Here is a 117,526-nt window from a genome sequence, read left to right as displayed (position 1 = left end):
GATAATTCTTGGGTTGTCGCCTCTGATGTTCATGCGGCCGATTTGGTTCGTGCCTTCCATGTGGCTCATCCTGATCGCCCTGGGGGTTTTCATGAGGGTTCGGTGACCCCTCCTTAAGGGGGGGGGGTACTGTTGTGAACTCTGTTTTCGGGCTCCCTCTTGTGGTCACTGGTGGTATGGTGTGACTTTTACTTTGGGCTCCCCCTGGTGGCTTTGTTTGTTATCCTGCTGGTCTCTGGCTATCAGCTGGTTCATTATCCTCTGGGAGGTTCCTATATAGCTCTGTTTTACTTCCTCTTGTTGCCGGCTGTCGATGTAATCAGTGCTACTCAGATTCCTTCTGACTACCTTGCTCCCAGTCCATCCAGGACAAAGCTAAGTTTTGTTTGCTCATTTTTTGATCAGCAGTGTTTATCATGTTTTCTTGTCCAGCTTGCTAAAATGTGATTTCCTCGCTTGCTGGATGCTCTAGTGGACTGAGTTTCTCCCCACACACCATTAGTTGGTGTGTGGGTTCTTGTAATCTCAGGATGGATATTTTGTAAGGGTTTTTTATTGATCGCATAGACCCCTGCTCTATTTTCTGCTTTCTAGTACTAGTGGGCCTCTTTTGCTGAATCTGATTTCATCCCTACGTATGTGCCTTCTTCTTACTTCACCGTTAATATTTGTTGGGGGCTTCTATATCTTTGGGGATTATTTCTCTGGAGGCAAGCGAGGTCTTTCTTTCTCTTTAGGGGTAGCTAGTTCCTCAGGCTGGCTCGAGACGTCTAGGAATTTTGTAGGCACGTTCACCGGCTACCTCTAGTTGTTTTGGATAGGTTCAGATTTGCGATCAGTCCAGTTACCATCTCCCTAGAGCTTGTCCTTAGTTTATTCACTTGCTGGTCTATTCGTGATCCTCAGCCACTAAGGATCATAACAGTCTGGACTTTGACTTGGCCATTCTAACACCTGGATACGTTTATTTGTGAACCATTCCATTGTACATTTTGCTTTATGTTTGGGATCATTGTCTTGTTGGAAGACAAATCTCCGTCCCAGTCTCAGGTCTTTTGCAGACTCCAACAGGTTTTCTTCAAGAATGGTCCTGTATTTGGCTCCATCCATCTTCCCATCAATTTTAACCATCTTCCCTGTCCCTGCTGAAGAAAAGCAGGCCCAAACCATGATGCTGATACCACCATGTTTGACAGTGGGGATGGTGTGTTCAGGGTGATGAGCTGTGTTGCCTTTACACCAGACATATCGTTTGGCATTGTTGCCAAAAAGTTCGATTTTGTTTTTTTCTGACGAGAGCACCTTCTTCCACATGTTTGGTGTGTCTCCCAGGTGGCTTGTTGCAAACTTTAAACAACACTTTTTATGGATATCTTTGAGAAATGGCTTTCTTCTTGCCACTCTTCCATAAAGGCCAGATTTGTGCAGTGTACGACTGATTGTTGTCCTATGGACAGAGTGTCCCACCTCAGCTATAGATCTCTGCAGTTCATCCAGAGTGATCATGGGCCTCTTGGCTGCATCTCTGATCAGTCTTCTCCTTATTTGAGATGAAAGTTTAGAGGGACGGCCGGGTCTTGGTAGATTTGCAGTGGTATGATACTCCTTCCATTTCAATATGATCGCTTGCACAGTGCTCCTTGGGATTTGGGATATTTAAAGTTTTGGAAATCATTTTGTATCCAAATCCGGCTTTAAACTTCTCCACAACAGTATCACGGACCTGTCTGTTGTGTTCCTTGGTCTTCATGACGCTCTCTGTGCTTCAAACAGAACTATCCCTGAGACTATCACAGAGCAGGTGCATTTAGGCCGGCCTCACACTAGCGAGTTTTACGGACGTATGAGCGCATAAACTACGTCCGTAAAATTCGCATTACACGCGGCCCAATGAATCTCTATGGCCCAGCTCCTATCTGCCGTATATTACGCATCCGTAATATACGGTCTTGTACGGCCGTAGAAAATCGCAGCATGCTGCGTTTGTCACCGTATTGCGCAAAAAAAATCACCAATGAAAGTCTATGGGGGCGAGAAAAATACGGATTCCACACGGACCAGCAGTGTGACTTGGGAGAAATACGCAGCGGTGTTAGTGAAAAGCCAGTAATTCAATTGCCGGCTTTTCATTTCTCCTTCACAAACCCGACATGATATGAGACATGGTTTACATACAGTAAACCATCTCATATCCCCCTTTTTTTTGCATATTCCACACTACTAATGTTAGTAGTGTGTATGTGCAAAATTTGGGCGCTGTAGCTGCTAAAATAAAGGGTTAAATGGCGGAAAAAATTGGCGTGGGCTCCCGCGCAATTTTCTCCGCCAGAGTGGTAAAGCCAGTGACTGAGGGCAGATATTAATAGCCTAGAGAGGGTCCATGGTTATTGGTCCCCCCTGGCTACAAACATCTGCCCCCAGCCACCCCAGAAAAGGCACATCTGGAAGATGCCCCTATTCTGGCACTTGGCCACTCTCTTCCCACTCCCGTGTAGCGGTGGGATATGGGGTAATGAAGGCTTAATGTCACCTTGCTATTGTAAGGTGACATTAAGCCAGATTAATAATGGAGAGGCGTCAATTATGTCACCTATCCATTATTAATCCAATTGTATGAAAGGGTTAAAACACACACACATTATTAAAAATTATTTTAATGAAATAAACACACAGGTTGTTTTAATATTTTATTGCTCTCTCAATCCACCTGAAGACCCTCGCTTGGCAAAATAATAAACCAACAATATACATACCTTCTGATGAACTGTCACGTCCCACAAAGTAAATCCATCTGAAGGGGTTAAATCAATTTACAGGCAGGAGCTGTGCTAAAGCACTCGCTCGTACCTGTAAACCCCGGGTGCTGAAAGGAAAGCTGGGTGATCTGTACTTACATTGAGTCGCAGTGAGGCGCCCTCTGCAGGATGAACTCACATGAACTCGAGCGTGGGAACTTTTCCAAGGCTGCAGTTCATGAGAACATCCAGCAGAGGGCACCTCACCGCGACTCAATGTAAGTACAGATCACCCAGCTTTCCTTTCAGCACCCGGGGTTTACAGGTATGAGCGAGGTATATCGCGCTGAATTAAATATAAATACAGAATATATATATATGTGTCTCAATGACATATATATATATATATATACTGTATATATTTTTTAACGAACATTTGAGCACATAAATCCATTAGTTGTCGGTTTTGCAAGCCTGCGAGAAAATATTGCAGTACGGATGCCATACGGATTACATACGGAGGATGCCATGCTCAAAATACACTGACACACCCTGACCACTATTTTGGGGACTTTTCTGCGTATTACGGCCGTAAAAAACGGATCGTATTTACATACACTGAGTGTGAGGCCGGCCTTATAGGGAGACTTGATTACACACAGATGGATTATATTTATCATTAGGCATTTAGGACAACATTGGATCATTCAGAGATCCACAATGAACTTCTGGAGTGAGTTTGCTGCACTGAAAGTAAAGGGGCCGAATAATATTGCACGTCCCACTTTTCAGTTTTTGAATTTCCCCAAAAATTTAAAATAACCAATAAATTTTGATCAACTTCACAATTGTGTTCCACATGTTGTTGATTCTTCACCAAATATTTACATTTGGTATCTTTATGTTTGAACCATGATATGTGGGAAAAGGTTGAAAAGTTCCAGGGAGCCGAATACTTTTGCAAGGCACTATATATATATATATATATATATATATATATATATATATATATATATATATATATATATATATATATATACACAGCATATATACTGTATACATACGGTGTTGGACTGGGGTGCTAAGGGCCCACCAGTAATAAAGACTTTGAGGGCCCCACTTTTCACCTCCATACAAATTTTACACTATTCTCGTTCACAAATTTACCTATGTCGCTATATAATAAATTGGGTAGTTTGGTTACTGAATGACGAGATGATGATTTTTTCTGTACAGAGTGAATCAAGTGGATTATGCCAAGTACTATCCATACAGTGGGGTTGGGGGCCCAGATCTGCACAGGGGCCCACCGGAGGATTCCCGTTACCCCATGGGCCAGTCCAAGTATATATATATATATATATATATATATATATATATATATATATATATATATACTGTATATATATATATGATGTGGATATATATATATATATATATATATATATATATATATATATATATATATATATGTTAGCCCAGCAGTCATGACAAGGTCTACCTTACTTTGATGGGACACTAAACCTAATATTCATCAAACATGCTTCTCCTGGGACTAAAGTCTATAAATTTAAAGGGCAGGTAGGATCCAGCACTAATTGCATATACGGTATATATTTCCCACTATAAACTATGCCTACCACCTTTGCTGTCTCTTTTACAGCAGTCTGCAAACCTGCATATAAGCCCTACTCCTTCTGCATAGCCCCAAAAATACCTTTTATGATCCCTCCACATGGTGCGGTCCGGTCCGATGAATGTCACTGGACTTTCTCAGCGCCTCCTCTATCCCTGCAATTGTTGTCCTCCTGCCCTACTACATGTGGATGACATATTCTACATCAACACAGCGGCCCCAATCGCACTCCTGTGCCGGCGTACATTGAGGGCAGAGCAAAGTCCTATAATGTAAAGGCACCGGCTTTACTTATGGGTCATTGGTGCTCTTTTGCCTCTCTCCGTGCATGCACATATAAGTATGTCATAGGGGGGAGCCAAAAAGATTTTTTGGGGGGTCTATGCTGCGGGGGTTGGGAGCTTACATACAAGATGCTATTGTGAAAGAGTCATTAAAGGTGGTGGCTGTAGTTTATATTGGAAAAAATGGTGAAAAATTCCTTTTAAAGGCAGAAACCGCTTAAGGCTGTGTTCACACACAGCGTTTTTGCTGCATTTTTTTCTACAGCCAAAACCTGCTCACTTGGCAGTAAAAATGCCTGTTTTATAGTATTTTTTTGCAGCATTTTTTGTGCGTGAATTACGTGTCTGCTTTGTCGACAGTTCATGTTTAATAAAGTTAAGTTTAATTACCAAAAAACGCAGCAGAAATACCGCATAAAACATTTGTTGCGTTTTACAGCATTTTTCACTTTCCATGGGTACAATTCAGTCAGGAAAAGAAAATGTACATGAGATTTCTGAAATCTCACAGCTATTGCTGGTACTGCAACAGCAGCTTTTCATTTTCATTAAAAAAAAGAAAAAAAAACTGCAAAAAAACGCAGTATGTGAACATAGACTAAGATGGCCAATGTAATTTGCTCTGCTCAAACCTCTGGCTGTTATTTAAAGAAAAACTCATTTGGAGAAATAACCAGTTTCAAGGAAAAAGGTCAGAGGACAATGTATCTGTAACAGGTGTCCGACATATCTTTAGCCGAAGGCCATGCAAGCTTGGAAAAATAGATTTAGAAACTTGTGGTTGGAATGTGAGAGATAGGAATGTATATTGTGTTCCTTCCTACCCCTGTTTGAGCATGCTTTAAGATAAAGATGATATATATATATATATATATATATATATATATATATATATACATATATATATATATATATATATATATATATATATATATACAGTATATACATACTATGCCCAAATTTCCAAGTGTCATGGTATTTGGTCAGGTTTTTCTATTTATTCTCCCACAAACCTTGGTGCAGGCCATGGTATACCCTTGTGTAGGCCATGGTGTACCCTTGTGTAGGCCATTGTGTAACCTTGTGTAGGCCATGGTGTACCCTTGTGTATCTCATGGTGTACCCTTTTTTAGGCCATGGTGTACCCTTGTGTAGGCCATGGTGTACCCTTGTGTAGGCCATGTGTACACTTGTGTCGTGCTTCTCTGCTGTCATCAGCTTATGTCTGACCAATCATCAACAAAAAATACTGATGTGGAAACAGAAATTGTTGCCACGTAGGCTCACATGGCAGTATGTTATTGCTGGTACCAACAATGGCAACATCCACATGCAAACACGATACCATTTTTGTCTCCCCTCTGCACCAATCCAGTGCAAAATTCCTAAAAATTCAGAGTAGTTGCATGCAGTTTTTGACCAGCAGGTGGCGCTCTTGTGCCTTTCTTAGCATGAGGCCAATGACTTAGGCTACGTTCACATTTGCGGCCAGCGCCGCAGCGTCGGGCGCCGCAGCGGCGCCGCATGCGTCATGCGCCCCTATATTTAACATGGGGGCGCATGGACATGCGGCGCACTTGCGTTTTGCGCCGCATGCGTCGCTGCGGCGCCCGCGTCGGGTCGCAGAGGACGCAGCAAGTTGCATTTTTGCTGCGTCCAAATTCAATGAAAAAAACGACGCATGCGGCGCAAAACGCAGCGTTGTGCATGCGTTTTGCTGCGTTTTTGTTTGCGTTGTGCGCTGCGGCGCCGACGCTGCGGCGCACAACGCAAATGTGAACGTAGCCTTAGCTGGATCTTGGATGCGCAGCTTGTGGGCTCATTCACATGGGCGATTTTTCGGACTGATTATTTGTATCAGAGTTTTGTCCGAGTGTCATCAGTTTTGGAGAGAAAAAATAAGTAAATCCACCTTCTCCGTTCTGATGGAACATACAGTATAAGCCTGCATCTGCTAAACAATAAAGAACTTGAAAACGAGTGAAATGATAAAAAAGTACTGTGATGTGTAAACACAGGGCTTTCGAAATTTAAAGGGTTATTTCTATTGATGAACGAACATGCTCGGATAAGGTGTTATCTCAGCATGCTCGGGTGCTGAAACAAGGTATTGATGAAAGCCGTATAGGTGAGTGGACGAGTTCAGGAGCTGCCGGTCACTTACATGTACGTCTAGTCCGTAAATCACTGACATTCTTTTTGTATGTTGCGCATACAGAAAACTAACGGACTGAAAATATTTTTGTATAAAAGTAACTTAGCTGCTTAGTAACTTAGTATCTGTTTCTTTTTACTGTAAAAGGCTGTATCATGTTTTTATAGCATATTTTTCTGAATAAAAGACCTGCTCTTTTGGCAGTAAAAATGTGTTCAAAGTGCAGGTTTTGCTGCATTTTTTTTTACAGCTTTTTTTGTGTGTTTTTGCTGCATTTTTACTGCTGTTTTGTGTTTTTTTTCCTGCAGATTTACTGCTTTGTGTGTGTTTTTGCTGCATTTTTACTGCTTTCTGTGTGTTTTTGCTGCATTTCACTGCTTTTTGTGTTTTGCTGCAGTTTTACTGTTTTTGTGCTTTTGCTACATTTTTACAGCTTTTTTGTCTTTTTGCTGCATTTTTACTGCTTTTTTGTGTTTTCCTGCATATTTACTGCTTTGTGTGTGTGTTTTTGCTACATCTTTACTGCTGTTTTGCATTTTTCCTGTATATTTACTGTTTTGTGTGTGCTTTGCTGCAATTTTACTGCGTTTGTGTTTTTGCTACATTTTTACTGCTTTTTCTGTTTTTGCTGCATTTTTACTGCTTTTTTTCTGTGTTTTTCCTGCTTTTTTTGTTTTCCTGCATATCTACTGCTTTGTGTATGTTTTTGTTGCGTTTTGACAGCTAGTTCTGTGTGTTTTTGCTGCATTTTTACTACTTTTTATCTGTTGTTCCTGCTTTTTTGTGTTTCTCCTGCATATTTACTGCTTTGTGTGTGCATTTGCTGCATTTTTACTGCTATTTTGTGTTTTTCCTGCATAGTTACTGCTTTTTTTGTGTGTTTTTGCTGCATTTTTACTGCTTTTTTTCTGTCTTTTTGCTGCTTTTTTTCTGTCTTTTTGCTGCATTTTTACTGCTTTTTGTGTGTGGATTACATGTTTGATTTGTGTAGGGTACATGTTTAATAAAGTTAGTTTTATTCATCAAAAACGCAGCAAAAAAAAAAAATGCTGTAAAAACTCAGCAAAATCTGTGATTCCTGAAATCTCACAACTCCTAGGCTGCCATCACACTAGCAGTATTTGGTCAGTATTTTACCTCAGTATTTGTAAGCCAAAACCAGGAGTGGAACAAATAGAGGAAAAGTATAAAGGTGCCTTCACACTGAGCGACTTTAGAACGATAACGATAGTGATCCGTGACGTTGCAGCGTCCTGGATAGCGATATCGTTGAGTGTGACACCCAGCAGCGATCTGGATCCTGCTGTGATATCGCTGGTCGGAGCTAGAAGTCCAGAACTTTATTTGGTCGTCAGATCGGCGTGTATCGTTGTGTTTGACAGCAAAAGCAACGATGCCAGCAATGTTTTACAATGGTAACCAGGGTAAATATTGGGTTACTAAGCGCAGGGTCGCGCTTAGTAACCCGATGTTTACCCTGGTTACCATTGTAAATGTAAAAAAAAAAAAAAAAACACTATATACTCACATTCCGGTGCCTGTCACGTCCCCCGGCGTCCGCTTCCCTGCGCTCCTCCTGCATCCTATGTCAGCGCCGGCCGGCCGTAAAGCAGGGCACAGCGGTGACGTCACCGCTCTGCTTTCCGGCGGTTACACAGGATGCAGGAGGAGTGCAGGGAAGCAGACGCCGGGGGACGTGACAAGCACCGGAATGTGAGTATGTGTTTTTTTTTTTTTACGTTTACGCTGGTAACCAGGGTAAACATCGGGTTACTTAGCGCGGCCCTGCGCTTAGTAACCCGATGTTTACCCTGGTTACCCGGGGACTTCGGCATCGTTGGTCGCTGGAGAGCGGTCTGTGTGACAGCTCTCCAGCGATCACACAGCGACGCTGCAGCGATCGGCATCGTTGTCTATATCGCTGCAGCGTCGCTTAATGTGACGGTACCTTAATAGAAACATGTCACCACTTCTGCATTTATCACCCACTCCTGGTTTTGGCTTACAAATACTGATGTAAAATACTGACCAAATACTGATCGTGTGACGGCAGCCTTACTGGCAAAATGCAAAAACACTGTATGTGAACATGGCCTAAAGCTATATGCACATGTGGAGTGTGTGCAGCAGAAACCATAGTGTTGAGTAAAATACGTATGTTTTTGATGCATTTTTTCTAGTATTTTTCCATCATTTTGTCTCACCTTTTTTACTGTCATCTGCCAGGCTTTATTTTTTCTCTCTCCCAGGGTGTCTTTTGATCTTTCAAATTGACTTGTATCGTAAAGCGCAGGCTGTGTTCCCATGATGAGTTTTTGATGTTGCAGATTTTCGGCCCCTATTAAGTAAATTAGGTTACTTATTTTTTACATGTATTTTATTGAGTTTTTGATACTGCGGTTTTTATCTCTTTTTTTTTGTGTCATGTTTTGAATAAAGCTTTTTTGTTTTTGATACTTCCAGAAATTTGATAAAACTTTGATTCAGTCATATGCCGATTATATGTTTTTTTTTATACGTTTCCACCTTGGAAACCCACTGAAAACACATGTGCGTTTTTACCTCAGGATTTGCGGGGAAAATCCTCACAGAAAACTCAGCTGCAGATCTGAAACACGCACCGTGGGCTCACGCTGAGTAAAAAAGCAGATTTCTATAAATCCCGTCCACTTTACTGGAATCGTAAAGCCACGTTCACACGGTCAGTTTTTGGTCAGTATTTTACCTCAGTATTTGTAAACCAAAACCAGGAGTGGAACAATCATAGGAAAAGTATAATAGAAACACGTCACCACTTCTGTATTCATCACCCACTCCTGGTTTTGGCTTACAAATACTGAGGTAAAATACTGACTAAATACTGAACATGTGAACGTGGCCTAAGACGCTGCGTTTTCACAATACGCAGCGTCACCAAAAACTAACTGTGAGAACATAGCTTTAAGAAGCGGAAAAAAACAAACAAAAAAGAGGGGTTTCCACTAGAAAACTAATTTTCAGTGCCTCAAAAAAAATCTGTGTGCACATGGGCTTACTGTGCTGTTATTATAAGACCCCTGTACAGCGCTGATAGTGAGGACATGACCTGAATACATGGTTTTAGGCCATGTATCTGACAGCCAGGGGACTGCTGCTGACAGCCAGGGGACTGCTGCTGACAAATACACGTCAGGTGCGGTGTCTGAGCGCTATAGCAGGGGCTGCCGCTGCTGGAGAGTGGGAAGAAGCTTGTCCCTCCGCGGCCTCCGTCTCTCCAGCTTCTTACATTGTTGCAGATACAGCTGTGTGGGAGAAGGAGGAGGAGAGCAGCGCTGTCCGCCCAGCACACAGGCACCGAGGAGGAGGAGGAGAGCTGGGAGCCGCCGGCCGGGGGAGCCCCGCATCTGTGCAGGTACCGGGGGGCTCTGCACCATTCTGTCTATGGGGGAGGGGGGCTCTCCGCTGCATTGTCCTGCCAGGCAATCCCTGCACATCACACATGCACATCACACATGCAGCAGCAGCAGGGGAGCAGCGCACCTCCATCCCTCCAGGATCCCATACACGTCCTCCTATGTCAGCCCCATTATAGCACTGCGGCAGATGCAGGTTACCCCCCTTCTTTACCCCTGGGTCTGGCACTGATGGGGTTAATAATGGCTGTCTGTAGTGATGACCCTATGGCAGTGCTGTAGGTTTTCATTCACCTGCCTGTCAGCCTTGTATGATTTAGCAGTGAGGAGATCTGGCTGATTTCTATTGTACCCCCCCCCCCCGGCACTGAGAGGGTTAATGCCCCTCTTCCTCATCACTTGCAATCAGTGGGGCCTTTCTCGCTTTTCTTCTGTGTAATCATTGACTGTCCAGGCAGCCTGTGCGCTGAATGTGTTAATCATTATCTATCCCATATTTTTTTAATCTAATCACAGGGTCTCCCAAACCCCTGCTGGATGGGGGGAGGGGGTGTGATTCTCCTTGTATCAGCAGCATCCTCTCCTCCTTTGTCTCTTCTTCCTCCAGAGATGTTACATTCTGGCTTATTGTTGTCAGGAATAAGATGATGTTGTTATTTGGTGTCACCTGTGACTTCTGCTCCTGGAAGGGTTAATCCGGAGCCCACCAGTCTGTGCAGGATAAAGAGATGGTTAACCCCTTCAGAACAAGTGTTTTGCAAGCCTTTTAGCTTCAAGATGTGTGTTCCCTGATTGGTTCTTCTTCAATAGGAGTTTCAGCCCCAACCCCTGCTGCATCGCAAATTGTGATGACCAGGCAAACTTTCCATCACTTGAAAAGCAGCTAAGGGTCTGGTACCTACCGTGGGGGGTTGGGTCTGGTACCTACCCGGGGGGGGGGGGGGGGGGTCTGGTACCTACCCCTCCAGACAATGCAATGCTAGGAGGGATAGCTAACACTAAAGAAAACAGAGAGGATTCAAAAGTATCTAGATAAGCTTGAACCATGGGCAGAGACTAATAGAATGGTATTTAATAAAGAAAAATCCAAGATTCTACTTCTGGTCAAGAAAAACGAAAATTGCATCTACAGAATCGGAGGAATAGAACTAAGCAACAGCACGTGTGAAACAGACCTAGGTATACTAATAGATCACAGGCTGCACATGAGTCAACAGTGTGATGCAGCAGCACAAATGGCAAACACAATTCTAGGATGTATTAAGAGAAGCATAGAGTCTAGATCACATGAACTAATTATCCCCCTCTACCCCTCCTCCTTGGTCAGGCCTCATCTGGAATACTGTGTCCAGTTCTGGGCACATTTAAAAAAAAAAAAGACATTGAAAGACTGGAGCAAATTCAGAGAAGAGCTTCCAGGATGGAGAGCAGACAGCAAAGTATGTCCTACGAGAAACGATTAAAGGATATGGGAATGCTTAGCTTGGAAAAAAGAAGGATGAGAGGAGACTTAATAGCTGTCTACAAATATCTGAAGGGCTTTCATAGTGTAGAGGGGTCATCAATATTCTCATTTGCACATGGAAAGTTGAGAAGCAATGGAATAAAACTGAAATGGACAAGATACAGATTAAATATTAGAAAAAAACTCTTTGACATTGGGGGTGATCAATGAGTGGAACAGGCGGCCACGAGAGGTGGTGAGTTCTCCTTCAATAGAAGTCTTCAGAGGCTGGACAGAGTTCTGTCTGAGATGGGTTAGTGAATCCTGCATTGAGCAGGGGATAGGACACAATGACCCTGGAGGTCCCTTCCAACTCTAACATTCCATGATTCTACCGTGGGTCTCGTTTATTGTCATTGATGCTCCTATGTATTGCAGTAGCACCATACAGATACCGTTTATTTCTATTGTATGGCAGATGTCTCCATGGTTACAGACTACAAACAAACTGCATAGTCTGATCATGCACTCATGTCTAGGGGCCCAGATTTATGAAGACTGGCATTGTTCTCACTGGTCTTGATGCAGGGGTTGCACTGGAGTCAGATGCAACTAATTCATTAAGAGGAGCACAGTTCTTAATTAATCGGGCTCCTCGCCACAAATCCTACTCCAGTCAGTGACTGGAGTAAGATTTGTGGCATTAGGTACGCCACAGCTGGTCATGAATTGGATGAGCAGTGTTGCGTCTCGACCCCTTTTCAACAATTTTGGCAGAGCTGGGCATTAAAAAAAAAAAAACAGTTGCAAGATTTTTGCACAGCCTGCAGGTGCCCCAAATGTTTGTAACTTGGCAAAATGCTTAAGTGAAAACACTTTGATGAATTGAGACTATTTTCTATTTAATATTAGAAGATGGGGGGGAGTGACGGCCCCCATACACATCGTTCAGCTGCTGACGATCTCCACTGACTTCTCCATGCACAGTAATTCTTGGCCCGTGCCTGTGTGTGTTCAGCCATTTTTGTTTTCTTTTTCAGATGGAAGATGCTTCAGGAAAATCTCTCCCTTTTACTGGCGTTTTGTAAATCTGAAGCGTCTTCTTCTGAATGCTTTTTTTTTATATTTATTTATTTATTTTTTACTGATCTTTTTGGAGTTTTTCCAGAATTTTTATGGTGTCTTGAAGAAACTTAAGTTCTCTTTTTAAGGGCTTTTATGCCTTCCCATTACCTTGTATTACAGTATAGAACATCTTCAGATTTGAAGCCCCCTGAAGAACGGTGGAGGGTCACTTCTTTTAACCGCTTTGTATCTTTGGAAACCTGAAGTGGTTAAGACACTCAAGCCTAAACGTATGAAAGGCGGGTCGCTTTTACGTAGAGATGAATGCGTTCATTCGTTTCAGCTTTTAGTTAGGGCTTTTTCAGGTGGCATTCGGAGCGGCTCCACTCCAAACCCTTCCTAAAAGAAACCTTGTAGTATGAACATGCCCTAAAACCTGCTGCCAGAATAATCAGGCAGCGGCTTAACTCTGCACCAAACAAAGGGATTGGCCGATTATTCCACCAGCTGGAACCTTCTCCCCCCCCCCCCCCCAACATTATCAATTGGGGAGGGTCTTGAGATGAGCCCCCATACACATCAGACCCATACCGGCAGGTTCGGCTGACTTTAGTCTCCTCTTTATGGCCTTAAGGTACCTTCACACTAAGCGACTTTGCAGCGAGAACGGCGACGATCCGTGACGTTGCAGCGTCCTGGATAGCGATCTCGTTGTGTTTGACACGCAGCAGCGATCTGGATCCCGCTGTGATATCGCTGGTCGGAGCTAGAAGGCCAGAACTTTATTTCGTCGCTGATCACCCACTGTCCATCGCTGGATCGGCGTGTGTGACGCCGATCCAGCGATGTGTTCACTTGTAACCAGGGTAAATATCGGGTTACTAAGCGCAGGGCCGCGCTTAGTAACCCGATATTTACCCTGGTTACCATTGTAAAAGTAAAAAAAAAAAACAGTACATACTCACATTCTGATGTCTGTCACGTCCCCCGGCGTCCACAGGGTTACGCGCTGCTGCTCAGAGCTTCCTGCACTGACTGTGTCAGCGCCGGCCGTAAAGCAGAGCACAGCGGTGACGTCACCGCTGTGCTCTGCTTTACTGCCGGCGCTGACACAGTCAGTGCAGGAAGCTCTGAGCAGCAGCGCGTAACCCTGTGGACGCCGGGGGACGTGACAGACATCAGAATGTGAGTATGTACTGTTTTTTTTGTTTGTTTGTTTTTTTTTTACTTTTACAATGGTAACCAGGGTAAATATCGGGTTACTAAGCGCGGCCCTGCACTTAGTAACCCGATGTTTACCCTGGTTACCCGGGTGCTGCAGGGGGACTTTGGCATCGTTGAAGACAGTTTCAACGATGCCGCAGTCGTTCCCCTGATCGTTGGTCGCTGGAGAGAGCTGTCTGTGTGATCGTTGGTAAATCGTTTAGTGTAACGGTACCTTTACACTCCTGGATTAGAATACTTAGATGAACTTAGTGAAAAGTCTCCTAGTTTTTCTTCTCCTATGCAATATGTGTTTTTTTTGGCCAGTTCTCCTTTAAAAGAGCCCTCTTCCAGTGCTGTGTTTTGTTAGGGCTCCAACACTTTGTACAATTTCCCCTGTACAGATCAGGTTGCGTTCTTTTCTTTAATAATCAAAGAGCTGTTTTCCACCCATCACTCAGTACAGGACATCACCTCCTGCAGCCATCACCCTGCCCCCATCCTGGAAATTAGGATGAATCTGTCCGCTATTCCTTCAGGAACAATAGTTGTCGTATTTGTGCAAAGTGTCAGACTGTCTGAATTTCCCAATTTTGGGCCGTTCTCACAGGTGACCGGCGTCTGTGTTCTGTCCCGCTCTCTGACTGTGTAATCCGTATTCATTTGCCTATAATAATTTTTAAGTTGTCACTTGTTCCATTTTTTTTCTCTAAGAATTAGGAATTGCGATAATTAAGTTGGCTTTGTATCTGTTACTTCTAATTCTGAACCTGAAAGGGGTTAAAACTTTCTTTAAAAAAAAATAAATATATATATATATATATATATATATATATATATATATATATATATATATATATATATATATATATATATATATATATATATATGTCTTCTCAATATTCCCTTTTATATTAGCCACTGGACAAGGGTTACGTAGCAAGTAATGTCCATCTCCACAAGTGCACTATATGGCTACGGAAATAATAATAATCTTTATTTATATAGCGCCAACATATTCCGCAGCGCTTTACAGTTTAACAGTTTCAAACACAGCAGTCATGGGTAACAATGTTAACAATACAGTAATAAAGCAAAATAAGACAAAATAAGACGACCCTGCTCGTGAGAGCTTACAATCTACAATGAGGTGGGGAGATACAAAGTTCAGGTGTGTATTTACAATGATGTATTTACAATGATGGTCCAGCCATCTTCAGGGAGTGGGGGGTAGATGGAGATAGTGAATGGGCTACACACACACACAAACATAAAATGAATTTGATTAGGGAACGTGATAGGCCGCTCTGAACAAATGAGTTTTGAGGTAGCGCCTAAAACTATGCAACTTGTGTATGGTCCTAATATCTTGGGGTAGCGCATTCCAGAGGATTGGCGCAGCACGGGAGAAGTCTTGGAGTTGGGAGTGGGAGGTACGGATTAGTGCAGAGGTTAGTCGAAAGTCGTTTGCAGAGCGCAGTGGTCGGCTAGGCCGATAGACAGAAATGAGGGAGGAGATGTAAGGGGGTGCCGCACTGTGGAGAGCTTTGCGGGTGAGAACAAGTACTTTGAATTGTATCCTGTAATGAATGGGCAGCCAGTGTAACGACTGGCGAAGAGCGGACACGTCCGAGTAATGATTAGCCAGATGGACAACCCTTGCTGCCGCATTAAGGATAGACTGGAGAGGGGAAAGTCGCGTGAGGGGGAGGCCAATTAATAGAGCGTTACAGTAATCCAGGCGGGAGTGGATCAGGGCGACAGTGAGAGTTTTTGTTGTCTCCATGGTGAGAAAAGGGCGGATTCTAGAGATGTTCTTTAGGTGTAAGCGGCACGAGCGGGCAAGAGATTGTATGTGGGAGGTGAAGGAGAGATCAGAGTCAAACATAACACCCAGACAGCGTGCCTGCTGCCGGGGTGTTATTATGGTGCCACCCACGGAGAGGGAAATGTCAGATTTAGGGAGGTTAGTAGAAGGCGGGAGCAGAAGAAGTTCAGTTTTGGAGAGGTTGAGTTTCAGATAGAGAGCGGACATGTCAGAGACTGCGGACAGACAGTCAGTGGCGTTCTGTAGTACAGCGGGGGTAAGGTCAGGGGATGACGTGTATAGTTGTGTGTCATCAGCATAAAGATGGTACTGAAAGCCAAATCTGCTGATGGTCTGTTTAATTGGGGCCGTGTAGAGGGAGAAGAGAAGGGGGCCAAGGACTGAGCCCTGAGGTACCCCGACAGTGAGAGGAAGAGGAGATGAAGTGGAGCCAGAGAACAGAACACTGAAGGAGCGGTCAGAAAGGTAGGAGGAGAACCAGGAGAGAGCAGTGTCCTTAATGCCTAGAGACTGGAGCCTAGAGAGTAGGAGAGGGTGGTCAACAGTGTCGAAAGCTGCAGAAAGATCGAGAAGAATGAGCAGAGAGTGGTCACCGTTACATTTTGCTGTCAGAAGGTCATTGGTCACCTTGATGAGTGCAGTTTCTGTCGAATGTAGGGGGCGGAACCCGGACTGTGAAGGGTCTAGGAGGGAATGAGTGGAGAGGTAACGGGTAAGGCGGGAGTAGACTAGGCGCTCCAGGAGTTTTGAGATGAAGGGGAGATTGGAGACCGGTCTGTAGTTGTTTGTGCATGATGGGTCAAGGGTGGGGTTTTTTTAGTAATGGAGTAATGATAGAGTGTTTGAAGGAAGAGGGGAAAATGCTAGAGGAGAGGGAGAGATTAAAGATTGTAGTTAGGTGAGTAGTGACGACTGTAGAGAGAGACTGGAGGAGATGTGAGGGAATGGGGTCGGTGGTGCATGTAGTCGGACGAGAACAGGAGCTTGGAGACATCTTCTTCTGTGATGGGATCGAATGTGGAGAGTGAGCCAGGGGAGATGCAGGGAGGAATGGGAGTCATTGCACTTGGTGTCTGGGAGCGGATTTCCTGACGGATATTGTCTATTTTCTCTATAAAGTGGGAGGCCAGGTCATCAGCACAAATGTCTGTGATAGGGTCTTGTGCTTTTGGCCTGAGGAGGGAGTGAAAGGTGTTAAAAAGTTTCTTGGGGTTGCTGGATAGTGAGGAGATCAGGGTGGTGTAGTAGGACTGTTTGGCGAGGTGAAGGGCAGAGTTATAGGTCCTTAACATAAATTTGAAGTGTACAAAGTCTTCTGGGGTGCAAGTTTTCCTCCATAAGTGTTCAGCACTCCTAGAGCATCGCTGGAGAAATCGGGTTTGCGATGTGAGCCAGGGCTGTTTCACTCTGTGTTTGGAGGGTGAGGGGCGCTACTTGGTCCAGGCTGCTTCTAAGAGTGTCATTGTAGTGATGTACAGCCAGATCAGGACAGGAAAAAAAAAGATTGGGGACAACGATGAGTGTAGGGAGTCTGAAAGTATATGAGGGTTAATGGCTTGTAGATTTCTGAATGTGTGGTAGGTAGGAGAGTGCTGGGGTGGGCGAGGAATTGTGAGGGTGAAGGAGAGAATGTTGTGGTCAGAGAGGGGAAGTGGTGAGTTATCTAGGTAAGAGATTGAACAGAGCTGGACAAAGACCAGGTCCAGGGTGTTACCGTCTTTGTGTGTTTCAGAGGTTGAGAGCTGTGAGAGGCCTAGGGAAGTGGTTAGTGATAGAAGCTGGGATGCAGATGTGGAAGTGGGGCTGTTAATAGGGATGTTGAAGTCTCCCAGGATAAGGGTTGGTAGTTCTGAGGACATGAAGTGCGGCAGCCAGGCTGAGAAGTGGTCAAGGAAGTGGGTGGGTGAGCCTGGGGGCCGGTATATGACCGCTACTCTGAGGGAGAGGGGACGGAAGAGCCTGATGGTGTGGACCTTGGGGTATGGGAGAATTGTAAGCCACCATGGGAAATGGCAGCAGGGGAGACAGTGTCAGAGTCCTGGATCCAGGTTTCAGTGAGGGCCAACAGATTCAGAGAGTTGTTCACAAAGTAGTTGTGCAGGAAAGGAAGCTTGTTACATACAGACCGTGGATTCCAAAGGGCACAATTGAAAGGGAGAGATGAGGGAGTGCAAGTAATATTAATAAGGTTAGTATCGTTTTGATATGAGGTAGGGTAGCGGTTGTGGTTGCTAATATACAAATGGTGACATAAATTTATACCTTCGTAGCCATTGACAAGTGGCTGAATATTCCATTATTTTGTACCTTGGCTTCAATTAACAAAACCCCCCCAAAAAAATCTTTTTTGGCAAGTAGGTGATTGTTTAAAAAAATCCTACCCCCCCCCCCAAAAAAAAAAAAAAAAGAAGTAAAATTCCTCAAAATCTTAGGGTTGAACTCGTTACTACTTGTAACCGCTCCAGAAAGCACAACATATGCGCAGCAATATGCTTTGACTTTGCTGTGCGTTCTGTTCATGTTATGGGTTTTTTTCATGTGGATTCCAAGCGTCTGAAAAAGACACCATGTACATATCCTCATGTGGATTTTTGCGCCTCATCGGCTAAAAAATCCACAAAACTCAATGTGAACGTTCTCTAAAGCCTCACTCATACGTCCATGTTTAAACATGTGAAAAAATGGTACCGGGTCATCGCGGCTTTGGATCAGTGTGTCATTGCGTGTCCATTTTTACCATCAGTGTTTTTCCAGTATGGAGAAATAAATGACAACTCTTCTCCTATACTTTGCAATGTTAAAACCAGGCAGCACACTGATACCATGTGCTGGAAGTGTTTGTCACGGCTCCATAGACTTGTATTGGCCCTTGTCAGAAAAATGCGGACATTAATGGAATAATTGGTATGTGTGGTATCCTCGGGGAAGAGAGAGGAATCAGATACCACGCGTGCTGAAGAAATTGACATGTAAAGGAGGCCGAAGAATATGTGCAGAACAGGTTTTATGCAAAATTTAAAAAGAAAATAAATAACTTTTCCCATACATTCCTTATTGCCAGCAGCAGGAAATCTGCCACTATAACCACTTTAAATTACATAAGTGTTTTTGGTTGCAGATTTAGTTGAAATATAGCAGATTTGCCGCTGATTTTGAACTTGTGATTCAATACTGCTCATGTCGTGTCTCCCCCTTTGATGTGGGCTCCGGCGGTGAGCCCACATCAAAGTCGCGACATGTCAGCTGTTTTGTACAGCTGACATGTGCGCACAATAGCGGCGGGTGAAATCGCGACTCACCCGCCGCTATTAACCTGTTAAATGCCGCTGTCAAACTCTGACAGCGGCATTTAACAACCGCTTCCGGCTGCGCAGCCGGAAATGAGCGCATCGCCGACCCTCGTCACATGATCGGGGGTCGGCAATGCATCAGGATGGTAACCATAGAGGTCTTTGAGACCACCCTGTGGTCGGCGCTCATAGCAAGCCTGCATTTCAGCTACATAGCAGCGATCTGATGATCGCTGCTATGTAGCGGAGCTGATCGAGGTGTGCCAGCTTCTAGCCTCCCATGGAGGCTATTGAAGCATGGCAAAAGTTTAAAAAAATGGTTTTAAAAATATGAAAAAAATAAAAAAAAATAAAAGTTTAAATCACCCCCCTTTCTCCCCATCCAAAATAGAATGATGAAAAAAAAAAATCAAACATACACATATTTCGTATCGCCGCGTTGAGAATCGCCCGATCTATCAATAAAAAAAAAAACATTAACCTTATCGCTAAACAGCGTAGCAAGAAAAAAATTTCAAACGCCAGAATTACGTTTTTTTGGTCGCCGCGACATTGCATTAAAATGCAATAACGGGCGATCAAAAGTACGTATCTGCACAAACATGGTATCATTAAAAACATCAGCTTGGCACGCAAAAAATAAGCCCTCATCCGACCCCAGATCACGAAAAATAGAGACGCTACGAGTATCGGAAAATGGCGGGTTTTTTTTGTTTGTTTTTAAAGCAAAGTTTAGATTTTTTTTTTCACTACTTAGATAAAAAAATAACCTAGACATGTTTGGTGTCTATGAACTCGTAATGACCTGGAGAATCATAATATCAGGTCAGTTTTAGCATTTAGTGAACCTAGCAAAAAAGCCAAACAAAAAAACAAGTGTGGGACTGCACTTTTTTTGCAATTTCACCACACTTGGAATTTTTTTCCCGTTTTCTAGTACAAGACCTGGTAAAACCAATGGTGTCGTTCAAAAGTACAACTCGTCCCGCAAAAAATAAGCCCTCACATGGCCATATTGACGGAAAAATTAAAAAGTTATGGCTCTGGGAAGGAGGGGAGCGAAACATGAAAACCCAAAAACGAAAAAGGGCCGCGGCGTGAAGGGGTTAACTTCCCACAACATGTAAATAAGATTTCTTAAAATCACATCCACTTTCCTGTTACTGTGACACACAGCAGATTTTCCACGCTCAAATGTGAAGCAGAAAACCTCATCCTATTCGTATTGTGGGAACAGACACTCAGAAGCTGAAGTTTCTTTAAGGGCTGACCCACACGTCCAGATAATTCCGGTACCGGAATAAATCGGTACCGGAGTTATCCGTGTCCGTGTGCCTGGGAACTCACGGAGGCCATACGTGCGGTACACGTGTGCCGCCCGTATGGCGAGTGGGTACCACACGGAGCGTGTGGTACCCACTCTGCATGGTGCTGAAGCTGCGATTCATATGTTCCCTGTAGCAACGTTTGCTGCAGGGAAAATATGAAGAATAGTGTTTAAAATAAAGATCCATGTGTCCGCCGCCCCCCCACCCCCTGTGCGCCCCCCCCGCTGGTCAGAAAATACTCACCCGGATCCCCCGTCGGCAGTCGCTCCTTCCTGGTCTGGCCGCGGCTTACTGTATGCGGTCACGTGGGGCCGCTCATTTACACTCATGAATAGGCGGCTCCGCCCCTATTGGAGGTGGAGCCACATATTCATGAGTGTAATCGGCCGCATACAGTAGAGAAGCCGCGGCCAGACCAGGAAGGAGCGACTGCCGACGGGGGATCCGGGTGAGTATTTGCTGACCAGCGGGGGGGCGCACAGGGGGTGGGGGGGCGGCGGACACATGGATCTTTATTTTAAACACTATTCTTCATATTTTCTCTGCAGCAAACGGTGCTACAGGGAAGATATGAATGGCGGCTTCAGCACCATGTGGGGGGGACAGCGCTTACTGTAGCGCTGTCTCCGGCACGCCACACGGACCCCAGACGGAGAATGTCCGTGTGAGGTCCGTGTTTTACACGGACCCATTGACTCTATTGGGTCCGTGTAATCCGTGCGCTCCCACGAACACTGACATGTCTCCGTGTTTGGCACACGGAGACACGGTCCGCACAAAATCAATGACATCTGAACAGATGCATTGATTTTTATGGGTCTACGTGTGTCAGTGTCTCCGGTACGGGAGGAAACTGTCACCTCACGTACCGGAGCCACTGACGTGTGAAACCGGCCTAAGGCTGGAAGGGATTTCCCAGGGTCTTTGAAAACACCAGTTTAATCTACAAAAACCTTGGTTTTTAATTCCCTTTCCCATGCCTACTGTTCCAGTGGTTTTGTTTTGCTTTGTGTTTTATAATATTTGGCCTTTTTGTTAGAAAGAAAAATATTTTATTTTCATTTTTCATCTTTAAACAAATAAAAACCTGAATCTACGGTTAGTTTTACTCTTGTCTGATGGTTATAACCTGATGCCCTAATTCCGGTCACTACTTTAGGACTAAATATATTTTTTTGACAAAGCAGAAAGTAGTTACATTTATTTATTTTTTTTTAATGTTATTTATTTTATACTTTTATGCGGTGATTTACAACCCTATTGCTTTTAAAGCTAGTGATGGGAACGTCCCACCCTGATAAGTGACCCCAATTATTACAATACAAGGCAATTATGCCGGGTCCAAGTAAAATATACATTTACCCCTCCCCATTTATTTTACATATGTGAAAATACTGGAAGAATTGACATGCTTCAAATTTGGGGGGGTTATGAGTATTCAGAAATGTAATTTTATTTTACTGGTATGGTAAAACAATGCCTATTTTTGTTTTTAAATTCCCTGAAGCTAAAACGCCTTGTGTGAACATAGCCTTAAGGTGTCTCTTCTCCTTTGGTGCACTTTCTCGAACTTCTGACTAAGGACACATTTACATCACTCTTTTGGGAATTTTCCAGTATTCTTTTTATTAAAAGTTGTCTATATTAAAACTTCAGTTTTCCTGTAAGGCAGGTATTTGGCCACACACAAGCTGGGTGTTCCTGTTGTGTCTTGTGGCAGGGAGTTCACCTTGAGTTATTCCTAGCACTAGAAATGTGTTTTGTTCCTGTGCATTTTTGTGTGTGTGGTTTGCCCTGTGTAGATCTATTCTTGACATTTGAAACCTCACCCATAATAGGAGCGATGATCCTTTTGACAATTCTCGTTTCTTAAAAAGGCATTTACAGGATCAAGTCTAATAAGGGTACGTCAGCGTCCACAACCCGTGGCCCTCCAGGTGTTCTAATACTGCAGCTCTCAGCATGCCCGCACAATCTGCATCCTCTCTTCTACTCCACGGCTATGCTACAGAAAATTCAGACTTCAGAGCTGAAATCTCCTGTCGTTCCTTGCTGGCTCAGGGCTGCACGGATGCTCTAGTGATTAGTTTCTTCTTTATACCAGGCGTTTAACACTATACTCCCTCCTACAATTTGACAAAAGTCCCGTACAATTCGTTGTAGATTCTTTTTCAGTAACAATGAATGCAGCTCTGGAGTGTAAAGCGGGATGCATTTTATTTATGGAGTGACTAGTGTTTTTAGCAAAGTGCTTGTAAAAACAAGCAATTACCTTTTTATATAAAAAACAAAACAATAATTTGGTGATATTTAATTTTGTTTACTCTTCATTGCCAACCACTGCTGCGGCTTCAGTGGTAGCAGGTCTCCAAGGCAAGCAACTCAGTGCTTACAAGCTCTCTTCCTATTGAGCTTGCGAGCACTGCTCAGAAGCTGTCTGGATTGATGGAACCAGTCATCTTCAGTGCCTCTGCACTCCTCCAATGCCGCCTCTGCTTGTAGCATGGGAGAAATCCTTAGTTTAGGCTAGCGGAGCCACCATGACTCTGTTCCTACCTGTCCATTGACCAATCCAGAGTGTACTACCCCCTAACAAGCAGGAAACTGGGAGGAAGAGGAGAGGTGTGCTCCTGACACCCACAGAAACTCAAATTTGTGTTGTATTCTCATAATATAAAAAATTCCACAATTGGAGCTGCATTAGGCTTAAATTGTAAAAGGGTGCAATATGAAGACTCCTCCAGGACCCCAGTTGAGTCACTCCAGCATCCTCCATCTCAGTATCCCAGACCGGACCATGCTTTTATGATTTACAACAGAGCACTAATTACTGTATGCTCCTCTTAGTAAATACTACACATCCATGTCTAAGGCAGTGGTACATAAGTAACATACCATAATTCCCGGCAGCTGTCGGATCCCGTCCACATAGTTTCCCTGACTGATAAAAGGCTTTGATCTTGCGTTTACATACAATAATGAGGACAATTTGTGGTATTTATGGTTTTTCGCAAATTGCTTTGTCAGATGTCTAAAGACAATTGCTGACGATGTAAATGATGTCACCCCATTATAACTGATGGCATTTAGTTGCTGTTGGTAAAACCGTGTGTGTATAATATGTGTGTGTGTGTGTATATATATATATATATATATATATATATATAATATTATACCCACTCCTATGTGTATATGATGGTACATTATACCTATAATGAAAAGTACTACCGTTTTTAGGCAGAATTCTCTCATAAATTACGGTGCAGCCTGTGGCTCACTATTAGGCTGGCATCACACTAGCAGTATTTGGTCAGTATTTTACATCAGTATTTGTAAGCCAAAACCAGGAGTGGGTGATAAATGCAGAAGTGGTGACGTCTTTCTATTATACTTTTCCTCTATTTGTTCCACTCCTGGTTTTGGCTTATAAATACTGATGAAAAAATACTGACCAAATACTGCTAGTGTGACGCCAGCCTTAGTGTTTCTGCCTTCCAAACTACACAGGCTGAGTTTTAATCCCAGCAGGGATGAACTACAAGCGATTGAACATTTAAGTCTATATAGAGGCATCTACAGAGCACATTTAGATAAGTGCACCTGCACTTAGGGCTGTGGCGTCAGTAAGCCAAACCTCCAACTCCTCAATTTCCCTGACTTACGATTTTATCTCCCTCATATATGGCTCGTGTTAAGTGATAAATTTACTGTAGTAAAATGGTAACATCAGGCATATGATACAATAATCGATTAATAATTCTTAGACGAGTGGAGGGCTGCAGGCATTCTTTCCCAGCGTCTTTTTTTTTTTTTTTTCTCTGCTCTGCGGAGGAGGAGCTTCACTACTGAGCATGTACATAATGCGCAACACAGATTCATCTTGGCTAAAAGCCGAGCTGCTTGGATCAGGAACAGACATTTATAGGACTTTTCATAACTTTCCCAAATTCTTATGAAAGGACACTCACACGTCCTGCATTGAACTACTGAACCCAATTTATCAAATATTGTCTGAATCAGTACATTTTATTTCGACTCCACCAAAATGGACACCAACTTAGACTCCGCAGCACTGCATGCGTTGGAGGGGAAATTACATGAAGAGATGAGTTCCCCTGTGCGCTGTATAAGAAACTAAACTAAGGAATGGCTCTTTTATTGACGGATAAGCCTAAGGGCCTAGGAAGGCATTGCGTTTTTGAGTCTGTATCTAACAATAAACATGTTATACGCAACTTGTTGTACTAATGGCTCTTAATGTTTGTGTATTCAAAGTCAAAGATTTGAGTTTGGTATATTACCTGGCATTTAGCTGGAAAGGACTCTTTGTAGGAGGAATGTGAGTAGAAACTGATCTGTAAACCCTTCTCATCCAATCATATTAGCAGAAATAACTCCGAATGATGGTGACTGGCTGAGTCACATTACACATTAATTCCATGTGTTAATTTCAGCTATATTATTATTATTTATTATTATTATGACCTGGATATATATATATATATATATTTGTTTGTTTTTCCTCTTAGCCATCATTTTGCTTCTAAATGCTTTTTTTTTAGGGTTCTGCATCTTTTCAAATATATGTTGCCCTCTTTTCCAGCTTATTTCCATGCTTCTTTAAAGTCAACTGAAACGCTGAGATCAAGCAAGGATTGAATCAAGAAACAAACCATGACCGATATTCCGATCGATAAATCAAATCTGCCTCGGGTTAATGAAGGTTAGTGACGTGTTTTTTCTTTTTTTTTCACCATATCAAATATTAGAATTAAACTAAAAGATTCACAGAACCTTGTTCCAGTGGCCACCAGACCAGAGCCCTGCAAATCTTCTACTACTTGCAAGCTTGGCACGACATGCCGATGTTTTTGTGCCGGACCTACAAAAAAGAGGAGGTTGTCGTGGATGCTGGCCGCTAGTAGGAGGTTTTTAAGTGGACACGTACTATGAACATTGCCGCCGAACCAAGGTCTGGCCAATGTTTTTGCTCAAACACCCATAGAATAAGTCAATGCATCGTTGAGATCCTCACAATTCCTATAATGGTGCTCCGGAAATCCCGATATGAATATTGCAATGCCAATTGAATGATTGCTGGAAACAGCGGAGTGCTGTTCTCTACTGGAGACAATGAATTGATCTGTGCGGGCCGTCACTTCATTAAAACTGGGTTCCCCAAATGAATCATTCTCCATATCCGCAACCTATCCCCCCTTCTAAATGTGGGTTGACATCTTACTCCCAGCTTTGGATGTGAATGGAGAAGAATTGCCGAAGCCAAGCATACGTAAAGTGAGGAGGGCTCCACTAAGCCTACGTATTGACTTGTGTGTGACCAGCCCATGTTGGGGTCTTCTCTCCTAGTAGAGGCAGGCTGGCACATTCCCCTATCTGTGTGCTCATCGTCTTATCAGAATGATGGATATTTTTTGAGAATCACACGAGATAGAAAACTCACGATCTCCCTCCTCCCACCATGACACAAGGATTTACAGCAGACACCGGCGGACAGCCTGCCCCTCCGAGCATTGTGTGACCTACCTGCCAGATTTATCACCGTGCCAAATCTACTTTCTGGGAAATAATTTTTCCTTTACTTCTTGGCGATGAAGTGTTTCAGGCTCAGGTTCCATTCTAATTTATTTGTTTGTATTTTTTAAATAATATAGTACCATTTATTTTTATTGCAAAAATTCCTTGAAGTTAGAAAGCCACAAAATGGCATTATTGGTAGTCTAAAATACTAGACAGCTCGTCAACATATTAACCACTGGTGACAGTAATGATCATCCACCTTTCTGAACTAGATGTCTCAGGTTTTTTTTTTTTTTAGCTTTAAATGTGTTGTTTGGAATTCGAAAAAAAATCAAAAGATTTATTTTTCTATTTTCTTAAAACAGCGCCACTCTAGTCTTTCAGATTGTGTCTGGTATTGCAGCTCCTTTTGAATGAGACACAACTTCACATTTCTTTTTTTTTTTTTTTTTGTAATATAGGATAACCCCTATAATGTTCTAGAAAATTTCCAAAGATCAGTTCCCTAATCCAATGTTACTTAAAGGATAGTTCTAAACAGTCAAAAAGCCAGTGCCTCTCACTTCTGTATTGGGAGAATGAGGGACTGAGGCGCAAAGTATATGGCAGGTGTGGGTAGGAGTTTTCCAGGATTTTCTGCTGATGGCCTAGCCTCAGGAGGGGTCTTTATAGTGTAATTGTTGGTGGTCCACCCCCCATTCACATAAATGGGCTCTATTGGAGTGCTAGGTGGAGGCAATATTTTTAAGGAAAAAACCTCTGTACCTGCCATAAATAAAAAATTGCATGGGAGGTCCATGCAGTTGTAAATGTTCACCTGTCAGGTCAAAGGTCAGGAGAACTAGGACAGCTGTTAAGTGTTGTCTGTTTCCTCTTTTTTTTTAAAGTTTACTTAAGAAGCGATTGCAGCCACTACCTTCCTGATTTCATACAAATGTTTGGAATTTTATCTTTTATTTTTTTTCACTTCTATCTTTTTGGAACAGATATTTTGGATCTTTAACCCTTTCTGTGTTACACACCTGCCCTGGGTCTGAAGTTTGCTCTCTTCACTCCAGGCCGCTAACCTTTTCTTGTGCTTTTCGTCTGACTTTGCAAGTAGCCCAGCGTGCTTCCATGTGATGAGCTTCCTAGGCCTTTATAAGGCCCACCAAGAGACACACACACACCTGGGTCTTGGCATTAAGTCTTTTTAGTTTGTCTGTGCACAACTACCTGCGGCTTCCAAGACGTCTCCTGCCCCCCTGCGGCTTCCACTACCTCTGCTGCCCGTTTTGAGACTTTCGTCTGTTTGCTGTCTCCCGTACCTCCGCTACCTGTTTCCCACGTGCCTCAACCGCCTTCTGCATCGATGTCTGTGGCCCATGTGCCCACCCGGGCCTTGAGCTTTGAGGATCGACCTCACCTAGTGAGCCTAACGTTCTGCTGCGCTCATGTCTGCCCCTTTAGGCGTATCACAATCAATGTGTAACAGGCTGCAATATAAGTAGTGTTAAATGGCAAACTCTTCTTCACTACATATTTAGGTTTTGCTGATATTCTGTGTTTATAAATATTACAGAAAAATGATGAAGGGAAATAGTCTTTTTCTGCTGCAGGAAAAAAGAAAAAATCCTGGACGCTTAGTCACTTAATCGCTAAGTCTCGTTCCCAGTCCCCGACTTACATGCTGGCAGATTTGCTCTTTTTCCTTTCACACCTCTACTTCATTTAAGAGCCAATCTGACACTCTCTGGCAGCATCTTCTAAAATATGCCGCTAGATCTAAATAATAAAATCCGGGGCTAAATGTTCCACTGTTTCCTACCACAAGTGACCTGGAGCCCATAATGTGTGAAAAATAATTGGAAAATATTTAAATCCCTTTTCGTTTCCACACATAGGGAACATACTAGGCCCCAATGAAATCCTGGCAAAAAGCAGATTAATGTTCCCTTACATATGCTTAGACGACCTGTCCCTTGCTTAAAAAAAATGGAGTTAAATATCCTATACAAATTGGTAAGCGGAAGGAACCGCAGCAACTCAGCCACGAAGTGGAGACCAAACAATGTTACAGAGCCGGGGGCCGAGTACTGAGGAACAGAGGACAGAAAAGTCACCACCGCTCTGCTGACTCCATAACTGCAGAGTCCCGACCTCCTCTGGTATAAAAATCAGCACTAACACTGCGCCACCGCCAGGAGCTTCATGGTCTAGCAGCTGCATACAAGCCTTACATCACCAAGCACAATGCCGAGCGTCGGACGGAGTGGTGTAAAGCCGCCCCCACTGGACTCTGGAGGAGATGTGTTCTGTGCAGTGACAGATCACACTTCTCTACCTGGCATCTGATGCACCAAATTGGGAGGATAACGTTACCTTCTTGACTGCATTGTGCCAGCTGTAAAGTTTAGTAGAGGGGGATAATGAGATTGGTTTTTCAGGGGTCGGCATTGGCCCCTTAATTCCAGTGAAGGGAGATCTTAAGGCTTCATCACACATTTTGGACAATTGCAGCTTCCATCTTTGTGGGATCAGTTTGGGGAACACTTTCTGTTCTCCATGACTGTGTGCCCAACGCACAAGGTCCTTAAAGACCTGACTGGGGGAGTTGGTCCCACAGGTGTAATGTGTAGGTCCACATTTTCGAACAGTGTATATGGCTATGGCATAAGTTTGCACAGTGTGGCCATATAGTAATCCTTGTATGCACAGTATATAACATCTGTGGGCCCGTATTCTGTATATTAGCGATGCCACACTTCCTGTCTGGATCTGCCATATGGAGCAGACAGTTTGTATAGGGACAGTACCGCATAATTGTCATGGACTGAATGATACCAGATGCTCAGGAAATTGGAGTCTCTTATTTGTATCACTCAGGGGCAGGAAGGATTTAACTTATGGCTCATCTGTAATGTTTTTCTTTTGCCAGACAGAATTTGGGGCGCTCACTTAAATGGGAGACACGGACAATGTTGGTTCAAAACTAAAGAATTGCATTCATTGCACTATGATCTGATATTGCAACACTTCTTTATTAGCGGGTACAGTGTGATGAGAATGCACCTCTTAAAATGAGTCTGTCACCCCAAAATCTGGATCTAAGCTACTTGTACAGTCCTGTCGAGGGTTTAGATCATATTGAACGAATGTCTGCAGCATGCAGCCTTTAATTGTACAGAAAAGCGCTTTGATTACAGATGCAAATGAGGGCTCCTCTGTGCACCCCCTGGTGTGGCAAAGGACTCAGTCCGCCCATTCACTCAACGTGCCGCGCACCGCCCCTAAGTTTGACAATGCTCGCTTATTGAGAGTGAGCGCGGTCTATACATCCACATTGATACTGCAGGGAGCCGAATGGGCGCGTTCTCCTTCGACTCTCCTGTCTGCGGCACCTGATTTACTGCGCTGTCTATACATCCGCATTGATACTGCAGGGAGCCGAGTGGGCGCGCTCTCCTGTCTGCGGCACCCGATTGCTGCGGTCTGTACATCCGCATTGATACTGCAGGGAGCCGAGTGGGTGCGCTCTCCTGTCTGCGGCACCTGATTTACTGCGCTGTCTGTACATCCGCATTGATACTGCAGGGAGCCGAGTGGGCGCGCTCTCCTGTCTGCAGCACCTGATTGCTGCGGTCTGTACATCCGCATTGATACTGCAAGGAGATGAAAGGGCGCACTCTACTATCTGCAGCACCTGATTGCTGCCCTGTCTGTACATTCGCATTGATACTGCAAGGAGATGAAAGGGCACGCTCTCCTGTCTGCAGCACCCAATTGCTGCTCTGTCTGTACATCTGCATTGATACTGCAGGGAGCCGAGTGGGCGCGCTCTCCTGTCTGCGGCACCTGACTTATTGCGCTGTCTATACATCCACATTGATACTGCAGGGAGCCGAGTGGGCGCGCTCTCCTCTCTGCGGCACCTGATTTACTGTGCTGTCTATGCATCCGCATTGATACTGCAGTGAGCCGAGTGGGTGCGCTCTCCTGTCTGCAGCACCCAATTACTGCTCTGTCTGTACATCTGCATTGATACTGCAGGGAGCCGAGTGGGCGCGCTCTCCTGTCTGCGGCACCTGACTTATTGCGCTGTCTATACATCCACATTGATACTGCAGGGAGCCGAGTGGGCGCGCTCTCCTCTCTGCGGCACCTGATTTACTGTGCTGTCTATGCATCCGCATTGATACTGCAGGGAGCCAAGTGGGTGCGCTCTCCTGTCTGCAGCACCCAATTGCTGCTCTGTCTGTACATCTGCATTGATACTGCAGGGAGCCGAGTGGGCGCGCTCTCCTGTCTGCGGCACCTGACTTATTGCGCTGTCTATACATCCACATTGATACTGCAGGGAGCCGAGTGGGCGCGCTCTCCTCTCTGCGGCACCTGATTTACTGTGCTGTCTATGCATCCGCATTGATACTGCAGGGAGCCGAGTGGGTGCGCTCTCCTGTCTGCAGCACCCAATTACTGCTCTGTCTGTACATCTGCATTGATACTGCAGGGAGCCGAGTGGGCGCGCTCTCCTGTCTGCGGCACCTGACTTATTGTGCTGTCTATACATCCACATTGATACTGCAGGGAGCCGAGTGGGCGCGCTCTCCTCTCTGCGGCACCTGATTTACTGTGCTGTCTATGCATCCGCATTGATACTGCAGGGAGCCGAGTGGGTGCGCTCTCCTGTCTGCAGCACCCAATTGCTGCTCTGTCTGTACATCTGCATCGATACTGCAGGGAGCCGAGTGGGCGCGCTCTCCTGTCTGCGGCACCTGACTTATTGCGCTGTCTATACATCCACATTGATACTGCAGGGAGCCGAGTGGGCGCGCTCTCCTCTCTGCGGCACCTGATTTACTGTGCTGTCTATGCATCCGCATTGATACTGCAGGGAGCCGAGTGGGTGCGCTCTCCTGTCTGCAGCACCCAATTACTGCTCTGTCTGTACATCTGCATTGATACTGCAGGGAGCCGAGTGGGTGCGCTCTCCTGTCTGCAGCACCCAATTACTGCTCTGTCTGTACATCTGCATTGATACTGCAGGGAGCCGAGTGGGTGTGCTCTCCTGTCTGCAGCACCCAATTGCTGCTCTGTCTGTACATCTGCATTGATACTGCAGGGAGCCGAATGGGCGCGCTCTTTTGTCTGCGGCACCCGATTGCTGCGGTCTGTACATCTGCATTGATACTGCAAGGAGATGAAAGGGCGCACTCTACTATCTGCAGCACCTGATTGCTGCCCTGTCTGTACATTCGCATTGATACTGCAGGGAGTCGAATGGGCGCTCTCTCTCCTGTCTGCAGCACCCGATTGCTGCACACATGCATACAGTAGTAAGCAGCCGTTTGATCCTGTGTGCAGCAAGCGGGTACCACAGACAAGGGATAGGGATGATGGCATATCAGCATTGACACTGTGTCGGTGACCTTTGTGTTGCACCAATGTTATGTCCGCCCCTGCACTGAACTCTGCCATACTGCGGATGCACTGAGGCGCCCTCATTTACATATGCATTACAAGCATTTTCTCGTGTACAATTAAATAAGGAACCTCTGTACTACAGGTATGCATGTTATAGGGGCTCTGTTCCCTATAGGACTCTACAAGAAGTTTCAAACTGAGTTTTGGGTGGGATCGAGTCCCTTTTTTTAAAGGAACATGGACAGCTGTGAATGAGTTAAACGTCCAAGAGGGAATGCATTGTATTATCTTAATGTTGCCTGCTTAAAGCTCCCCCTGGATTTGTCCATTTCTTTTGCGTTTTTTTAATAGTGTCAAAGAGCAGGAGAGGAAGCTTGCCCTGTAAAATTCCAGGATTTGACCCTATAGAGTAGTCAGTGTTTTCACTCTTTTATTTTAGCCTGGTTGGTTGTGTTTTAGTGGAACATCTATAGAAAAAAAAAACCAAAACCTTAATTATATCAAGGGATAATAACAATTTCCTTGAAATTGCACTATAATCTATTAAAAGCCATTCTGTGGTCAGTTGTTTTTGGCGTTTCCTGAACATGAAATTATGTCCAAGCAATCCAGGTCCGTTCTTTCTATTTCCATTAAAATCTCAAATCACTCCTCTTTTTAAAATAAAATGTAAAAGTCCCAAGTAGTGTTTTTCAATTAACTCCCTTCATAAAAAATAAATGGGGGAGAAAAAAGGAAAAAAAAAAAAAAATCTGTTTACTTTTAGAGAGCTCGATGGGAATCGATATGGCTACAATTGCGGCTCAATCAGGTACTTAACCTTTCCTGGCTCATAAATTAGAATCTGAGTAGATCTGCAAGTAGTATGTTGTATTGGGGCAGGACTTGCCACTTTTCTTCCTGCGACCCTGGATAATGGTGACCATATTGATTATTAGGCTGGGTCACACTTGCGAGTCTCTCCCTTCAATACCCAGCGCTGCCGCCGTCACTCGGACCAGAGTGTGCGGCTCCATAGAAATATATGCAGCCGCGCCTTCAGTCCCGAGTGCTGGCTGCAGTGCCGGGTATTGAGGCGCGAGTTTCTCACATCACACTAGCAAGTGTGACCCCCGGCCTTACACAGATTTCCCACAACCTCATATCAGACCAATCAGGTAATCTGAATTTACTGACAGTCACCAGATTTTAGGTCTAGCTCACCTGGACTGTAACTGCTACACACCCTGCGTCAGTGCTGTGATCAGTAAAGTTTGATTTCTCAATAAAAAAGGCAGCACACTGTAGCGCCATAGCATGTAAATATGAATTTTTAATTGCATTAGAAATATGAAAATATAAAAAATATGAAAAAATGAGTTTAGCGCATAAATTGGCCAATTTATGTGTACCTGGAAGCCACAATAAGGCATTTCTCATTTCCAGGACCTAGCAATGCCTTTCTTCACTTAGAATAAAGTCTTCATTTGTATGGGAATATAAATCCTCTGTTAGACTAAAATCTATATCTCTGTGGAAGGGTAGTGGTCCTGCTGGGATTAAAAGCAATGGCTAAAGTCAGTAAAGTTTGATTGTCACGCTGTGACGGCCTTCGGTAAGGAAGGGGGGCCTTAAACTGTCCCTGGCTCTGGGATTCTAACTTTCCTTGTCCAGGGAGTCTCTGACCTTGCTATGCGCCTGTTAAACCCTGTTTTTTTTTTTTTTTTTTTCCATCCCCTACACCATGAGGCATGGGACACAAGTGTAACTTTATACAAGACACAAAGACAAAAAACGGGGATAACAAAAGCAACAAACGTACGTGCAAACACTCACCAAAGGTAGAGAGGTATATAGGGAAGGTTGGGAATGTACAAACCAAATGGAAATATGACCGTGAGGAAAGCATACACCCTAAAAAAGCACATAACAATCTTTGTAGTAGCAACGATCTCCTATTCAGCATAGCGTCTCCAAGAATCCAGGAAGCAAAGCTTTCACTGGCAAGACAGAAGGGCTGGCCAGGTTTTATAGGGAGAGGTCAGAAGCAGATCAGATCAGAAGCAGCTGAAAATGGAGCTGCAAGTTATTTACCAGCATAGAAAGGGTTGTAAACCTCTTCAGCACCAAAGGAAGCAAAATCCATTTAATATGGCACACAAACGCAGTCTAAAGGGAAGATCTGCGATTCACAATTGGTAGTGATCTTCAAACCCCAGATCTCGCAGGAGTCACACACTCGTGACACTGGTGCTTATGAACAGCGGTGAATTAGTTACCATGTCTCCTGCTTGACGGACAGTTTATTTTGCCTCAAGTCACACTGCATAGAGGCTGTCGGTCAAGTAGAGGAGGTGGGAAATAGAGCTGGAGTGACAGATGCTTCCATCTACCATAGTCTTTCAGAACTTTAGAATATAGATTCAAACGCTGATTTCTCAGTAACGGAGGAACGGACTGGCCATGTAAAAGTATTGCTGGACTTGTCTTCGAAAGAGCTACATTCAGATAAATAGATTTTTTTTTTTTTTTTGGGGGGGGGGGGGGGGGGCAGATTCCCTTTTAAGCCCCATGTCAAATTGATCTGAAGTGCAATCTAGCATAAACCCTATTCTTTTTGTGCCTGATCTGAGTATATGACAAACCTATGGGAAAAAAATGACGAATGTCCTATGTTGGCATGTTTTGAGTTAATTCTTCCCCCAGAAGTTTACAGTAAGGTCCTGTCTTTGGGGAGCGGGCAGAGTAATGAAATGGTTTGGCAGTTTGCAATGATTCCATGATCTCACTGCAGTCTCCTGTGGGCAGCGGGCAGCCCGTCTTTTCATTTCTGGATTTTTAACATGATCTCACCGAACATCTGCTGGAGTGCACAAAAGGATTGTGTACTGCTCCCTGGCAAGGCCATCCCGAGACCACTCGCAGACTGCTCTCTCACTGTCCTTAACTGGACGCCTCACAATGCCCCTCTCCACCTCTGATAGACCCACATGCTTCCATTGTTTTGTTTCATAGGTAAAACCTATTTCCAATGCTGTGCAATCACAGATCCCTATCATTTCATATGCAAATTGCCTCTGCTGAAAAAAAAGAGGACTTAACTCTATAGCGCCACCTATTGGAAGTAGCGATCCTACAAGTCACAATCAACCCTTTAACGAGTCGTGCAATATGACTTAGGATAAAAGCCAAATCAGTATCTCAATTCGCAGACACGGTGTTTCAGGCGATTGCCCCTCGTCAGTGCGAAGCATGAGAACTGATTTGGCTAGGTGAGAGGCTCTGGACTGGGGTCTAAGGGGTAACGTTTCTCCTTATGGAGAGTGACATACCAGCTGGCTTGTCAAGGTAAGGAGGCTTATTCGCCATGAACCGAATGCCAGACGTACAGCAAAGACCAACCTGGTCAAAAGCACGTCGAAAAACAAAAAAAACAGCAGCTTTCAACTTGTATTTTATCAACTTCCTAACCCCCCATTATAATTACAGTTGGCCAAATATGTGAAGTGCTTACAAGCTCATTTTTGTTGAGCTTGTAAGCGCTGCTCTGAAGCTGGTCAGGATCCCAGAAGTACGCTGATGGCTCCTGACCTGGCCAGCTTTAGTCCCAGTGTGAAACGCTGCCTCTTCAGGAGCACAGATTTCGGGCCAATAGTAAACTGTGAATCAAACAGGAGCACACTTCCCCGCCACACCCCCCCCCCCTCAACAAGCAGGAGCACACTACCCTGCCACCCCCCTCCTCAACAAGCAGGAGCACACTGCCCCGCCACTCCCCCTCCTCAACAAGTAGGAGCACACTACCCCGCCACTCAACCTCCTCAACAAGCAGGAGCAGACTGCCCCGCCACTCCCCCTCCTCAACAAGCAGGAGCAGACTGCCCCGCCACTCCCCCTCCTCAACAAGCAGGAGCACACTGCCCAGCCACCCCCCTCCTCAACAAGCAGGAGCACACTGCATGCTGCTGCCAGCAATCAGGAACAATGGGAGCGGAGTACTACTGCAAAGATGAGACGGTACCTTTTATTGTTGAAGAGATCTTCAGTGATATTTGTCAGCTATCTGCAGAACAGGTGATCAATATCTGATTCCTGGGGGGGTCTCACCTCTGGAACCCATTGATCACTAGAACATCTTCTCTGCACAGTCACAGTAAGGACATGTTCACACGGTCAGTATTTTACATCAGTATTTGTAAGCCAAAATTGGGACTGGAGCAATCGGAGGAAAAGTATCATAGAAACACGTCACCACTTCTGTATTTATCACCCACTTCTGGTTTTTGACTTGCAAATACTGATTTAAAATACTGAAGGTGGACTAAGAAATAGTCTGACAAGTGCAAGGTGGAGCATGTGCCCTGCCTGCTGCTACAATAAATGTGAATGGGACTGCCGCCATTTGGGATTGAACAGTAGTTATCTATCCTGTGGAAAGTCATAAATGCCTCCTTGTCTACCAAAACAGCGCCCCATCTGTGTGCAGGTTGTGCCTGGAATTGCAGCTCATATCCATTCACTTTACTGGAAACATCTGTGTAATGAATTAAATATCACCATGAAATCTTCTGTTGATCATACGGGATCCTGATGCTTGATCCCCCACCACTGAAATATAGCGAGTCAGTTGTAACAGTAGGATGCAAAATCGGTCACAACAAATGAACAAGAGTGGTGCTGTTTCTGGAAAAATACGAGGAAACTTAAATTTTTCTATCCCCCCCCCCCCCCTACAACTGTAATGTGTGAGTGGCGTATTCGGACCTGACACCAGAGGGGTGATTGACTGAAGGCTCATTAATCAGATTCTCTGTACACAGATAACTTTCGGGGTGTGCCAGATGCAGATCTAAACATGTCGACAAAAGGCATTCTGTAAGATCCACCTTGATCTATTTCCAGGATGGGACCGGACGGTGATCGCTGTGGATTCGTCATATGATCTGATATTACTGGTTTTATTTCATCTTAGCCTGTCATTCTGATTTCTGCTTCTATGTAAATCACGGTTATCTCCTTTATATATTAGGGAATAATGTCCTGTTGTGTGGGACGTTCTGAAGGATAGCCCCCGTGTCCAAATAGGTGTGATCACTCTTAAAGGGATGATCTATTGCCTCGTAGATCACCTTAGTGTATACGACCCTCCATCGGGGCGGTAAACGTAGCACATTGGGCTTTTCTATTCTGGGGGGTCACAGTACAAAGACTGAGTGTCATGTTTTCCTGTACTTCGACGCAATGGGTGCCATAGTGTGCATGTAGAATGGTGCACTTCAGTAAATATTCCTGACATATCAACCACTGACCAAATACTGGAAAATGATCCCAAATCATAAACTAGATCTTTGCTTGCTGTCACTGAATGAAAACCGTGGCCTGCATCTGATAACTTACTGCTGACAGACACTGGGCTTGTTACAGCCTATAAGATAATGTTCATGTGGAATCTACTGTGTATAATGTTGCAAAATGCTTTGCAATGATAGTTTGGTGCTATGCACTTTTTTTGCATTGCTTGCAAACAAAATGCACTATTTATAAAAAAACAAAAAACAAAAAAAACCAAAACCTCTTTTTTTTTTTTTTTAAATCTTTTTCGTGTGTGCTTGTTGTGGTGTTCTGGTTTTTTTTTTTTCCCCCTCTCAGGTGGGCAAGTAGCATGCCTCCTGAAAAATCAGTCGTGTGCACATATCTTAAGGGCTTGTTTACCCCTTGTGTTTTTGTCTTTTTTTTTTTTTTTTCCAGTGCGTACTTGCTGGAGAAAATAACGCAGTGTTTTTTACAATACCTGCAAAGGGAATAAGAATCCCGCAATCTCCTGCACACGCTGCTTAATTTTTCCTTGCACATTTGAACCATCAAAATTATTATTGTTTTTTTTGTTTTTTGTTTTTTTTGCAACGGTCACTAACTGCAAGGATAATAATTATTATTTATTTATTTTTTTTTTATAAAACAGGCAATTTATACATATCTTGCAGCCATGAGGCATGCAGCCGCGGGGAATCGAACATATTATACGAGCATGCCAATATATTAATAATAAATGAACGTGCTGGGATAAGGTGTTATCTGAGCATACTCTGGTGCTAACAGTGTCTTCGGCGTGCTCAAATAATATGTTTGAGGAAGCATGTAATGCCTCGCTTCTCCTGTGGTGGTGCTGCAGACAAGTGCAACATTTACTACCAGGTTTCCCCACAATTTATGGCGCCCTAGGATCTGCTAACCAGGAGACCATTGTAACAAAGCAGAGATTGTATAAGGCGAAGATCCCCTATAAGGCTAATAGTATAGCCATAATATGACCTTTTTTTGCTTATCCATCCGGCAGAATGTGATTCCATAATATTATTCCTCCTACGCATTTGGTGCGGAGTAGCGCTAATAAGTGCAGACTTCACGCCATCATATAAATAGCCCCTTGCCACACAGGAGAGCACATGCCCGGTCTTGTACTTTTTATCTTCTCTATTGTTGGAACATTCCTCCACCTCCTGTTCTGCTATTTGCTTCTTGGTGTTAGGTTTTTGTTCTCCAGTTGACATTTTGTGCTGGGGCCCAGACCTACAGTAGTTCTTGGAGCCCTTACTCTGCACAAAGGCGCCTTTTTTTTTTTTCTCCATTTCTCACCCCCCCATCCCCTTCCCATACAGGTAATGATCACACAGACCAGGAGATCAGCTGTGATTCTGTCCAGCCTTCTGGGGGCTGCGGGGGAAAAACAGCAATGTGGTCCGCAGACACCTGCTCTATAAGCGGACTAAGGACTGGCAATATCGAAGATGCGGACTGAAGTCTAATGTCTACAACCAGCCTTGGTGTCTGCTTATATAACTGAGCGTCTTTTGTTTCAGAATCCTCCTAGTGAATAATCTGTGATATTACTTATGGATTTATTATTTTTTGTATTATTTTAGTTTGCCGGGACTTTGCCGTTCTTGAAGATGGCGCTCTGGCTCACTGTTTGCAAGAACAGGAAAGTAAGTTACCAGAATAAAATGATAGTTATGGATCTAAAATGAGGTTTTATACACATGATCGGTTATTTCATTTTTTTTTTTTTTTTTTTTCTTTTGTTTGATCATAAAGCCGAGGAAGGTTTTAGAAAAAAATGTTCTAGGCAATGAGTTGAGTAGGCTACTGTCACTTACTTTCCCCCAAATGTTATCCTATCTTAATACCACCATATATGTTTATTAATATGGCGAAATCTAAATTGAATGGAATATACTTATAGGTACTTTGCAGGAGGTTGTTCCAAACTTGGAGAAGTAACCACGGATCTTCCATGGATGTGGGTTTGGGAGAATCCTTCTTTCTCTTCATGTAATCCCAGACATCCTGGATCAGGGTTCTGTGTAGTTATATCCTCACTTCCAGGACTCCTTAGTCATCTTTATGCTGAAGATAGTTAGTTATTCATGAGATTGGCTGTGTATTTGACGTAATTGATTTGCTCAAAATGTTTTCTGCAGCAAGACAGATGCCTCTTAATGGTACTGCGTGGTGGATTAATATCTCCCTCTACTTATCAGCATTGAGGACACCAAGAAATGGGCAACGTTGAAGAACATGGTCTAAGAAAGGGAAACTTGGTGCAGCAGATGAAAAACACATCATGCTTGCGTTAATTCAAAATTGGTAGATGTGCAGCAGTGCCATCAGCTCAGAACTGTAACCAGTGGGACCCAGCTACACCCATATAATGTTCGGAGAAGTCTGTCTAGAAGTGGTCTTCATGGAAGAATTGTGGTCAAAATCCATACCTTGTACGTGGAAACAAAACCAAGTGACTCAACTATACATGAAAATAAAGGATCTGGAATGTAGAAAATGGCAGCAGGTGCACTGGACTGAGGAATAATCAACATAATATATGGCTCTAACAGAAAGCAGTTTGTTCCTCGAAGGGCTGGAGAGCCGCACAATACATTTCTGCAGGCAGCAGTGGAGAATGGTGGAGGGTCCTGGCAAGTGTGGCTTTGAAATTCTGAAAATGGAGTTGGGGATTTGGTCAGGATTAATGGTGTCCTCAATACTGAGAAATACAGGCTGATGCTTATCCATCATACAATCCCATCAGGGAGGCGTCTGGCTCCATTCTGCAGCAGGAAAATGACCTCAAACATACGGCCAATATAATGAAGAGCTATCTTCAGCATAAACAAGAACAAGGAGTCCGGGGAAGTGATCACACGGCCCCACAGAGCCCTGATCTCAGCATCATCCAGTCTGTCTGAGATCACATGGTGAGGCAGAAGGATATGCCCAAGTGACATCCACAGAAGATCTGTGGTCAGTTCTCCAAGATGTTTTTTTTTACAACCTTCCTATGGAGTTCCTTCAAAAACCAGTTCCTTTCTGTGCAGCATTGATTCTTCTGGATACACAAAGGGCAGCCAAACCAAATTTAGATTTTCTTTTTTTTTTTGTTAACAAATAAAAACAAAATGTTATTACTACCCCAATTTTGGAAAGCGTTCCTACTTTGCTGCATTTTTTTTTCACACTTGCCCAAAACTTTTGCACGCTCCACATGGGCCTAAATATTATGTAGCATCCAGAGTCTATATAGACCAAGATAACTCACATACAGCTCAAATAATACGACCATATCAGGGGCAAACGATACGCAACATAAAATATTACTAGAGTCCGCCTAATACTGCAGTTCAGCTGCCAAATATTACCATGCATCGCTAAATACTGGAGAATTTGTAAGTTTGACCTTGGTGTTCTTGTTCTCCTGGATCCTCCCATAGACTACTTCTTCTGCTCATTAAATTTTGTATTTTTGCCCCATTTTTTGTATTTTTCTCTTAGTTGAGCAACACTATGCCTCCAACGTGCGGAAGAATAAGCTGGTGCAGAAGGACATCCGTATAGCCAAGAAGCTGCAGGATGAAGAAGATCAACAGAGCAAAGTGTTCAGCCTGGAGCAACAAAAGCAAATGTGAGCGGATCACCCAAGGGTCCAAAAAGGGCTATGAGATTAGGGGAAAAATGTCTGCTTTTGTATCTGGAGAAAACTTCGTCATTTGTGTTTATTCGTTGCTTTAAGCTTGCAATGTTTCCCCCTTTCACTTGAATGCTGGTGCAACCAAAAGACAAGTTGTGTCTGGAGAGGAAAGTAGGAAAATATTCCCCCTGCCCACAAAAAAGAGGACAATTAGCTTTTTTTTCGTTATCTGGATAAATAATTCATTATAATGAACAGAGGTTGAGTACCCCCAAACATAAAGGGAAACTGTCACGTGAAAATAAAATGTGTGCCAAGTACTTTAATTTTGTGTGCCCACCAGCCACAACAAGGCAAATTTTCTTTGATTGGACTCTATCCTTTTTATTTTATTTTTAATGTAACATATAGGACCTCTATCAGATTAAAAACCTACGCATTTAGAGCCAAGATCCAGCACTAATATATTTCTAAAAGAAAAAAAAAAAAGCCTTCTACTAATTGCTCAGCCAAGGTTATGGTCCCATCAAAGAAAGTTAAGTTCTTGTGACCAGTGGGCACACTAGAATTGAGCAATTTGTGTGCTAAGAATCTTCACTTTATAAGTATATTCTGCATAGCAGTAATGCAGTTCATCCTTCATGGCTTCAATGTTTGCATTTATCTTCCTGCACGTCCCACATGCTGCTGAACGCTTTGGTCTGTATAGGATGCAGCCTGCTGCTGTTCGCATTCACTCCATTGTTAGGCGGTGCTGATCAGATTAGTTTCTTTGATAAACCCATCCACATTATAATATCCCAAAGTTTCTGTGTTTGTGCCTTTTTAGAGAAGAGTTGGATTCTGAATACGCCCGTGCTGTTCAGGAAGAGCTGCAGAGGAAAGCGCAGGAATGCCTGCAGAGAGAAGAGGAAGACAAGGTAACCAGAGCTATACAGAGACCATTTGTTTGCACTTTATTTCTATACCTGCTTTACATGGACAAAGAAAAGAATCCCAATATAACTGATAGAACTAATTAAAGGGCCAGTGAATATAAAGGTAAAATGCACAAGCTATAAAAAAAAAAAATAGAATACAAAAAAAAGCTGCTTGTATTCTACAAGCACAGATGAAAATGTTGCAGGAGAAGACATGGGTGAAGAGCTCATTGTGTTGGTAGATGCATTTGCCTTCATAGCTAAGAGAAAAACTGTATGTCGGGAAGTCATCGCCAACCTATACATTTTTTAAAATGGGTTTAGGAATTTAAAAAAAAAAAAAAAATAGGAGTTGCTTTCTTCCAAAAAACATTGCCTGTCCTGTTCATATAAGTCCACTAGCGCAGCTATGCTCCATTGAAATCAATTGGCTAAGCTGCAGCACCTGACCCAACCTGTAGATATCTCTGTATGTATGTACTCCATGCATGCATGTGTGTGTATGTATGTATGTATGTATATATGTATGTGCTCTGTGTATACATATGGATGTGTATGTGCTCTGTGTATATACACAGAATATGCATTGTGTGTGTGGGGGGGGGGACATCTGCATTTTATAAATTCCAGCACTGCAGATGAGAGTTCATTGGTGTGAACATTGCCCAACGAACAATCAAAGCGCAAAATGCTGCTTATTCATCTGGTGATTGGATTGTTTATGCCCGAACAAAATCCTTGTTCTCAGCAGCACATCGCCGGTGTAAACTGCAGATATGCTGCTGATAATATGATATTGTATGAGGACAGATTCATCTACCAGTGATCATTCTGTTCCCCATCATTCTTCGTGAGCTGGTGTAAAGAGGGCGGAACGATTTCAATATCCTTGATCACTCTCATTTAACGTCCTGAACTCTGCGTATGTAAATACAACCAAAATGTTTCTTTGTTTTGCAGTATGTTAGAATTTGGGGTCCCACTTTAAAATTTTGCCTAGGGCCCTACTTTGTCTAAAACCGGCCGTGGGTCCCTTATATCCTAACGTGGCACCTTTTTAAAAGGAAAAAAAATCTGCGGTATATTAACTTCACCTTTTTAGGTTTTGCACAGTAGTCTACCAGTAGCAGGCACCATTGATTGGTAGATGTCAATGGGCAAAGCATGCCACATCATAGAAAATAAGTTGTTTTGATAACTTTTTTTTTCAACAGAAAAATAAGAAGTCCATGCAAAATTTGTCATGTTCTCCAAAAATAAAAACTGAAATGTGTGTATATCTATATCTACATCTATCTGTCTAGTTGATCTACAGGAAGGAAAAAAACACATGATGGTCCCATATTAGCGGAAAAATTTACTTTCCCTCTTCACAACATAGGGCTATTGGACAGTTTCTTAACCATACCCTGTAATTTATTTACAGTGTATATATAAAATCATCTATGCCCTCCTTAAATCCTTAAACTTGTTCAGTGAATTGACCACTACAACATCATGTGGCAGAAAGTCTAATCTGCTCTTGCGGTATGGAATCTGTAGTCTCCCTGCTCTTACGGTAACGAATCCGTAGCCTCCCTGCTCTTACGGTAAAGAATCCGTAGCCTCCCTGCTCTTACGGTAAAGAATCCGTAGCCTCCCTGCTCTTACGGTAAAGAATCCGTAGCCTCCCTGCTCTTACGGTAAAGAATCCGTAGCCTCCCTGCTCTTACGGTAAAGAATCCGTAGCCTCCCTGCTCTTACGGTAAAGAATCCGTAGCCTCCCTGCTCTTACGGTAAAGAATCCGTAGTCTCCCTGCTCTTACGGTAAAGAATCCGTAGCCTCTCTGCTCTTACGGTAAAGAATCTGTAGCCTCCCTGCTCTTACGGTAAAGAATCCGTAGCCTCTCTGCTCTTACGGTAAAGAATCTGTAGTCTCCCTGCTCTTACGGTAAAGAATCCGTAGCCTCTCTGCTCTTACGGTAAAGAATCTGTAGCCTCCCTGCTCTTACGGTAAAGAATCCGTAGCCTCTCTGCTCTTACGGTAAAGAATCTGTAGCCTCCCTGCTCTTACGGTAAAGAATCTGTAGCCTCCCTGCTCTTACGGTAAAGAATCTGTAGTCTCCCTGCTCTTACGGTAAAGAATCCGTAGCCTCCCTGCTCTTACGGTAAAGAATTGCCTTCTGTAAAAATGTATTGGGCCTCAGTAATGTTGGTTCCGTAGTGAATGAGTAATTGGAGACGTGGACATAGGATAGCGGAATGGCTTCTCGGGATTTGTGGCAAGGTTAATACAAGCTTGGTATTCCTCAGATTTAAGAGTTGCAGTCTTTTAAGATGAAGCCATAAATCCTGTTAGACATTTTCTTGGTAAGACGTCTTCTCCAGCTGAGACAGATCTTTGTGTTTCGGTGCCTGCATAAACAGATCTGTGTAAATGAATTTGGCGAGGGAAGATGAGGAAAACACTTATTCACTGAGGGAAGCAGTTATGTCCCTAATCTCTGCATTTTACGCCCCTTTGGTGAGATGGACTTTACAGTAATGTTTGAGTTCTCTCCTTATCGTTCGATGTGACTTTGATTCATCAACAGCATATCATCGAGGTTGGCCCTATACCATATAGAACTGCATCCATTACCTGAATACCCTTTCCTGTTCATGTTCATTATATATTATACCTGTGCAAAGTAGGGGCGAGTGAGTTTGTAATGTTACACAGCTGACGTCGGCTGCACTGCCTCTCTTCTCGCACTGACACGTGCAGTAGGTTAGAGCTGTATTACTGCATCTCGCACACAGAGAAATCTGCTCTAGTCTATGGTGGGGGCGTGGTGTTCTTTCCTTTTTGAGTGTTGCTGCTTGCTTATGATTGGTCAGCATCATAGAGGGGGAAGAAGGACACACCCCCAGAGAAAACAGTCAGATAACACCCACTTAAACTTAATTTTCATTAACTCATTGGGGCTAAATACTTTTATTTCTAATATCTTCCTCAGTGGAGAGGAGAAATTAAAAATAAAATATAAAATAAAATAGAAATGAATCCACTCTGCAGCGACTATTTAACTCCTGTGTGTCTAGTTCAACATGGAAAATTTGGTGAAAGGTCCTCTTTAGATCTGAACACTGTGACAAATCCAGTTCTGTTCATTCTAATGCTAATTAACATCTAAGCGCTGTATGAAGAGATTACAGAGCGAGGAATGTGTTCATGAAATCCAACCCATGATTCACATTGGCAGTTCCCTCTTTACATGTGGCTTTGCATAGTTGTTTGGATTAGTCCTGATGGTATTTCCCTGCAATTTGTTAAGGAGAACCGCTATATTTGTTTAAAGGAAACTGTCATGTAAAAAAAATATATATATATATATATATATATATATATATATATATATATATATATATATATATATATATATAGATCAAAAAAAGAGGCAGCACTCCATTTTCGAAAAAAGTGCAGGATTTATTCAAATCCACATGTCTGTGCGACGTTTCAGCTCTACTGAGCTTTTCTCAAGCCTTGAGGCTTGAGAAAAGCTCAGTAGAGCTGAAACGTCGCACAGACATGTGGATTTGAATAAATCCTGCACTTTTTTCGAAAATGGAGTGCTGCCTCTTTTTTTGATCTATATTGAATGTGGACGACCAGTGGACGGGTTGCCTGGAGGCTCTGCACCCTAAGATAAGTTATACCAGTGTGCTGTTCCTTTTTTTACTATTTTATATATATATATATATATATATATATATATATATATATATAATCATGTGATCAACAGGCAAAATGTTATAGGGCAGGAGGCGCTGATCAGCGATACATGTTTGTGAGAACATTTCCAGTATAACTTGCATTTTCTTCCTGGGAATCCCAGGTATTTGTATGTATGCGTCCAGTGGGTGGTCCTATTCAGTGATTGACAGTCTGTGCTGGCAGAGATAGCTATCAATCATTAGTAGGACCGCCCACTGGACTAATTCATACACACACCAGGGATTTCAATGATTAAATAGCAAGGTACACTGGATCCTTTCCAACAAACCTATTATCATTCCGATCAGCTTCTCCTTCTCTATGCTGTGCTGCCAGCAGATCGGACTGCATGTACAACATGACGGATTCCCTTTAAACAAGCTAATCTGTCATTTTTATAGGTTGGAGCATGAGGAGCTGAGCAGAGTCATATATAGTTTTGTGGGATAAGATTTAGTATAACTTGCATTCATTTTAAATGTCTGTTCGTTCTTTGCCTAAGGAGTCCAGTGGGTGGTCCAAATAAGTGATTGGCAGCCTTTCCTGAATGAGCACGGATAGCTGTCAATCATTGAATCACTCCACCCACAGAACTCCTAAACCCAGACTAAGCATAAAGTTGATGAGAAATGTTTTGCATTCCTGCAAAGCGAATTAAAAGCAAAAATTCTTTATTGTGATTTCATTAAAACTGTAGCATGGGCATAGAAAAATCTTGACGCGTTTCGAATCTGGCTGACTCTTTATCATCTCGCTAACCTGATGCGATTAACGTTATAAAAGGCCTATAGTGACCACGTAATTTCGCCATGTTGCACGTTTTCTGCCAGGGAGGCTAAGGGGTAGTCCAACAAGTTAAATGTAGGAATGGTCTGTTGGTGGATTTAGAGGGGAATCTGCCCATTTGTAGCTTGTTCTCCACACGACCTATTCACCTTGTGGATTTGAGCATTAGGTCAATTTTGTCTGAAATTTCCCTTTAAGCTTTCGAGGGGATCACTTATTTTTAACGTATACTGGTGTTTCTCGGATAGGCCCCTCAAATATTTAGCAGGTGCTACAATAGGGTTATATATATATATATATTGAGCCTTGGCAGAGCGTGGGTGTCACTTTATGGAGCAGGTCAAGCAGCTGGCAGCGTCTGAGTCAGGCCGCAGTTCTTAAATGCCACCTTGTCCTGGAATTGTCTTGTTTACCTGCAAAATATAATGAGGGACCTCTGGTATGATATTAATAACTGATACTAGGGCTGCCCAGAAGTCACAGCAGTACTGAGGCGTTTTTTGCAATCGCCGCAAAAGCACAGCGTTTCCCATTGGGATGCAAACTTGCTCTTGTTAGACCATTACATCAATTCTGGCCGTGTTTGGTTTGTTGAGGTTACTTGGGGATACTTCTGCTGCAAATACTGGAGTGATAGAAGGAAAGACGTTCTAAAGTAAAACAAGCTTATTATTACATTTTTTTATTTATTTACCTTTTTTTATTGATATATTTTATTTTTTACACTTTATTTATTTTATATTTTACCCTTTTTTCTTTTTTTTTAAACCCCTTCATTTGGGTGAAAAGCGCTGCAAAAAAAAAAATTAAAAAACGGACCTGTCTCCGATTTTAATCCTTTTCAAAACTGCAAGGAAAGAATAAGCACCATGAGATATCAGAAACCTCAATCATTTTGCTGGTGCAGTAAGGTGCTGCAGATTTTACTTAGCAAAAACGCAAGGAATGATCATAATAACCGAAGTCCTTCTTTTTTTCTTTTTTTCTTTTTTTTCTTTTTTTTTCTCTTGTAGCCAAACACATGGCTAACATCAGTCACGTTGCAATTTATTTATTTATTTTTTACGCTTCCCAATAAGTCGCTGTAAACCGTAGCCAATGACTTGCAGCCCCGTGTCATGGATTTCTATATATTCGGGGTCCCCTCCTCTCACCATGTTTGGTGGGCATCCTTTTGGAATCTCCGCTTTATTTGTGTTTGGAATTTTTCCAGTTCAGATTTCCAAACTCAAATTCATCTGTTACAAACAAATTTGGCTGCTGATACTTCTGGGGATTTAAAACTGATTTAACCCTATGTGACAAATGGTCGGAATACACGGTGAACCTCTGAAACCTAATTATAATGCCTGATTCTCCCCATTCCATGCAGAGGTTGGTATCTGATTCTTCTCCTGGTTACGTATTGTGCTGTAACTTGCTGCAGAGTTGTAGTGCTGAATCTGCACCGCAATGTGTGAGCGCCCCCTGTAGGATGTGTATATGCTTTTCCAAGAATATCCACAACCACAACGCAAATCCGAGGACTTGGATTCCTGCTGCAGATGCATGGACAGGTCTGAACAAGGATTAACCCTATTGTTACTCAATAGTCTTAATCCTCAGCTTTTTCACAGCACTAGTCTAATCTCCATGTGCAATCCGGTAAGAACCGTCTGCTTTTCCAGTGTGATCGCATTACTGTGTACGGTACCATCCTGAATAGATTCCATTATTCCACTATTTCTAGACCTATTCTCTGCTATATTGTCTCTTTATCCTATTGTGCTACTTATGTTTTTATTATTAGCTACGTGACAAATAGGACCCAGATTTGTTATACTGGGTCTGGTCCTTTTCAGTTCCTCTTTGAGTCTAGCCCTCATCCATTATTTCATACCTCCGCCACATGGAGTCCATATCCAGTCCGCGTCCCATGTTATTATATCTGGTCTATCTAGTTCAGGCTAATTTTTCTTACTGATCTGTCACAGATTCTTTCATTATTTATTTTAAATGTTTCTTTTTATCCTCTATTTCTATGTGTATTTTGTACATTTGGTATGTTTTTGTAGGAAGGTCTGAAGTTCTTGCTGACACATCATGCGTGTATTTGGATTGAGAGAACGTGCTGGGATAAGGTGTTATCTCAGCATGCTTGGGTGCTAAACGAGTGTCTTCGGCGTGCTCGAATAATATGTTCTAGTCCCTGCTACTGCATGTCTCACGGCTGTTCAACAGCTGCAACACATGCAGAGATTACCTGTTTGCTAGGCAATTCCTGCATGTATAGCTGCTGTCGAAGATCAGCGAGACCTGCAGCCACTGGGACTAGAACATATTCTTCGTGCACGCCGAAGACACTCGGTTAGCACTCGAGCATGCTCAGATAACACCTTTACAGCATTATGCCCCCATAGAGCCTAACTTACACATTATGTAAGACCCACCATGGCCTCCTACACAAATTATGATCTCCAACCTGCAGCTGTTGGGAGACTACAACTCCTAGCATAGCTTGGAGATCACTGATGTAGGAGGAAGGCTGTCATTTTAACTCGGCATGTATTACACTGCAGCTTGCTGACGGTCGCTTTTGTATATAAAAATACCTTTTATTAAATATAAAACATCAAAAGACAGAGAAATTACCATATCAAAAATAAATAAAACAGTTTATCATTCGTATGGAAAATAGTGTGATCCTAATTGGTGAAGACGCAAAGTGATCGCTAAACAGGGCTGATAATAGAGCAGCTTTGAGGCTGTGTGCACACGTAGCAGATTTTTTGCGTTTTTTTCGCGGTTTTTCGCTATAAAACCGCGAAAAAAACGCTAACATTAAGCATCCTATGTAACAGAATGCAATCCGCATTTTTTGTGCACATGCTGCATTTTTTTCCTGAGCGGCCTCGCAATCCAGAAAAAAACGCAGCATGTTCATTAAAATTGCGGAATCGCGGCGATTCTGCACACCTAGGAATGCATTGATCTGCTTACTTCCCGCACGGGGCTGTGCACACCATGCGGGAAGTAAGCAGATTATGTGCGGTTGGTACCCAGGGTGGAGGAGAGGAGACTCTCCTCCACGGACTGGGCACCATGTATTTGGTAAAAAAAAAAAAGAATTAAAATAAAAAATAGTGATATACTCACCTTCTGGCGGCCCGACCTTCTCAGCGGCTTCCGTGGTGTGTGTGAAGGACCTGCGATGACGTCGCGGTCACGTGACCGCTACGTCAATGGAAGGTCCTGAACACACAGCATTAGGAACGGAAGCCGCTGAGGTGAGTATAACCTTTTTTTTTAATTATTTTTAAACATTCTATCTTTTACTATAGATGCTGCATAGGCTGCATCTATAGTAAAAAGTTGGTCACACTTGTCAAACAGTATGTTTGACAAGTGTGACCAACCTGTCAGTCAGTTTTCCAAGCGATGCTACAGATCGCTTGGAAAACTCTAGCATTCTGCAAGCTAATTTCGCTTGCAAAACGCTAGTTTTCTGCGGGTATATGCATGCAAATTCTGCATGCGATATACCCGCGGCAGGAGGCGCAGAATTGCCGCGGAAATTTCCACGGCAATTCTGCTACGTGAGCACTTAGCCTCAAAGTTACTGCCAAATAGGCATATATAGACATGAAATAGAAGGTAATGTTATTCCATGCATGTGCTGAAAGCAAGGGACATTTTTCCCGTTATATAAATTGAAATAGCTCCAGTCAAAGGTAAATATCGCACATAAAATACATTGAAACGCTGCACAAGATATTGTTGTAGTAAGAGGTTAATTACCCATTGTATTCAAAAGTTCAGTCCTGGAGGTGACCACTCTCCCTTAGGATTCCATAATTTTTTTCCCCTATGCTTGGTTTAAAAAGTAACCATTACTGACTACTACATTTTTTGTTCTTGATTTCTTTTAGTGTTGCCATTTGAAATGACTTTAGTTTTGTGCCATGTCTGTGATCTGCTTTTTTTTCTACAAAATTAAATAACTGAATGAACATCCTCCAGGGCCGGTGATTCTATAATTTTTGCCAGGAGCTGTAGAACTTCAGCTGGTCCCATTCACTTTGAGCTGGACCTTCTGCACAGGGCGGCCGGGGGTTCCTATACAAGGCCTAAAGGGGTCAAATTTGAGGATGGGCTAAGGGAATAAAAACCTTTCTGATACTAACGATTTTATGAGACATCTGTGATTTTTCAATTTACTAGTGCCCAACAAGGGTGCACTTTTTTGGAGCCTTTTGTTGCTTTATGAAGCCAATAGGGTCATGATCCAAAATGTCCCCCTCTTCTGTGTATGGACTGCCGTTTTGTTGTTTTTCAGGCCTGCGTGTCTGTCGCTGTTCAGACACCTCTGACCTGTGCCCTGGATATTTTTATAACAAACCATTTTCTGCTTTTAATAACCGGTCTCCTTGAAGCGGTCAGAGGTGCCGCCAGTCTGTCGGAGGCTTCCTCCGCTTCTGTTGTCATTCTGGAGACTTCTCCAGCCAGCTTTCAGAGCGAGATGCACTATTTATTATGCTTGTGCTTCCTGTCATTGTTGTAGTGGGATTTTTTTTTTTTTCGTTGTAAGTAGATCATAAATCGGAGGCGTCTTTATTTCTGCTGTAGATTGTGTAGGAGACTTGCCTGAAGACATGTCCCCTTCTGATTTTAGTCACCAGCCTTGTTGTCATGGAGACCTTGTGTTGAAATCACCATCTACACCATACCCGATACCTATAGGTGTACTGTGTGTATATAGGCTCGAGAGAGATGGGTGACCTGTATACACATGTATCCATGACACCAGGAATCAGAGGGGACATGTTGTAGGATACTGCAATACCCATACTTGCCAAAGATCCCCGGTGTAAAGACTGCTTCACATCCAACACTCGCGATCTGAGTACGGACCGTGATGATTAGACCCCCTGTGCGTCTCCTGACCCAAACACCACAGCCTGACATTTTGTCTATGAGGCTGTGGAGTACAGGTCAATAGACTTTCAATCGATGGGAATATTACAGTCTGTACATGGACTTGATGTGTGAAACCTCCTACTGTGACTGACTGAAACCATGATGATAATAATAATCTTATAATAATAATCATTATTTTTATATAGCGCTAACATATTCCGCAGCGCTTTACAGTTTGCACACATTATCGTCGCTGTCCCCGTTGGGGCTCACAATCTAAATTCCCTATCACTATGTCTTTGGAATGTGGGAGGAAACCGGAGTACCCGGAGCAAACCCATGCAAACACGGAGAGAACATACAAACTCTTTGCAGATGTTGTCCTTAGTGGAGCTTGAACCCAGGACTCCAGCGCTGCAAGGCTGCAGTGCTAACCACTGCGCCACCGTGCTGCCCATGATGGAGCATCCTCATCTCTCAGTAGTGCAGCCTCAGACTTTGGGCCTCGAGAGTTGGCCTTACCCTTTAGAGGGATTTCCAACTCTGACATTTTATGACATTGATAGGATGTGGCCAGTCCTGCTGGATGTTGGCAGGCTATGGACTTGGTAAAACAAAAAAAGTGTAAAAAGACAAAATGCCTCAGCAGTCTGGCAAGTGATTGTCTGTCATTAGCAGATCATGCCATGTACACCTAGTATCCATTAATAAAAAGGTACTTGGTATGGTAATCTGGATTTATATCTTGAGGCAATCCACCCCCCCCCCCCCCCAAAAAAAAAAAAAAAAAATAAAATATTTTTATATATATATATATATATATATATATATATATATATATATATATATATATATATATATATATATATATATATATATATATATATATACATACTAGATGTCCCGATTCTAACACATTGGGTATTCTAGAATATGTACTGTATGTAGTTTATTTATGAAGATTTAAGAATAATGCAATGAATACACAGGATTCGGCCGGCCGCGAACAATCAGTGAAGCCAGGGCGAGCTCCAGGCTTTTGAGGGCCCCAGGCAAGAGTCTCACAGCCCACGTAGCATATAACGCAGAGCCACGTAGTATATAGGCAGAGCCACGTAGTATATAGCACAGCCCGCGTAGTATATAGCACAGCCCGCGTAGTATATAGCACAGCCCGCGTAGTATATAGCACAGCCTGCGTAGTATATAGCAATGTAGGCACTATATCCCTGTAAAAAAAAGAATTAAAATAAAAAATAGTTATATACTCACCTTCCGGCGGCCCCCGGATCCAGCCCAGGCCTTAAGCGACGCTCCGTTCCTAGTAATGCCTTGCGGCAATAACACGTGATGATGTAGTGGTCTCGCGAGACCGCTACGTCATCTGGGGTCATTGCCGCAATGCATTCTCGGGACCGGAGCGTCGTGAGGAGCGGGAACGGCTGCCGCGGACGCTGGAAGGTGAGAATATTATTATTATTATTATTATTATTATTATTTTTAACATTATATGTTATTACTATTGATGCTGCATAGGCAGCATCAATAGTAAAAAGTTGGTCACACTTACAGGGTTAATAGCAGCGTTAACAAACTGCGTTACACCCCGTTATGCCGCAGTGTAGCGCAGTCCGTTTAACGGACTGCTAAAACGCTATGTGGGCGCTGACTGGAGGGGAGTAGGGAGGGGCCAATTCGCGGCCGGACTGTGCCTGTCGCTGATTGGTCGCGCCCAGCTGGGCGCGACTAATCAGCAACGCGGGATTTCCGTGACAGACAAACAGACGGAAGTGGACGATTATAGATAGATAGATAGATAGATAGATAGATAGATATTATACACCCACAATATTTTACATATACATGTGACATTTCGGTCCTTATAGCTGGACCTTCATCAGACACTGATTACTGTAGAGTAAAAAGGACATTATTAAGAGAAAGCGCTAAGAGCCAGGGATGTGTATTTCCACGTCTAGTGCATTGTATGTAGTTTCCATCAATGATGACTGAAAAACAAAAATTAAAAAACAAATCGCACATTTTTTGCACTTCTGCTTGCGGCCTTTTATCTGATCCGTATGGCCAGCCTAAAGAAAAGTTATCAGAACATTGCCTATTATTGAAATCTGTATATATGTATATGAATATATATATATATATATATATATATATATATATATATATATATATATATATATATATATATATATATATATATATATATATATATATATATATATATATATATATATATATAAAAATATATTTATTATAATATACAGGGCCACGTCACCTTCTTGGGCTGTGACTGCTGATGTCTCATGAGTCATTCTCTCCATTATAGACTGGTTGATTTTGGAACAGACTTTATTTTGGGAGAGGTGCACTAATATAGTTTTGCCGGGAAATTCTTCCAAATGCGATGCGTTCAGTAAAACCAAAACCCAAAGTGGTTGTTAAGGGGGCATCCCGAGTTCTAAGATTAAATGTCTTTAGTTTCGCACTTAAAATGTTGCTCCGCATGGAAAACTTTGAGCTGTGAATTCAGGTTGGTGATTTTTTTGTTTTGTTTTAATTTTTTTTTTAAAGCTCCTGAATGTGAGCACAAATGTTACTGTTCACTGGCACAGGCAGAGATCTTGCAGAAGAACCCATAATATTAGATATTTGCAGAATTAATAGTACTTACTTGGATACATAAAATTGGAATCCCCTCTTAAATACACGGTCAAGTCATTGTTCCTCACAAAGTAGAACAGTCTCCTGCCTAACTACTGGATGTGTCCTGGATTACCACCTAGTGGCTATAAGTGGTATTACATTTAAAGTAAATTATTGGTACATTATTCAGATGCTGCATCAGTCCGAGACAATTCTTCTGTTCTTCTGTACATATTCACCTGTGTCAGTCTTAACCGCAATATTGGCATTATATTCTTGGTCAAAGAAGCTGCTTGAAGTTTTGTCCAGTTTGTGTTCTGCAGCACATGAGGCTGTTGCAGGACTAAAGAAAGGATGTACACCAGAGAGTAGTAAATTTCTACCTATGAAATACTGATCACACAACAACAAAACAAAAAATTCTGGTAACTATTTCACACTTTTTTTCTTTTTTTTTTTCCTTGTCCTCTGTAAAATCCAATCACATTTGCCATGTCATCGTGGCCGCCGATAGTCCTACACAACCACTATGGTTAACCAGAGTTATGACTCACGGTTGTGAAACTGTTTAAGGTTGTGTTATGGAAGTTGTGATTTGTATCTGGCACATTTACCGACGTAAGCCTGGAGTTATCTTGTCTTATTATGTCGACTTCAATCACATTTACTAATTTCTCCAAAATGTAATTCGCAGAAAAGCTGTGAATTCAGTGACGTAAGCAATAGAATGTCCCTTTAGGTATTTAAAAACTTAAAAAAAAAAATTCATCCCTTTTTAAAGGGATTGTTCCATCAGAAGAACTTCTGACCATATACTGCATTAAGCCATATGGAGGTTATGGAGGGGGGCTGTTAGGGACACTAAGTGACACTGTGTAATATTACATTTGTTCCCCCAGCTGGCGCCCCTCTAGCTGTCCTTTTTAACTCTCAATATGACTTCAAAATTATACAAATTATGATTTAATGGTTAATTGCCAGAATTTTAAGGCTGTGTGCACACGTTCAGCCGGGCGCAACCAATCAGCGAAGCGTGTTTGAAATCCCGCACCAATTCGCGGCCGGACTGCGTTTCGCTGATTGGTCGCGGTTGGCCAGGCACGACTAATCACCGGAGCAGTGTCTAAATCCCACGGCAATATCGTTGATTGGTCGCGGTTGGCCGCATAGTATATAGCACAGGCACACAGTGTATTGCACAGCCACATAGTATATAGCACAGGCACGTAGTATATAACACAGCCCACGCAGTATAGAACACAGCCCACGCAGTATAGAACACAGCCCACGCAGTATAGAACACAGCCCACGCAGTATAGAACACAGCCCACGCAGTATATAGCAATGTGAGCACAATATCCCTGTTAAAAAAAAATAATTAAAATAAAAAATAGTTATATACTCACCTTCCGGCGGCCCCCGGATCTAGGCCAGGCGTTTAGCGATGCTCCTCGCGACGCTTCGGTCCCAAGAATGCATTGCGGTCTCACGAGATGATGATGTAGCGATCTCACGAGACCGCTACTTCATCATCTCTCGAGACCGCAATTCATTCTTTGGAAAGGCACCGGAAGGTGAGTATATAATGATTTTTTATTTGTTTTATTATTTTTAACATTAGATCTTTTTACTATTGATGCTGCATAGGCAGCATCAATAGTAAAAAGTTGGTCACACAGGGTTAATAGCAGCGTTAACGGACTGCGTTACACCGCGGTGTAACGCAGCCATTAACCCTGTGTGAGCGCTGACTGGAGGAGGCACTGACTGAGAGTAGGAAGGTGCGAATTCGCGGCCGGACTGTGCCCGTCGTGACCAATCAGCGATATGGGATTTTTGTGACAGACAAACAGACGGAAGTGACCCTTAGAGGAAAAAAAAAATAAAATATATATATATATATAATTATGGGTTGGACAAAATAATGGAAACACCTCACGTTTTGGCATCATAATCTTCGAACATGTGGTGAACATGCAAACCGTGACATATGGTAATGTTTTGTAGTTGATTATTTGTGATGTGTGTATGTAAATTAACTGTTTGTTTTGCATATTTGTAAGAACATTGATGAGAACCTGATACAAATGGCAGACCTCTCGGATTTTCAAAGAGGCCAAATTGTTGGTGCTCGTATGGCAGGCGCTAGTGTAACAGAAAGTGCCCGAATGCTTGGCGTGTCAAAAGGTACTGTCTCCAAAGTAATGACTGCGTTTGAAAAAGAAGGAAAAACGTCCGCAGCAAAGCACAGGTCCGGCCGAAAGTCGAAGTTGACTGAGAGAGATCGTCGGACTCTAAAGCGAATTGTGAGAGGATCGCAAGACCAGGGCTCCGAAAATCACTGCTGTGCTCAATGAACACCTATAGAACCCAGTTTCCACGAAAACTGTTCGTCGGGAGCTGCACAAATCTGGATTCCACGGAAGAGCTGCAATTAGAAAACCGCCTCTCTCAATGACAAATGTATCCAAGCATTTAGAGTGGTGTAGAAACCTCCAGAATGGGTCCCTCGAGCAGTGGAAACATGTGATATTCTCAGACGAGTCATCGTTTACCCTATTTCCGACCTCCGGCCGAGTGTACGTTTGGAGACAGCCAAAAGAAGCATTCCATCCAGACTGCCTTCTCCCAACAGTAAAACATGGCGGAGGTTCTGTGATGATCTGGGGTGCTATTTCGTGGACATCCGCTGGGCCAATGATATCCCTTCATGGAAGAATTAACAGCCGAGATTATTTAGGCATTTTGGGTGACCAAGTGCATCCAATGGTTCAAACACTGTTCCCGGAGGGGAACGCCATCTTTCAGGATGATAATGCACCAATTCATACAGCTAGAATCGTTAAAGCATGGCACGAGGAACATTCTAATGAAGTTGAGCATTTCATCTGGCCCCGACAATCCCCAGACCTCAACATTATTGAGCATTTATGGTCGATTTTAGAGATTCAAGTTAGACGTCGATTTCCGCCTCCATCGTCGCTCAAAGAACCGGAGGGTGTTTTAACTGCAGAATGGGCTAAAATTCCTTTGGAAACAATTCACACCTTGAATGAATCCATACCTCGGAGAATTGAGACTGTAATCGCCGCAAAAGGTGGACCTATACCAAATTAAACTAACTTTTGTTGATGTTTCCAGGTGTTTCCATTATTTTGTCCAACCCCTGTATGTATGTATGTATGTATGTATATATATGTGTGTGTGTATATGTATATATATGTATATGTGTATATATATATAATATTATATATTCATATACATACACTAGATGGTTGCCCGATCTGTATGTAGTTTATTTATGAAGATTTAAGAAAAATGCAATGAATACACAGGTTTTGGCTGGCCGGGCATGACCAATCAGTGAAGCCAGGGCCGGCTCCAGGTTTTTGAGGGCCCCGGGCGAAAGAGTCTCAGTGGGGCCCCCCCCCCCCCTTTAACATATACCACGATTCATAATTCACAGATACAGCAGAGAAATATAGCACAGCCCACGTAGCATATAAAAACCCACGTAGCATATAACGCAGCATATAGCGCAGCCCACGCAGCATATAACACAGCCCACGCAGTATATAACACAGCCCACGCAGCATATAGCAGTGTGGGCACCATATCCCTGTTAAAAAAAGAATTAAAATAAAAAAGTTTATATACTCACCTTCCGGCGGCCCCCGGATCCAGGCCAGGCCTTTAGCGATGCTCCCGCCAGGTCTGTTCCCAGTGATGCTTTGCGGCAATAACCCGTGATGATGTAGCAGTCTCGCGAGACTGCTACGTCATCTGGGGTCATTACCGCAAAGCATTACTGGGACCGGAGCATCTCAAGGAGTGGGGAAAGGTGCCAGGGACGCCAGAAGGTGAGAATATCACGATTTTCTTTTTTATTATTAATTTTTACATTATATGTTTTTACTATTGATGCTGCATAAGCAGCATCAATAGTAAAAAGTTGGTCACACTTGTCAAAAGTGGTCACTGACCCGGAAATGCTGCAGGCAGCGTTTCCGGGTCCGTGACAGAATGATGGCACATCGCTAGCGCATGCCCAGTATGGCATGCGTTGGCGATGCGCCTGGTAACCGGGTTAATGGTAGCATTAACGGACTTCGTTACACTGTGTTATGTCGCAGTGTAAAGCAGTCCGTTTAACGGACTGCTAAAACCCTATGTGGGCGCTGACTGGAGGGGAGTATGGAGGGGGCGCTGACTGGAGGGGAGTAGGGAGGGGCCAATTCACGGCCGGACTGTGCCTGTCGCTGATCAATCAGCGACGCGGGATTTCCGTGACAAACAAACTGACGGAAGTGGACCTTAGAAGATACTTTTCTTTTTTTCCTGCGCCTGTTAATTCCTGAGATATGGCCCTTTCCATCCTGAAAGTCTTAAGAAGAGTTTGAAACTCTTCTCTGTGGACATCTTCTCAAACCACACCCACTTCACTAAAAAAGACTAGACTTTCGCTTTACCTGGAATAAGTATTTTTCTGAAATCTGCCAAAATTCATTACTGTTCGCCTCTATCCCTAAGATATGGTCCCTGTAAGAAATTCTAGTCTTTTTTTACTAGCGTGGGTGTGGTTTGAGAAGATGCCCACGTTTAAGATTTTGCTTTACTTACAGAGCGGGAAGGGCCATATCTCGAGAATGAAGAGGCGTAGGAACAAAGGAAAGACGGTGCAAGACACGAGAGAACAGCGGCAGTTGCATTGAATAGAAAACGTACTTATTGGTGACAGGTCCCCATTTAATGAATGGCTAACTGTGTAATACGTAGAGCGTTCCTGCTGTGGTGACACCGTCCTGGTACTGTGCAGATTTTCACTGTGCCGTCTACAGACCTCTATTTCTACAACACATTTGCTATTTAATCAGTCAGTATTCTGCATTCTTCTACCGCTGTATATACATGGAAATTGCAAGAACTACTGTTTAGCAGCTGCTACTTGATGACAACAGAGTCTCTGCAAAAACCAGACCATGCGCACATGACACATGTAGGGGCTATTATAGTAGATTGGTTCATTAGTAATTACTGGTGGTTAATAAGGATGTCCACCACAACAATGATGTATTACCTTGTGTGATGTCTCCTGCCACTGACTAAGCGATGGAAGTCCCTCATTCACTACCATGAGGTTAATTTTGAGCTCTTTCCTGCTGAGAATTACAATGTCTGCTTCTTGTAAATATAAAGTCACGGGGAAGTTGTAATATTATGTAACGCAGAACAACGACCTGCTGAGAGACTACAACGCCCAACCGGGATGGTCTTATGTTGGATGATGTCATGTGTGGTATCTTCTTTGAGCGCCCCCTCTCCACCACATGGTGCACGGAAACAACACTTCCACTACTGCACTGACTCCACCGCCATATACTGCACAGGAGTAAAAGTGCCGCCATACAGCGCTAAAATAATTCCAACATGCAGTGACCGAGTCCTATGTAATAATAACAGCAGGTGCAGACGGCCGTAGATTCCTTTCATCTGAGAGAATCGGGCTGATTGTGCAAATGACGCTGATCAGAGCATAGTGTGATCCTCAGATAAGATGGAGGAAAAAAAAAAGAAAGTCTCCCATCTGTGACCATGTGGAAATCAGACTGCGAGGAGTTGGCATCCATACACAGACCTGTGACTAGCCCAATAGAGCATGTACCCATTATATTCTGTCCGCAAAAACCTGGAAGGAACACGTACATTATTCTTGGAGGTCTGAATGAGGCAGAACTCCCAAATGTCACAGGTTCCCAGTAAACCTGTACGTGGGTTTACTGGGGTCTTTTTGAATCTCTTTACTTTTCACTGAGCCCCCTAACCCTCACCCCATCCGCGTCCCTCCTGCTGTGTCACCTTCATAAAACAAGGTTCACTCCGTTAATTGCCTAGATAAGGCCCAATCGCCCAGTGCAGGCCTCTGCGTGGGAATTTCCAGGGTGTCAGATACACAATTTACATGGTGTTTTTGCTTTCATTTTGCCCTCTAATAATCTCTCATTTTGTCATATTAAATGTGCACCTTTTGCAAATTGCAAAGGTCATTCTAAAATTCCCCTGGGGGTGTTTGGACTTTTCAGCTTCTACGAACAAACACAGGAAATGTGAGGTCACAGCAGTTGTATTTTTTGCTAAAAAAAAAGTGTCGTCAGTAGGAGTATAGTGACATTTAGTTTTTTATTGCTTTTTTTTTTCTTCTGGTGTTAATTGGGGCAGACTCTGAGCCCTTAAAGTAATTTAAACAAAAAAAAAAATCCCAAAAGGAGACTTACTGTAAGACTATAAGAAAAGGCCTTTCACTGTAGATTACACATTAATAAAGCGTATTTTGTCATCTTGCTTCTAAGCTGGAAAATAATGAGTTTGTGTTAGAGGCCTGTTAGAGCGCTGCTGTCAATCCTCTTTTAAAGTGGGTTTGTCCAGTCCAGATTAATAAGTCTGTAGTCAATGTGTGTGACTACAGACTAATGAATCCCCCCGGGACTGGAGAGTACGTATATAGGATGTCTTTCCCCGGTCAGCAGCCTCGCTCCATACATGTGTATTGAGCAAGCCGGCACCTCGACTAGTGCCGCTGTCCGGTGGGTGTGGCTGACTAGAGGGCGTGGCTAGTCTATGGTCGTGGTCGACCACAGGGTATGACCTTGCTCCATACTAGTGTATTCATTAGGCCCACCTCCATTGGACAGACTATGGCCAGGCATATGTATAATTCTGAATACGGCTCTGAATACGTCAAATCCCCACAGTGCGTGTAGACTTATTGATTTGGATCGGACAACCCCTTGTAAGAAGAAAAATTAGGTGTGTTTTTTTTTTTTTTTTCTTTCTTTAAAAGAGGAACCCACATCATGTTCTCTACACTAGGATACCATATTATCAGTTGTGTTATGGGCGGCTTTAACTTGTCGCAGACAGGCACTTTACTCACTCACCTTTCCTTTGGTCAGAGCTTCGTTATTCTTCGTCTTACATTTCCGACCTCACCCCTCAAATGAAACAGAAACTTCAGACTGGAGATGAAAACGTAACCTAGATGTTTTGTAAAAGTTGAAACCTCCAGAGGGCGCTAGTTAGCTGTTCACAACTCTTTCACTATTTTTTTTTTTTTTTTTTTTGTCTTTTTATTATATACTAGCTGTACTACCCGGCTTCGCCCGGGGTAATAACTGCTGTTAGCAAAATAGAATGTGTTAACAAAAATTTATTCTGCACAAAAAAACCACAAAACAAATAGATAGAAATGTAATTATTAAAAGGCAAAAACTAAGCTAATAGAAGCATTTTACAACATATATTTCAACACCAGAGATATTCCACACAGATTTAACTAAATTGGCCAAGTAATGTGAAGTAATCTTCTACTACTTATTCGAGAGCCTTTTGATAAACGACATTCTTAGTTTTTCCTTCAGGTGCAAAGACAAACAGATTTTTGGCTGTTCCAACTCTTGAACAGGCCACATAAAGTTGACCATGAGAAAAGCATGGAGATTGTAAATCTAAGCTAGCTGAAGAGCCCGGCGTTGCCTGGGCATAGTAAATATCTGTGGTTAGTTATAGCACCTCACTTCTCTTATTTTCCCATCACGCCTCTCATTTTCCCCATCACATCTTTCATTTTCCCCCTCACATCTCTCATTTTCCTCCTCACTCCTCTTATTTTCCCCCTCACTCCTCTCATTCCCCCCTAACACTTGTCATTTCGACCTCACATCTGTCATTTTCCGATCACTCCACTATTTTCCCTCACTCCTCTCATTTTGCACTCACACCTTTTCATTTTCACCTCACACCTCTCATTTTCACCTCAGTATATACATGTTTGTCATCTCCCTTATATATAGTATACACCTGTATGTCATCTCCTGTATATAGTATATACCTGTATGTCATCTCCCCTGTATATAGTATATACCTGCTGTGTGTCATCTCCCCTGTATATAGTATATACCTGTATGTCATCTCACCTATATATAGTATATATCTGTGTGTCATCTCCTCCTGTATATAGTATTATATACATAGCTTTATATATTAGACTAGCTGTACTACCCGGCTTCGCCCAGGTTAATGACTGCTGTTAGCAAAATAGAATGTGTTAACAAAAATTTATTCTGCACACAAAAACCACAAAACAAATAGATAGAAATGTAATTATTAAAAGGCAAAAACTTAGCTAATAGAAGAATTTCACAACATATATTAGCTTTGTTATACTGAGAATGTCTTTGTTGCCTATATATACCAATCAGAGCTCAGGTTAATTAACTGTAGCAAAATAGAAGCTGAGCTGTGATTGGTTGCTATTGGCAGCCTGATAAATCCCCAGCCAACAGTAAGCCCTCCCCCCTGGCAGTATATATTAGCTCACACATACACATAATAGACTGGTCATGTGACTGACAGCTGCCGTATTTCCTATATGGTACATTTGTTGCTCTTGTAGTTTGTCTGCTTATTAATCAGATTTTTATTTTTGAAGGATAATACCAGACTTGTGTGTGTTTTAGGGCGAGTTTCATGTGTCAAGTTGTGTGTGTTGAGTTGCGTGTGGCGACATGCATGTAGCGACTTTTGTGAGATGAGTTTTGTGTGGCGACATGCGTGTAGCAACATTTTGTGTGTCGAGTTGCATGTGACAGGTTAGTGTAGCAAGTTGTGTGCAGCAAGATTTGTGCATGGCGAGTTTTGCGCGTGGCGAGTTTTATGTGTGGTGCGTTTTGAGTATGTGCAAGTTTTGTGTGAGGCAACTTTTGCATGTGGTGCAACTTTTGTACATGTGGCAATTTTTCTGTGTGTGCAAGTTTTGCATGAGGCGAGTTTTGCACGTGTGGCGAGTTTTGCGTGAGCCTAGTTTTGCATATGGTGAGTTTTGCATGTAGCGAGTTTTGCGCGTTGTGAGTTTTGAGTGGTGACTTTTATGTGGCGAGGTTGGTGTGTGTGTGGTGAAATGTGTGCTGAGGGTCGTATATGTGTTCAAGCACGGGGTAGTGTGTGGCGCATTTTGTGTTTTTTTTGTTTTTTTAAATTGCGTTTTGTATTGCGTTTTTTTTTTTTTTTGTTTTTCTTGTTTTTGTTTTTTTTGTCAGATTTAGTCAATTTCGGTTGCTGTTAATGTTATAGAATTAGGAATACATTATTTTTTCTTCATCTTCTGTGTTGTCCATTGCGATATATAGTATATGCATGTTGATTGTCAAAATTGCGTTCATACGCTATTGTATTTGTACTCAGTCGATTGTACCAGAGTGTTTAAAGTAAACATTGTTTTTAATTGTTTTTATATTTTGTACCATGTGGGGGAGGAGTTGAGCCGGGGGGAGTGACACCACACCGTGCACTTCTTAAGGCGTCATGTCCTGTCCTCACATTGAACCCGTTGAAGCGCCGGACAGGTGCGAAACGGCCGTCGTTCCGCTTGCACATTCCCTTGCATGTACTCACCCCCGATGCCGTGAAGATTCTTCTTTATAAATACACCTGCAAATGAAGATTGGTGAGTGCAGCCTCGCATTTTTTTCTCTCTTTTTTCTGTGCATTTTGTGTTTGTGTTCATATCCCCTTGTGTGGTGAGTATCCCATGTCGGGGTCCCACCTTAGCAACTGTACGGTATATACTCTTTGGCGCCATCGCTCTCATTCTTTAAGTCCCCATTGTTCACATCTGGCAGCTGTCAATTTTCCTCCAACACTTTTCCCTTCACTTTTTCCCCATTATGTAGATAGGGGCAAAATTGTTTGGTGAATTGGAACGCGCGGGGTTAAAATTTCACCTCACAACATAGCCTATGACGCTCTCGGGGTCCAGACGTGTGACTGTGCAAAATGTTGTGGCTGTAGCTGCGACGGTGCAGATGCCAATCCCGGACATACACACATACATACATACACACACACACATTCAGCTTTATATATTAGATATACCTGTATGTAATCTCCTGTATATAGTATATACCTGTGTGTCATCTCACCTATATATAGTATATATCTGTGTGTCGTCTCCTCCTGTATATAGTATATACCTGTATGTCATCTCCTCCTATACATAGCATATACCTGTATGTCATCTCCTCCTGTAAGTACTATATACCTGTAGGTAATCTGCTCCTGTATATAGTATATACCTGTGTGTAATCTCCTCCTGTATATAGTATATACCTGTATGTCATCTCCTCCTGTATGTAGTATGTACCTGTATGTCATCTCCTCCTCTATATAGTATATACCTGTGTCATCTCTCCTGTATATAGTATATATCTGTGTGTCATCTCCTCCTGTATATAGTATATACCTGTGTGTCATCTCCCCTGTAAATAGTATATACCTGTGTGTCATCTCCTCCTGTATATAGTATATATCTGTATGTCATCTCCTCCTGTATTAGCCCTCGTTCACGCGTTATTTGGTCAGTATTTTTACCTCAGTATTTGTAAGCTAAAATGGCAGCCTGTTAAATCCCCAGCCAACAGTAAGCCCACCCCCTGGCAGTATATATTAGCTCACACATACACATAATAGACTGGTCAGGTGACTGACAGCTGCCGGATTCCTATATGGTACATTTGTTGCTCTTGTAGTTTGTCTGCTTATTAATCAGATTTTTATTTTTGAAGGATAATACCAGACTTGTGTGTGTGTTTTAGGGCGAGTTTCGTGTGTCAAGTTGTGTGTGTTGAGTTGCGTGTGGCGACATGCATGTAGGGACTTTTGTGAGATGAGTTTTGTGTGGCGACATGCGTGTAGCAACTTTTTGTGTGTCGAGTTGCATGTGACAGGTTAGTGTAGCAAGTTGTGTGCAGCAAGTTTTGCGCATGGCGAGTTTTGCGCGTGGCGAGTTTTGTGTGTGGTGCCTTTTGAGTATGTGCAAGTTTTGTGTGAGGCAACTTTTGCATGTGTTGCAACTTTTGTGCATGTGGCAATTTTTCTGCGTGTGGCAATTTTTCTGCGTGTGCAAGTTTTGCGTGTGGCGAGTTTTCCATGAGGTGAGTTTTGCACGTGTGTCGAGTTTTGCATGTGGAGAGTTTTGCGCGTGGCGAGTTTTGAGCGGCGACTTTTGTGTTTCTACTTTTATGTGGCGAGGTTGGTGTATGTGTGGTGAAATGTGCGCTGAGGGTGGTATATGTGTTCGAGCACGTGGTAGTGTGTGGCGCATTTTGTGTGTGTGTTCATATCCCCATGGCGGTGTGGTGATTATCCCATGTTGGGGCCCCACCTTAGCAACTGTACAGTATATACTCTTTGGCGCCATCGCTGTCATTCTTTAAGTCCCCCTTGTTCACATCTGGCAGCTGTTAATTTGCCTCCAACACTTTTCCTTTCATTTTTTCCCCATTATGTAGATAGGGGCAAAATTGTTTGGTGAATTGGAAAGCGTGGGGTTAAAATTTCACCTCACAACATAGCTTTGACACTCTCGGGGTCCAGACGTGTGACTGTGCAAAATTTTGTGCCTGTAGCTGCGACTAGGGTTGAGCGACTTTCATTTTTTTAAGATCGAGTAGGGTTTTGGGAAACCCGATTTTGTCCAGAGTCGAGTCGAGTGCAGTCGGCCGATTATCGCTAAAAATCGGGGATCGACCGAAACACGAAACCCAATGCAAGTCAATGGGGAAGCATAGTCGGCAGTGAGTGGAGGCCAGGAAAACACCTACAGTGCCCATTTTAATGCCAAAAACATCCATTCTTGTTTCTGAAGCTTGCCAATCTTAATTAACTGTATAATAATAGTTGGGCATAGGGAATTGGGGGAAAGTTGTGGGGGGAGTAGGGCTGGCTCAAGTTTTTCGTGGGCCCAGGAAATGCGGACTACGTCACGGCGGTGTTGCAGGGAAAGGTAAGTATTTAAAAGTTGCAAGTGCTGTGATCCTGAGCAAGCAGGGGGGGCCCACTCGTTCGCATTGCCACTGGCACAGGGCCCCTCAAAGTACGGCGGTGTGTTTGCATGGCGGGGGCGCCTCCCACCAGCAGCGACACTTTTGCGTACTCTGAGGGGCCCTGTGCCAGTGACGTCGCCAACGAGTATGCCCCCCCACCTGATGAAGGAACCTGCACTTTCATCTGCACCTTCCTCTTTGTCCCTGTGTAAGGTGGTATAACATGCGGGAAGGGGAACCTTACTTTCAGCAGGGACAGATTCTGGCTGTGTAGAGTACAAGGGGAATGTAGTGGTCTAGGTCAATGTACCAGCAGACTCATTTAGCAGTGGCTGGGCAATGGGCAGGATGAGGAGGAAACAGATATAGGGCCAAAGAATAAAGTAGGCTACATGCAGTTCAAAATTGGTAACAGGACTAAACAGGCGGCATTGCTTTGTTCAGTGGAGTAGCAAACCCAAGAGCAGCAGACACTGTTTCAAGGGCCTAACCACACTAGTAGGCCAAATGCAGTTTAATATCTGATAGTATAGGGCGAAAGCCAGAATGTGGAAGCTCAGCTTTGTTCAGTTGAGGACAACACCAGGGAGGGGCAGACACCTTTAGTAGGCCGGAAAAGCCTATTGCATTTTTTAAAATGGTAATTTGGAGCAGAAGGTTGAAGCTCAGCTTTATTTAGTTGAGGGCAACACCAGGGAGGGGCAGAAGCCGTTAGTAGGCCCTAACCACCATTTTTTTTTTAAAACCACTTAATGAGAGCCGGAAGGTTGAAGCTCAGCTTTATTTAGTTGAGGACAACACCAGGGAGGGGCAGAAGCCGTTAGTAGGCCCTAACCACCATTTTTTTTTTAAAACCACTTAATGAGAGCCGGAAGGTTGAAGCTCAGCTTTATTTAGTTGAGGACAACACCAGGGAGGGGCAGAAGCCGTTAGTAGGCCCTAACCACCATTTTTTTTTTTTTTAAAACCACTTAATGAGAGCCGGAAGGTTGAAGCTCAGCTTTATTTAGTTGAGGACAACACCAGGGAGGGGCAGAAGCCGTTAGTAGGCCCTAACCACCATTTTTTTTTTAAAACCACTTAATGAGAGCCGGAAGGTTGAAGCTCAGCTTTATTTAGTTGAGGACAACACCAGGGAGGGGCAGAAGCCGTTAGTAGGCCCTAACCACCATTTTTTTTTTTTTTAAAACCACTTAATGAGAGCCGGAAGGTTGAAGCTCAGCTTTATTTAGTTGAGGACAACACCAGGGAGGGGCAGAAGCCGTTAGTAGGCCCTAACCACCATTTTTTTTTTAAAACCACTTAATGAGAGCCGGAAGGTTGAAGCTCAGCTTTATTTAGTTGAGGACAACACCAGGGAGGGGCAGAAGCCGTTAGTAGGCCCTAACCACCATTTTTTTTTTTTAAACCACATAATGAGAGCCGGAAGGTTGAAGCTCAGCTTTATTTAGTTGAGGACAACACCAGGGAGGGGCAGAAGCCGTTAGTAGGCCCTAACCACCATTTTTTTTTTAAAACCACTTAATGAGAGCCGGAAGGTTGAAGCTCAGCTTTATTTAGTTGAGGACAACACCAGGGAGGGGCAGAAGCCGTTAGTAGGCCCTAACCACCATTTTTTTTTTTTTTAAAACCACTTAATGAGAGCCGGAAGGTTGAAGCTCAGCTTTATTTAGTTGAGGACAACACCAGGGAGGGGCAGAAGCCGTTAGTAGGCCCTAACCACCATTTTTTTTTAAAAACCACTGAATGAGAGCCGGAAGGTTGAAGCTCAGCTTTATTTAGTTGAGGACAACACCAGGGAGGGGCAGAAGCCGTTAGTAGGCCCTAACCACCATTTTTTTTTTTAAAACCACATAATGAGAGCCGGAAGGTTGAAGCTCAGCTTTATTTAGTTGAGGACAACACCAGGGAGGGGCAGAAGCCGTTAGTAGGCCCTAACCAAAGTTGAAGGCCAAATGCAGTTTAATTTCTGATACTATAGGCCGAAAGCCAGAAGGTGGAAGTTCCGATTTAGACAGTGGAGGACAATTTGAATTAGGGACTGCAGACAGACTTAGTAGGCTGTCCCCTGTGGACCATGCATCCACCACATTAACCCATTGCGCCGTAATGGACACGTAATCTTCCGTGGCCATGCCTACAGGTCCATGCGTCTGTTGTCAGGTGCACCTTTGTACTCACAGATTGCCAGAGTGCATGGACAATGCGGTCTTCTACATGCTGGTGGAGGGTTGGGATGGCTTTTCTCGCAAAAGAAGTGTCGACTGGTTAGCTTGTAGCGTGGTACAGCGTAGTCCATCATGGCCTTATTAATAGTAAATAAAATATATAACTAGGCTCTATGAACTTTTAAATAGGTTCCAGGGGTACACGGGCAGCATTGGTGTGGTCAGTGGAGGAGTATTGCAAGTAGGGGCTGCAGACAGGCTATCAAAGGCCTAAAATAACAAACAGTAGGCAGTCATGGCAGTTTTACATCGGTTACATGGATACACAGGCAGGCACTCCAGGCAGCATTGTGCTCAGTGGAGGAGTATTGCAAGTAGGGGCCGCAGACAGGCTATCAAAGGCCTAAAATAACAAACAGTAGGCAGTCATGGCAGTTTTACATCGGTTACATGGATACACAGGCAGGCACTCCAGGCAGCATTGTGGTCAGTGGAGGAGTATTGCAAGTAGGGGCCGCAGACAGGCTATCAAAGGCCTAAAATAACAAACAGTAGGCAGTCATGGCAGTTTTACATCGGTTACATGGATACACAGGCAGCTAGGTGGTGAGTGGAGGAGTATTTAAAGTAAGGACCGCAGACAGGCTATCAAAGGCCTAACATAACAAACAATAGGCTCATGGCAGTTTTACAGCGGTTACATGGATACACGGGCAGGCAGCTTGGTGGTGGTGAGTGGAGGAGTATTTAAAGTAGGGACCGCAGACAGGCTATCAAAGGCCTAACATAACAAACAATAGGCTCATGGCAGTTTTACAGCGGTTACATGGATACACGGGCAGGCAGCTTGGTGGTGAGTGGAGGAGTATTTAAAGTATGGACCGCAGACAGGCTTCGAAGGCCTAACACAATAAAATGGGCTGGCTGTAGGCACTTTAAAATTGGTTCCAGGGGTACACGGGCAGCAGTGGTCTGGTCAGTGGAGGCCTAGTGGAAGGAGGGACCGCAGACAGGCTTCGAAGGCCTAACACAATAAAATGGGCTGGCTGTAGGCACTTTAAAATTGGTTCCAGGGGTACACGGGCAGCAGTGGTCTGGTCAGTGGAGGACTAGTGGAAGTATGGACCGCAGACAGGCTTCGAAGGCCTAACACAATAAAATGGGCTGGCTGTAGGCACTTTAAAATTGGTTCCAGGGGTACACGGGCAGCAGTGGTCTGGTCAGTGGAGGACTAGTGGAAGGAGGGAGCGCAGAAAGGCTTCAAAGGCCTAAAATAACAAACAATAGGCTCATGGCAGTTTTACAGCGGTTACATGGATACACGGGCAGGCAGCTTGGTGGTGGTGAGTGGAGGAGTATTTAAAGTAGGGACCGCAGACAGGCTATCAAAGGCCTAACATAAAAAAACAATAGGCTCATGGCAGTTTCACAGCGGTTACATGGATACACGGGCAGGCAGCTTGGTGGTGGTGAGTGGAGGAGTATTTAAAGTAGGGACCGCAGACAGGCTATCAAAGGCCTAACATAACAAACAATAGGCTCATGGCAGTTTTACAGCGGTTACATGGATACACGGGCAGGCAGCTTGGTGGTGAGTGGAGGAGTATTTAAAGTATGGACCGCAGACAGGCTTCGAAGGCCTAACACAATAAAATGGGCTGGCTGTAGGCACTTTAAAATTGGTTCCAGGGGTACACGGGCAGCAGTGGTCTGGTCAGTGGAGGCCTAGTGGAAGTATGGACCGCAGACAGGCTTCGAAGGCCTAACACAATAAAATGGGCTGGCTGTAGGCACTTTAAAATTGGTTCCAGGGGTACACGGGCAGCAGTGGTCTGGTCAGTGGAGGACTAGTGGAAGTATGGACCGCAGACAGGCTTCGAAGGCCTAACACAATAAAATGGGCTGGCTGTAGGCACTTTAAAATTGGTTCCAGGGGTACACGGGCAGCAGTGGTCTGGTCAGTGGAGGACTAGTGGAAGTATGGACCGCAGACAGGCTTCGAAGGCCTAACACAATAAAATGGGCTGGCTGTAGGCACTTTAAAATTGGTTCCAGGGGTACACGGGCAGCAGTGGTCTGGTCAGTGGAGGACTAGTGGAAGGAGGGAGCGCAGAAAGGCTTCAAAGGCCTAAAATAACAAACAATAGGCTCATGGCAGTTTTACAGCGGTTACATGGATACACGGGCAGGCAGCTTGGTGGTCAGTGGAGGAGTAGGGACCGCAGACAGGCTATCAAAGGCCTAAAATAACAAACAATAGGCTCATGGCAGTTTTACAGCGGTTACATGGATACACGGGCAGGCAGCTTGGTGCTGAGTGGAGGAGTAGTGCAAGGAGTGTCTGTCCCAGTACTCCCAAAATATAAATAGATGTTAATGTCTCGCAAAACAACCAAAACAAAAAAAAAGATGGCATACTTAGGTACAGGGGTGGGCTCATCTGCTGTGTTTCTGACATAGTAATTTGGCAGTAACTATTTAATGGTGCCAATATAGGACACAGACACAGACTACTTTAAGTTGCATCATAGATGTCTACAAATTTGTATTGTCAGTGCCAGACATTGAATGATGTCAGCGAATAGACTAAAGATTGGTGGAGCTGTGCGACATAATTTTGCACGTAGTAGAGCCCAGTTTGAGCTGGGGTAGGGGGGAACTCTCTTGAGGCCGGCGGGACCGCCCCAGGGCCACTCATGTTACAACGGTGTGTCTGACGTTGGGTGCGCACCACCACCGCCAGAGACACTACATTGTACTATGAGGGACCCAGTAGCAATGCCGTCAACCAAAAGCGAGCACACCCACCTCTTCAGACAAACAGCAGTCTCACGGGTGCTTGCGCCAAGTCGCGATACCACGGCCCCGTGTGGGGAGTTTGGCCATTTAGGGAGGTGTAAACATGTCGTATGCTGTACAATCTGCAGCAGCAAATTAGACATTAGAAAAGTAATTCACAGGCAAGAGCTTTTCATAGGAAAGCTAGGTGTCGGCCGGGCAAGGTGGGGCAAAAGATTTTGAAATCCAGTTGTGGTTCATTTTAATGAATGTTAGATCGTCAACATTTTGGGTAGCCAGACGAGTCCTTTTTTCGGTTAATATTGACCCTGCAGCACTGAATACTCTTTCTGATAGGACACTTGCTGCCGGGCAAGCAAGCTCCTGCAATGCATATTCTGCCAATTCTGGCCAGGTGTCTAATTTGGAGGCCCAGTAATCAAATGGGAATGACGGTTGAGGGAGAACATCGATAAGGGATGAAAAATAGTTAGTAACCATACTGGACAAATGTTGTCTCCTGTCACTTTCAATTGATGCAGCAGTACCTGTCCTGTCTGCGGTCATAGCAAAATCACTCCACAACCTGGTCAGAAAACCCCTCTGTCCAACGCCACTTCTGATGTGTGCACCCCTAACACTCCTAGTCTGCTGCCCCCTGGAGCTCGTGTGAGAACGATCACGTGCGCTGTGTGCTGGGAATGCCTGAAGCAAACGGTCAACAAGAGTTGATTGTTTGGTTGCTAATATTAGTTCCAAGTTCTCATGTGGCATAATATTTTGCAATTTGCCTTTATAGCGTGGATCAAGGAGGCAGGCCAACCAGTAATCGTCATCGTTCATCATTTTCGTAATGCGTGTGTCCCTTTTTAGGATACGTAAGGCATAATCCGCCATGTGGGCCAAAGTTCCAGTTGTCAAATCTCCGGTTGTGATTGGTTGAGGGGCAGTTGCAGGCAAATCTACGTCACTTGTGTCCCTCAAAAAACCAGAACCCGGCCGTGACACGCAACCAATTTCCTGTGCCCCCGTGAAAGTTTCCGCATTAAAAATATACTCATCCCCATCATCCTCCTCGTCCTCCACCTCCTCTTCGCCCGCTACCTCGTCCTGTACACTGCCCTGACCAGACAATGGCTGACTGTCATCAAGGCTTCCCTCTTCCTCTGGTGCAGACGCCTGCTCCTTTATGTGCGTCAAACTTTGCATCAGCAGACGCATTAGGGGGATGCTCATGCTTATTACGGCGTTGTCTGCACTAACCAGCCGTGTGCATTCCTCAAAACACTGAAGGACTTGACACATGTCTTGTATCTTCGACCACTGCACACCTGACAACTCCATGTCTGCCATCCTACTGCCTGCCCGTGTATCCTCCCACAAATAAATAACAGCACGCCTCTGTTCGCACAGTCTCTGAAGCATGTGCAGTGTTGAGTTCCACCTTGTTGCAACGTCTATGATTAGGCGATGCTGGGGAAGGTTCAAAGACCGCTGATAGGTTTGCATACGGCTGGCGTGTACAGGCGAACGTCGGATATGTGAGCAAAGTGCACGCACTTTGAGGAGCAGGTCGGAGAACCCAGGATAAGTTTTCAATAAGCACTGCACCACCAGGTTTAAGGTGTGAGCCAGGCAAGGAATGTGTTTCAGTTGGGAAAGGGAGATGGCAGCCATGAAATTCCTTCCGTTATCACTCACTACCTTGCCTGCCTCAAGATCTACTGTGCCCAGCCACGACTGCGTTTCTTGTTGCAAGAACTCGGACAGAACTTCCGCGGTGTGTCTGTTGTCGCCCAAACACTTCATAGCCAATACAGCCTGCTGACGCTTGGCAGTAGCTGGCCCATAATGGGACAACTGGTGTGCAACAGTGTCATCTGCCGATGGAGTGGTTGGCCGACTGCGTTCTGTGGAAGAGCTGTAGCTTCTGCAGGAGGACGAGGAGGAGGAGGAGGGGGTGCGAACGCCTACAGCCAACTGTTTCCTAGACCGTGGGCTAGGCACAACTGTCCCTAAATTGATGTCGCCTGTGGACCCTGCATCCACCACATTCACCCAGTGTGCCGTGATGGACACATAACGTCCCTGGCCATGCCTACTGGTCCATGCATCTGTAGTCAGGTGCACCTTTGTACTCACAGATTGCCTGAGTGCATGGACGATGCGCTGTTTAACATGCTGGTGCAGGGCTGGGATGGCTTTTCTGGAAAAAAAGTGTCGACTGGGTAGCTCGTATCGTGGTTCAGCGTACTCCATCAGGGCTTTGAAAGCTTCGCTTTCAACTAACCGGTAGGGCATCATCTCTAACGAGATTAGTCTAGCTATGTGGGCGTTAAAACCCTGTGTACGCGGATGCGAGGATAAGTACTTCCTTTTTCTAACCAGAGTCTCATGTAGGGTGAGCTGGACTGGAGAGCTGTAGATCGTGGAACTTTCGGGTGTGCCGGTGGACATGGCAGACTGAGAGACGGTTGGAGACGGTATTGTTTCCGCCGGTGCCCTACATGCAATATTTCCTCCTACAAAACTGGTGATTCCCTGACCCTGACTGCTTTTGGCTGGCAAAGAAACCTGCACAGATACTGCCGGTGGTGCGGAAAATGGTGGCCTTACAGTGACGGAAGGGATGTTGCGTTGCTGACTAGCTTCATTGGCCGAGGGTGCTACAACCTTGAGGGACGTTTGGTAGTTAGTCCAGGCTTGAGAATGCATGGTGGTTAAGTGTCTATGCATGCAACTAGTATTTAGACTTTTCAGATTCTGACCTCTGCTTAAGCTAGTTGAACATTTTTGACAGATGACTTTGCGCTGATCAGTTGGATGTTGTTTAAAAAAATGCCAGACTGCACTCTTCCTAGACTCTGATCCCTTTTCAGGGATTGCAGACTGAGCTTTAACCGGATGGCAACGCTGTGCTCCAACAGGTTTTGGCTTTGACACGCGTTTTGGTCCAGATACGGGCCCGGCAGATGGAACCTGTTGCGATGTTGATGCCTGCTGCGGCCCCTCCTCCACCTCCGCTTCTGAACTACTGCCGCCTGCACCCTGTTCCCCCAATGGCTGCCAATCGGGGTCAATAACTGGGTCATCTATTACCTCCTCTTCGAGCTCGTGTGCAACTTCGTCTGTGTCACTGTGTCGGTCGGTGGTATAGCGTTCGTGGCGGGGCAACATAGTCTCATCAGGGTCTGATTGTGGATCTGTACCCTGAGAGGGCAATGTGGTGGTCTGAGTCAAAGGAGCAGCATAGTACTCTGGCTGTGGCTGTGCATCAGTGCACTCCATGTCAGAATATACTTGTAATGGGCATGGCCTGTTAAATGTTTCACTTTCTAAGCCAGGGACGGTATGTGTAAAGAGCTCCATGGAGTGACCCGTTGTGTCGCCTGCTGCATCCTTCTCTCTTGTTGTAGTTTTTGCTGAGGAGGACAAGGAAGCGACTTGTCCCTGACCGTGAACATCCACAAGCGACGCGCTGCTTTTACATTTACCAGTTTCGGAAGAGGAGGCAAAAGAGCTAGAGGCTGAGTCTGCAATGTAAGCCAAAACTTGCTGTTGCTGCTCCGCCTTTAAAAGCGGTTTTCCTACTCCCAGAAAAGAGAGCGTTCGAGGCCTTGTGTAGCCTGACGACGAAACTGGCTCCACAGCTCCAGACTTAGGTGGAATATTTTTATCCCCACGACCACCTGATGCTCCACTACCACTACCATCATTACCAGCTGACAATGAACGCCCACGACGACCTCTTGCACCAGACTTCCTCATTGTTTTAAAATCTTAACCAAAGTAACTTTATTTGTTGCTATCAAACAACTTACACGGTGAGCTATAACTTCAGTATGATTTCAATATCCCTTAACAGGTTGGTGAGACCACAAGGAAAATCAGGCACAATGTTACACACTCTGTTTTCTGTGGCACAAAATCACAGAGATGACACACACGCAGGACTGTCACTCAAGCACTAATGTCAATATTAATCTCCCACCTAATTTATTTATTTTTTTTTCTCAGGGAGACTTTAGAAACCAAATAATATTAAAAAAAAAAAAAAAAAAGGCTTTCTATGGCCCACAATTAGAGAGAGAGAGGTGGCACAACCAGGAGTCAAGACTGGCGCACAAGCTGAAAGGGCAATATTACTCTCCCACTGTTTTTTATGTTTTTTTTGTTTTTTTCAGGGAGACTTTAGAAACCAAATAATATTAAAAAAACCAAAAAAAAAAAAGGCTTTCTATGGCCCACTGAATGAGAGGGAGAGAGGTGGCACACCCAGGAGTCAAGACTGGCACACAAGCTGAAAGGGCAATATTACTCTCCCACTGTTTTTTTATGTATTTTTTGTTTTTTCAGGGAGACTTTAGAAACCCAATAATATTTAAAAAAAAAAATAAATAGGCTTTCTATGGCCCACTGAATGAGAGGGAGAGAGGTGACACACCCAGGAGTCAAGACTGGCACACAAGCTGAAAGGGCAATATTACTCTCCCACTGTTTTTTTAGGTTTTTTTTTTTTTTTCAGGGAGACTTTAGAAACCCAATAATATTTAAAAAAAAAAATAAATAGGCTTTCTATGGCCCACTGAATGAAAGGGAGAGAGGTGGCACACCCAGGAGTCAAGACTGGCACACAAGCTGAAAGGGCAATATTACTCTCCCACTGTTTTTTTATGTATTTTTTGTTTTTTTCAGGGAGACTTTAGAAACCCAATAATATTTAAAAAAAAAAATAAATAGGCTTTCTATGGCCCACTGAATGAGAGGGAGAGAGGTGGCACACCCAGGAGTCAAGACTGGCACACAAGCTGAAAGGGCAATATTACTCTCCCACTGTTTTTTTAGGTTTTTTTTTTTTTTTCAGGGAGAATTAGAAACCAAATAATATTAAAAAAAAAAAAAATAGGCTTTCTATGGCCCACTGAATGAAAGGGAGAGAGGTGGCACACCCAGGAGTCAAGACTGGCACACAAGCTGAAAGGGCAATATTACTCTCCCACTGTTTTTTTATGTATTTTTTGTTTTTTCAGGGAGACTTTAGAAACCCAATAATATTTAAAAAAAAAAATAAATAGGCTTTCTATGGCCCACTGAATGAGAGGGAGAGAGGTGGCACACCCAGGAGTCAAGACTGGCACACAAGCTGAAAGGGCAATATTACTCTCCCACTGTTTTTTTAGGTTTTTTTTTTTTTTCAGGGAGACTTTAGAAACCAAATAATATTAAAAAAAAAAAAAAAAAAAAAAAAATAGGCTTGCTATAGCCCACTGAATGAGAGATAGCACACACAGCAGTGGCACACAAGCCCTGACTGAGGCCAATATTTTTCTCCCACTGATTGATGTAGTGTTTTTGTGTTGAGGTAGAATTTAGAACACAAATCACGGAAAAAATAAATAGGCTTTCTATGGCCCACTGAATGAAAGGGAGAGAGGTGGCACACCCAGGAGTCAAGACTGGCACACAAGCTGAAAGGGCAATATTACTCTCCCACTGTTTTTTTATGTATTTTTTGTTTTTTCAGGGAGACTTTAGAAACCCAATAATATTTTAAAAAAAAAAAAAGGCTTTCTATGGCCCACAATTAGAGAGAGAGAGGTGGCACAACCAGGAGTCAAGACTGGCGCACAAGCTGAAAGGGCAATATTACTCTCCCACTGTTTTTTATGTTTTTTTTGTTTTTTTCAGGGAGACTTTAGAAACCAAATAATATTAAAAAAACCAAAAAAAAAAAAGGCTTTCTATGGCCCACTGAATGAGAGGGAGAGAGGTGGCACACCCAGGAGTCAAGACTGGCACACAAGCTGAAAGGGCAATATTACTCTCCCACTGTTTTTTTATGTATTTTTTGTTTTTTTCAGGGAGACTTTAGAAACCCAATAATATTTAAAAAAAAAAATAAATAGGCTTTCTATGGCCCACTGAATGAGAGGGAGAGAGGTGGCACACCCAGGAGTCAAGACTGGCACACAAGCTGAAAGGGCAATATTACTCTCCCACTGTTTTTTTAGGTTTTTTTTTTTTTTCAGGGAGACTTTTGAAACCAAATAATATTAAAAAAAAAAAAAAAAAAAAAATATAGGCTTGCTATAGCCCACTGAATGAGAGATAGCGCACACACAGCAGTGGCACACAAGCCCTGACTGAGGCCAATATTTTTCTCCCACTGATTGATGTAGTGTTTCTGTGTTGAGGTAGATTTTAGAACACAAATCACGGAAAAAATAAATAGGCTTTCTATGGCCCACTCAGTGAGAGATGGCACACACAGGGATGGCACTGTAGCAGAAATGCCAATCTTAATCTCCCACAAAAAAAAAAAAAAAAAAAAAAAAAAACTGTCCTACAATTACTATCTCCCTGCAGTAATGTAAGCCAGGTATGGCAGGCAGCAATAGGAGTGGACTGATGCACAAATTAAATAAAAAGTGTGGACAAACAAAAAAGATAGCTGTGCAGAAAGGAAGGAACAAGAGGATATGTGCTTTGAAAAAAGCAGTTGGTTTCCACAGTGGCGTACACACAGCAATACAGCTATCACGGAGCCTTCTAGGGCAGCCCAATGAGCTACAGCGCTGAGGGGAAAAAAAAAAAAAAATAGCTTCCACTGTTCCTGCACACCGAAGGTGGTGTTGGACAGTGGAAATCGCTGCAGCACAAGCGGTTTGGTGGTTAGTGGACCCTGCCTAACGCTCTCCCTGCTTCTGATGAAGCGGCAGCAACCTGTCCCTAAGCTCAGATCAGCAGCAGTAAGATGGCGGTCGGCGGGAACGCCCCTTTATAGCCCCTGTGACGCCGCAGACAGCAAGCCAATCACTGCAATGCCCTTCTCTAAGATGGTGGGGACCAGGATCTATGTCATCACGCTGCCCACACTCTGCGTTCACCTTCATTGGCTGAGAAATGGCGCTTTTCGCGTCATTGAAACGCGACTTTGGCGCGAAAGTCGCGTACCGCATGGCCGACAAGCACAGGGGTCGGATCGGGTTTCATGAGACGCCGACTTAGCCAAAAGTCGGCGACTTTTGAAAATGATCGACCCGTTTCGCTCAACCCTAGCTGCGACGCCTCCAACACTTTTCCTTTCACTTTTTCCCCATTATGTAGATAGGGGCAAAATTGTTTGGTGAATTGGAAAGCGCAGGGTTAAAATTTCACCTCACAACATAGCCTATGACGCTCTCGGGGTCCAGACGTGTGACTGTGCAAAATTTTGTGGCTGTAGCTGCGACGGTTCAGATGCCAATCCCGGACATACACACATACATACATACACACATTCAGCTTTATATATTAGATGATTAATTATTGAAAAAATATATTCGGCTGTCTCTATAAAGAAAAAAAAAACCTTAATCCATTGTTCTGTCTACCACTTTGTACTATTATCCTCTTTTAAATGCTTAAAGGGCAGCACTAATAAAGATGAATTAATGTGGTGATTGTTAATTGGTTCTAGAGAAGCAGATTGATCCACTTCAAGTCTAATTTCTTGAAATGTCCAGGCCCTTGCAAATACTAACAAATTGCAGTTCAATTTGTATGGAGAATAAAATATATACATATATATATATATCTGTTGCCAAATTGCACACTGATGAAGCCTGCAGCAGCCAGAGTGGGCAAATGTCAGACCATGCTCCATGGGTGTCCCCATAATGCATTGCAGCTATCGCATCAAGTCAATCATGGTGAACTACCAGTATAAAAGATGAGGGCAGGGAACGCAGCGCCATTTTAGAATTTTACAGCATTGGGAAAGGAACTCTGCGCACAGCTCATTAGACATGGAGATAGAAAAAGGCCGAAATCTGATTGTACTGCAGTGTTGAAACACTTTGAAAATGAGAGTAGTTGTCTCTGGGAATAATAATCCAAAGGTTCAAGTGATCTAGAGAAGTGCTGTAGCTGTATAGTCAGTGTAACTGTGAATTCATTGATCTGTAAGGCCCCTTTCACACATCAGTTTTTTGTCGTCAGTCACAATCCGTTGGCTCGACTGATCCGTGGCAGACTGTGAAAAACTGATGCGACGGATTCGTTTTTTTGACAGATCCGACTAGCAGATCTGGCTAATTGGATCGTAAATAAATCAGAGCATGTTCAGTTAAAAAAAAAAAAAAAAAAAAGATCCGTCGCTGTCTGTTTTTTCGACGTACACAAAAAACGTTACTTTGTCCGTTGTCTCCGGCCGCCAGACAAACAATTTTCGACGGATCCGGCTAACGACGGATGAAGCGTGAGGCTATCCATCGCTAATACAAGTTTATGAAAAAAAAAACAGATCCGGCGGCATCAGTAGCCAGATTCGTTTTTTTGCAAAATTCGACGGATTGTGACTGACGGCAAAAAACTGATGTGTGAAAGGGGCCTTATACTGCAGTACCAGCACTTTTTTTTTTCCCCTCAAAGGGGTTGCCTACTACTGGGCGACCCTAGCTTAAACAATTCAGGACCCCAATGAAAGAAAAAACAAACAAAACAATATATACTCCCCTTCTTCACCTGTGCAGATCCAGCAATGCCACTGTTCGCAGCAGATGACGTGACTTATCAGCTGCAGCAGCCATTGCCTGGCCGCTCGTCAGCTACAGGCTTTACCATTTGTTCGATAAGCTGGGGTTTTCCCAAAAGTGGACAGCCTCTTTTTAATCCTTGTCCTGAATCCTAGGACCAATCTTTCTCGTGGCCGCATACATCAGTAGATTTAATTTCCTTAATGGCCATCAAATTTTCTGACTTTCCCAGACAGCCTACTGTGTGTCATTGCCTATGCACCATCACATTAGGGAAAGGGGCCCAATTTGAACTTTTTGCTTTGGGGTCCCATGATTTCTATGCTAGGTACATCCCTTGATTATACCTAATGAAGAATTTTAGCTAGCGCTAGAATTGCTGGGAGCTACACAAATACATTTTGGTAGGCACCTACAGTGCCTTGCGAAAGTATTCGGGCCCCCTGGAACTTTTCAACCTTTTCCCACATATCATTCTTCAAACATAAAGATACCAAATGTAAATTTTGAAGAATAAACAACAAGTGGAACACAATTGTGAAGTACGAAATTTATTGGTTATTTTACATTTTTGTGGAAATTCAAAAACTGAAAAGTGGGGCGTGCAATATTATTCGGCCCCTTTACTTTCAGTGCAGCAAACTCACTCCAGAAGTTCATTGTGGATCTCTGAATGATCCAATGTTGTCCTAAATGCCTAATGATGATAAATATAACCCACCTGTGTGTAATCAAGTCTCTGTATAAATGCACCTGCTCTATGATAGTCTCAGGGTTCTGTTTGAAGCACAGAGAGCATTATGAAGACCAAGGAACACAACAGGCAGGTCCGTGATACTGTTGTGGAGAAGTTTAAAGCCGGATTTGGATACAAAATGATTTCCAAAACTTTAAACATCCCAAGGAGCATTGTGCAAGCGATCATATTGAAATGGAAGGAGTATCATACCACTGCAAGTCTACCAAGACCCGGCCGTCCCTCTAAACTTTCATCTAAAACAAGGAGAATACTGATCAGAGATGCAGCCAAGAGGCCCATGATCACTCTGGATGAACTGCAGAGATCTACAGCTGAGGTGGGACACTCTGTCCATAGGACAACAATCAGTCGTACACTGCACAAATCTGGCCTTTATGGAAGAGTGGCAAGAAGAAAGCCATTTCTCAAAGATATCCATAAAAAGTGTTGTTTAAAGTTTGCAACAAGCCACCTGGGAGACACACCAAACATGTGGAAGAAGGTGCTCTGGTCAGATGAAACCAAAATCTTAACTTTTTGGCAACAATGCCAAACGATATGTTTTGCGTAAAGGCAACGCAGCTTATCACCCTGAACACACCATCCCCACTGTCAAACATGGTGGTGGCAGCATCATGGTTTGGGCCTGCTTTTCTTCAGCAGGGACAGGGAAGATGGTTAAAATTGATGGGAAGATGGATGGAGCCAAATACAGGACCATTCTTGAAGAAAACCTATTGGAGTCTGCAAAAGACCTGAGACTGGGACGGAGATTTGTCTTCCAACAAGACAATGATCCCAAACATAAAGCAAAATCTACAATGGAATGGTTCACAAATAAATGTATCCAGGTGTTAGAATGGCCAAGTCAAAGTCCAGACCTCAATCCAATCGAGAATCTGTGGAAAGAGCTGAAAACTGCTGTTCACAAACGATCTCCATCAAACCTCACTGAGCTCGAGCTGTTTGCCAAGGAAGAATGGGCAAGAATTTCAGTCTCTCGATGTACAAAACTGATAGACATACCCCAAGCGACTTGCAGCTGTAATCGCAGCAAAAGGTGGCACAACAAAGTATTACGTTAAAGGGGCCGAATAATATTGCACGCCCCACTTTTCAGTTTTTGAATTTCCACAAAAATTTAAAAATAACCAATAAATTGTGTTCAACTTCACAATTGTGTTCCACTTGTTCTTCATTCTTCTCCAAAAATTTGCATTTGGTATTTGTTTGAAGCATGATATGTGGGAAAAGGTTGAAAAGTACCAGGGGGCCGAATACTTTTGCAAGGCACTGTATCAGCAGATCATATTGCATTGTGCAATGTTTCCAACCATTCCACCCCAAACCCTCGTATGCTTCTTCAGTAGAATGATTTATCCTGGCCATCCATTCATCATACAACATAGGAACAAGATGAATCCCTTTTAGAGTAAAAAGCTAAAACCAGATAGCACAAGATCACACCATAGACAATAAATGATGGGACATCTTGTCTCTTCCTCACTCCTCCCTGTCCTGTGACCTCTGCACATGTGACAGAGCATGCTCACAACTCTTACCATAGTAGTCGATTAATCATCTATGGTTTAAAAAAATAAAATAAAACCTCAAAAACGTGCTTTCTTTTCAAAAATATTGCCACATTTCTTCATGTGGTATTTCTGAAAAATGACTGGAAAATATTATATTTCGCCTTCTCAGTTTTTTTTTTTTCCATCCAGAATCACACATTTTGGGTTCTTGTGAGTTGCACATGACGAGCTTAGAGACTACGCTTAGATAACCCCAAGAGAAGTTCTTCCTTTTCATGTGTGGTCACCGCAGACATTTCATAATTTTTCAAGACTCTGGTTCTTCATTGCTTACGATATCTTTTATAGCCTTTATTCCCTGCATGTTCCTGCGCAGTTGGACACTGCCATTATACATGGCTTATTAGATTTCAGCACAGAAATATATTTTATATACTGTAATATATTTTTTTAACACCTGATTGTGGAATTTTTTATTCCAAGATTTATCGATTTAAAATGTACTTTACTTTTATTCCTTTTTATTATTTTATACACTAATTTATACTCTTATAAGGCTTCAAATTCTACAAGAACTGTAAAGGTATCTGACACCAAGATGTTGAAACCAGATCCTTCAAAAAAGGTTCTGTCGCCAGGTCTAAAGTGACCAGTTTTTGCGTTTCTCCACTCATTTCTTTTCCACTGCTCCCTCTCTTTTTTTTGTTTCTTTGTATTTTTAATCCACCATACTGTTCCAGAGATATAAGCCTTTTTATATTTAGAGCTATTTTTTACCTTCACCAAGTGGGTGTAGCTCAGTGGATCCTCCATGCTTATTCCCTGCACATCCGACAGATGTGACCGGATGGAGAACTGGCGAGTTTGGAGATAAAGCCAATCTTGATCTCATCATGGTTTTCAAACAATTTCTGAACGATTCTTTCAAGCAGTGTGGCAGGGACATAATCCTGCTGACAGGGATCACTGCTATGAGGGAATACTGTTGACAATGTAATGTCCACATGAATGGCAGGATCTGAAGTTCTTCCGCAGAACATTGACTATGTCACCAGTTCATGGGTTGTCCCCACTGTTCTGCCGCACTACACTGTCTCTTGGCTTCCTCTTCTATCAGGGGATGACAATTGACCACTGCAGACAATCGGCAGCCACTGATTGGCTACAGACTTCACATTCCATCTGAGCTGGCAGATAGATTTTCCTTCTGGATTGGATGAAATGTGATGGGATGGTTGTAGCCTATCGGTGCTCGCTGATTGGCTACACTTTCACATCCCCTAATGGAAGAGGAAGCCCAAAGATTGGTGAGCAGCACGAAGGGGACCTGGTATTTGGGTATATGATATTCTTTTACTTTAATACCACAAAGGACCCATTTTTTAATGTTTAAAAAAAAAAAAAGTGAACGTTCCTTTTACAATGACGTTCCATAACTGTTGAGTACATTTCTCATTTATGTCACCTCTAATACAGACTCTCTTTTAATGCGGCTCATTTATGCATGTGACATTGCCAATTTCCTCTTCTGATATACGAGAGGACAACTTGGTTGTATAATTATATGACCTACTGCCAAAAGAAGAAGCATCAGAAGGAGATTGATTTGCCCCTTCCTCATGTGTAGTAGTCATCACTTACGAGGCAGCATGATGATGCATGGAACGTCCAGGGTGATTAAACACAGCATGACAGACGCCCTTTATCCTAATTGTAGGGAATATCCACCCCAGAATAAAAGGATGACTTGCTCTATACCAGGGAAAGGCAACCATTGTGAATTAGAGATCTAATCTACGGTAGTCATTGAAATCTACCATGATTGGATCTATAGAATATCAGTGACTTATTTTTGGATTATTACTTATACTGTTAGTCATACTTGGTCTTTTTGTGCCATGTAAAAAAAAAAATCATAAATAATGAGCAAAATATGATCATCATGTTGGACTTTCTTCGGTGGTATTGAGAGTTGATAAGTAATTTGTCCCCAGGGATAGATTTTCACCTTTTCAATAGGCGTTCAAATCACAGATCAAGGCAGAGCTCCTTGTTGTCAATTTCACATTTTACCCTATGACCTTGTCATCCTGGAAGACAACTCCCCAAACTGGAAAAGAAAAGTTATTTAGAAAACCCGAAATCTAGTGTGTGTCTGTCTATCTATCTATATAATATTGTGTATAGCTGGTATAAAGAGGTTTTGTCGCTTGTTTAAAAAAAAAAAAAAAGTTAAATATCTCATAATTATCCCTAAATTCTCCTGATTCTGAAGCTCTTTTCCGTTTTGCGCTGCATCGCTCCATTGCAGAGATATTCACATTTGCTGCTTTTGGAGCACAGTATGTGAAATTTTTGCTAACAGACGGACTCCGCGTTTCTTCAGTTTTCTCTGGGAGCATGTGCTTTCATTTCTCCCTCACAGACTAATCCAATCACAGCTCTGTAATAGATCTAGCAGTCTTAGCCGCTGTCGAGCTGTGATTGGAAGCATGTGGGGGAGGGGTGAAAACTGCTTGTAGTACAACTGGGCGTTTCTTTAGAGATTTCACATAGTGAGCTCCAAAAGCAACAAATGTGAATATTTCTGCAATGGAACAACGCGGCGTAAAAAGTAAAAAAGCTGCACAATCAGGGGAGCTCAGAGATTTTTAAAAGGCATTGAATTCAAATTTTTCAGGAAGTGATAGGTCCTCTTTAAGGGATTTTGATCTTCTAAGGACTTGGCTGATCTATTGGTAGATCCCAACATATGAAATGTGTATGGCCAAGAGCTTGATTTATAATATGTACCAATGGGTAGTGTTAATCATAAAATAGGTGCAAGATAATCAATTTATTTGTCATTTCAAACCACAAAAGATTAAATACATCAACAATATTTTTCTTCTATGATATCAACTAAAAGTTCTAAAAATTCCTTTGTTTGAATTTCTTCCATCTTCTTTACAGAGGGCGTCTTCACATTTCTTTCAGGTTTTTTGAGCTTTTGGCAGCATCTAGTTTTCGACGTATGTGTTTTCACTGTCTGCTTGGCTTGACTTGTCTTTTACACTTCCATAACCTTTTTATTTTGGGTGTTTTTTTTTTTTTTTCTTTTAACATATAGAAGTCAAAATCCGTTGCTACAACCTCCGAGTAAAAAAGTTGTGTTTTGCCAGGGAAGTGTCCAACTAGACATTTCAGTTAACGTGTCCTACATGTAAACCATGGAAGGCGCGAGACCACCAGAATGAAAGCCGTTGCCTGTAAATGGCCTTTCACAGTCCCTCAGACGGGTGTCCTCAATGGGTGAATCCACTCGAAGAAGCCAATATGCCCTAGTTGGACATGAGGTCAGAGAATGTCTTCATGAGATGAGTCCACTACCTGAAGCTTCGATGTATTGTCACCAGAAGCCTTGCTTTTTGGGATGGGATATTGTCAAGGGTGTACAAAATGGGTTATGGTTTTTTTCCAGATCTATTCTTTGTAGAATATCTTGAAGCCCCTTACTGATTACTATACAGAATAGCGTAAAGGAACTTGTCTCAATAGACCTTTCAAAATGACACCCATAAGAGTTCTCCTTTTTGACCCAATGACCTTTCAAATAATTTTGTGACTCATCTAAAGGGCGTAATACTTGCTGAAGATGAGAAAATCCGCTACCACATTTACTGAAGCTGATAGTGAAGATTAGCTGACCTAATCAGTCATACTGTATGTGTAACTCAATGGACATTCAGTGAGCGGTCTGGCATCCTAGTATCTCCACACTTCTAATTATACCTTGAAAGCAAATAGAACTCCCAAATATGGTGGAGACTATTTTTTAGGGCATATGCACGTCCTAGTAGACACCCCGCTTGGAACCCCTATATCAGATAAGAAAAAAATGGCTACAAAGAGCAGTTTTAGGGAGTTACAGGGCCGCAACTTTTATATTGATGAGTTATCTTTGGGGTAGTCTTGTTCATGGGAACCACAATCCATTATTTTGAATGTTCAAAGGAAGTGGATAAATCCAAACGTCTCCTACACACAAACTACAACACTTGGCTTAATGTAATTAGCAGGTACTCTGTATACTCTTGGTCTTTTTTGGTCTGTCCCAGAACTTATCCCTTAAGGTACCTTCACACTAGCGACGCTGCAGCGATATCGACAACGATGCCGATCGCTGCAGCGTCGCTGTGTGGTCTCTGGAAAGCTGTCACACAGACAGCTCTCCAGTGACCAACGATGACGAAGTCCCCGGGTAACCAGGGTAAACATCGGGTTGCTAAGTGCAGGGCCGCGCTTAGTAACCCGATGTTTACCCTGGTTACCAGTGTAAATGTAAAAAAACAAACACTACATACTTACATTCGCGTCCCCCGGCGTCCGCTTCCCTGCACTGTGTAAGCGCCGGCCCTAAAGCACAGCGGTGACGTCACCGCTGTGCTTTGCTTTCCGGCCGGCACTGACACATTCAGTGCAGGAAGCTCTGAGCAGCAGCGCGGACGCCGGGGGACGTGACAGACATCAGAGGGTGAGTATGTAGTGTTTTTTTTTTACTTTTACAATGGTAACCAGGGTAAATATCGGGTTACTAAGCGCGGCCCTGCGCTTAGTAACCCGATATTTACCCTGGTTACCATTGTAAAACATCGCTGGCATCGTTGCTTTTGCTGTCAAACACGACGATACACGCCGATCTGACGACCAAATAAAGTTCTGAACTTTCAGCAACGACCAGCGATATCACAGCAGGATCCAGATCGCTGCTGCGTGTCAAACACAACGATATCGCTATCCAGGACGCTGCAACGTCACGGATCGCTATCGTTATCGTTGTAAAGTCGCTTAGTGTGAAGGTACCTTTATTACATTACTCCAAATCAGCCAGAAGAGCATTAAGGTACCTTCACACTAAACGACTTTGCAGCGATAACGACAGCGATCCGTGACGTTGCAGCGTCCTGGATAGCGATATCGTTGTGTTTGACACGCAGCAGCGATCTGGATCCTGCTGTGATATCGCTGGTCGTTGCTGAAAGTTCAGAACTTTATTTGGTCGTCAGATCGGCGTGTATCGTCGTGTTTGACAGCAAAAGCAACGATGCCAGCGATGTTTTACAATGGTAACCAGGGTAAATATCGGGTTACTAAGCGCAGGGCCGCGCTTAGTAACCCGATATTTACCCTGGTTACCATTGTAAAAGTAAAAAAAAAACACTACATACTCACCCTCTGATGTCTGTCACGTCCCCCGGCGTCCGCGCTGCTGCTCAGAGCTTCCTGCACTGAATGTGTCAGTGCCGGCCGGAAAGCAAAGCACAGCGGTGACGTCACCGCTGTGCTTTAGGGCCGGCGCTTACACAGTGCAGGGAAGCGGACGCCGGGGGACGCGAATGTAAGTATGTAGTGTTTGTTTTTTTACATTTACACTGGTAACCAGGGTAAACATCGGGTTACTAAGCGCGGCCCTGCGCTTAGCAACCCAATGTTTACCCTGGTTACCCGGGGACTTCGGCATCGTTGGTCGCTGGAGAGCTGTCTGTGTGACAGCTCTCCAGCGACCACACAGCGACGCTGCAGCAATCGGCATCGTTGTCGATATCGCTGCAGCGTCGCTAGTGTGAAGGTACCTTAAGGCCACATGCTCGGAGCGTCAGGAGCACCTGATCTTTTACTAGTCCAAACCAGGTCCGAATCAGGTCAGAAATGTAGTTGATTGACGTATTCTGCTACTTTATTGATTTCTGTATCTGAAAACAAGCAAGACCCAACTATGGTCTACAGCAGGGGCGGCGGGGACCTTATTTCTGTCAAGAGCCTTTTGGATATTTCTACTATCCTTCTTGGGCCGTACAAAATTATCAACTTGAAAATTACCCTGTCTCATTTGGTCAAACACTAATGTGATGGCTGGAGCTTCGTCTCTTTGGTGCGACAGTGATGTTAAGTGATATGGATGACGTAGCTACTCATAACTGATTTTCCAGATTTGCCGCGGTCTGGAGCGCAAGCGACGCTTTGCGCTGATGAGTTTTGTATAGGATGTGCAACAGTAAGTCGTACCGAACACAGATGTATATTTCACTGCAGGTCTCCTCATAGGGGGAAATTCATCACTACTTGTGTTAAATTTATACAACTCAAGTAGTTGGAGATCTGCACTATATACAACACACAGCTGTATATACATCACATGGGAGACATGGACACTGCTGTATATAAATCATATAGGAGACATGGAGACTGCTGTATATACATCACATAGGAGACATGGACACTGTTGTATATACATCACATAACTCCACCCACAAAGTACATCCTGTAGTGAACGCTGTGTGCAAAGTAGCAAGAAATTAATGGGCCAGTGGACATAAAAAAAAACAGCTGTCATCCCAAGTGCGGCGGCCCATGGGAATCTGCCTGGGGGGCTGGAGAAAAGGTCTCCAGGTCAGTACAGGATAAATGTATGTACACAGTGACTGCACTAGCAGAATAGTAAGTGCAGCTCTGGAGTATAATACAGGGTGTTACTCTGGTAGAGATTCACTCTGTACATGCATTACTTATCCTGTACTGATCCTGAGTTACATCCTGTATTATACCCCAGAGCTGCACTCACTATTCTGCTGGTACAGTCACTGTGTACATACATTACTGATCCTGAGTTACATCCTGTATTATACCCCAGAGCTGCACTCGCTATTCTGCTGGTGCTGTCACTGTGTACATACATTACATTACTGATCCTGTACTGATCCTGAATACATCCTGTATTATACCCCAGAGGTGCACTCACTATTCTGCTGGTGCAGTCATGGTGTACATACATTACGTTACTGACCCTGTACTGATCCTGAGTTACATCCTTTATCATACCCCAGAGCTGCACTCACTATTCTGCTGGTGTAGTCACTGTGTACATATATTACATTACTGATCCTGAGTTATATCCTGTATTATACCCCAGAGCTGCACTCACTATTCTGCTGGTGTAGTCACTGTGTGCATACATTACATTACTGATCCTGAGTTACATCCTGTATTATACCCCAGAGCTGCACTCACTATTCTGCTGGTGTAGTCACTGTGTGCATACATTACATTACTGATCCTGAGTTATATCCTGTATTATACCCCAGAGGTGCACTCACTATTCTGCTGGTGCAGTCACAGTGTATATACATTACATTACTGACCCTGTACTGATCCTGAGTTATATCCTGTATTATACCCCAGAGCTACACTCACTATTCTGCTGGTGTAGTCACTGTGTGCATACATTACATTACTGATCCTGAGTTACATCCTGTATTATACCCCAGAGCTGCACTCACTAGTCTGATGGTGCAGTCACTGTGTACATACATACATTACTGATCTTGAGTTACATATCCTGTATTTTACTCCAGAGCTGCACTCACTATTCTGCTGGTGCAGTCACTGTGTACATACATTACATTACTGATCCTGAGCTACATCCTGTATTATACTCCAGAGCTGCACTCACTATTCTGCTGGTGCAGTCAGGTTCAGTACAGGATAAGTAACGTGTACACTGATTCTTGTGGTTTCTTAGATGCTGTAACCAGAGAATCTGTGCATTATTTTTCACATATTACCATCTCATATGTCTTAATAATAGTAACTAAGGAGAAGTGAAAAGCAAATCCCCTCCAGTCTCTCTATGATAATGACACCGCAGTAAAGTCAGATTATGTAACTTGGCGAGTTTCTGGTGATGTGGGTCATTTATATAAAATGAGTTATTGTCTATGGCAATCACCGTACAATAAGTGCTAAACGGCTTTGTATGTTTTACTAGTGGAGTGTGTGTGTGTGTGTATGTGTGTGTGTGTGTATGGTGGGTGTTGCAATGCATGAAAAATGTGGAAAACTTAATCTTCCCACATACCCACTAATTTCAATATAAAGGTATGTTCACACATATTTTCTTTTTTTTAATGCAATTTCTAATGCGTTTTTCAGTACCAGCACAGTCTGAGATTTCAGAATGCTCATGCACCCAGGTTGTATTTTGTGCAAAACCTGATGTTTTGTAGAATGCAGTATGTCACTTATTTCGGCATTTTTTTTTTCTTCATCCAGTGAAAGCAAGGAGTGGGGCAAAAAAAAAAAAACCCCACTTGTATCAGTTTTTGCTGTGTTTTGTGCCAAAATCTGATGTAGAATCAGATTTTTATTTTTTTTGCACTAAATGTTATCAGCATGCACAAGAGACAAGTGCCCTGACAAAAACTAAGCAAAACCTGCTTTTTTGAGGCCATTTTCTTACTACGAAGAGAGCAGGTTTTGCCTTAGGAAAAAAAAGCATCAATAACGCAACGTGTGAACATAGCCTAACACTATTCCATTATTTAAAGGGAAACTGTCACACCCCCCCCCCCCCCCCAGGCGTTTGAAACTAAAAGAGCCACCTTGTGCAACAGTAATGCTGCATTCTGACAAGGTGGCTCTTTTAGATCTGGGTGCGGTAACTGCACAAATAATCCGTTTTGTAATTTGTCCCAAATACCTTTCTTCAGTCAAGGAGGCCGGCGTTTCCCCCCTGCTGCAGACGCCAAACAGCCGTCACTCAAATCTTCTTGGCGCCGGGTGCCGCCTCCTCAGCGCTGTTTTGAAATGAGCCGGCGCCTGCACTCTTTTCTTCTGCCTTGGGCAGTCGCAGTGAGCGCTGCCCGTCCTCTGTCCTCATATGCAGTCTAGCTGACTGCGCCTGTGCGGCCGCCCTGCCTGTGAATCCCAGCCCCGCAGTGTCTTCTTATTTATTCTCACTGCGGGGCTGGGATTCACAGGCAGGGCGGCCGCACATGCGCAGTCAGCTAGACTGCATATGAGGACAGACGGACAGCGCTCACTGCGCCTGCCCTAGGCAGGAGAAAAGAGCGCAGGCACAGGCTCATTTCAAAACAGCGATGAGGAGGCGGCGCCAAGAGGATTTGAGTGACGGCTGTGTGGCGTCTGCAGCAGGGGGGAAAGACCTGCCTCCAGGACTGAAGAAAAGGTATTTGGGACAAATTACAAAACGGATTATTTCTGCAGTTACAGCACCAATAACTAAAAGAGCCACCTTGTCAGAATGCAGCATTACTGCTGCACAAGGTGGCTCTTTTAGTTTCAAACGCTTGGGGGGGTGGGGGGGTGACAGGTTCCCTTTAACCCAACTTCCACCAAACCTCCCTGGGGTAACAGTGGTTACTATATGACATTTTAGACATCAAGTAGATGGGTCTCTCCAGTTGTGTAGCAGTGGAAACCCTCTTATTTCTGCTTTACTTTGTTGCAGCAGTCAGATGTTTTCTTATAAGGCGGCTTCCCTAGAGTTTACACGATATACTAAGCAAATAGGATTTCCTTATAACACTCCTCATGCAAAGGTGCAGAAGTTGTAGCCACAGGTTGAAGGTCACTGCTTTGTTAAAGGGAACCTGTAAGAAACTTGCACCCCAAGACCATTTGTATGCCTTAGAAAACCTTCAAAAGTTAAGTCAATCGATTCCTTTATGACCCCAAAGTTCTCCTCCAGCAGCAAGCATTTGGAAGTTGTCTGGAAGCGCATTGAGGAGTGAAGATGCACTTACAGCTGCTCATTTTCTACTGTATTCCTGAGCTAGTGGCCCCCTCCCCCAGGCTACTTGATAGGGCTGTGACCAGTGTACCCCCAGACCATTTATATGCCTGAGAAAATCTTTAAAAGATAAGTCAATCGATCCTTTTATGACCCCAAAGTTCTCCTCAAGCAGCAAGTATTTGGAAGTTGTCTGGAAGTTGTGTGTGAAGATGCACTTACAGCTGCTCAGTTTCCACTGTATTCCTGAGCTAGTGGCCCCCTCCCCCTGGCTAATTGATAGGGCTGTGACCAATATACCAGAGCAAACAGCCGGTCATTGGTCTGTCAGTTAGCCAGGGGAGGGTGCAGCTAGTTGGGGAATACAGCGGAGACTGAGCAGCTGTAAGTGCATTGTCACATTCCAATGCAGTTCCAGATTGAGCTTCTAAGCCTAATTTCTCTCTGCTATAGGGGTCATAAAGGGATCGACTGGCTTATCTTTTAAGGGGTTCACAGCCCTATAAATGGTTTGGCGTTGTAAAAGTTCCTGATGAGTTCCCTTTAAAATGAAAAATGATTCTGGCAGTTACAGGTCATCCTACCAGCCACAAGGGGGAATATGGAGTAACGTGTTCTCTAAATGTGTATTTTTTTTTTTCTTCTTCATTGTGATCTATGGGTCTGTAAGGAGTCGCCCCCTGCAGGCAGCTCTTCATCTCTAAAATATGGGTTTTCCCCTTACTTTCACTTGCGCCCAACAGTCTGAATTTTGTATGCAATGAATTTCCAGTAATTGAGAAGTCTGAGGTTTCTTTTTCCTCTCCTTGTTCTTACATTCCCATTTTTGTTTTTTAGGAAATTGCCAAACAATTACAGCAGCTGGAGGAGGAAGAGCTGCAGAGGAATGTACAGGAGAGGAGTCGGGGAGGTAGGACATCTACTTTATATGCATGATGCCTTCAAGGGGGCTGTACAGGAAGACTCATTGCGAAACTCGTCACTATCTGCGATCAGCTTGAAGTCATAACATAGTTGAGGGCTGTTTTTGTGAAGGAGGGTGCTGAAGACAAGTAAAGCATTGACTCACTGGAATTTCAGATTCCACCGAAAATCTTTCTTTTTACCCACGACTGACAACACCTTGTCTGGTCCTGTCAAAAAGTGGCTCCAGTACTTCAAAGTGAGAAAGATGGTGCATGCTAATACAAGTTACACTGCTGCCGTTATCTGGCCACTTCGGCGTCCGTTATTGAAGTCAATGTGTGCTGACATCAGGAAGAAGGTGGGGGTTGTGTAGGTTCCAAAATAACTTCCATTCTTATCAATATTTACATCCCAAATTAAAGCCCCATCCCAGGAACGCCCCAAGTGCTTACTCTTATGAATGGTTTTTCCAAGCTGTTCCTTTTTGTCATATGGTTCATCAGATTGTCCTACAAAAAATGGGGCTGTTGGCAACGCACGAGGTTCACAATTGTAAGTAGGGAAGCTGTTGGAAGGGTTTCAAGCCAGGGTTCTATAGAAAAACTCTAACAGACGCAACAATGGATGTTCTAAACCCGCAAGTCTAGCCGACATTGTAACTGTTCTGTTTTCCCAGGTAACACTTAACTTGTTAACAAAAACCATTTAATCCAGCCTCTGTCTGCCATCTTGACTCTTGAGTATAACATCTGCTTTGCTAACTACATGTCCAGTGATCCCTTACAAAAGTATGTGTGAGCCCACCCTATCTAGCAGAAGCAACAGTTCAATAGATTAATCCAAATTGTGAGCTGGAAGCTGGAAAGACACAGGAGTCCAAGGCACAGGAGAGGTGACTGAATGTACTGTGCAGCAGCAGCATGTCACAACAAGCAATGTGCAAACTCCAGCCTGCTGCAAGAAGGGACCAAAATGATCAGCTGGCTAATAACCTTACTTTATTTGTAGGAGCCGATTCAGTAACCTCAGTAAGCTTAGTTTTATGGCAGTCACCCAGTGCATCTCTAAAATTCTGCAGGGTAGCATTCTAGCACATTCTGCCTAATACTGTTATCCAGAAACCTACACAAGACTGATCAGACTTCAGACACCATAATTATAGATGAGAATTCACATGGTTAAAGAGTAACTATAATGTTTTTTCTTTTCATAAGTCAATAGTACACATGAAAATCTGAAACTTCGGGATATATCTTTTTATAGAAATCTGCTTGTTTCTTCTGAACTGATCCATCTTTCCCAATTTATAGGAAAAAATCCATGAAGAAAGATTTTCCCATTACTGAGATGGGGGATGGCAGAACGTGCTTTTAAAATTATATAGGGAGGGCAGGAAAAGGAGCTAGAAGCATTCTGCTGCATGTTCTCCTGAAAAGACACTTGCAGTTCTCCATAGAACTTTATGAGCACCGTAGTTTCAGCAGAATGTCTGTCGGCCTTAAAAAAGTACTAACTGTTACCTTTTATATCCTTAATGTGTCTACAAATTTTATGGATTTTATCTATATGAATTGTACAGTGAACGATCAATCCAGAAAAAAAGTTCTAAAAATATTTTAAAATATATTACCGTACATAGTTTATGTTCATGTGTATTAAATAAATTAAAAGTGACACTTTTTAAGGATAGGTTTCACTAGAGTCATGAAAGGCGACTATTGAAAAGAATCTCAATAAGAATTTTATCAGGGTAATAAAGGCCGACCCTGTGTATGTTCAGTGATCCCACACCCTTCACATAACAAAGCGTGCGGTGCGTGTCATGGTTTTTATTGGCAATGAGTCTTTGTTACTTGCAGTTCTACAATTCCATCATATGTTCCTCTCTGCTTTGTATATACGTAATATTACAGATAGGGTGAGGCTATAATTAAAATAGAAAAAAAAAAGGACGTTCTGGTTCATGATGGAAAATTTTAAAACATTTTCTCCAGATTTATACAGATCTGTCATGCAAGTGTGACCGATCCTTGATGGTTCAATCTATATTTTGTGGGACAATTCCCATTGAATAGATGCCATCTTATTTCTCTAAAGTCTGAAAGTTATCCCACCGAACTTAAAAGGTTGTTGCTTTATTAGGATACTTTTTTTTTTCTTCTTTTAGCCTTTATTGTACTTCACTCAAGAGCTGAAATCACAATTCTACTGCTCATCCAGCTTGGCGACAGACACCTCTTAGCACCTATAATGCAGGGGAACAATTAGTTCTTCCTAGATCAGGTTACTTCTATACTACGCCTGTTGTAAAGTTGGTGCTTTTCCCGAATAAAAATACAAAAGGCAACCTTTGTGCTGACCTAAAAGTAGGAAGGGATGCTGTGAGATTTCAGTTCTGGAGCCGGCAGAATTAGGAATGCGGCTTTGGAGTATCAACGAGTAAAATGACTCATGCAAGTTTCAAAAGTTTATGTAAGTGTCCAGCGGGGCTTGCCATGATAATGAAGGCCGCCTCCATCACTTCTGTACATAAGCGTACATAGCAATCTTTGTTGTTACCATTGGACACAAAAGCCTTAACCTCAATAAGATCTAGTAGGTTATTTGTGAATAACCAATTAGAAATAGATCCTAGGTCCAATTAAATGGCTCTCCAGCTTTGGGAACCCTTTGATGGGGACTCTGTATGTGGACTTGGCATATCCACAAAATATGACGTACGTGCCTGACAGGTTCCAGTCTCGCCAAGTTGGACCCTTAAATTTGAGAAGGGAGTGTCCTTTGTCCCACCATTTGCTGGCCTCCACTTATACATAATCCGTACATACTTGGGTGAAGCACATGGCCACCTTTTTATTGAATTGTATTGAGAATGAAGATTTGGGGGGGGGGGGGGTTAAATGCCACAGAGGAGGGAGCCACAGAGGTTAAAATAAAACAATGATTCAAGTTGGAATATCGCTTTAAGCAAAGACCCCAACATGACTATGCATGGCCTGCCATTTATTTGTGCTCCCAGCAAATGTGGGAGGGTTGCACAATACAATTCTATTGCAGGTCTTCACTGGAGGGTCTCCTCCACCCCCTGGCAGCACACCTTCACACTGGAATGTATGTTTAATTTGTCTTGTACTGTGAGATTAGCCTTTTCTGATGTAGTGTAAGCCTCTGCTCTTTTCGCTCACCCACCTAAATGCTTTTCTGTGTAGTCACACCTGTTCTGTTTCAGAAATTATAAGATGATGCATACGCCCTTCTGTGCCTGAAGCCGTTGTACCTGTTGTATGTGCACGCTTACTAACCTCCGCTTTGTGTTGTTGCATGTATACACAAGAACACAGCAGCCGGCAGCGGCAATTCCTGACGTCTTTGGACAATGAGGAGGAGGAAGGATATCTCTTCCGAAATGATAGTTCTAAGCACCATAATGCCTCAGATTACAGGCGAGGGAACAGAAGCTCAGAGAGAGACCATAGCTCTAAAAACCCGGAAGAACACCCTGGAAGAATGATCTCCTCCTCCAACCGCGTGTCCTTTGGTCAAGTCTTTTATGATGGGAACAACTCCAAAACGCCAGACGCATGGAAGGAGTCCAGCCGGAAAGATCCGCAAGTGCAGTTTCCTTACAGAAACCGTAGGAGTTCTTCAGAAAGAAGCCCATGTCATCCTAGTAGCTCAGAGGGAACTTCTAGCCGTGAGCGGGACGTGAGTCGTAAAGAGGAGAAAGTAAGGGGTCATCGAGATAAACATTGCAGGCATCATGCTGACCGGTGCAGACGCTCCAGCTCGGACAGTGATGAGTGCCCAGAACACTGTGTTAGGGATAAGAGGAGTCGGCGATCACAGTGGAACCAAAACCACGATCCTCGTCATCATCATCATCGACCATCCAACAAGCCTTCATGTAGGATATCCAGTCACGCTCTGAGCACAGGTATTACAACGCTTTGAGTGGTCTAGTATGATTACAAGGTTGGGGGGCTGCATACGTCTTAAGTGTTGGCTGGCAATGTAGTTCATGCTCTGTGTAAGTAATGGCTTCCTGTGGAGGGTCTACGTACAATGGGAACAAGGGCATAGAGCCCAGTAGCTCCATCCCAAGTAGAGGAGCCAATCTATGACTCGTTACTGGAAGATGGATGAACCCCCTGTAGATAGTTGGAGGGGACCAAGATTAACAAAATGAGGCTGAGGAAGTAATACTACTTAAATGCCAATACAGATTAGGTAAAAATATCACCCAAAAGAATCGCCATTAAGAATAAAATGTTTAACTTTAAAGTTTTGGACCCAAACAATGTTTCCGAGTAGGATGGACACTAGTAAGGGGTTTAGTAAGGTGCTTGTCCATATTCCTGTATATGTGGCCTTATTGGTCATTGACTGAAGATGTCCAGCTGTCCTACTTCTTCTCGACTTTATTACACTTTTACTGGAACATTTTGTGATGTTGTTTTATGGTATTTTGGTAAGTGCAATGATGTTGTAGCCATAATTCCTGCAAATAATGAGGTTGTATATTAGCACATATTTTCTTTTGGTGGAGAAATTCTTGAGATTTAAATACCATGAAATTGTGAGCTGTGGACTTTCCAGAGAAAACTGCAAATACTGAAATATGTCCAAAGTAAACTGCGATGTAAAGGGCTTAGCAAGGGATTACTTGTCTCATTTTACATTGTTTGCAAGAGCTGAATCCAGCAAGACTGCTTCTTGCATGGTGCGTATTTATGTGGAAAGCATCAGTAGGCGAGTTATTACCTTGTTATTGGCAATAAGACTCGTGACTCAGAATTGTTACGAGAATAATAGCATGTTAGATTTGTAAGTAATTATAATTTCACATGGGCATCGGACACACATGCCAGCTTGGGTGACCCCACAGACCTCTGTTCCAATCATTGTGGACCAGTGGTGGCTTCCATGAATGGAGAGCCATGTAGGTTTTTTTTCCAGGATTCACAGAAGAATGTGAATTAAGGAATTTGCTTTTCTCCTGATCTGTCAATCAAAACCTTTTAAAGTGTGTATCATTTTCATTATTTTGTCGGATTGCATTCTGGTCTCCTTGTCAGCACCTCCAGATAGCCAAGGTTCTCCTCCCTCCATGTCCTGGTCCACCAGTGTAAGTGCTGGTCTAGTGTTCTTTGTCGTCAGGATCTAAAGGTATTTTACGGGAAGGAAAAAGTCGTTAATATCCAGCATTGTCAAGTGGGTAGAGATGAAGTTTTTATTTGTTTTTTATAAAAATCCATCTGAAAAACCTAATGAAGATGCAAATCCTACACTGAAACGCGTTGGAGTTTTCTAAAAAAATGAACATTAAAACCCATTTTATCTCCACCCACGCAGCAACTTTACTCTCTGGGCAGTGCCTGATACTGGGCTGTATACCAGGGTATTTTTCCTTCCTCTGCTTGTAGCGGGGAGCAGTGTTCTCCTACTCCAGTCCTCATCACCCACTAACAGATCATGCTTTTATTGCACAGATAAAGGAATTATCCCTTTTGCAATACAAAGGAAGTCTTCAAAAACATGATCTATTGGTTGGCCTTGAGGACTGGAGTTGTGGAACACTGTTGTAGCCTTTCTTTTAGGGGTATGTGCACACTGAGTTTTTGGAACAGAAACTGAACTGAAACTTTCCAAATCCTCTTCAAAAACGTGATGACTGTGCCCATACCCTAACACCAGCATAACTTGATCTTGTTCATACCCTTGGTTTCCGCCACCCTGGCTGATACCCAAGTGTTCCCTCTTACCAACTTGTTGAATTATCTCTTGATTTTTTTTTTGCAAAGGTTTAGATACCGTTTCATGCAATTAGAATCTAAGCAGTTTCCCTTTAGGAGAATTGGTATGTGATGATTGCCATTTCCAGGCAGCCACCTCTTTGTCATTGATGTGATGTCATATATTGCCATGAACAGTCTGGGTTGTGGAGGGGGAGCATGGACTTTCCTGATCTTTGTGCTTACATGTTGATTGAGTAAATATGGTTTGAACCCGATTATATCTCACACACAGATGTTCCCCCTCGGGGACAGTATTTGTAAATGGCGTGAAGTGCAGCACCTGCCAACTAAACACTTTAAAATATAAGTTTTCTTTAAAATGTAATTTATGTACAGTCTGTTAGAGAAAATCCATAAATGGGTTATCCCAGAATCTGCAACGATCTTAGGAACGATGGCTGATATCCCCCTAGATTTCATCAACCGCTATAATCCTATGCACCACATTATTATTATTATTATTATTATTATTATTATTATGTATAATATAGATAGATTTTTTTTGTGTGTGATTGCGAGCTTAATGGGGAGTGTATTGCGTCAAAGGGAACCTGTCACCATCTAGTCTGAGAGCAGCATAATGCAGAGACCCTGATCCCATCCATGTGTCACTTACTGGGCTGTTTGCTGTAGTTTTGCTAAAATCCCTGTTTTATCTGCAGGAAATTATCATTAAAGGACTAGTAAACCGGCTGCCATGTAGTCCTCCATATTCATGAGCTCTGTATAACCCCGCCCCCAACACTGGCTGCTTTCTGTGTACACTCTGCATAGGCAGAAAGCTGCCAATTGGTTTTATGGGCGGGGTTATACAGAGCTCGGCATTCACAAAACTACTAGATCTTCAGCAGAAAAAAATGTTTTTTATCAGAGCTTTAGCAAGCAGCTGAGTAAGTGACACATGGCTGTAATCGGCGGTCTCTGCTACCCCTTTTGAGAGCAGCATAATGTAGGGGCTTTTACCTGGTGACAGATTCCCAGAAATTGAAATGGTGTCTTATACATTTTTACACCATGACCCACTTTGTAATCCATCTGACCACAGCTATGCTAAGTATACTGGTGAGTAAAGGTATATACGAAGCGCCATAAAAAGGCAATCCAGGACAGAGTTCACTTTGTCTTATCCATATAACAAAAGAGTGATCATCACTTTCAAACAGAAAACAGGTGTGTACAGGTGCCTACTAAGAGTAGTCCTCTCCATATATATCCAACTAAGAAAATTGCACTCTGTAGTGTTATAGCATGAGAACATGACTATTATTTTTTTTTTTTTTTGGGCAAGGTGAGGAGACCAGGTCCAACTTCAGTATAGAGCCACTTGACTGGAAGATGGCAGAACTTAATGTCCAAAGCTCTGATCAGCTTTTAAAGGATGAAGAATTGGCTCGCCAGCTCCAGGAAGAAGAAGAAAAACGTATGGTAAGTGCAACAATTCCTGTCTTTTTGGAGGTTCAAGGGAAAACCACAGTAGATGGTAACATCTGTTCTTGACATCTTCTGCAGGCCAAGCTGAACCGTCACGACCAACACGAGGACTTCCGAGCGGCTCAGGTGGCACAAGATGAAGTACGATCAAGATGACTGAGTCTGTATAGTGCCTAAATTAATCTGATGGCATATTTTTACATTACCTGTACAGTAGTATCCAGGCCTGATATTCCTCCAACCTCCTCATCTTCCCTCATGTAGATAATTTTCTTTATCCACCTCTGGATTTTGAAGGTGTTGAGAGAAACTTGGTGCAACTTTGTAGACCTTGACTGAAATGGCTGTGTAGCCCTTTCCTTTTGGGTTCTTGCTGGATATGTTTTATTCGCGACCAACTCTTGGTCTTTCAGATAAAATTACATGTCCCAGTATGCTCAGCCGTTAATGCTGGACGATATTCAGTTAGACTTGTGTAGCCATAGTATGGAGGACAGGGCTGTGACAGCACCTGATGGATTTTCCGACAATGCTTGCCACGTATTTTTCAGAGATCTCCTGGGCACCTTTTGCCAGTGGCTGATGCCATTTTTGTATTCCGTGGCTGTATCTAATCCTTTTGCTTGTCTTTGTTGCCTCTCTTCAGGAGATCGCCAAGTACATTCAGCAGCAGGAGCTGCGAGCGCAACGGAGATCGGATGAGCTGGACCTCCCCGGAGACAGCGATGATGATGATGGAAGTATCTGTAGCTTCACTGACAGGAGGAGCATAGGGACGAAGGCAAGTGCAAGAGACCGAAGGTGGAACTACCCTTTAACTGTGACCGTAGTTTCCACGGTTGAAGGGAACTCATCCCTCAGTAACCTGTCTACTCTGTGCAATGAACCCCAGCGACAATGGCACCTACACAATGAGTTCCTAGAGGCGTTTCGGGAGCCGTTGCAGTGATCGTGCAACCTCATCAGGAGCTCGCTGTGCAGGTGCCGCCATTCCTGGTGAGACAAACCCGGGCAAGGGGCAGGGAGACGGGTCACATGTCAGTCAATGACCGGAGGCAGGCTGTAAAGTGGCCGCCCCACTGCACTTGAGAATAAAACTTCAGGAATAGATTTCTCAAAAACGCCCCAACTAAATTCTACTAGCAAGGTATGAATGTAGTAAGCATTAAAGGGGCTTTACACTCACACTTTTAGTTTGGAGTCCAATATCCTACTGACAGGTCCTCAAAAAGTTAACAGGGATGTGAATAGTTCAGTTGCTAAGTAAATGCAAAAGTGGAGCTTTTCCTTTTAAAGGGGTTGTCTGATCCAACTCGATAAGTCTGCAGTCGCTCTGTGTGACTGCAGACTTACGAGTACCTCCCCCAGAGCACGCAGTCTGCGCTACGGGAAGTCGCCGGTTTCTAAGTCTGGACCGAAGGGTATGTGTGTGTTATACATACTCCTGGGCAGGGCCCATCTAGTGGGCACCGCCTGGCTCCATACACTTGTATTGAGCAAGCCCACGCCCCAACTAGTGAGCACGGCCTTGCTCCATACAACTGAATTAAAGGGGTTATCCGGCCTTAAGCTACAAGTCTGCAGTCACTCTATGTGACTGCAGATTTGTTAATGCGAGCTGTGAGGATTCACCGGTGCCAGGAGCATGGGCAAATACCTGTTTTGCATCAATGTGGTCACATGTCCTCTAGATGTCTAGTCGGAATGTGGCCAGAAGTATGCAAATTCCATGTTCCTGTGCAGGCATCGGCGAATCCTTGCAGTGCATGCGGTATAAGTATTCACAAGTCTGCAGTCACATACAGTGACTGCAGTCTTGTACTCTAGGGGCAGACAACCCCTTTAATGAGCGATAGCTACTTAAAGAGGTTGTTCCCTTTCAGTTAATGTTCTGAGTGAGCCAAAATCCCCCACAGTGGTATAAAAGACACCACACAAGTTATCACAAACCTTTTCTTGCAGTTGTTTCTGCCACGGGTGGCCCAACAAGATTAGGATTAGATGAGTAAATACTTTTTCACATGGGTGTTTCAGGTTTAAAATAAAAAAATAAAAAAATCTACAGTAAATGTAATGGTCATATATACTAAAGAGATGGTGATATCTGGTGCTACATAGGAAAGTGAGCCATGACAATGGCATTGCTTCTCCATATGCATGATGGACAGGTATGGTGCATGTGTCCTGCATTACTGAGCCCTTAGGATAGGACACATGCGCCATACCTGAGGCCTGGCAGGCATGTGGAAAAGATATTGTCTTCACAGCCCAAAATTAGCAAAATAGGAGAAATTGAGTGGGAGGCAAACCGTTCTTCACAGCGCTGTATTCTGAATATTTCATGCTTCATAGAGTTGAGGCTGGTATAAAGTTACCCATTAATTACAGCATTGCATCATCGGCCTCCATGCAGAGTCTGGTCTGTGCCCACATTCACATCATTTCCCAGCACACGCTGCCGCTGGTTTCCCCAGAAGTCTTATCTCGGAGGCTATTTGTAGTCTTGTGGTGAACCACTTCTGCTGAGGTTACTGTGTACCGTTAAGAAATGGCCAGATTGCCCGCTGGAGATAAGCGGTAACTCTTCCGAACAATGGACATGACAGCAACTCGGCAAATGTGTCCTGCTTCTTTTTAGATCTTTATCCTTACCAGATGTGATCATGTTCGGGAGTGTGTAAGAAAGTTGTGACAGTCCGGGAAGGAGCTGGAAATAAGTCACGTTGCAGATATATATGTCTCTATCTCAGATGATCCTCACATGGGTATAAGACACACACCGCAGCAATATTAATACTAAAGACAGAAAAGTGTAGAGCATGTAGGAAAACGACAAGTGCATCCGTAATACAATAATCCGCATAAAATAATCACAAAGTGCCTGTGTAATGAAAAATTATCCAATATTAAAAAAGAAAAAGCTAGTTAAAGCATATACCAGTGGTCCATGTAGGTGTAGATGTCCCCTACATTTCCTGGAGGAATAAGTGCGAGTTATGTGGAATCCATTCATCTGTTTCAGACATCAGAACCCAGGTACAAAACTTTCTAAGCTGTAAGATCTGAGCCCTAACCAGGGGTTTAAGTATAATAGGTGCGGGGGTTGTACTCGCACACAGGAACTGGAGACTAGACCAAAGGTCCCTCCGTCCCATATGAAAAGATTATTACTATTAAAGACTTGTGTTAGTTGAGGGCCCAAGCGCAGAGTTTGTATTGGGGCCCTCAAGCTTCAAGTTGCCCCACTGACTCTGTCCCTCATCGTTGGCCTCCAACATGAGCTCAGACCTGTGGCTGTAATTGCCGCCCTCCGGGCAGTGTTGGGTTCAGTCTCCCATGATGTTACTGGTACCACATCCCATATGTACGCTGTGGTCCTTCACTTGCTGCAGGTTTGGTTGCTGGGTAAGGACATAATTCCATGTATACAGTATAGGAATACACCCATAAATTGGTGCCTACAGCAAAGCTGCCAACTGCATAGAAGCCTGTGAAACTCCAGATGAGTATGTAATATGTGTTTCCATCTTCTAGAATGATGTGCCTTCTTCTAACCAAGGACCGCTGGACTCTGAAGGCCTGGCATCACCAACGGAATGTCGTACGCCTGAGAAAATGGAGTTTACAGCGGTTGAAGGAAGTCTTGACCAGACAAAGTATGTCATTGCTAATAGACATTACCTATTGGGCTGAAGTGTGAAGTCTTCTTGAGGTCCCTGGATAATGTAGCATAAGTAGTACTCACTGGTTCTGTTTAAAATTTGTTACCCCCTGTATTATACTCCAGAGCTGCACTCACTATTCTGCTGGTACAGTCACTGTGTACATACATTACATTACTGATCCTGTACTGATCCTGAGTTACATCCTGTATTATACTCCAGAGCTGCACTCACTACTCTGCTGGTGCAGTCACTGTGTACATACATTACATTACTGATCCTGAGTTACATCCTGTATTATACCCCAGAACTGTACTCACTATTCTGCTGGTGCAGTCACTGTGTACATACATTACATTACTGCTCCTGTACTGATCCTGAGTTACATCCTGTATTATACCGCAGAGCTGCACTCACTATTCTGCTGGTGCAGTCACTGTGTACATACATGACATTACTTATCTTGTACTGATCCTGAGTTACATCCTGTATTATACCCCAGAGCTGCATTCACTATTCTGCTGGTGCAGTCACTGTGTACATACATTACATTACTTATCTTGTACTGATCCTGAGTTACATCCTGTATTATACTCCAGAGCTGCACTCACTATTTTGCTGGTGCAGTCACGGTGTACATACATTACATTACTTATCTTGTACTGATCCTGAGTTACATCCTGTATTATACTCCAGAGCTGCACTCACTATTCTGCTGGTGCAGTCACGGTGTACATACACTGCATTACTTATCCAGAATTACACCCTGTATTATACGGAGTGCTGTTCTGGAGGATATTACAGGATGTAACTCTGGATCAGTTTCATCCTGTCTTACAGAAAGTAGATAACCGGTCTTAGAAGCTTCTTTCTTTTTTATCGCTGCCGAGCTGTGAACAGAGTGTTCTGTGTGGAGATCGGCCCTCTATGTGCATGTGCCCGGGCATAACTGATCACTGGTGGCTTCAGTAGTTGATCTGTGACTAATGACCACTTTAAACTGTTTTGATTCACTGACAGCAAGGAAAGATCTTTGTGACACATGGAAACACAATTAGGTGCCATTGTCTCATATTTGTGTAATTATGGGCGTTTTACATTAATGTTGAGTTTGGGGCAAGAACATGACGACGCGTTGTGGAGGTGGATGACCGTTAGGAACGATCGAAAGTGGCATCATCTGCAAAATGAATCAGACCAGTACATGCATTTAGGTTTTTTTTGTTTTGTGGTTTGTTTGTGTTTTATAGATCTGCTCCTTTTCATTCCATTAGTGGTGATTTTTCTTTTGCAGCCCTGGCACCACGTGCTATTTAATGTGTTCTCCCTTTTACAGCCTCGGCACATAAAGATCTCCCTGAAAAACAAAGCGAGATCTATTAATATGCGTGCTGTTGACCCATGCGGTGTAGGTTTTGTTCCCCGAATCGCTCATCGTGGGATACTGAACCACTTCACGTATCCGCACATTGCTGTGCTAATCATCCAAGAGGCGTTGTATGGAGATCACTGAGGTTCCTCTAGAATTCCTAAGACTTCCTTTTGCAGGGACCCAGCATGCTAATAACTCATTGCACAGGCACCCATTGATTTCAGCAATAATTCTTCATTTCTTCTGTGTCAGCGCTGCTGGGGAACGGAGCTCTTCTCTGTGTCCTTCATACAGCTGATCCCATTCTTAAAAACACCCAAGATCTTCTGCTATTTTTTTGGAGACCCCCTCTTACAAAACCGAATTCTACAAAGCAGGCACCCCTTTTTTATGTAATTGTATAGAAGAACTTTGGGACTATTATTGGACTCGGGGAGACAATCGCGTTTTAGGGGTGTGCGGCACATATTCACTTTTGGCATCACCTTTCCCTTACAGATGTGTTTGTTTTGTTTTGTTTTGCAGACTCCGGTCACCCAGGAACATTGCCGAAGAACTCGACCCCACGTTTAAGTCCAAGAAGGAGTCCCAGCCCGAAGTGTTCCCTGTCTGTCCGCAAGGTACCGCCTGCCACTTGGTTTCCACAATCTCCTAGTAATAAGGCCATCTGTCCCTTCTGTCCTGCCCAGCCATCCACTAAAGCATGTTTCCTAGGGCCAGATTATTGATGGCCTCTCATTCCTGCAGCACAACTCTTATTGAAGGGAATAGGAGCCAATTCTACAATTTTTCCACAACGGCTACTAAAGAGTGTATGGAGCTGTGCTGTTCTGGCTTCGTTCACAGCTGACCGCTTGGGATGCAGAGTGTTGGACCCCCATCGATCTGATGTTAACGACCCATCCTATTGACCGGTCATCAATATGAGAAGCCCTTTAACAGGATGCCTGTAGGGATTAGACATCCATGTGCCTCTAATTTAATATGGAGATACAAAAAAGTGACCGCTCAACATGTACCAAATTATGGAGATATTATTGTAGGGCACAATATGGCTACACATAGTGCCTGTGTCACCTTATTATGGACCCACAGGGGCTCGATGTAAAACTGTACTGGGTCAATGTGTTTTATTATGATTTTATTTATATAGCACCATTGATGCCATGGTGCTGTGCATGAGAAGGGGTTACATACAAACTACAGATATCACTTACAGTAAACATACTAAAAATGACTGACTGGTACAGAGGGGAGAGGACCCTGCCCTTGCGGGCTTATATTCTACAGGATTATGGGGAAGGAGACAGTAGGTTGGGGTTGCAGTAGCTCCACTGGTGTTAAGGTGGCCGAGTGGTCATTACAGGTTGTAAGCTTTCTTGAAGAGGTGGGTTTTCAAGTTCCATCTGAAAGATCCGAATGTGGTGGATAATGAGATGTGTTGGGGCACAGAATTCCAGATGATGGGGGATATTTGGGAGATGTCTTGGAGGCGATTGGATGAGGAGCGAATAAGTGTGGAGGAGAGAAGGAGGTCTTGGAAAGACCAGAGCTCACATGAGGGAAGATAACAGGAGATTCCTTCAGAGGAGAAGGGTTATGGATGTCTTTGTAAGTCACTGAGAGTAGTTTGAACTTTATACGCTGGGAATTGGGAGCCAATGAAGGGATTTGCAAAGTGAAGAAGCAGAGGAGTAGCGAGGAGAGAAATGAACTAGTCGGGCAGCAGAGTTGAGGATGGCCTGGAGAGGTGTGAGAGAGTTACCTGGTAGGTAGGCCACATAGGAGGGTGTTACAGTAATTGAGGTGGGAGATGATGAAGGCATGCACAAGCATTTTAGTAGAGTGAGGGTTGCGGAAAGGACGTATTCTGGAGATATGTTTGAGCTCGAGGAGACAGGAGGGTGGTGAGAGCTTGAATGTGCGGTTTGAAGGACTTGGCAGTCAAGGGTTACTCCGAGGCAGCGGATTTCCGATACAGAGGAAAGCGTGATGCCGTTTATTGTGATAGATGGATCAGGTAAGGAAGATGCATGAGGTGGAGGAAAGATGATGAGTTCAGATTTGTCTACGTTAAGCTTGGGGCAGTCTTGTCCCTTTTCTTAGTGGCTCATTGACATCACCACTTTTTTTATTCCATGTCTACAACAGACTGCACACAGGCCCTAAAATAGTTATTGAATTTCTGGGGGCGTGGCCTAGCTGGCCATGTGAGTGGACACGGGGAAGAGCGCTCCCGCTGCTAAAGGGACAAATATCCTGTGCAAACGCTGATTACCGGTCTCTTTTGCCACAAACCGGTTAGCTGAAGGTCTGGGGAGCAAAGCGGTGCTGAGTGGTGGATCCGGCATCAGAGGCAATGACCAGACGGCGGCAGAAGGATGCAGGTGCTGGCGATACAGGAGCCAGCCAAGATGGCGCCGAGGTCAGAGAAGAAGCTGACGGGGAGAACGCCGCATGTCAACGGCGTATGGAGGTGGCGGCGAAGCTTCAGCAGTATGCCAGAGTGGAAGCGGCAGAGCAAGAAGCTGGAGCTGATAAGGAGGAGGAGGATACAGTCCTGCCTGCAAAGCATGAGGTACAGAGGGGGAAGGAGAGAGGCAGCATGGCGGGGGCAGGAGGGGGGCCTGAAGGCTTAATGCAGAAAGAGGAGCCGACCCTCAGAGATGTTGTTGTGTTGATCTCCTCGTGCCAGCAATCCCTGAATTCCCTAGCCCTGCAGATGCAGGAGGTAAAAGGGGACACAGCACAGATTAATGCAGCCCTGCAAAAGATGGACAGACGTATGGGAGCGGTGGAGGAGAGGGTGAGCATGGCAGAAGACCACATAGTTAAACTGCAAAAAGCTGAGAAAAAGTTCGCCCAAGCAATATCAAAGCTCGCTGCCAAGAATGAGGATCTGGAAAATAGATCCAGAAGGAAGAATATACGTATAGTGGGGCTGCCTGAAATGATTGAGGGGAGGAACCCCACAGAGTTTGTTGAAAGCTGGCTGCTGGAGAAAATTGGGGGCACAGTGCTGACAAAAGTATTTGCTGTTGAAAGAGCGCTTAGGGTCCCACCGCAGCCCCCTGCCGCAGGAGCGAATCCCCGTACCATGCTTGCCAAAATACTGAACTACAGGGACAGAGACATTATCCTCAGAAAGGCTAGAGAAATGGAGGATCTGACGGCTGGAGGTCAAAAGATTGCTATCTACCCGGATTATTCTGCTGCAGTTCAGAAACAACGGATGAAATTCACTGGGGTTAAGAGTCGACTGAGGGAACTAGGAGTGCAATACTCTATACTGTTCCCTGAAAAGTTGAGACTGGTGGCTTTTGATAAGACCCACTTTTTCCTGACACCAGAGGATGCTACCCAGTGGATTGATACTAATGCGAAAAAACTTAAGGGAAAGGGCAATTGACATCTTGGCGAGATCCGGATGGGAGTTGTTTCTCTGTTGCTGGAGGAGGGATTTGCGTTTAATGGCACATTGGTTAAAGTGTTGAGCAGCGGTTGAGGGCTCGGCTGTGCCATATTGAGTGATTGACCGGAGGGGATAGTAATGATTAATAAGTATGGGGGAGGTGGGTTATGCCGGGTACTGCAAATTGGTTTGGTAATTTCTCTACATGTTTATTTAAGTTGGAATGTTGGAAAAAACAAAAATTGTGGGAAATTCGGATTGTTACTGCAGCGGGAGGCGCATGGAGAGGGTTAAGTAAGGGAGAGTGTTCGCAATGGGCGGTGGAGCCCCACTCTTGATGAGAGGAAGAATGTGTTGTATTGGGTGGGTTAGGGGGGCAAGTTGGGAGTTGGTAGGGGGGGGTGGGAGGGATTAGATAGCTCATACTTGGAAAAGTGGATACTATGAAGGATGATGAGCCATATGATGGGGGACCGCATTAAAATATTGAGTTGGAATGTAAGAGACCTAGCGGATAAAACTCGGCGGGCGGCAAGTCTGCAGTATGTTCGAGAACAGAGCGTCTCAATGATATGCCTGCTGGAGACACATTTAGTGCGGGAAAAGGTGGATGTATTGAACAGGCGCTGGATACAGAGGGCATACCATTCTATCTTCTCTAGTTACTCTAGGGGTCTGTCGGTGTTGGTACCTGTGGGAGTGCAGTATGAAGAGGTGATGGTACAGGAGGATGTGGATGGTCAGTATGTGGTGGTACAATGCAAAATAAATGGAGTGTTGATGTGTATAACGGCGATGTATATTCCGCCCCCATACTCAAGTAAGAAAATTAGAGAGGTGCTGGAGAGGGTGGAACGCTGGGGCCCGATACCATTTCTAATTATTGGGGATCTTAATAATATATGTGATGACTTTTGGGATAAAAATAATAACTCCCAGAATAGGACAGTGGGACACATTACTACGTTTGGGACTTAAATTTGTGAAGTGGGTATGACTGATCTATGGAGAGTTAGGCATGTTGGGGAAAGGGGGTACTCATGTTATTCACCGGCTCATGGTACTCTATCCAGAATTGATTTGGCACTGGGCAACCGTCTGTTGGATACGATGGTAGGGGATGTGAGATATTTGCCTAGGGCTCTCTCGGACCATAGTCCAATTGAGGTGGAGTTTCGGCCGATGAGGACAGGGGCCGTGAACAGGAGAGAGTGGAAGATTCACCCTAACTGGCTGCACAGTATAGATTTAGATAAGATAAAACGGGAGTTGGTGGAATTTTTTGAGCTGAATGATGGGAGTGTAGATGCTCTTACTGTATGGGAAGCTATGAAGGCGTACTTAAGAGGGCTGTTGTTTAGAGACATTAGTAGATGTAAGCGGAAGTCGAGAGAGGCAGAGAAGGCAGCGATTGATGGGTTGAGGGCAGCGGAGGATGAGATGGTGACACTGGGTACTCCGGAAGCTGGGAAGAGATTAAAGGCAGCTCAAAGTCATCTGGAAGAAATTTTGCTGGGTAAAGCTGAAAGGAAGCGGGAATTCGTGAAGCTGGCTTATTATCAGGAGGGTGAAACTGTAGGTCACATGCTGTCGCTGGTGGCTTCTGCACAAAGAAGTACTTCGTTTGTCCATTCTCTGGTTTCCGGAAGTGGTACGAGTGTCTCGGAGACTCCAGAGATTTTGGAGGTTTTTGCGGATTTTTACGAGGACCTATATTCCTCTCAGGTGGATGGGACGGTGGGAGACACAGTGGCGTTCCTTGAGGGAATGGAGCTCCTGAGGTTGAGGGACGCAGATAGAGAGGGCTTGGTGGCTCTTATCACGGAGGAGGAACTGGGTCGGGCATTACAGTCTATGGCTAATGGGAAGGCGCCTGGAGTAGATGGGTTTCCTGCTGAGATCTATAAACATATGGGGGAGGTGCTAATTCCCAGATTAAAGGCGGTCCTAGAGGAGGCTAAGACTAGGGAGTGTCTGCCTACATCCATGAGAGAGGCCAAAATAGCGGTGATTCCTAAGGAGGGGAAAGACTTGGGGCAACCTGAGTCATATCGGCCAATCTCCTTGCTCACTATAGATGTCAAGATTCTGGCCAAGGTGTTGGCGATGAGGTTGACGAGTGTCATCTCCAGCCTGGTGAACCCAGACCAATCTGGCTTTATGCCTGATAGATCCACGGCGGTCAACCTACGGAAGCTATTTATGAATCTGCAGCTTAGGTCTGATAACTGTGGCCAGAGAGTTATTGCATCTTTAGACGCCCATAAGGCGTTCGACAGTGTGGAATGGGGATATCTCTGGCAGGTGTTGCAATATATGGGGTTTGGCTCGCGGATTGTGTCCTGGATTCGGCTGCTGTATTCGCAGCCGATGGCCAGAGTCCGGGTGAATGGGGAGTTATCACGGACTATACAATTAGCTAGAGGGACAAGGCAGGGGTGTCCGCTCTCTCCTCTTTTTGTTTGCTCTGGCTGTGGAGCCATTGGCTGCTAAACTTCGACAGTCTGACGAGGTGTCTGGGTTTAAATATGGGATGATTGAAGAGAGGGTGGCGTTGTATGCGGACGATATTCTACTGTTTCTAGCTGACCCGGTTGCTTCCTTGGGGGGAGCTATTGGAATTATTGAAAGATTTGGCTCACTGTCAGGACTGACGATAAACTGGAGTAAGTCTATTTTGTTTAAAGTGGACAACGGAGGGGAATGAGCTGCTGGAGGATTGGCGACTGAAGGTGGTAAGTCAATTTAAATATCTTGGGATATGGGTATCTATGCCGGTTACGGATTACATACATAGGAATCTGACTCATCTTAGGTGTTCTTAAGGCAAAAGTGGATGCTTGGGTTAAGCTGCATTTATCTGTGGTGGGCAGGGTGAATCTTATCAAAATGATTTTGATGCCGAAGATTCTGTATGTTCTTCATAATGCGCCAGTTTGGATACCGCTCGGGAAATTTCGGCAGATTAACTCCCTGTTCAGGAATTTAGTATGGGGGAGACACCATCCACGTATCAGACTAGAGACACTTCAGCGACCCAAGGAAGATGGGGGCTTGGCATTGCCTAACCCTGAAGTATATTTTCTTGCAGCCCAGAGTCAGCACTTAAAGGGCTGGACGCATGAAGGGTCGTCCGGGGCGGTACAGCAATTAATGGAAAAGGTGACAAAAAGAAGGCCAGCAGTACAATGTCTGGAGGATGGTTCCCTGGGGGCTTTGGGGAAATTGTATCCGACTATGTTATTGATATGTAAGCTGTGGGGTAGACTAAAACATATACGTTGGTTTACGGGTCTGACCAGATTCTCCCCGCTATGGCATAATAATAATTTAAAGGAGTTTGTGGCAATGGGGGTACTACCAGAATGGCAGGCCAAGGGGATTCAATATGTCTATCAGATAATTGAGCAGGGAGAGTTGAAATCCTTTTCCCAATTGCAGGTGGAATTTGATCTCGGGCCTGCGGGGGAATATCAATATTTGCGGTGAGACACGCATTTGGAGCTCAGAACACGGACGGAGGCATCAGAATTCAAAGGGATATAGTGTTAGAGTATGTGTGTGGTGAAGGGACTACTGGGGGGTTATTTCCACTCTTTATAAAGACTTGCTGCACACTTTCCTGTTAAGGTTTCCAATACTGGCGAGAGCTAAGTGGGAGAGGGATCTGGGCCCAATGGAGAATGAAACTTGGGAGTCGGTGCTGGAGTGGGTTCCACGGCTGTCTCTGAGCGAACCGTATAGGCTGTCACAGCTTTATGTAATACACAGAGTTTACAAATCTCCGAGGTGTTATATAAGGCAGGCTTGCGTGATGATTCTGAGTGCCCGAGGTGTAAATCTACAGATGCAGATATATTTCATATGATGTGGACGTGTCCGAGACTGGCTGCTTTTTGGTTGGTAGTTTTGAGTCGTGTGGAAGGAGCGTACAGATGCACGGTGCCAAGGGACCCGATGGTGTGCTTGTTGGGGTGCGTGGATGAGATTGGAGTGGATAACAACCTGAAGACAGCTATTGCCAGATTGCTGTATATGGCCCGGAAGGTAATAGCGCGAAATTGGATTAAGGACGAGCCGCCTTCAAGAAGAGAATTCCTCCAATATGTGAAGCAGGGCCTGAAACTGGAAAAGGAGTTTTATCAGAAAAGAGGGAAAATTGAAATGTTCGATAAGCTGTGGTCTCCGTGGCTTGCCATGGGATAGCTTTGTTATAGAGACCGGGTGAATCAAGACCCTGAATTGGTGAAAACATAACACGTGGCCTATGGTCCTAACTGAGGGGATAGTCATCCTATAGATTTGAGTGTGGAGCTATTAAACAAGGTGGGCTGTCTTATTGGGGGGGCAGGATAAGTTGGAATTGCGGGGCTCGTTTGGGGGGAAAACTTTGTACTGAAAACAAGAATGTAACATGTCAATTGTAATATTATTCTTAATAAAAATTTATTTGAGTTAAAAAAAATTAAAAAAAAGTTAGTGAATTTCCACGTGGACGCAAAACGAGCATTGGATAGGTAGAATTGAACCCAACGACACACACCAACGTGTTCCCGGATGTGACGCATGGACCGGCGTCATGTTGGCTTTCTTCAGATGTGTCTGAATAAGCCCTAATATTTCCTCTTTAATTTATGACCTGGCTCTACAGATCTAACCCCTCCACTATTTCTTCTAGTTACAGACTTTCCTGTATCCACCCAGACCCAACCTGTCCCAGTCGACGGATTCTACGACTTCATGGACGACGGCACCGAACCGTTATTTATACCACCAACCAAGCGGCAGCCAGAGAAATTGGGACGCAGTAAACCCAAAGACAAGAAGGAGGGATGCAAGCAGCAGTGACTCACGTTTACCGGTCTTACTATTATTTGTAGCAGTCATGTTCTTGCCAAGCTTAGTTTTTTTTTTCGTTTTTTTTTCTATTCCGTGTCAATTCAACATTGTGGACGATCTTCAAAGTGCGTCAAAACAAGTGGTATTAACTCATTCAGGGATGAAGACGATAATCTGATTTTCTCGCATTCAGGTGCCTTAGGCATTTTTTTGACTCTAGAGAATGGCTGTTTTAATAATATAGAGCTGAACGTCCGGGGTCAGCAATGGAAAAACAAAAAAGCACATTTTAGTAACCTATTGTCCAGTCTATTAGAACAATCTTAGCTGTGTGCTATTGAATCTGCGTATGACGAGCATCGTGGCTTATTCATCGAAACCATCTACTACATGGAATTTTTTATTTTATTTTATTTTTTCGCCTACCCATTCTAAAATGGAATTCTAAATTCCTAAATTGTATTAATCTACAGAGGTGACCTGCAAAATCTTAGAAGTATTAATCTAATTTTTTTTTTTTATTTCTTGCTCTTATTCTCATATCATTATTTTGCTTATTTTATTATTTTTATAATTTTTTTTTTTTTATATTTTTTGTTTTACTGACTGTTAAGTGTTTATCATATTCTGTATTGTGGCAAAATGCAGAGTTTGATAGGAGTCCAGTATTTTTTTTTTTTAAAGATTTTTTGCACTGATATATTTTATCTTCTTTTTTTCGTTCAGTAATAATTTCTGGTGCTTTTTTGTGTATAGATCCCAAATGCCTTTAGAATTTTACTTTAAAGGATTTTTTTTATATATATAAATATATATGAAATACAAGAAGTATTATTTGTATTTCTAGTTGGTCTGATTCATTTGACAAAGCAGGAAGTACTGTTGGAATTAAAGGGGAGCTCCATCTGAATATTTGAAGTCTGTTTTGGTTAGGGGGTTGGCTGATTTCACTAAAATCTGCTCATCTTGTTTGGTATGGTGAATTCATAATGCCTACTATCTTGGTTTTAACGAGTCAGTCCTGCAAACCTTGCCAAAAATCAGACCCTAAATTGGGCATTTTCTGGCCCCGATGGCCAGCTAGAAATTAGATGGGTCTCAAAAAATTTTGCACTGTGGACCACAATTTTTAACGGGGCCCCATCTACCATGTGCCATTTATAATGCTAGCGTTCATATGACGGGTGCATTGGGACACCTTCCAACAAGCGGGCCAATTGTGTCTACTACATCTGCACTCACCGTAGGCTCATGTCTGGTTAGATCCCTTGTAGTTCTGCCCTTATGGGCAGAAGTAATAGAGCCGTGATAGCCCCATAGAAGCACAGATATATCTGCATGTATCTGTTGATTAGAAATTATTGTAGTTTTGTCAGTCAATAGGGTACAAAAGGAAAATTGATTCTGTAGACTACTGGGCAATGCAAGGAGGTGCAGTTTTCCAAGAACTGGTGCGTAACTGGTTGGAGATCACCGGTGTAGAGGTCCGAGCCTGCAACCTGGGGAGAGTCCAGAACCCCTTCTGGAACATGAGAGCAATAGCATTACAATCTAGCATGCACAGAGTCTCAAGCACCACATATTGGAGGTGGCAATGGTAGAAGTCAATATTAACCCTTTAAAGGGAAGCTGTTGGCAGGATTTCACCGTGCAAACTATTTATATCTGCATGTAGCTCTTTCAAAGACTAGTCCAGCGATATCTTCACATGGCCAGTCCGTTCCGCTATTACTGAGAAATCAGCATTTGAATTAATATGCAAAGAGCTATGGTAGATCTGGAGCCTCTGTCACTCCAGCTCTATTACACACCCAGTGTTGCCTCATTTTGCTTGAGTGACTGTCTCTATGCTTTGTGACTTCAGACAAAGAAGCTGGTAGTCCGTGACCCTGATAGCTGATGCATGTTACATATGGATGGGCAGCATGTGGGTATTTTTTTCAGCCATATATGTTTAAAGGGAACCTGTCACCCCCAAAATCGATGGTGAGGTAAGCCCACCGGCATCAGGGGCTTATCTACAGCATTCTGTAATGCTGTAGATAAGCCCCCGATGTTACCTGAAAGAGGAGAAAAAGACGTTAGATTATACTCACCCAGGGGCGGTCCCGCTGCGGTCCGGTCTGATGGGTGTTTCAGGTCTGCTCCGGCGCCTCCTATCTTCATTCCATGACGTCCTCTTCTGGTCTTCACGCTGCGGCTCCGGCGCAGGCGTACTTTGTCTGCCCTGTTGAGGGCAGAGCAAAGTACTGCAGTGCGCAGGCGCCGGGCCTCTCTGAACTTTCCGGTGCCTGCGCACTGCAAAACTTTGCGCTGCCCTCAACAGGGCAGACAAAGTACGCCTGCGCCGGAGCCGCGGCGTGAAGACCAGAAGAGGACGTCATGGAATTTAGATAGGAGGCGCCGGAGCGGACCTGCGACGCCCATCGAAGCGGGACCGCCCCTGGGTGAGTATAATCTAATGTCTTTTTCTCCTCTTTCAGGTAACATCGGGGGCTCATCTACAGCATTACAGAATACTGTAGATAAGCCCCTGATGATGGTGAGCTTATCTCACCATCGATTTTGAGGGTGACAGGTTCCCTTTAACTCTGAGATGCTGTGGTGTTTCAGAATGAAATATAGGACCGAGATGTGCTGGAGACTTCACCCCTGCCTGTTCCCTTGGAGTGATGGGTCTCTTACTGCATGAGTGTATAGGGAGAGACCTGTCTCGCGGGCAGAGAGAAGCCACCGGGACTTGCCTGTTTGACTAGTCTCCTGTAGGGCTTGGTCCCCGGTGGCTCTTACTGCAGAATTTCAGAGAAAAATCTACTTTATTTCAGAGTCAAACGTACATGGCTGAAATCATACAGCCAGTGTCTGATGCATGCGGTCTGTTGGTCGGGCAGCATATATCAACTGTCAGGTTCACTTTAAAGGGAACCTACCACCCCGTTTTTTAAAAATTAGATAAAAATAGTGTGAAATAGGGGCAGAGCTGGGCTTTACATTAGGGCCTCTTTGGTGCCTTTACACCCCCGTTAGGCTGCCCAAATACCTTTGTGAAGTGGCCGTTTTCTGCTGTCACTCAAGTGGGTCAGGTCGGATGGGCGTGGTCACAGCGCTGTTTGTCCCCCAGGATCCTGCTCATCATTACGTTGGTGGCGTAGTGGTGTGCGCATGTCCAAAGAAGATCCACTGCCCAGGAGATGAATAACGGCGCGGTCTTCGCTATTCAGCCGTTTACCGGTGGGCGCGGCCATCTTTCCTGTGGCCGCGCCTGCGCAGATGGAGCGCTCTGCTGCCCGGGACTTCAGGAAAATGGCCGCCGCGATCTCCATCTGCGCACGCGCGGAATCCCGCGGCCATTTTCCTGAAGTCCCGGGCAGCAGAGCGCTCCATCTGCGCAGGCGCGGCCACAGGAAAGATGGCCGCGCCCACCGGTAAACGGCTGAATAGCGAAGACCGCGCCGTTATTCATCTCCTGGGCAGTGGATCTTCTTTGGACATGCGCACACCACTACGCCACCAACGTAATGATGAGCAGGATCCTGGGGGACAAACAGCGCTGTGACCACGCCCATCCGACCTGACCCACTTGAGTGACAGCAGAAAACGGACACTTCACAAAGGTATTTGGGCAGCCTAACGGGGGTGTAAAGGCACCGAAAAGGCACTAATGTAAAGCCCAGCTCTGCCCCTATTTCACTCTATTTTTATCTAATTTTTAAAAAACGGGGTGGTAGGTTCCCTTTAAGGAGCCTTGTCCAATGACTTGGGTCCATAGCAAAACCAGAATCGTAACTAAAAGGAAAACTTCCATTTGTGGACAGCTGTTTTAGGGGTTTTTTTTCCCCCTCGTCAACAGCAGGAGACTATTTGGGTGTGTGAGAGCCCTTTTGAAGGCGCTGTGGGAGGTAAAGTTTCTCTTTGAGGAGAACGCCAATTTGGCATAAAGAGATTTATAAATTCTATCATAGGAAGGATCAAACCAGCACTGTCACTTTTAAGTGTCTCCTTCCAGCCTCTTGACATGTCTGGAATGTGCTCTCCACTTGTCTAAACACAACTTATATCCGTAGCCTGGGGGGGGGGACAGTATTCCCAGAAGACTGAACATTTCTTAGAACAAGATGCATAGTTATTATAGGAAGGAAATGATTGGACTCGTAAGTGGCAACCAGGAACCGCGTAGTGAAAGCTCAGCTGAGCAATCCAGGGGTGAAGTGTCATGGAGAGCTTTCGGGCACAGCTGACACTAGTTTTGCGATTGGCAAGGGTTACAATGGTCAGACGTTTGCCGATCGGACATTGGTAACGGCTCATTCACGAGTTGGAACTCAACTGTCCAAGGATCCTGAAAAAGCAAATTACTGTGTACCGCTCTAGGAGAGTCCTAGAATGGCCTTTACGGGCGCTGCAATGACTGTTTATCACCCAGCTTTCACAATAATCAGAATGTTTATCCATTCCATAAGATAATTAAGGAATTTATGTAACAAATTGAGGATTTTTCTTTTTACAATTAAAAAAACAAACAAAAAAACTCTAGAATTTCCCAGATTGCTGAGCGGACGTGAAGGCCATGTCACAAAGACGTTATCTAACAGTCTTTCCTGTCTGTTTTCAGATAAGGAAGTTTCTACAGAAAGTCGAAGACACTAAAGATAAAAATCGTAGAACTTGGCACATCTAAGAGATTTATGGCATATTTATAGGTGACGCCATTAGCGTCCTGTAGACATAGGTCCTAGAGTTCGACCTCATACCGGTCTAGAGAAGGAAGCCGCGGCGTCCAATCTAATGGAAAGAGAGTCGGTGAATGCTCCGCTATTTCCAGTCATTGCTATGGGAGCAATGCAATTTGTGAGTGCAAATTTGGTTACGGTAATAGGTTTATCTGCAGTCAACTAGAACTCATCATGTTCATTTCATGCTCTGCTCTCCTACACCTGTATATGTGTGTGTCGAAAGAAATCCTCGGTTTCTTCATGGACTGCATTTTTGCTGGGAAAATTGAGAGATGATTCATAATTTACATATTGTGGAAATTGCTCAAAAGAAACGAAATGAAATACCAGGGTGGCAAAAAAATCATTTTTCAAGCTCATTTAACCGAAGAAGCTAAATAGAATAGTTATTAAATTTAGAGAGGACGGGAACACACTGGCGCTCCTAAATACCTAGGAAGAAGTAAAGCTACTGGTGATATGATAGGGTAATACACAGGCCCTATCTGAGATCTAACAAAAATGTATAAATAAATGATCATCGCACTATTGGTAACACTGATTGGAATGGCACCGGTAAAATCACCAATAGTAGATAATGCGCTTGGTGCATACCAATGTTGATGGTGTAAAATGCCGCTATTGAAGTTGAGAGAATGAAAATACAGTTTTGTATCGAATTCTTGACACTCATGTTCACAAAAAGCAAGTAGGGGTGATTAACTCCACTAATAAACACTTTCTTGCGTTGACAGTAGTGGTATAATGTGTCAGGATGCAGGAGAATTAGTCCGTACTTAGAAGGTTGTTGCAGCGCACAGCGCACTCCTGGCGGTATGCTGTGGATGTGCCAAGGAACAATGCGGGAGCGTCCTCCAGTGTAGGGGATCCTGCTGACAATGTGCAAGGAAATGATGGCTCCTGGCGTGCTCCGGCTGGAAGCAACGCGAAGGCTGTGATGGAGTGC

The 117,526-nt window shown here is 43.7% G+C and overlaps 1 protein-coding gene across 1 annotated transcript; it reads left to right on the top strand.

The window, feature by feature from the left end:
- The first annotated feature begins 9,946 nt into the window (after window positions 1-9,946).
- On the top strand, window positions 9,947-112,755 carry LOC143764590 (uncharacterized). Its single transcript, XM_077250300.1, has 13 exons — window positions 9,947-10,201; window positions 24,964-25,083; window positions 38,204-38,266; window positions 40,110-40,239; window positions 41,075-41,165; window positions 91,268-91,340; window positions 94,671-95,270; window positions 98,420-98,556; window positions 98,641-98,703; window positions 99,209-99,343; window positions 102,097-102,218; window positions 104,122-104,216; window positions 111,687-112,755. The coding sequence occupies exons 2-13, from the start codon at window positions 25,035-25,037 to the stop codon at window positions 111,854-111,856; spliced, it is 1,728 nt and encodes a 575-aa protein (XP_077106415.1). The 5' UTR covers window positions 9,947-10,201; window positions 24,964-25,034; the 3' UTR covers window positions 111,857-112,755.
- Window positions 112,756-117,526: the final 4,771 nt, after the last annotated feature.

This window comes from Ranitomeya variabilis, chromosome 4, assembly GCF_051348905.1.
Source record: "Ranitomeya variabilis isolate aRanVar5 chromosome 4, aRanVar5.hap1, whole genome shotgun sequence".
Classification (NCBI taxonomy): Eukaryota; Metazoa; Chordata; class Amphibia; order Anura; family Dendrobatidae; genus Ranitomeya; species Ranitomeya variabilis.
Note: the sequence above shows the minus strand (reverse complement) of the source record. Positions and strands in the feature narration are given on the sequence as shown.

Coding starts and splice junctions, on each gene's coding strand:
- LOC143764590 (XM_077250300.1), top strand. CDS start 25,035: ATGACCGATATTCCGATCGATAAATCAAATCTGCCTCGGGTTAATGAA. Junction 98,704..99,208: donor CTCAGGTGGCACAAGATGAA/GTACGATCAAGA, acceptor GCCTCTCTTCAG/GAGATCGCCAAGTACATTCA. Junction 102,219..104,121: donor GGAAGTCTTGACCAGACAAA/GTATGTCATTGC, acceptor TTTGTTTTGCAG/ACTCCGGTCACCCAGGAACA.